Raw genomic sequence first — 144,179 nt, 5'->3', positions numbered from 1 at the left:
ATTGTACCCCCTTCAAGTTAGCCTTTGGGGTAGAGGCAGTAATGCCAATGGAGTATGTAGTGCCTAGTCTCCGCCTTGCCCCGTAAAGGAAAGACTCATGAAAAACGAGCTAGCCAAAAGGCTAGTCGACCTCAAAAAGCTAGAAGAGACAAGGTTGCGATCTCTGAGTAGAAAAGGCCCGACGTAAAAAGTGGTTCGACCGCAACCTCAATAATAAGGACCTGGTGGAAGGAGACTTAGCACTCCTATACAGTGTTCACAACACCAAACGTAAGCTTAAGTATCGAGGTATGTGTCCTTACCGCGTAGTTGAGATCACCCCCAAGGGGCGTGCCCAATAGCAACCCTTGATGGAACAGAAATGGATGGCTACCTAAATGAAAGTAAATTGAAAAGATACTATAGGCCACTCACTATCCCCACGCTTCATGCCATGCATAGAGAAAAAGAACTAAAGGTAGAAGTGGCCAGGATAAAGTGCCAGGCCATCGAGGAAGCCAGAATCCATAATGCTAAGATCCGATAGTGTAGACAAATGACCCTGCTTAAGGCAACGATTGAACAGATGCAACTAGCAGATGAGCTAACAATAGAGCGAGCCAGGTTGCTTGTTCAGCTATAGGTACCGTGCATGTGCATCAAAGCACTCATGGACCAAGGAGCAAGCCATAATTTCATCTCCTGAGAGGTATGGGAAAAGATACAAGTACCCCAAACCCTCACTATTGCCTCAATAAGAGCTATAAATGGCCAACTTTTGCAAACCTTTGGGTTATGTCAATCTAATCTAATGGTTGTTTGCCAAGCTATGGATATATGCTTTTATGTTCTCCCTACAGAAGCCACCGAAGAGCAGATTATTCTAGGAAGAACCTGGTGCTACGCTGTCAACTGCCAAATCGACTGGCATGCCCAAACTGCTTAGCTTACCAATGGTGGTCAAACGGCAGTAGTTCCACTGTGCAAACCAAGCCCCTCCTCTTCGGCCCCAACCTCGCCATGACAAGGAAGCGACGTAGCAAAGCCAACTAGAAGCCCCAACTCCACCAGCACACTGCTTACGGGCCCAGCTCGAAAGGAGAAGAAAGCTCGTTGTAGCGGTAAACCAATGCCATTGCACACTCAGCCAACGCTACCATCCTTCGCTCAAGAAATCTGCGAGCTACAAGTACAAGATGCTATCCTCTACGCCCAATGCCAATTCAATTGGAATCGATGCCCAAAAAATGGTAACATAGCAATAGTAGCTCCGGTCACCTCAAGATCGCTTCCCCCACACACATTCACTACCCGGAGAAAGCTGCGCCCAACGCTTATGCCTCATCCACCACCATGCATCACCAATAGTTCGAGCAACACCGCCCGCTCAGGCGGCCTAGGCAACAAAGTCGCCTGGATCCAGAAAAAGACATTGCAAACCCCGAAGGCAGCACCACAAGAACTTGTATCTCCCTAGGATACAGAACCATAAGAACCTGCCAATGAACTGGATACAACAAGCTAGCCTCAAGGTACCGAATATGCATTGGTGCCACGGGCGGTCCAACTCAACACAAGCATGGCCACCACCAGTCGAGGGACTCAACAGGAACCAAATCTAACCCCACAAAGAGTTACACAAGAAGCTCCCCCTGGGGATGGACACTCAAAGGTAATGGAACTACCCTACTCACACAAGCAGGGGCCAGCCCCACAGATGGATTCACGAAAGCTCGTTTCTCCAAGGAAGTCGAATCTCACAACAACAACCAAGTCCGACACAAAGGTGCCTCCGGCATCCAAGGTGAGGAACAAGCTGGATGCATACTCTACATGGCTCCTCACTCGCTATGCTGAAGCACGGCACCTGCCTCCACCACAATCATCATAATCATCACGTCTAGGTCTAGGTGAGTCAGTACGGTAGGCATCTCACCCGATGCACCCGTAGCACACTAGTCTCTGCCGAACACACTGCACATGCACACACGGTTAGCACTAGGTGATTAGAGTCCATTCATGCACTTTTACAAGTGTTCAGGTTCTTGCACGTTGACCTCACTGTCACGTTGCACAATGCAAGTGTTCTCAACTCAGTCCACATTTTCCCCCACCCCACTCCTCCTTCCTATTTTCCCCCACCCCACTCCTCCTTTCCCTATTTTTACACAGTCACTACCCCACTGACCGTCGCCAAAACGTTCCCCACCGACCGTTCTCGAAATGTTTGCCGCCAATCGTCACCAAGCCATTACACCACTAACCATCACTGAAAGGTTCGCTATTAACCATCGTGATCACAATACCCCATTGGGCCATTGCCATCCAAAACAGCACCGCCCCGTCGCCATTTCAGTACCATGCCAGCTATGGCCTAAGATACTCTATGCCAACCATTGCCATCGAGTTTCACCATTGACTGTCGCCATCAAATTTAGCACCGACCATTGCCATACTAGTATCCTGCCGGTTGGAGGGATATAAATCTATAAAAGCAGGCCTACCCTGCCGGGTTGTTGCCATAGTTGTTATAGCAAAAATCTATCAAAATTTATCCAGAAATCTGACAGTTTCCTACCCACTTCCTCTACATTCCCACCAGCAAATTTATGTCCTCTTGTTCTTCCTCATCCACCGATTCCTTCATCATGCAACTTCCCCTCCTGTTTGTGATGGAATCTAAACATGACTTTTTCGAATTTGAGGCTCACCTGGGTCTCCACCCTCACCCTATTCCAAAGGCCACTGGCCCATCAGATTCTCAGAGCACTCCTTCGGCCCCGATATGAATGCCGACTAAAATACCCATGGAGGACTTATAGGATGAAGAAGAGCTAGCTATAGTAGGCACGCCCCCCCACAAAAACACGAAAGTGCACCCTGACGCCAACCACAGGTGAGTACAAGATCATGCATTCACAAGTGCACTCACCATTGGGAGAAGCAAGGCTCCAAGAGCTAGATGCTTGTGTGATCCACTTGCACTTCGGTTTCGAGGGTCAGGACTACACCCTCCACTACCACACCATAGCAACATATGCTGCTCTCTAGGACCCGATAGTTGTGGAGGCACTTAACTTTGTAGGCTTGGGAAGAGTAGCAGCCCATTTTCCATGCCACCTGGACATGACATTGCTGGCAGAATTCCTCAATACATATGACAGCAACACCCACATAGGTGTCCTACATGATGCAGTTGGCAATCCCCACCACTACCAGATCAATCAAGACACAGTGCGGGCAGTATTCAACCTACCAGTGATGGCAGAGAAATATTCCAAGCAAAAGAAGAAGCCTAACTTCCTAAAGATGGTCTGTCACTATGACCACCACAAGTGCAGAGGCCGCATCTAGTTCACCACCATCCACAAGCCTGAGGTAGAGCGCCCTGGTAAGAACCCTGCAATGGCTCATGCAAGTGAAGCACATAGACCATCATCAATCCGTTGTGCCCAATATCTTGCTGAGAATGGTGAACTTCCAAGAGACGAACTGGGCTGGCTACTATTGTAGCCAAATGAGAGATGATCTCAACACCCACGGGGATGTCATCGGCAATCCCATGTTGTACATGCTAGTCCTCTATTACCTAAAAAGTCAACATCTACTAGTCGCCTTCGGCCTCACTGAGAAATCTGCCATCGATCCTATATAGACCGAGCAAAAAGAGGCAGAAACAAGGCCCAAGAGAGCGAGGACAATGCCAAGTGCCACTCCGGTCACTCAGGAGCAACCGGAAACAAGTTAGCTGCTCAACCAATATGAGGAAAGCTAGTTGCATGAATTTTATGCAATGACAACTACGCATGCAGTGGTTAGGTCCTCAGGATAAGGGCAAACAAGTGCAAGGAGGGCCTATTCTCATTGAAGACCTCCAAGGCGATGACGCCATCAAAATCGGCCTCTATACAGGAGTCGAAACTGTGCCAACCATCCTCGCTACACCCTTCATCTCAGTCTTCACCACCCCTCAAGAGACAACATCCTTCGCCACCAGCACCTCTTCCACACCATGGGCAAGCCTAGCAAAGGCCATACAATTTTGCAGCACACCCCAATATAGGGAAACGAGAGGCTATAATGACGGCAGAACAGTTGTCACACACCGATGCCATGGAGATGAATCTCTTTGAAGCCATGGCACAACTCCCACAAGTCGCTCGCATGATCTTATAGAGGAGGTAGGAGAAAGCCTCGCAACTCTCCTCCAATCTCATCCAAGCCCAGCTCTCGGCACATGAAAGCCACTTGACAATGGTCGCAGCTCAAGCAATGGGCCATGCCGCACTAAATTGAGTCAAAGAATATCGGGCTAAGGTGGAAGAGCTCAAGCTCACTCAAACAAAAGTAAAAAATGACCTCACTACTAGTGAATCCCTGGTCCAGATGCTTATGGAACAGGTGAACACAGTAGAATCAGCCCTGCGCATGACACTGGAGCAGTAAGCACAGGCAGAGCAATGGTATGCCCACACATAGGAGGCCCATGACCAACAGATCTGCTCCTTACAGGATCTCCTGGCACAAGAGAGGAACCTCATGGTCTCTCTCCAAGAAGAAATCGAAAGACGATGCGCCACTGGCCACTTAGAGGAGCTAGTGTTGGAAGACCACGAGCAGCAGGAGTTCAAGATGTATCGAAAGGTGTCTACATAGTTAGCCATGTATACACTTGCACCATGCACCATCGCCCAAACCTTGCAAATGCACTTTGATGCACTCCGTGCACAAAACCTTATCTTCCACCTAGACCTCACTACTCCACTACTGCCTAACGCCCTTCAAACTATTCTTTGTCGTAATCTCAACCACTACTACCCCATCTTAGCCATGTCTTATTTTTCTCTTGATCTTCAGTCCACCTCCCTATCTCTTCTACGCCCTTCGAGCTCCAAACCCTATCTGCCCATCCCATTCTTCTTAATTTTCAAGGTTGGTATCGCATCATCTCTGAGTCCCTTAATTATCCTATGGATGATGAAGTGATGCAACTCGCAAAGCCCGAGGAACTCACGCCATGGGTCTACATGTTAAATTACACGGTGCAACAGACAAAAACTAAGCAAAGATTAGAGAGTACACAGCAAATTGGAGATGAATAAAATTTTTCTTCAATACTAATGTAGTATAGATGATGGCTTCGTCCACCCATGCACTCCCACAGTGGAGCTTAGATGGTGATCTAGACAAATACTAGGTGAAGAGCTACTAGCTGGAAGATTTGATCTAATACAATGGACTAGGAGGGTTGCCTCTTTATAGCTATGAGGGCAGTAGTCGGATCAACATCGTCGATGGAGCCGACCAGTCAACCTAGTCGATGGAACTAACTAGTCATCCATGGAATATTTAGGGGCTCTCACATAATCAAGACAGTGTGCGTCGTTGTGCTACTAGCTTACCTACCCTGCCTAGCCCATAGGCTAGACTCACATAGATCACCTTTCTACCATCAACGGTCTCATTGATAGACCTCATTTGACATGCAAGTCAGGATCCATCCAGTGTCCCGGGCTCACACATGGCTTCTCCTCATATGGGGGCCTTACAACTTGAGCACCTTGGACCACTGGTGGATACCAGGAGGGTGGGACATTGAGCATATCTAACACTGCATCCCGAAAGTCTGCATGCAGACATAACTTGGATGCAGACCTACGGCCAAGCCTCAGTAGTCCAAGCTCAAGGACTGGTTCGGCCTACCAGTAGTCCACCACCTACCAACCCCTCATAATAATTATACTCTTTAATCGGGTGCTACAAGCTCTCCAAGACTCACTTGAGTCCTTGGTGAGCAATTTTGAAACAATTCACGTAGCATACCTTGAGGAAATAATCGAGGATGAGGAACAATATGCAATCACCCTCTTTCATACCATCGCCCCCCCTGAAGATATTCCATTATTGCCTCTGCTAGATCCTGCCCAACCCACCCAACAAGCTACCCAACCTCCTCTCCCTCGGAAAACACTACTCGAGTACTCGTCCAATGCCTCCAACACCACCACCGCACAACACGGACCCTCCTAGTTCATGACCTCTACTGCTTTGGTTGACCTCCCTGACAAAGCATTCAACATGCTACTCAAAGCAGCACATTTTGTACAAAGCACCGATGCCACGACTCCTGCAGGCCCCCTAAAGACAGAGCTAGTGCCACTTGCCCCGATGATGAAGCTTCGCCATCCACACCAAGGTCTCCTCTTGAAGATGTTCATTGGCATCCAAACTTGCAGTCCTTCCAAGAGCTACCAGATAGTGTGCTAAGGCACCATTGGAAGCCAGCTCAAGGGCTCCAACCTCCACCTCTATGAAATTCTTGAGGTGCATCCTCTCACACAGCTCATAGCATAATCATTCAATGACTGGTGCCACGCACATCCCAAGCGCACAAGAGGAGGATACAACCTTGCTCCTGATGCCCCCATCCTCGTGACCAATGCAAATGTTGGTCTACAGCCAAATTGGCGGCTCCCATTTTTGAAGCTGGAGAAATTTTGGCGCTACTACCATAGCGCACCCATCGATCTTCGAGTCCACCCACTCTACATGCCCATGGAACAACGTTGGTCTTGGGCTGCCTTTCGAGCTCTCCAGCAAGAGGACCCCAATGTGTTGTATAATTTTCCTAAGTACAACTTTCCAAAAGAAATGACATAGGAAGATTTTTGCTTTCGTTTTCAGTCATACAACGACACCTATAGCTCAATCCCAGATCCATCTATTATCATTGTCATCCATTTCAATTGCCTCATCCTCTTACTACTCCATGATCTTCCCGCCCACAGCCACCCCATCGATGACTGTATTCACAATCTGACCAACCAGATTGTCTTCAACCCTGACGTTGGTCCAACTCAGCCTCCGCCTCTACCTCAGCGTCCGCAACCTTCATGAGCATCACCTCCGTAGTTACAAGGATATATATGCCACCCATTTTTGGAAGTACTGCTCATACCTCACTGGCCTCACGTCTAGGCAGTTGAACCGCTACGCCATCCTGTAGGCAGTCCTCTCCACCAACCTCCTCCAGTGTGGCTGACCCAAGGACGGATCAGCAACAGGAAGGGGGGCATGTTAACATCCACAGAATACAATTGCCAAATGCAAGGTAATCAATGAGTAAAGGTGACCAAGCCAAATGATCTACTCCATCAAGAGAAGCTCAAGGGAGTTTGATACCCAAATACACCAAGATCAATGATTACAAGAAATGTGCACACAGAAGGAGTATAGCTCAAACTCAGGGAGTTTGATCCCCAAATACCCAAAGTCCGCTCCAAAGTCCAAAAATTAAAAGATTCCAAGCAATGTGCACAAGCTGTATGTTCCAGCTGTCCCCGCCCAGAATAAGGAGGTACATACTAGGAATAAGGAGATGCACACTTCTGGCCCATGAAGAGTGCATGCGCCTTGCACTTTTTAGCTCCACATCCATCGAAAATAGCGACACACAAAAATAGCCATGAAAGGAATACAGCTCAAACATAGGGAGTTTGTTCCCCAAATATCATCCCGAGATAGGGTTACCATTGAGTGTCTTGACGAAGATATGCCTCGCTACTCTAGGTTTGAGTCTCATGCATCATGCATGACCACAACCAGGTGAAGGTGTGAGGGCGCTCAGGGAGTTTGAGCCCCAAATCACTCGAGCCTAGGAGTGGCGAGGCTAACACAAGCGCTTTTCAGAAGGGGGCTGGTCCCTCCCTTCAGGCTGCTTTTCCTCGCAGTCAGGTTCAGTCTTGGCCTTCTTCAATTTGAGCTCCTTGTCTTTAAGATCTTTTGCCCAAATGGCAAATTGAGCTGCAACATCTACTTTCTCGTTGTAGATACCTGTAGCAGGCAGCACATTTGATCTATCCATGACTTGGGAAAATGGCATTCTCTACATAGTGATTTTGTATGCACCCACACTCCAAAGCAAAAAACGTGCACAAGATGGTAGCATGCAGGCCATCAGATACAGTAGTCATCTATGATGGGGGTATGGCAGAGCATGCATTTTGAACCCTGCTGCATAGCAAGATAGGCATCCGATTTAACTATTGTGGCCATCAATACCATAGTCTTGCTCTGTACATAACGAAGTTGCTTCTTGTTTCCTTCCTCCCTCATCCTAAGGCTGTGGATGTCCTCCTTCATCTCCTCTACTTTTTGCTCACTTTGTACAACAGCTGCATCAGAATCCCTCAGCATCTGTTGAACTAAAGTAAATTCTTGAAAAACTTTGTCATGGGTAGTTTCCAAGACTTCCACTCTAGTTTGGACATCTCGTAGCACGACGGATGGCTTTTCATAACTGTTGAAAGCCAGGGCAAGCTTCTTCATGGGCGGTTTCCAAGACTTCCACTCTAGTTTGGACATCTCGTAGCACAACAAATGGCTTTTCATAACTATTGAAAGCCACGGCAAGCTTGTGCAAACATCTATTGTGATCTTCTTGCAGGGTATTGTGGGTTGCCCTTTGGACTTCGAATAGTGTTTTGAAAAAACAACCATCACCGTGGCTGTTGCAAAGTTCTCCACTATGGTGGCTGGAACTTGCTCCACTGTGGTGATTGCGCTCTACATCCTTCCTAGCCTGGAGAGCTGCCTTGTTGTCTTCTCCACCCTGATGCGTTGCCTTTGCTGCATCAGTGGCTTTCTCTTGTAGAAAAGTCACCTTTTGAGACATCTACTTCTTGTATTGCTCAAAAATCCCTTTGAGGGTGGATGCCATCGGGTGCATTGCAACTCCAGTGGACTGAGATGACAATTGGGATTTGCCATCCATGCAATTCTTTAGGTTGGTTAACACGCTCTTGGAGATTTTCCTTGAGAAAGATACATCACGTCCTTTGAACCTGCCAGAACTTGTAGGTTCCTCTCGTATCGGGAAAGAAGTGAATTGTCTTCTTCAGTACATCTTAGAGGTTTGTTGGCAAGCTCAAAATCTTGACTCCACCATCTTTACTAATTTGAGTGTTGGGGTATATGTCTAGAATATCCTATCTCTTCCACTACTTCTAAAAAAGTGTGCTTGAGTATTGCCTCTAGAAATTCCTAGAGCCTTTTCAATCACGCTTTCAGTGATGGCAATCTTGTGACCTTGACAGACTAGTTGCCCCTCCGTCATGTTTACCTCCTGCACCATCCTAGTGAAGTTTTGGAGAGCATCCAAATTGGGCTTTTGAATAGCGAGAGAGGAGCTCCCATATGTCACGATTTCAAGATGAAGGGAGGAGGGGCTCTGGCACTGTGCTATAGAGGGGGAAGAAAGATTGTGTGAGGAGCTCTTGGACTGTGTAGGGTCCAGACTGGATAGAAGTTGCAGGAAGAGTGCAAGGAAGAAAGAAATGGTCAAGAGGGATAGAAGATTAAGAATTGAAGGAAATGAAATAGTGGAGGCTTGATATTGCAAGGAAGAACAAAACATTTGAGAGGGATATAAGAGGAAACGGTTAAGGGAATGGAATAGCTCACTAGACTGTCAAGGTGAGAGCCACTGTGGTGGTTGTAGCCCAACTACTATCAAGGTGAGAGCCACCACGGAGGTTGGCCCAAATTTTGAATAATGTAAGGCATCAACTTGCATGGTAATGAATGATTCGAGGTGGTGGCATCTAAGATTTCTAGCCACATCTATGGCGGTGGCTAAGATCCACCAGGCTATTAGTTAATTCCTAGCCATCGTAGTGGCCCGCAATTACTCAGCTTCTAGTCACGCTTGCATGCATGATTACTACGAGTGCAGTAAATTATGGTAATGAGGGATTAGAGGTGATTAGGCTTCATGATTTACTTTTGTGGGAATTACAGCTCGAGGGTGGTGGCTGTCATCAGCCACGTCTGTCATGGCTATGATTCCACCGTGCCACTGCTCACCCACCACCGTGCTTTAGCATGCATAATCCCTACAAGTGCAGTAAAAATTACCAGTCACGAGGATTGCATGCTTAGTAGAGAACTAGAGTGCATGGAAAAAGGATCTTGAAGAGAGGAACCAGCCCCCTTCAAGAAAGGAGCAAGAAGGGCCGAGCCTGCAACCAGGAAGCTCAAATCAAGGAAAGAGGAAGGGACATGAAGGGAGGGGCCGGGCCCCTGAAGGAAGGAACTAGCCCCCTTCTAGAAACGAGCAAGGAAAGGAGCAACGAGGGCCGATCCTACAATCAAGGAGCTCAAAAAGGTGACCTGCTCAAAGTAATGTGGAACCAGCCCCCTGAAGGAAAGGAGTCCTTGAGATGTAATCGGAAGGAAAGGAGTCTTTGAGATGTAATCTATGTACTTTGTGTGTAATCTATTTAATTATTAATTTTATCCAGAGTATACTTGGGCAATGTTTTCTGAGCTATGTGACTAGATAGTGTCCTTTGACATGCTAAGGACCATAATGTGAGACGAAAGATTTCTATTAGACAACTAATGTGAGACGAAATATTTCGATTAGACAACTAATGTGAGACTGAAAGATTTTGATTAGACAACTAATGTGAGATGAAAGATTTCGATTAGACAACTAATGTGAGATTGAAGAATGAGAAATTCGGGCTCAATGAACTCTCTTCCTATTTAAGTGCAGTGTAGACACAACTAAGAGCCCATTATGAAATCTAGCTCCAAAACATTGTACACCAATCCATCTACTGTGAATTTATGGCATACCCAAAAGACTTTGGAATCTTCTGCTCTATCCGAGAACGATGTTAGATGACCTCCTTGTAGAAACACACTCGGAGACTTGAAGGAGGAATACAAGGAGGACATGCTTTGGTGGTGGGTGTATTACTTGGAGTCGAAAAAGATGGTGAATATTAATTTCCCGGGCTATTGTTTTTCCTACTCCTTTAAGGTACTTGTCAATCTCATGATGTAGGTTTCTTTTGGCAGGATCTGATCGAGGTGCAAAGTTGTATAGAGTGCAAATACTAGGGTGAAGAGGACCCCAAGCGAAAGGAGGAGTTAATATGGGCTTACAAGTTGGAAGAGGCAAGAAAGTAGTTGGTGATCCGAGTGTGTGAAGAGGTCTGCAATAATTCATTAGATTGGCCTAAAGAGTTGGGAGATGCTTGATATGGAGAGGTTGATAAGATAGTCGGGATTTAGGAATTTCCTTGAGCCGTAAAATGTTGTCTTTTTGAAAAAGTAAAAATCTTACAGGCATTTGTTGGACTTTCTCATCTTGCCATCATCCATGATCTATGGTGCTTGTAATACTTGATTTTGTGTCGACCTGCTTCCATGTTAGTACTTAAACATTTTAAGTAGCCCACCGGTTGAAAGTTGATAGTTAAAGATAACTAGTATAAAGGGGGCTGTTTTAGTATAGCACTGTGCAACAAATTTTAGGATAGCACAGCAGTAGTGCAGGATAAGTGGTCACCAACATGATGGTTGGTTGCACTAGGATATTAACAACCACCAGTGCAGTGGTTTGCTTCTATTATTACAAGATGAATGGATTTGTGGATGTGTGGATCTATTATGGGATTTAATAAAACCAATGCGGTGGTTGTTTGGGATGTATTAAAAACAAGCATGGGATTCATCGTTTGGGATTTTCAAAAACAATTTAATAAAATCAGCACGGTGGTTGTTTTGGATATACTAAAACAAGTAGCTATGGGATTTAATAAAAATAGCACGGTGGTTGTTTGGGATATACTAAAAACAAGCATGTGATTTATCGTTTGGGATTTACAAACAATTTAATAAAACCAACACGGTGGTTGTTTTGGATATACTAAAAACAAGCATGGGATTTATCATTTGGTATTTACAAAAACAAGTGTGGTGGTTAGTTTGGGATTTACTAAAAGAAGCATAGTCTCAAATACATATTCCATTTTCTAGAATAAGTGGAATATTGTTTCCTTGCAATGAGACTACATTTTCTTGGTACTATCTCAGTCGTCCTCATCCACTGCTCCAAGACACCCCAAGATGTGCTCATGCGTGTCTAAATCCAATTTGAAGACACTCTTGCCCTTCTTTCGTTTTGGCACCGGTTGCATCTAAAACTTAATAGCTCTTACCAGATGACAGTATACAAATGTTTGTGGAATCTTATGAAATCCTTTAATTTTCTCACAATCATGCCGGCTTCTCCTTTGCACTTCATCCACTTTCACTTCATGGAACACTTTGCGTACTACACTATTCTTAAGGCAAGTTTGTTTGCTGTATGTGTTGAATGCACACCTGTGGAGAGGTTGACTATAAGCCATGTTATAGCATCATGGGCATCATTGAGTACTTGCCTCAATACAGATGAGGAAGCTACAAAGAAAAGCCACCCAAAGTGGCCTGATGTTGCTGTCTCCAATGCTCCCACCAATCGTGATGCCATAGCTCGTGTTCTTCACTCTGATGGTTCTTTCTTCTCATTGTTTCTCCCTTTGCAGACATTGTAAAAGTGTCTTCCATTGCCGTTTCGATATCATGCCAGTGCTTTCCTCAACCTGCAATCTGTTTCTTATGCCTTGACTTGGCTTTTCAGCTTTCCTGTCTCCAAGCCTTTGTTTGCTTCTCTGGCAAGCCATGACAAGCTGCATGTTGCCATTCATGCCATGGCCATGATCAGTTTAGAATAGACCTAGAGAAGCTAGCTGGTGAGGCAAGCAAATAATGAAATACAACTGACCCGATTCAAGAAGACAATGGCAAACCAAAGTTTGCACAAGGTCACGTCGAGGTGCATGCGAATTGCAGGGTTATTGTAGGATGAGGGTAGATTGCAAGTACTTAATCTTCCAAGATTTAATAGGCAGGAGATGTGAAAATTTGAAATTCGAGGGAGTAGCAAAATTTTCAGCCGTCAGTCCCCCCCCTCCCATGATACACGTCAGCAAAAATGGATATCCCAAACAAGTGCAATGTGGCCTAAAATGAGTCAAAACACAAATAGGCCAAAGGGCACGCTAGGGCATGCTATCGGGTTTGATGTTGTGTATTATGAAATGCAATGACCTTTGGCATGCTTATGAGCCATATAGCAAGCAAGTGCATGGAAAAACAAACAATTCAAAATTATAAATAGTGTTGGATTTATTAGAAGATCTTTGCACATGCACAAATTGCACTTTTTCAACTTCTTTCATTTTAGGGTGAATCTAGATACCAATACCATTAACTATCAATGTTTTAAGACCATCATGCAGTAGTTCCACTAGTTTGGATTCCAAAATTTTAATCTGTTTTGGTTTTCAACAAATCAAAAAAAAGATATGGAGCATGCCCTGAAATGGGTACGCATCACTTTAGCACAACATTGGAGACCTGATAATCCATGCCTAATGTTCTCTTTTAGGTGTGTCCTTGGGTTGAAAAGAAGCTCACATAGTGTGCTTTTGATTGATTACTTGGTTGCATGTATGTATAGAACAAAATTTTGACGTTTTTGACTAAATTGCTATATCCTATAGTCTTTAGGATGCATGCTTCACATGTAACATAGCACTTGTAATGCTTTAATAGTCTCGTTTCAAATCCTTATTCCATAGTTTTTTGCTCTCTTGTTCAAGTTTGGAATGTGTACTACAACTTGAAGACAAAGTTTGTTGAATTATGTTGAGCAATGCATAAGTTATGGGTCATGCAAGATACCTATATACAAAAAATTCCCAACAAAATCTTTCCTTGTACAAGGGACGCTTGCAAACTTGTAGAAGCCTTGCAACCTTAGCAATGGGCATGTCTTCAATAGAGTTTATTAGCATGGTCAATCTACATTTCTTTAGGAACAACTTTTCTTTGTTTGGAGGTTGCTTTACGATAGCCAGTGTGTTGCACACATTGGCTATTAGTGCTGCTTGCACTTTTGCCTCCTCTCTAGCTATTCAATCTCATAATCCTATTAGTGTAGGGGGCTATTGAATTCGATTGAAGATTTCATACTTCAGTTGTTTCTCCATGCTTTGGGTTTTGTCATTGAAAAACTTCATTGTTTCAAGGACAACTTGTTGCTTTATGGATTACTCTATCTATATCAAATTATCCTCTCTAATGCATTTCGAGTGCATTTCTTTCGTTCTCTCTTTTTGTCATTGAAAAACTTCACTATTTCAAGGACAATTTGTTGAGTTATTAATTCCTCTATCTCTATCAAATCATCCTCTATCATGCATTTCTTTTATTCTCATCGTTCTTGCTTTTTTTGGGCCTCATACTACCTAACGATGGCACGTGATTGAAGGTCATTCACCCATAGAGCAAGATTGCTTGAATTTAGTTATGTTACAAATCGTACAATATAATGAGAGTGAGCTCACGATCAAATCAAGCAATGTTAGAGCTATATGTAGCTCGCCCTAACTTAGCCTAGTCCTCAACTATATATATGCCTATGATTTATGAATAGAATCACTTCCTTGGGAGTAACTCTTTTGTCCGTGCCTCTCCTCTTTCTCTTCTTCTCAACATGGTATTAGAGCCTGGCTACGCTCTAGCATGACTATGAGAAGAAAACAACATGATTTGCGTCAATCTAACAACACAATCCTTCACAAAACGTTCTTTCTGATTGTTTCAACCACTTGATCGCGAGGTTTTGAGTTGATATGCAAAAGTTATCAAAGATGCATCGCAAATCAGCGGTGTGAACATGATTGATGAAAACGGCCCACGATGGCTTGTTCAAAGAGTATGCGCCGGTTATTTTGATTGGCTGTATCACTATATTCCAATTTTAGGTAAGCTGCTTGCTGTCAATAAACTGGTAGAAGAGTGTTTGGATGGGAAGATGAACACCCATAAACAGAGAGGACTTGATCTAGGACATGAGGATGCAAAATGTTCATAATTTTATAGAATCAACAATATTTGAAGTAAAAGCACAAGAAAAAGAAATGAAAAATTAGACTTAATGATAAGAAGCTTCCTGATACAGTGTTGCCCTCTCGCTTTTAGTGTCCATCAGCAGTTGATCACACCATCTTGCACTCAGTATTTGCATTGCCTTGGATCTAACACACTGGCATATCATGCTTTCACGCTCCCACATGGAGCAATAAGAGGCTCAATCACATAAAGCAAACTTCTTTAGCTACATGACTCCACAATAATTCAGATGAAGAGGAGACCCAACACCTGTCGGTCATATCCACGAAAACCAAGAGCACAAGATAGTACAAAAAATAAGGAAGCTAAGCCATGTCATGTGGCTTCAAGTACAAAAAATAAGAGGAGTCTATATACAAGAGGCAAGAAGCCAAGCCAATGGCTTTAAGTACAAAAAAGAATAGTAGCACTACTTCTACGACTAATCCTCGCTGCCTTCCACGCTCCCTTCTGCGCTGCCTTCTGCGCTCCCTTCTGCACCTCCTTCCTCGTCTTCCTCGTCGTCTTGTGCAGGGGCGGCCTGTAAACAAGGGACAACATATATCAATGTATGAAAAATCAAATCTTTACTTATAATTTTGGCATTATTTAATTACTTTCAAATACTTGGGGGGCCTGTCCAGTAGCTCGGGTATACTGCTCCTCAGTAATCAACCCGTCATCATAGAAGTGCCTCCATGTATCTCCTCTGCGATGGTGGTGGTGGTAGGCTGTCTCCACTGGAGTAGGGTATCTGCCCACGATCTCAAGCTGCATGACCGCGATACACTTTGTGGAGGGATTAGTACAAAGAAACAACCAACCTCCTAATAAACTACATAAGCAATATAATTTGAGATCGATACTTACAAATTGGGCCTCCCATGATTCAACACCCCCTGCTCCAAAATGCGCACTCCCATACTCCTCCATCTGGATCCTCCGTGCCTCCACGTGCTGCAGACTGGGCTCCTCCCTCGCTGACTTCATTGCCTTCTTCCACTCACGCTTCTGAGCGGTGTGGGGCGGGCCCCTTGGAGGTTGACCTGCCTCAAGTCTGGCAAGCTCCGCTAGTGCCTGCCTCTTAAGGGAAGATCTTTTATTGCTAAGTATCGTAACAATCTTTGACTTCCACCATTTATCTGTGAACTGGCGATTGGGGGGGTTAGGATACCTAGAGCGAACAGTAGCGAGGGTCTCATCAGCCAACCTCTTTGGGTGGTCTTTATAGTGGATAAAGCAAGATGTCCTTCCCCCGCGCATCCATCAAGATGCCTCCTGTCTGAGTGATGTCATAATAAATCGTACCATCACCCAGAGGCACGTCCAAATCATCTGAATCATCATCCTCCTCACTGCCACATGGCCCAAAGCACTGTGCCATGCATCCACCACCGCTCTCCCTGCTACTATGCCTGCCACCCTGTCGTGTCGAGCTCGTACGCTGGCCACTCGTAGCTGGGGACTGCACGGGACTACGCTGACCACTTGTAGCTGGAGAACCGAGTCTCGACGGCTGGGGAGTACGTCGACGGCTCACCGAGGCAGAAGGACCTCCTGACGGCATGGGGGAAGGGGCATAAGATGGGATGGTAGAAGGGACATAAGACGGCATGGGGGAAGGGGCATAAGACGGTACGGGGGAAGGGGCATAAGACGGGGCATAAGACGGCTATGCGGACTCCGCTGGGGTGATCTCAGGCGGTGTGGGGTGGCTCGGAGTCTGTAGTGCCGACTCCTGGGGAGTGTTAAGGGTACCCGTCATGTACCCGTATAACTCCGCAGGATTAGGAGGGTGCCCTAAAATGTTATATAAATCCTTCCATATCGATTCACGCAGATCAGGTGAGCTAGAAGCACTTCCTCCCCACATGTTAAACTGGAAAAAAATAAACAAATCTATTACTTTGGGAGCTGAGAAGAAAGGGGAAAAAAAAAGAGGCTCTGTCAGAGCGCATCTATAGACCCGTCTAATCTTCACGTCTATAAATGCGTCTAACAGAGCGTTTAACAATTCAAGTAAAAGCGCGTCTAACAGTCCGTTCATCAATCTGTCTAACAGTGCGTTAAAAAGCGCGTCTACCACCGCGTCTAACAGTCCGTCCAAACATCCGTCTAATAATGCGTCTAAAAGCGCGTCTAACAATTCGTTTAAAACTCCGTTTAACAGAGCGTCTATGTGAGCGTCTACATACGCGTCTGTGTGTGTCTGTAACGAGCCAGATGCGCATATAGATGCGCCTGTAGACGCGCATTTAGATGCGCCTTCAGACGCCTCTATACACGCGCTCCGACAGTCGAGAATACTCAAAAGTCGAAAAGGACGTTTCGCCCGACAAAAGAACGTGTCGCTCATACCTAGATGCTGCGTTTCGTGGATGCGAGAAAGTACAAAACTGGAAAGAGCAAGCAAGAACAACTTCAAAAGGACTTACTTGGAAAAAGGTATGGAAGGATCTTTCTTTTCCAAACTTGTTTCTTCTCCTTGTTCGTACTCCTCCTCTTCTTTAGGCTTGGAAGCAAGCTGTGTAGGTACAGTCCCTTTGTCTTGAGTGAAAGCTTGGAACTGTGTATGGGAGGCTCTCTCTTAAGCTTCGAATCTATAGAACTGCTAATAAAGAAGGAAGAAAGCCACTCGCGAAGTTTAAGTAGTCAAAAGAAAAGCAAAGCGAGCGGCGCACCGAAAAGCAGGTTTAAAAGTCACGTCTATAGTCGCGTCTATTAGCGCGTCTATAGTCGCATCTGAATACACAGAGTAGATGCATCTATAGTCGCGTCTATTAGCGCATCTACAGGCACGTGTAAATACACAGAGTAGATGGGCATTTAGACGTGCAGTTAGACACGACATTAGACACGACGATAGACGCGGCGATAGACGCAACACAGAGTTTTTAAGTTAAGCATTTGAAGAAGAGCAAATTTGGTGGGTTGTTTGTTTGTAGGATGTCTCCATCTTCAACAAGCAGCTCCAGTGAGGATGAATCCCTCCGTATCCACCATCGCGAAATGTGGTTGGAGCAAAAAATCAAATGTCTGTGTGATCGATGTCGAGGAAACATGTATCGTGCACGCAGGATTACGCTCAATCATATCTCAAAGTATGGAGAATGGGATGTGACCGTAAACAGGGTAAGGATTTGTAAGTTAAGGTTGATTGAGATACCTATGGGTGTTCATATGTTTGAGTTATAATGATCCCGTTTTAATTTGATACAGGATGCAGTGCCACACCTGCACATGTTACCCTATGCCTGTCGTGAGGAGGCGAAGCGTCGGCGATATGAGGTGGGATCTTCAGGAGGGACCGTTAGGGATGCATGGAGTGATGGTGATAGTAGCCCTCCACCATTACCTCATGAAGCCGTGGAGGAGGAGGTGTTTGATGATATGGTGCGGGATTTATATGTCCATTAAGGGAGGGATAATAGCATGGAGTAGGATGATCTTTTTACCGCAGCATCGACTCCACTGTTTGAGGGGTGAACATTCTCTGTTCTACGTGCCTCCCTTGAGTTACTAAACTTGCAAACCATCTATGGATGGAGCAATGCAAGTTTGAATGCATTACTCAAGTAAGCTTTAAAGTCGATTTTGCAAACATGGTGAATTATGCTAGTGGGTCAATTACTCGAATGCTTTTCCTCATTTATGGTCTTCACGTGCAGGCTATTGTGTAAAATGCTTCCAAGGGAGAATAAATTACCGACCTCAAGAGATATGGCAAGGCAACATGTGACCTCTCTTGGAGGATTAGATTACAAGCGCATCCATGCATGTGTCAACGATTGCATTTTGTTTCGTGGACTACATAAGGATGCAAGAGAGTGTCCTACTTATGGAGAGGCAAGATATAGAGCAGATCTCAAAACCTTGGACGTGCCTCGTAAGGTATTGCGACATTTTCCCATAATCCCTCGCATCCAACATATGTTCAAGTGCAAATCTATTGCAGAGCTCATGTCATGGCATTCCTCCCATCGATCAACTGATGGCAAGTGGAGAACTCCCGCGGACTCTCCTGCATGGAAGCATATTGAAGACACATGGCCAAGCTTCAAGGAAGAACCTAGGAGCTTGAGACTTGGATTAGGTATGGACGGTGTGAACCCATTTGGTCTCAAAAGCACGTCTTACAATGTATGGCCAGTGGTATTGGTGAATTACAATCTTCCACCCTCTATGGCTATTAAGAAAGGACATGTCATGCTGTCCCTTCTAATTCCAGGGAAACATAAAGTCAAAAACCCTGATGTTTATTTGGAGCCTTTGATTGATGAGCTAGAGATACTTTGGAGAGGTATCGAGGTGCATGATGTGAGCAGGCCTCCCTCGTCACGAGACTTCAACTGCAAAGCAGTCTTGATGTGGACGATGCATGACTTCCCAGGCTATGCACTACTACACACGCATCCTATTGCGACGTTTACGTACCGACGATTAGCGCCTGCTTAGCATTAATCGTCGGTATAAAAATCGGGTTTCGTAAATCGTCGCTATATAGCGACTTTTGCTAAAAGTCGCTATATAGCGACGTTAGTAAAAGTCGCTATATAGCGACTTTTAAAAGTCGCTATATAGCGACACTGAGACAATATATTATAGCGACGTTTTACAGAGAGGTTTTTTTTTTTTTTTAGGCCTTAAAAATTATTTTTTTCCAATGACAAAATTTTTTAAATTTTCATACATGTTTGAGCTCATAGAGAATTAAAAAATGAGAGCATGTACATCAATCCTTTGAAGCTCATATATTCATGTCCAAGTTTGAGATGAGAAAAATCAAATAAGAGCATTTACATCAACTGTTTCATCTTGAGCCAAGTCTAAGGCGCCAAGCAAGTCTATCTCCAACTCTATACCGAGTTGATCTCCTATATCATCATCGTACTCTAGTATTGTATGTTCATCTAAAAGTATTTGATCATCTTCTTCAATTAAGCTTAAGTGTGGTGATTGATCTTGATGATTGTTGTCTTCCTCGTCAATATCGTGATCTCCATCCTCCTCCCATGCAATGTCATTATGCGCATCTTCCTCTTGCCTCATATGGTGATCTACATCTTCTTCGCTAGATTCATCAATTGGATCCGGCATTGGTAGTGGCATCTCCATATCCACATCTCGATCTTCAAAAATCTGCTTACTTCGTGGTGCAACTTGGATCACGTACCACCATCTTGGATCAGAACGATCCGGATGAAAAACCATCTATATTGAAGATGAAAAATCACGTGCCAAATGTCGTCAATTATATATATATCAATGGACTTAAAAAACGAAAGCTTCGACTAATTAAATCATTAGTATGCACCTGCTCACAGTGCTCGGGAAGAACAAAAGTATCACTTTCATTGGTCCAATGTTTGGTGGAGTCTATTGCAAAGAGACCGCTACTATCTTTTCTCACTGTCGCATGGGGACCGTTGTAAGTAGTTCTAAACCATTTTACATCAAGAATGAAAATAGTAAATCGTCTGAAATCAATTTCATAGATGTCGCGTATGGTTCCACAATAATCCAACTATGAGGAGAGAAGATTGGTATCCGAAGCACTTGCTCGGCTATCTTGTGTGAACTTAGCCATGACTCCACAATCATACGTGACTCTCTTTGAATCGATGCGTTCCACGTGAAAATGTCATCCATATGACCATAATGCACTGTACTTTTTGTACTGTAAAAGAGGATCATCAAAACAATGAAGATGCACCTATTTTATAGCATATATTGCCACAAATAATTACTTAATTACATCAAGAGATAAGAAACTTACATGCACCATACATCCAAATGATAACTCCCGCTCGCGCTCGTTTATTGTCTCTCCATCACGTTCGGCTTTACGTATAGCTAGTTGTAGCCAATCAAGTGACATGTGAGTAGGGAGAAGAGCCAAATCTCGTGGATATGGTTGTGATCGCCTGTACATTACTCTGAATCTCGTCCTTGCATTTATTCTTTCTGTGTTGGCCACTTCATATCTCTCAATCCACTTCTGCATCTCAGGGCTATTGAGGATACAAAACTTATTGAATTTCTCCATTTGCTCTTTGCTCATCTTTCTTTCAATCCCTTTTCCTTGGGGGACCTCGCCAATGATGCGATCATCATCCTTGTTGTGCCAAGCTTGCGGCATATCAGGATCCGTGGATGTAAGAAACTCTGTGATATATACTAATGACTCTTGCACAAGCCATCCCTCTGCCATGCTTGCTTCTGGTCTTGCTCTTTGTCTTACAAACCCCTTTAAAGTTTTCATAAACCGCTCGAGAAAAAACATCCATCGATTATGAACGGTACCTGCTATAGCCACCTCATCAACTATGTGCACAAGCAAGTGGACTTGAGTTGTCATAATGCTTGAGGGAAAGTGCTTCTCAAGCAAGCATACGGCTTCGATGGATTCCACCCTAGCCTTCTCGATGCTCGATATAGAGATCTCTTTTTGAGATATCCACCTATTTCACATGTCCATGCATATGTAAGATATTTGAGATATCCACCTATTTCACATGTCCATGAAGAAAATACATAATGCGAATTGATAGTAAGCATACCTCACAATACCACAGATCTTGAATATAGCATTTCTAACATCTTCTTGTAAGCACCCTTTTATTGTAATTGGAAGGATGAACTATCAAAGCAACAATGAAATCATGTCAACAATATAACATAATAATAATTACGCTAATGCATCACTATTATCGGTACACTAATTCTACTTAGAATACCTATAAGACCTTGTGCCAATCATGGGACTTGAGGCCACTAAGCTTATTGTCCTTTGAAAATGCTCCTTTCAAGCAACGCATGTACCCTGTCAGTGTTTGAAAAGAGGCAATGTCTGCCTTGATCGCTGCCTCCTCCCTCGTAGAGAGGATCCACGTTGCTTTCGGGAGGACAAATTTTCCTGAAGCATGCACTTGGGGCCACAAATGAGACATCCTATTCATAGCACGCAAGTCTTCTCGCACTCCTCTCGAGTCCTTGGAACCAACCAAGTGTGCCCAAATGGTAGCCCCCACATTCTTAAAGATATGCATGGGATCCAAGAGATGATTGATTTGTAACTGACCCCAATAAGGAAGCTCGTGAAAGATCGATAGCCTCTTCATACCAGGAGGAGGTTCCTCTCCATTCTCCCTCCAAGCTTGAATCCAATCACTTGCTTTCAAATATGATGGTGGTGGATCAAGCTGACCTCCACGTGCGAGATGGTCGACCGGAAGGTATCGAGCATGACCTTCATAAACATTTTTCCTCATATGTTTGGAGTAGCGTGCAAGCGATTTCAGAGCGGGTCCACAAACAGGACAAGCATGGTACCCACTTGTAACAAGTCCTGCACGCGTGCATGAATATGTTAGTACAAGACATGCGTGCAAAAGAGAGTAAAAAAAGCATAATCCCTCATTGTACATGTAAAGACATAACCACGTACCTGCGCACTCTCCATATCCTGGGTAGTCATGCATGGTCCACATCAAGATACCCCTGACCAAAATATCATTGGTATGCCTAGGAGCTCTGGAAATATCAAAGACCTGCACTCCTCTCCATAATATCTATAACTCCTCTATCAAAGGTGCCATGTACACGTCCATGTTTTTTGCCTTGTACTTTCCTGGCACAAGTAGTGCAAGCATGAGGTGTCCCTTTTTTATTGTTAGCCATGGTGGGATATTGTAATTCACCACGACTATGGGCCATGTCGACCAAGATGTCGAGCGTAACCCGAAAGGATTCACGCCGTCCATGGCTAGCCCAAGATGTAAGTTGCATGGCTCTCTCGCAAAGTCCGGCCACTGATTATCTATGTGCTTCCAAGCTGCACAATCTGCGGGAATCCTCAATGTGTGATCAGTGGACCGATGAGATGCATGCCATGTCATCAACTCCGCTATGGATTTGCATCGAAACATGTGTTGTATTCTTGCAATGATGGGAAAGTGTCTTAAGACCTTTACCGGTATCCTCTCACCCTACAAGTCATCTCTATATCGTTGTTCCCCACACTTTGGACAACTAGCCAAATCTCCATGCTCACGACGAAAGAGAATACAATCATTACGGCAAGCATGGATGGTATCATAATCCATACCCACCATTGTTAGCATCTTTTTTGCTTCATCTCTTGATGCGGGCATGGTATTTGGTGCAGGCAACATCTTTTGGAGCAACCTACGACAAAGACACTATCCAAATGATGATTCTCAAAACAAACAATATCCAAATAATGAGTCAAATTAATCCAAGGGCTAACCTCATTAAGGCCGAGACACTTGTATCCGACCACCCATACTGTACTTGTAGATTCAAGATTGAGAGACAAGCACGTAGTTTAGACATCCTAGCACCCTCGTACAATTGTGTTGATTGCAACTCTCGCATTTTCACCTCAGACTCTGACATCACGTGTACGTGGGATGTAGTGCCCCTAAAAATGGAATCCATCATGTCGACCATACCCTCGTCGTCATCCGAGAGACTATAGTCTTGTTGAAAGTGAGAAGGTATATGTGTACCCTTGTCACCCTCGTCATCCTGTCATAAGCTCATTCGTGTAAATAGAAGATCTTCTATTTCCGGGTATACAATAAGATTGCGAACTTAAATAGCTTTGACTTACCGATGATCCATCAACATGTGCAACACCAACGGGGGGTACTGGTTCCGGCTCCTCCCCATACATCCGCAAGTGGCGCATGATAATACGACGTTGATGTCGTACTTCTCGCTTGCAATGAGTGCAATGACAATATAACCTCTCCGTAAGCCACTTCATGCTCCCGGGCGTTGGCGCATCATCGGCGGATGAGCTTCCACTCGTCCCTTCCATCTACACTTATAAAACCAAAACATAAGCATGAAGAGGAGATATTGACAATTATGAGCATAGCATGTTTAATTTGAGCTTCTCTTGAGGCCATATAAAAAGAATGACGTCGCTATATAGTAAGGATTGAAACAAAAAATCCTATATAGTAAGGCTATATAGTAAGAAGAGATATTGACAATTATAAGCATAGCATGTTTGAGCTTCACAAGAGGCCATACAAAAAAATAAACAGTGAGCGTCACTATATAGCGACGCTCTGTTCCGTCGCTATATAGCGACGTTTTTAATTTAAAACGTCGCTATATAGCGACGCTTTAAATTAAAAACGTCGCTATATAGCGATGAAAGAGCGTCGCTATATAGCGACGCTGTGGGTTAAAACCCGAAACGCCGAAACGCGCGGCGTTTTGCTCAAGCCATTCCTAATCTCTCAAGTAAGCAACCCAAAATCTCCTCCCACCTATTTTCGACGACCTCCCATCTATTCCAAGCAACCTCCTACTCTATTTCCCACTCCTTACCCTTCTCCTACCTCTTGTACTCCCTCTCTCTCCTTTTTCCCTCTTTGGTTTCTAGAAAGAAAGTTCTTCAAGAGGTGAGTTTGTTTCAACAATGTAGGTTGTTTGTTTGTTAGCTTTGGTTTTGTGAGTGTTTCTACTTGTATTGCTAAAGTTTTAAACTAGTTTTCATACTTGATTTGAAAGGATTGAAACAAAAAACGAAATTTCAAGAAAGAAAGAAAGAAACTCACCTCTTCTTCCTGTATTTCTCTTCCTTCTCTTTCTCCTTGTCTACTCAATCTCCTCCTTTCCTTGTCTCCTCAATCTTCTCTTTCCTTGTCTCCTTTCAAGAAGTTGCTTTTGTGATCTCCTCTTTCCACTAACATCTTATTTGAAAAAATGGGTTGTTTTCTCTCTTTTGTAGGGCCAGTCCACTACACCGAGTGGGACATACTATCTCTTTTGTGGGGCCAGTCCACTACACTGAGTGGGACATACTTTTACAGGTAAGTGCTTCCTCTTCTTTCCATTTAATATTTTTGTTATTTGCATTGGCCTGCAGCTAGCGCCTTAAGCGCTAGCTGCAATGATGGGCGTAGGAACCCTCTCTTCCCCTCTCTCTCTTTTCGTCTTCCCCCTTCTCTTTTTCTCATTTTTCCCCCTTCTCTTTTTTCCCTCTTCTCTTATTCTCTCTTTCCCCCTTCTCTCTTTCCCCCTCTCTCTTTTCCCTTCTCTCTTTCCTTTCCCTCTTATTCTCTATTTCCTTTCCCTCTTATTCTCTTATGCTTATGCTTCTCTCATTCCCCCTTCTCTATTTCCCCCTTCTCTCATTCGCATAAGCTCTTTTTCCGCATGAGCATAAGCTCCTTCTCTATTTCCGCATGAGCATAAGCATGAGCTTATGCTCATGCATGAGCATGAGCTTATACGTAAGTTTTTGTATAAGCTTATGCGGAAATAGAGAATGAGAGAAGCTTATGCTTCTCTCATTCTCTTTTTCCGCATAAGCTCCTTCTCTTTTTCCGCATAAGCTCCTTCTCTATTTCCGCATGAGCATAAGCTCCTTCTCTTTTTCCGCATGAGCATAAGCATGAGCTTATGCTTATGCTTATGCTTAAGCATAAGCATAAGCATAAGCTCATGCTTATGCTCATGCATGAGCATGAGCTTATGCGTAAGTTTCTGCATAAGCTTATGCAGAAATAGAGATTGAGAGAAGTCTCATTCTCTTTTTCCGCATAAGCTCCTTCTCTCTTTCCGCATAAGCTCCTTCTCTATTTCTGCATGAGCATAAGCTCCTTCTCTTTTTCCGCATGAGCATGAGCTTATGCGCAAGTTTCCGCATAAGCTTATGCGGAAATAGAGAATGAGAGAAGCTTATGCTTCTCTCATTCTCTTTTTCCGCATAAGCTCCTTCTCTTTTTTCGCATAAGCTCCTTCTCTATTTCCGCATGAGCATAAGCTCCTTCTCTTTTTCCGCATGAGCATAAGCATGAGCTTATGCTCATGCATGAGCATGAGCTTATGCGTAAGTTTCCGCATAAGCTTATGCGGAAATAGAGAATGAGAGAAGCTTATGCTTCTCTCATTCTCTTTTTCCGCATAAGCTCCTTCTCTCTTTCCGCATAAGCTCCTTCTCTATTTCCGCATGAGCATAAGCATGAGCTTATGCTTATGCTTATGCTTAAGCCTTATGCTTCTTTCATTCTCTTTTTCCGCATAAGCTCCTGCATGAGCATAAGCTCCTTCTCTTTTTCCGCATGAGCATAAGCATGAGCTTATGCTCATGCATGAGCATGAGCTTATGCGTAAGTTTCCGCATAAGCTTATGCGGAAATAGAGAATGAGAGAAGCTTATGCTTCTCTCATTCTCTTTTTCCGCATAAGCTCCTTCTCTCTTTCCGCATAAGCTCCTTCTCTATTTCCGCATGAGCATAAGCTCCTTCTCTTTTTCCGCATGAGCATAAGCATGAGCTTATGCTTATGCTTATGCTTATGCTTAAGCATAAGCATAAGCATAAGCTCATGCTTATGCTCATGCATGAGCATGAGCTTATGCGTAAGTTTTCGCATAAGCTTATGCGAAAATAGAGAATGAGAGAAGCTTATGCTTCTCTCATTCTCTTTTTCCGCATAAGCTCCTTCTCTCTTTCCGCATAAGCTCCTTCTCTATTTCCGCGTGAGCATAAGCATGAGCTTATGCTTATGCTTATGCTTAAGCATAAGCATAAGCATAAGCTCATGCTTATGCTCATGCATGAGCATGAGCTTATGCGTAAGTTTCCGCATAAGCTTATGCAGAAATAGAGAATGAGAGAAGCTTATGCTTCTCTCATTCTCTTTTTCCGCATAAGCTCCTTCTCTCTTTCCGCATAAGCTCCTTCTCTATTTCCGCATGAGCATAAGCTCCTTCTCTTTTTCTGCATGAGCATAAGCATGAGCTTATGCTCATGCATGAGCATGAGCTTATGCGTAAGTTTCCGCATAAGCTTATGCGGAAATAGAGAATGAGAGAAGCTTATGCTTCTCTCATTCTCTTTTTCCGCATAAGCTCCTTCTCTCTTTCCGCATAAGCTCCTTCTCTATTTCCGCATGAGCATAAGCTCCTTCTCTTTTTCCGCATGAGCATAAGCATGAGCTTATGCGTAAGTTTCCGCATAAGCTTATGCAGAAATAGAGAATGAGAGAAGCTTATGCTTCTCTCATTCTCTTTTTCCGCATAAGCTCCTTCTCTCTTTCCGCATAAGCTCCTTCTCTATTTCCGCATGAGCATAAGCTCCTTCTCTTTTTTCGCATGAGCATAAGCATGAGCTTATGCTTATGCTTATGCTTAAGCATAAGCATAAGCATAAGCTCATGCTTATGCTCATGCATGAGCATGAGCTTATGCGTAAGTTTTCGCATAAGCTTATGCGGAAATAGAGAATGAGAGAAGCTTATGCTTCTCTCATTCTCTTTTTCCGCATAAGCTCCTTCTCTATTTCCGCATGAGCATAAGCATGAGCTTATGCTCATGCATGAGCATGAGCTTATGCGTAAGTTTCCGCATATGCGTGAGCATATGCAGAAATAGAGAAAGAGAGAAGCTTATGCTTCTCTCATTCTCTATTTCCGCATATGCGGAAACATGAGCATAAGCTCATGCTCACCCATGAGCATAAGCATAAGCTCACGCGGAAAAAGAGAAGGAGCTTATGCGGAAATAGAGAATGAGTTTCCACATAAGCTCCTTCTCTTTTTCCGCATAACCTCCTTCTCTTTCTCTTTTGCGTGAGCATATGCAGAAACATGAGCATAAGCTCATGCTCACCCATGAGCATAAGCATAAGCTCATGCGGAAAAAGAGAAGGAGCTTATGCGGAAATAGAGAATGAGTTTCCGCATAAGCTCTTTCTCTTTTTCCGCATAAGCTCCTTCTCTTTCTTTTTTGCGTGAGCATATGCGGAAACATGAGCATAAGCTCATGCTCACCCATGAGCATAAGCATAAGCTCATGCGGAAAAAGAGAAGGAGCTTATGCGGAAATAGAGAATGAGTTTCCGCATAAGCTCTTTCTCTTTTTCCGCATAAGCTAGAGTTCTCTTTCTCTTTTGCGTGAGCATATGCAGAAACATGAGCATAAGCTCATGCTCACCCATGAGCATAAGCATAAGCTCATGCGGAAAAAGAGAAGGAGCTTATGCGGAAATAGAGAATGAGAGAAGCGTAAGCTTCTCTCATTCTCTATTTCCGCATAAGCTCCTTCTCTTTTTCCGCATGAGCATAAGCATGCGGAAACTCATTCTCTATTTTATGCATAAGCTCCTTCTCTATTTCCGATGCCTATGCTTAAGCATAAACTCATGCTTATGTAAAGAAAGAGGGAGAGAGATAGGAGACTCAAGTTCAGCTTTCTTCACAACACACAAAAAAAGAGAGAGGACACAAGGTTGGAGGGTGAAGCCTTTCTTCACTTTTGCACACAACAACAAATACAATAGACGAGGGAAATACCCTATATGTCAAAACCTAGAATACGTGGTTCATATGTGAACCCAAACCAAAAACATATGTGGTAGTCTAACTACACCACGAGTACAACTAACATAGGCGATGACATAAATGATAGTCATCCAGGAGATATATCGTGGGTAGATCTTGATATCTCAACACTCCCCCTCAAGCTCAAATCCATCTCACGTACACCAAGCAAGCTCCTAAATCTGCGAAGCTTCTCGGTACCCAATGCCTTCGTAAAAATATCAGCCACCTGCTCCTCAGTGCTGACATAGACAAGATCAATCTCACCAGCTAGAACCTTCTCTCTCACAAAGTGATAATGCACCTCAATGTGCTTCGTTCTAGCATGATAAATTGGGTTATTAGCAAGCATGATGCTGCTAATGTTGTCACAATGAATGACAACTGCTGCATGAACTGACTGTCCCATATCTCCAAGTAGCTTCCGTAACCAAGCTACCTCACATGCAGCCATTGCTGCACCTCTGTACTCAGCCTCTGTGCTCGACAAGGCAACTGTTGGCTGCTTCTTATTGCTCCAACTGATGGCACCACTCCCAAGGGAAAACATAAAACCACTAGTAGATCTCCTGTCTGAGACACTACCAGCCCAGTCAGCATCTGTGTATCCATGTACCTGTAATGCACACCCAGCTTCATAAAACAGTCCATAATGCAATGTGGACTTCACATACCGCAGTATGCGCCTAGCCGCATCCAAATGTGGCTTCCTCGGTGCCTGCATAAACTGACTCACCAGCCCCACAGCATAGCTCAAATCTGGTCTGGTTATAGTCATGTAAATCAAGCTACCTACTATGCGCCTGTACATAGTAATATCTTCAAGAAGCTCACCTGACTTTGCATTGAGCTTCACATTCTGCTCCAATGGAACAGAGATAGGCTTACAGCCTGTCATCCCATATTTGGACAGCATGTCCAAACCGTATTGCCTTTGCAACAGCCATATCCCACTCGGGGATCTAATAACCTCAATGCCCAAGAAGTAACGCAGCTCTCCCAAATCCTTCATCTCAAATTTCTGCTTCAACAGCAGCTTCACTTCATTAATGTCTGCATCACTATCACCTGTAATAATCAAGTCATCAACATAGATGACTATAAGCACAATCCCTCTGTTTGTCCTTTTCACATAAAGTGAAAAATCTGAATTGGAAATCTGAAATCCAATAGTGACAAGCTATTGCCCTATCTTGTCTGACCATGCCCTCGGCGCCTGTTTTAAGCCATACAAGGCTTTGCGCAACCTGCATACAAAATCGGGGTGTGAATTATCCTCATAACCTTCTGGCTGCATCATATAAACCTCTTCCTGCAAATCACCATGCAAGAAGGCATTTTTCACATCCATCTGATGCAAAGACCATCCCTTTGCAGTAGCCATAGCAATTACTACTCTCACGGTTGCCATCCTTGCAACTGGGCTGAAAGTTTCCTCATAGTCAATTCCATATGTCTGCGCAAAACCTTTGGCAACCAATCTTGCCTTGTACCTGCTAACAGACCCATCAGCATTGTGCTTTACTTTGTAAACCCACTTGTAGCCAATAGCCTTCTTATCATGAGGCAAAGGCATCAAATCCCAAGTGTGGTTTGCATCGAAGGCAGCCATCTCTTCATCCATAGCTGCTTCCCAATTTTTATGCCCTGCTGCATCCTCAAAACATGTGGGCTCTGGCTCCTCTAGAACCTTGACCATATAAGCATAGTGATGTGCTGTATACCCATCATATCTCAGCCTGTCAACTGGATACTTAATACGAGTGGACCTCCGTACAACTGGATCAGTTGCAGGCGTCTTTAAATCATGCCTGCTTTTCCTTGCACCAGGTGTAACAACAGAAGGAATCCCAAGTTCCTCATCAAGGCTCATTTCAGAGCCGCTTGACTCTCCATCAACATGAGAGCTACCAGCAGACACATCAAACACTGGAGCATGGTCTACTTTTTCTTTTCCCTTATGTGATACCTGCACAACACTATCAGGGCTACCATGTGACGATTCACTAGATCTCAATCTCCCTGTCCATGCATTAGATCCACTAGTAGAGGACTCTCTGGGTCCACTCAAGGCTTGAGATTGCTGCTCTGCATTTATTGCAGCATTCCCATTTCCTACATCTGCATCTCCTACCATAACAGTTGGTGCATACCAGCTGCTCATTTCATCAAAAACAACATCTCTGCTCACTTGCATTTTGCGGGTGGAAGGGTTATAACAGCGATACCCTTTCTGGTGCTGAGCATATCCAATAAAGATGCATTTTTCTGCCTTTGGATCCAGCTTTGTTCTCTTCTCATCAGGAACATGAACATAAGCTATGCAACCAAATACCTTCAAGTGAGAAATATCTGGTTTTTGGCCTGTATACATTTCTTCAGGCGTCATGCCATGGACAGCTGCAGTGGGGGTTCTGTTCATAATATAAACACAGCAGTTGCTACTGCTTCAGCCCAAAAATAATCAGGCATGTTTTTCTCATTTAGGATCGCCCGTCCTACTTCTGCAATATGCCTGTTCTTCCTTTCTGCAACCCCATTCTGCTGAGGGGTAGACCTGCATGAGTACTTCCTTTGAATTCCGTGTTCTTTCAGATATTCACAAAATTCTTCTGAAAAGTACTCTCCCCCTCCATCAGATCTTAGCACTTTAATATGCACACCTTTCTCTTTTTCAACCATGGCCTTAAAAGCCTTGAAATGGCTGAACACTTCACTTTTGTGCTTCATAAAATAAATCCACACCTTCCTAGTGTAGTCATCAATAAACGTCACATAATAATGGCATCCACCAATAGAAGCAGTTTTGGTTGTCCAAACATCTGAATGGATCACTTCCAAAGGTCTTCTGCTCACCTTAGCATTTTTGGGAAATGCATGTCTGGCCTGCTTACCCATTTGGCATGCTTCACATACCTTTTGCATTCCCTCAACTCTGAATTTAGGCAAACCTGCAACAATGTTTTTCGTTTGCATAGATTTCAGCCTTTGTATATTCACGTGCCCAATGCGCTTGTGCCATATCTCAATATCTGCAATGACACCTCTCCCATGCGCAAACATAGCAGCTTTCACCTCAGGCATATCAACATCCAAGGTGAACATTCTTCCATTTTTGTTGCCTTTCGCAACCAAGCGGCATTTATTTTTCAAGTCCTCAACAAAGCATCCATCAGGATTAAATCTAACCTGCAGACCTTGCTCAACCATCTGGCCAACTAAAACCAGGTTCTTAGTGATTTTTGGAACATGAAGTACATCTGCCAAGTACTTCGTTTTGCCATCCTGCATAGCCAATGGCACTTTACCAACCTGCGTAATTGGGTGCGCAGTATCATCACCTGTTTCAACATAACCTGGCTTATCCAAATTTCTAACATCATGAAACCACTCACCATGACTGGTCATGTGGTTAGAGGCACCTGAATCAACATACCAAACATCATTGCAAGCTGCAGCATCTCCTGACATGGAGTTAACCATATGCTGCATCACAAAAAGGTGCTCATTTCTGTCGTCACCATGCCCACTTGATGATGCATAGTTGCTTTGCTGCAACTTCCCACTTTTAATGTCATTCTGCTTTTTATAGCATGTATTCTCCTTGTGTCCAGGCTTTCCACAATAATAGCATTCTGTGCTGCTATTTACTTGCTGGTTCCTTTGCCATGAACCACGGCCTCTTTGGCTCCCCCTGCCTCTAGAACTACCACGTCCTCCTCCATAGGACTGGTTTTCCTGTTGTTGCTGTTGGTTCTGATTTCCTGCACGGCCACCAAAACGGCCTCTTCCTCTACCTCTGCCTCTACCTGTATTCGAGTAGAAAGTAGTCTCTTGAGAAGTTGAGGTGGCTGAACCACCATTCCTTTGCTCTTCACTCAGCAAGAGAGCAATAAGTTCCTGAAAATCAGGAAATGTTTCACGGACTCCAATGGATGTCCGAAACTGTGCATAATCTTTCCCAAGACCATTCAAGGTCACAGACACTAAGTCTTCATCATCAACAGGTGCTCCAATGGAGGCAAGAGAATCTGCAAGGCCTTTCACCTTCAAGGAATACTCATTTATATTCAGATTTTTCCTTTGCACATTGTGCACTCCTGCTTTAGCTGCATCTTTCGTGCTTTGGTATTTGTGCTATACAGCTTCACCAATGTATCCCATGCCTCCTTAGGCGTCTCTACATCCTGTATATGCACAATCATAGAATCTGAAATGCTAACAGATAGCCAATACAAGCATTTTCTGGCTTTTTCATGCCATTCCTTAAAGGCCTTCAATTCAGCAGGAGTGGGAGCAGTACCCAAAACTGGTTCTGCAGTTTCACCACTGATGTAATCCCAAACTCCCTTTCCCATAAGGAAGTTTGTCATCCTGAACTTCCATGCTTGGAAGTTGTTCTTGTCAAGCTTCTCACTGACAATGGTAGACAGATTCTCAGACATTTTACAAATCACGAATTGCAACAGCAACCTGTAAACACAGCAAATGCCTCACAAAGGCAAATAGCAAAACTTCTGCGAAAAGCCTCACAGGGGCAGATCTGCAACACTGACGAAAGTGGTATTTCACCACACAGTCACTTCCTCGTGACGATTTTGCATCAACAGGCAACAGGCATGAATCTGCAACTCCCAATATCTCTACACATAGGCATACGATGCAATTTCTGTGGCACCTTTCCACCGACTAGCCGCGCGCGGTGGTCGCACAGCAAAAAACAGGGCCTTTTTCTGAGTGCCTGCGAAGAACTTGCGCCTTCAAAACGGGCCCCGAAACAGCCTCAAATCAAAAAAATAAAGTCACCAAGGGCTTTGCCCTGTCCTGCAGCATATACTGCGCTCTCGCCACACCGCGAAGGGCCTCTCAATCTGAAACAGTGCACTCCTGCACTTCTGGCTGTGCTACCTACAGAGATTTGCTCCCAAACTCGAAATAGGAAAGCAACACTGGTCCTCTTACCAGGACACCACAAACTTGGCTTGCTTTCTTGAGCTCCTTACCACGAACAAGGCTCTGATACCATGTAAAGAAAGAGGGAGAGAGATAGGAGACTCAAGTTCAGCTTTCTTCACAACACACAAAAAAAGAGAGAGGACACAATGTTGGAGGGTGAAGCCTTTCTTCACTTTTGCACACAACAACAAATACAATAGACGAGGGAAATACCCTATATGTCAAAACCTAGAATACGTGGTTCATATGTGAACCCAAACCAAAAACATACGTGGTAGTCTAACTACACCACGAGTACAACTAACATAGGCGATGACATAAATGATAGTCATCCAGGAGATATATCGTGGGTAGAGCTTGATATCTCAACAGCTTATGCTCATGCATGTGCATGAGCTTATGCTTAAGTTTCCGCATAAGCTCATGCTTATGCGTGAGCTTATGCGGAAATAGAGAATGAGAGAAGCATAAGCTCATTCTCTATTTCTGCATAAGCTCATTCTCTATTTCCCACTCTATTTCCCCCTTCTCTCATTTCCCCCTTCTCTCCTTCTCTATTTTCCCTCATCTCTTTCCCCTTCTCTATTTCCCCCTTCTCTCATTCTCTATTTCCTCATTCTCATTCTTTTCTTTCCTTTACATCTTCTTTCCCTCTTATCTTTCCCTCTTCTTTCCCTCTTTCCTTTCCCTCTTCTTTCCTTTCCCTCTTCTTTCTTCTTGCCTATGCCTATGCCTATGAGAATGCTCATGTTTGTTTTTTGTTTTCTATTTTCGTGTTTGTGTCTATGTTAGACATGGGATCACGTCGCTCATCGGACGAGTACGGACAGCCTCGCAGGAGGAGAGCTCACGATCTATATGCTCCAGAGGACTTTGATTCCTCTCAGGCGACTACCCCGAGGACTACCCCTGGTCCGACTCCTCTCGGTCCTAGCACTGTGACTACCCCTGGTCCGACCCCTCTTCCACGTAGCACTGCGACTACCCCTCAGGGGACTCCTTTGCTAGCCGCGCATGGCTTTGTCGGGACTCCTGACGAGTTTGTAGCGCAGATGAGCGATGAGGAGGCAGCGAGATTCTTCTCTCTGCTCTCTCAGAGGACCTCCGCAATTCCTTCCCCTACACCGACGGGTGGACGTACTGCCCAGCCATCCCCTCACGCCCCTTCGACCGCGGGATCATCACCTGCGCATGCCTCCTGCAAGGGAAGGAAGAGTAGGATGGGCGGCTCATGTTGTGCTGACTCGGGAGATGTAGACGAGTCAGCACACTCACGCTCCTTTAGGTCTCCACTTGGTCTGGAGACACAATATCAGTCAGGTCCCTTTCCCTCTCCTACTCCCACAGCTACTCCTCGATTCGGAAGCGGGTTGCGCAGCTTCCACTCCTTCAAACTCTGCTACCGTCAGTCCCCCTTACTCATCAGGGGATCTCTCCTATCAAATCACATCTGCCGGAGAGATAATAGAAGACAAAAAGGGCAAAGCAGTGATGGCCGCCATGAGGCGGTTGATGAGTCATCACTTCAAGAGCGGCATAAATATCAATTGGCGATATCAAGATGCCCAAAAGAAGCAGGCGGTGATCGATGAGTTAAAACAAAGATATCCTAATCCGCCAAATGTGGAGTTTAATAACAATTATATGCTCGAGCGCATGGGTTTGGTCCTAAAGCATTTACTCCTACTTGTAATCTCACTTTTTAATTTAAGTTCCAATCTAATTTTCGATTTATATGGTTCACTCTTAGGGTCAAAGCTCAAGCGTCCCATCATCAGAGACGAGCGATCAACAGGGATCGGACGCAGGTGCCGAGGACGAGGGAGAAGACGCAGGTGTCGGGGACGAGGGAGAAGACGCAGGTGTCGAGGACCAAGGAACAGGCCAACAAGACGATTCGGATTCGGATTCGGATTAGTAGTGGTAGTAGCATTTTGTATATCCGCTCGTTAGAGCAATTTTGTATCGCCCTTTCACAGGGGTAATTTTGTTACAAACACAGTTGTATATGTATATGCATTTCTTCCTCATCGTTCACAAGAACAATTTTGTATCACCCTGCAAGCAAGGGAAATTTTATTATAAAAAACTTTCTTTTGTAATTACCAAAAAAAAAAAAGGATTAGTGGGGCTAAACAGGGCCAAAAGGAAGCCCTGTTGAGCCCCACTAACCCTTTTTTTTTACTTCTGTTAATCGTCGCTATATAGCGACGTTTACCAGTGTCGCTATATAGCGACGATAAATAGAGTCGCTATATAGTGACGTTTGCATCGTCGCTATATAGTGACGATTAACAGCATCGCTATATAGCGACGGTTTATAGCAACGCTCCTTTTCCGACGATTTTAACGACTTTTATAGCGACCTTTGCGCCCGTGAAAAAAAAAAAATTTAATGTAAAAAGCGTCGGTATTTCCGTCGGAAAATGGCCTATGCCTTGTAGTGATGGCGAGTGTTCAGGTAAGCATTGCATTTTTTAATTATGAATAGGCAAGGACGTGGCACCCTAAACCCACCTTCCACTCTTAATTGCATCTATTGTTTTAGGTCTCACTACATCGGGTTACCATGCATGTCCTGTTTGTGGTCCTTCGCTAGTTGCCTCATGGGCAGACGCATTGAATAAGGTCATCTATGAGAATCACCATCGATTTCTCCCACCTGATCATCCTAGATATGTTGCCCCTTGGAGTGAAGTCCTCCCACAATCACTCACCGCAGGAGATTGGATGAGAATTTGGGACGGTTCCACGACTCCTCCACCACTTGGCATGAGCCGGTAAGGATTTGTAACTATTGGCTGGAAGTAAAGATTGGCTATATTGGTTGAAAGTGAAGATTGCACGCTAACACTTTATTTTGTTTAGATACTCCATCTTTTATCGTTTACCATATTGGTCCCACCTCAAGATCAATCACCTGCTCGATCCCATGCATATCTTCAAGAATGTGGCATCTACCATTTGGGAGCATTTGAATGGGACATGAGATTCGGCAGGCATAAGGGAGGATCTATGTACCACAGGGAGGATGCGTGAAGCTTGGCCTCAAGAGAGACCAAATGGGCGTGTTTTTTTACCTCGTGCACCGTGGATGTTATCAAAGCTAGAGATGGCGACGGTGAAGTGCGCTATTACTACAATTCGTACTCCCACTGGATGCATGAGGTGTTTGAAGGGAGCCTTTACAAAGAGCAAGAAAAGAGGTGTAGAGCAATTATATGGCTTGAAATCTCATGATTGGCACAAGATGCTCCAAGTAAGTATTTTATATGCATAATATCTTTTTCCTTTCAAATTTGTGAGTGAATAGCTATAAGCAACTAATCAACCACCTCCTCGCGGGTTCAGTTCATACTACCTACTAGCATTTTACGTAGTGCATCAAAGGACGTGAAAGATTGTATTTACAAGATGGGCGAGCTTGTGAGGTATGTGAGCTCAAAGGAAATAGATCCCACCACGCTTGAGAATGCTCGAGTTATGTCAGTGGAGGCGGTTTGTTTAGTGGAGGAGACATTTCCACGTTCTATTCTCACAAGCCAACTACATCTCATAGTACATTTGGTGAATGAGATTGCTATATGCGGTACTATACATGCACGATGGTTGTTCTTCCTCGAGCGCTTCATGAAGACATTGAAGGGCTTTGTGAGACAAAATGCAAGACCCGAAGGTAGCATGGCCGAGGGTTGGTTGGTACAAGAGTCACTTGTATATATTTCTGAGTTTCTTGTTGATGTGGATAGCTTTCTCCCACGACTATGGAGAGATGATGAAGAGCTAAGGATGACCTCTATTGTGCCTCAAGGAAAAGGACGCAACAAAGTAATAGACACGGAGTTGCGTAATAGTATCAACCTCTTTTGCGTGCTTAATAGTGATGTGATGAAAAGATGGGTGACAAGATACGAGGATGCAAAGGCAAGAAGACAAGAAGAAAGGGCCCTCTTTCATACACACCACGGATCTCGTGTGCCATACCCTCAGCGTCTAAGAGCACTTCCAAAGGATATTCATGTGGATTGGCTACTTGATGAAATGGAGAAAGCAGAGAAAGACGAGGGGATGCATATCACAATGGAAGAATGGGAGTATGCTAGGGGATGCATGAGCAAGGTCGGTATATAGAATGTTATGCATAAGTTAGGAGGTTTTTATAATTTAGATTGCTTATTTAATTGATTTTCTCTTGGTGTAGTGCACTATGTTCAATGCTATATGGTGTGAGGGCAAGCATTTTCGAACACAACGGATTGATGATAAGAGAAACACACAAGATTGCGGCGTCATTGCTAGCTTTGAGGGAGCCAATGGAGCCATGGATGATTATTGTGGCATAATCCAAGATATCATTATGCTTGACTTTCGACGCTTCTTTGTGTATGTTTTGGATGTAAAGTGGTCTAAGGACGTGGTGGAAAGAGGCCCTAATGCAACAATCAAACGCCATGTAAGTGGCTTTGTAACTATTGACTCCACAAAGTTTTGGCAAAGTAGGAAGGACACACTAATACTACCGCAACAATGTGAACAGGTACTGTGCACACACATAAAAATACTCGCTTTTAAATATTTGATGCAAGAAAAGTAACATGATTGTATTTGTGTTTGAATAAGGTTGTCTATCAACCAATGGTGGATAATAATAGGTGGTGGCATGTCATACCTATTATGCCACGTTCCAAAGTGATGTATAGTACATTTACTAATATGGAGCGTATGGAGGATGATCATGGCCATGGACGTGATGATGACCGTGATACAAGAGAGGAGGATGATCATGAGATAGGAGATATAGATATTGAGGCCGGCATTACTCGTGAGGACGAGCCTACCATTGGAGATCTTGATTTCGATGAGCACATGAGTGGCACAAGTAGTAGTGGGTTGAATGTATTTGTAGATCTAAACACTTGTTTGGATTTTGAAGTAGATAGTTTGGCAAGGGTTGATCTCATTGAGGATGAGATTGAACCGTAGCCCCACAATTGATATTGACAAAACTATTTTACATATTGTCTCATTCTCCTCATTTCCCTTAATTCTTGTATATGTGGGCTTGCAAAAAATTATGTGCTTTGGTAATCATGGGCAATGTTTGGAAAGCAATGATGTACACCAAAATCTCACTTTCTGTATTCTCTGGAGCACCTCTAACAACGCGTCTAAATGCGCATCTGATTCTCAGTATAAACGCGCAAATAAACGTGCAAATACACGCGCAAATAGACGCGCTAATAAACGGGATGTTAGACGGGCCCATATTTTCTCAGGTCTAACGTGCAAATAAATGCGGTGATTGATGCGCAAATAGATGAGCGTTTAGCCGCGCCCATAGACGCGCCCGTAATTTCTCTACTAGAGCAACGCCTATAGACGCGCCTGCTATTTTGCGCGTCTACCAAGCGCATCTATAGTTGCTTTGTGTTGTTGTGCAGGACGACCAACGAGGCGCAAGTCCCAGGGTGGGACTCAATATGGGCAGCTATGGTCTATCACATTAGTGTAAATTAGTCCTTGTATATGCATGTAAGCATGTTGAATATAGATATGGTTGATTGTCTTGCTACTAGCTGGAGTCATTTCAAAATCCATGATTCTACGTCCCTTCTAATATGGTTGATGGTCTTTCTAATAGGAGTCATTTCAAAATCCATGATTCTCCCCTTCTAATATCTGGAGAAGTCCACTACATCCTCCCATTTTACTAATAGCACCCATAATTTTGTTGGAATACTGAAAAGAAAGAGTAGAGTGGACACAAAATCAGAATACTTGCTTATAGAATGAAGAAGAAAGAGGTCCTTAAGTAGGCACCTCATACAAGGTCACTGACATCACTGATGACCTCAAAGCTCCTCAATCATCTCCTCAATCTGCTCCTAGATTCACTCAATCATCCTATGTGGCTTTTCCACCACCTAACTGTGCTTGTGGGCACCTAACTGTGCCTCTAGTACTCACACATAGAAACATAAGGTGTGCCTGAGGCATACACCTTGAGATATCCCAACAAACCCCCCCTCAAGGAGATGCCTCAGGCTATGTCAAGGATACATCTAGTCTCATAGTTTCTCATGCCATCTCATGGTGGTCAAGGATAAATCTATGGCTAGGTTCTCATGCTAGCAAGGGTTTCCTTGGGTGTAAGGTAAACAGAAAGGGATACAAACAGACCTTCCAATGGTTATCTCTCCTACATGTACATGCACACAATGTCTACAGGAGGTACCATGGAAAAAAACATACACATGGCCTACATCATAAGGTGACCAGAGGTGTTTACAAAACACAACAACAATAATTTATTTTCATTCATTTTGGAGGACTATCCAGGCTGAGTACCTTGACATAAAAAGAGTGATCTGGAGCATACATAGAGATGATTTAAAATGCATAATCTTCATGGGATGCCTCATCTTGTGGAGGCAAAATATCCATGTCAAGGCAAGGTCTTACCACATGGGCAGTGTCTAGTGCCTTATAAGATGGTACTATGATAGAACAAGTGGATTTGAAAGTCATATCCTTCAAGAGAACAATTATCTTGTCATCTCCATAGTTGTGTAGAGAAGCATATCTTAGGTGTCTGACCTTCATCTTTTTCTTGTACTTGGAGTCAAATAAAAGTGCCATGAGAGTGTAGATCTCTGTATTTGCTTCCTTTTTGGCAACCATTGTTTTGGCAATCTTCAATAAGGAAGTCAGGTTGGCATTTTCATCCTTTGTAGCATAACAAGACATTGCTTTATGTTTTGGCTTTTCACATATTTGGCATAAGCAAGCCATGAGAGGCTCTAACCCAAGTATTGGGTAGTGTCTTCTCTCTTACAGGTAAAAAGAACTGCAATACTTCCAAAGTATAGCCACTTGATGTAGCAAATAGTAGTGACTAGTTTTCAAACAATGATGCTACTTTTTATATGCTTCATAGAAGTGGATGAAATAACCACTTTCCAATCACAACCAGGTCTAGCAAGTCAAAACAAAACTGAAGCAACACTTGTAGTGAAGTTATTAAAAACTTCAAAAGACCAGAAATGCTAGAGTAGCATTTTATGTAGCATCATTTTCAAAAGCATGTAAAAACTGTCAAAACTAGAGAGCTGAACTTGGAGGGCTCATAGCACACTCTTCAAAGCAAAAGAAAGAGGGCTTTCTGAGGCAAAAGAAAGCTGGTATACCACAGTAGATCCTCTGGGAAGAAGAGGCGAAAATATGTATCAGGTTGCCTTCACCTTCATGAACAAAGTCGACTGGTTTTTCTCTGTTTTCTCCTTCAATATGCAGCCATTGCTGCTCAGATTTCAGCACAAGGTAGCTCTAGGTATGGACTAACTCCCCCTGAAAGGAATTAGAGAAAGTCGAAGCAGGCGCAGAGAACTTGTAGCAGAGAACTTCGACAACTTTCGTACAATGGCGACCAGCAGCGCGGGTATTTCGTCGATTCCTTGCAGCCAAGAGTTCGCCCCATCTAGGTGGATCTTCAACTGGAAGGGCGTGGGAAATGAGTGAGAAATGGAGGAGAACAAGCTTAAGCAAGTTTTTGGAAGAAGAGGGAGAGATGGTGAAGAAGAAGAGGAAGAAGATGATGATGTGGCAAAAATGGGTTCAAGGAGGATCAAATGGCTCTGATACCATGTTGGAATATTGAAAAGAAAGAGTAGAGTGGACACAAAATCAGAATACTTGCTTATAGAATGAAGAAGAAAGAGGTCCTTAAGTAGGCACCTCATACAAGGTCACTGACATCACTGATGACCTCAAAGCTCCTCAATCATCTCCTCAATCTGCTCCTAGATTCACTCAATCATCCTATGTGGCTTTTCCACCACCTAACTGTGCTTGTGGGCACCTAACTGTGCCTCTAGTACTCACACATAGAAACATAAGGTGTGCCTGAGGCATACACCTTGAGATATCCCAACAAATTTGTCATTTGCATTGTTACCCAAGAATATATTTCATGTAAACATGGGGAATCCATTGCCCATGCTTATTCTTTAGTAGAACAAATTATTGTAAGCTACCTCGATATCTCTTATTTTCCATCTTATAGTCTCCCTTCCAATACCATAGGACTAACAATGGCTCTCTCCCTCTCTCCCCTCACCCACAAACAAACGTAATACTCATACATAATATCCCTTTGAATTCACATTATGCTCTCTCTTTCTCTCTCTCTCTCTCTCTCTCTCTCTCTATGTGTGTGTGTGTGTACACGTGTGTGTGCACCTTATCCCCTTCAAAGAAACAAAACATAGATAATACCAAAATGAAATCTCTCTCTCTCTCTCTCTTCCTTTGTGTGTGTGTGTGCGCGCACGCACACGCATGCATGCGGTGGCACACACGCACATCTTATCGCTCTCAAATAAACAAGAAAAAGAGCACTTATACTCTCTAGTCTCTCTCTATCTCTCTTGCTCTCTATTTCTCTCTCTTTTACCTTCCAAAATCTAGAAAGGAAACAAACATCAATATAATTATAACAATATCATCTATCTCTTTCTCCCCTTAGCCCCTACCTCTTACAGTAAACATATGGACAAGTCATTTTGGAATACAATTCTAGCTTTCAATTTGATTTGTACACAATTCATGTGCACTCTCTGTGGATTTGTGAGATATTTTGAGCCTCAAAATGTATCTAATTTTCAAAAGGATAAATTTCAAAGCAAATTCAATTCATTACCTCTTGTGTGATTCTATATACACCAACATGATATAGAAGAGATGAAAATCAGTACTAGTTCTTTATGTGGATAATCTATTGTGTTCTTCTTTCTCCTTTCAAATAGAGATAGATCGCACCCTTGTCCTCTTAGATATGTAGAATAAAATTTTAATGGAAGTGACAACAAAATAAGAGAGAAGAGGGACAAACAGATCTTGGATAATAGTTTTCTCTTAGAGATTTTTGCTTGTGGAATACAAACATGGGAACACAAAGTGGATGGAAAATGATGTGGAATGAAGATAGTTCGAAACAAGTTGATAAATAAAGGTTAGAATGTATTTTTGAGTGTTTAAAAATGGTAAAACATTCTGGAAGAGAAATAAACTTAGAGATTTCGTTTAAAAGTCAAAATTTTGGTTAAACTAGAAGAAAAATGTGAGCATAGTTCTAGTTAGGGGATAGTTTGAATAGGAGTAAAACAAGAAGACTTGACATATTGAGCATGGAGTTTTCTCAAATTTCTTGTGAATAAAGTTTAGAATTGGGGAGGCTCTATTATAGACAAGTCTCCATAGCATAATCTCCTTGATGGATTCCATGTTCCCTTGTGAGGTACTCTAATATTTTAGTAACTCTTTTTAAGGTCTCTTTTTGAGTTTTTGTAACGATATTGAAGTGCAAAGAGTACTTGAAGGTGCTCAAAATTGAAAGGTTTTAAAAGGAAGCCAACGACTTTGGTTTAGAATTTTATAGTAATTCTCTTTAGACTTTGATTGAGCTTTGATTTGGAACTTTATACGGAAAAAAACAAAAGAGTACAAGTGCTCTTGGAGCATTGCCTTGTGTAGCGAGAAGAGCAATGTAAGAAGGCATGGGCATTGGGAGCACAGCTTCAATTATTAAGGTGGGAGGTTTTTTAAAATTAGTTAACTGCGCGATAATTTTGATCCGAATCTTCGAAATTAGAAATTCAGACTTTAACAACTATATCAGCGCCTGCATGAGTTTAGGCACGAATCCTGGTGTTTTGCGTTGGGTTATGCATTTAGAAAGAAATTGCGGCATCTTGGAAAGAAATCACAAGCTATATCAATTGCGGCATGCATTTCGCAAGCTGTATATATGTTCGCTTCACTTGAATCCACATCACAGGACCGCAAATTGATTGAAGCAGGGATAAATTTAATAAAAAGCCTCGCCCCGGAAGTTCAAATTGCAGGTCGCAACAAGAATATTACGAGGACAATAAAAAATTGCGCCAGCTTCGCCGGCGGGATCAGTGCTGAAATTGTATGAATCGCGGCAAAATATCGCCTCTATGCAAATTGCTCGGCAGCCCAAGTCTCTCGCAGCGCTTCATCAGCTTGCCCTCGATTCAATTTCAACACTAAGGAGATGATTGACTTCAGCTAACTAGAGACGGAGAACCGCTCAATATTATGATCACTGACAATATGAATGGCACTGGAGGGCAAAGTAATTCGAGGAACTATTGTAGTAGGTAAGCTCTGAATTTTGCAAATGCATGTTGCGGAGCGATAGAGGCGGACGTGATGCTCATGAGATACAGGTGATATCTTGGGATAAATTGTGATGAGATGTCTGTGATACCTCGAGAAGATGCAGTTGTACCGAGATTTGTCATACGCGACTGGTTTTGTAGTGTAGTGCGGACGAAGTCAAGCGTACGTGTCGCGTTACGGATGAATTCATTCGAGCGAGGACAGATTCAGGCAGCAGGATCGATTGGAGCAAGCTCTTCGATGATTTGGATTGGCAACGTCACGATCGATGAATTTAGAAAGTGACAAGGTCATGAGCTGTTCGACTACAGTTCGAGAGAGGAAGATGAATCGATTTTGGGTTGAACATCGGCCTCGCGAATTGTTCTGCATGGCCTATCCGGCACCTCGATGCTATCGTCAATCATCGATTCATCAGCCTGCTAGCTAATTGCCTGTCGATGCGTCGATAATCCATCCCCAAGATTCAATCATTTCTAACATTATTTTTTTTGCATGATCTCCGGCGCCTAACTATCTTTAGCTCCAAGTCCCGACGTCGTCCGGAGGACATGTCCGTTATGGGTACCACCAATTCTTCCGTCACCTGGCGCCCTTCTGCTGCCATTTTCTTGGTCCGTGTTTACTTCTTCGGAAATTCCAGCAAAATAACGTTCCGCAGACGCGTGCGCAACTTCCTCGCGTGCCTCTGCTCGCTCCTCTTCTTCACTTTACTCCTCGGCTGGCCCGGATTGGAGGTCGAACGGAGCCTGCCGGTAAGAGAGAACTGCTACAGATTGTGTTCGAACATACACTAATATGTGAACGTAACGTAGCTTCATCATCCATGCAGCGTTCAAACTGTAATTTGCACTCTCACCGTCCAATTCCAGACGCGACGTTATAAATTGAATGGTCCGTATCGGAAGGTCGGATCCTCCTCGTTATTTTTTATTAGGCGTAATATCGTGGAGGTGTTTTGATTAGAAATAAGAAACCCAGAGTCCAGTCGACGCAACAGTTAGCCAAACGCCCGAATGCTAGCATTTCCACGTGCTACCATCACCCGAATGCTGCTATGAGAGAGTCACTTCCCTTTCCATTGATCGAATATCACGCACGCTAGATCTAACAGTACTTCGTAGAGCCTGGGCCCTGAACTACCATTATCAACAGTGAACATCGTCTCAAATGGACCAAAAATTTAAACTAATAACGTCCGACAACGGATTTGGTTCTTTTTTATACGAAACAATTCTCTTTCTTCTCTTGGCTTATAGCAGCCTCCTGTACAACCTGAAAATGGTTCTTCACGCTCTTGCAAAATCAGGGACTTAACCTCCACATCTCGTCGTGGGTAGGGAGGAGAATTAACCTTGCGCGATAGCCTTACTCTTTTGCTTAGCCTTACGCGTCTAAGTTATCAACATTTTGGGTGTTGCGCAGGCCATTTCAAAGGATGCTTTCATTCGCCGTAGTCTGCAGTCTCAAGTGAACAAGATCGTTGCTGATGTGAGTGATGTCCCTGAACTCAAACTTTCGAGTTCATTGAAGACGTTCCAAAATGAAAGGACACATCTTCAGGTATGGTGAAAACACAGGCTTTGCAACAATGGTTCTTTTAGGTATTGTGCTCCAGTTTGCCTCGCTGATATGCTTAATTTTGACGGAAAGTTTGGCCCTAGGATTCAAACCTAATTGCCAATCTTTGGGATACGCGGACGGGGGAGAGTTACACACAATGTATTGATCGCCTTGAGGACGACAAGCGTAAGTGCTTCCAATCCCGACGCATCGATTTCCACGAGGTTTACCGGAAATGGCGAAATTGAAGTTTAGCACATTGCATGCAAGCTTTTATTTTTGCCGTAGAATGTCGTTTAGATGCCACTAATTTACATATCCAAGTATACCTTTGCTAAGAGGGCAGTGATGTCTTTGCCAGGATCTATTGAGGATGAGACGAACGGCTATATCATGGTGACGGCCAACGGTGGCTTAAATCAGATGAGAGCCGGGGTATGTCCTGGCATATCCTGAAGCCCATCCATCCTCAAATTTAGCTATTTTGACAGTAGCTCGCGGATTGCTCATATCACTTGTAGCTATGTAGGTCACAGCGGGTCGCGCAGCGCCCGATTTGAACGCTCGAATGTCAACAGCTACCTCCGTTAATATTTTTCTTGGTGCTCCGCCTAGTATAATTACAATTTGTGATTTCCATTGGTTGTTCTCAGATTTGTGACATGGTCGCTGTGGCTAAAATAATGAATGCCACCCTTGTGATACCATTCCTAGACCATACTTCCTTCTGGGCTGATTCAAGGTACAGAGTCCTATAGAGTAAAATGTGCACTACATTTTGGAAGTGTTTGTGAAATTAATGATCCCGCCGCTCTGCCTTGACATATCGGACGATACATTGTTGCAGTCACTTCGAAGATATCTTCCGGCTTGACCACTTCATCGAAACCCTCAAAGAGGACGTGCATATCGTAGAGACCCTACCACCATCATTGGAGAACGTAAATCCATTCGTGATCACTCCTATCTCTCGATCGAAGGTAAAGTCTATAGTCTAAACAGGTTGAGAACTGCAAGAAATACTTTCGGAACGCAGAATCTGTGCATCTGACAAAGCTACTCAGGGTGTTCACAGATGTTGATCTTGATTTTGAACTGTCCAGGCGTCGTATTATGAGGAGGAACTGCTACCACTGCTCAAGAAACACAAAGTGTTGCGTTTCACACACGCGAATTCCCGATTAGTGAACAATGGACTACCAGGTTATATTCAACGTCTTCGTTGCCGAGTGAACTATCGAGCTCTACAATTTTCCGAGACCATAACAAACCTAGGGAACGTTCTAGTAAAAAGAATTCAAACCACTGCTCCCTACATGGCCCTTCATCTCAGGTAAAAGAATGGTCGCTACAGCTGGATCCGGTCAGTTACAGACACGTGTGTTTTTCGTCGGATTGATGGGCTTATGTATTTGTATGCAGGTATGAGAAAGACATGCTGGCTTTCACTGGCTGTACGCACGGGCTGACATCGGAAGCAGCTTCAGAATTGCAAGAAATGCGTTACAAGGTCAAGCACTGGAAAGAGAAGGAGATAGACGGCGAAGCCAAGCGCTTGCAAGGAGGATGCCCCTTGACTCCCTACGAGACAGGGCTTCTCTTGAAAGCTTTGGGGTACTCTCCTTCAACCCTAATTTATCTTGTAGCTGGGGACATCTACGGAAACGGAAGTATGGACTCTTTCAAGGAGCACTTCCCTAACGTCATTACACATTCAACTCTGGCAACGGAGAGCGAGCTTTCTCCTCTACTGAGATACAAAAACAGGCTGGCTGCGGTGGACTACATTGTAGCTGTGGAGAGCGATGTGTTTGTGTATACGTATGATGGAAATATGGCGAAAGCTGTCCAGGGGCACCGATACTTTGAAGGCTACCGGAAGACTGTTAGTCCTGATAGGTAACTCCATTTAAATCCATAATCTTAGTCTGTAACATACAAATTTCAATGAAGCTGGATAGATATCGCCAGTGTGTTAGTATTCTGTATGTCTTTGTGTGTGTGTGTGTGTGAGAGAGAGAGAGAGAGAGAGAGAGAGAGAGAGAAAGTCAAAGAAAACATCAACTCTGTAGATGTTGGAGCTTTCTGAAGAATTAATCGCTCTTATAGCCGGAAAGTCCGCCATCTTATGAAAAATTTCACTCTTGACCGAGATTTTGTTCTCTCGGCAGGAAAGAATTCATTCGATTGGTGGACGATTTGACGTCAAATTCCATAACATGGGAGAGTTTCAGATCAGAAGTGAGCAGGTCACACGCAAACAGAACAGGACTTCCCCATGCAAGGGAGTCAGGAGAGCTTCCAAAGCTAGAAGTAAACTTCTACGCTAATCCCTTTCCTGACTGCATTTGTGAAAAGACGTAGTTGCGACCTGATCAAGCCAGAGATCTATACAGAAGCCTAGGTTTGCGCCCTGTGTGAATTTTGAAAATGAAAGGTGGAGCAGGAAACATGTAAATCTGATTGACATCCTGCAGAAGCTATGTAAATCGAGAGCGGGTATAATCGAAGCAGGCTCCAGCAGGCCGTCCCGCACTCAATTCACATTGATCAATTCATTCGATTCGATTCTTTGAGCACAAGACTTCCGAGATCTGTAAGTCCAAAGAGATCAAAATGAGAACTTGACAAGCGAGTAATTTGTACAGTGTACTGTTCAACACTATACGATGTATACCTCTGTCCCCTAAACCCAATATTTCAAAGGGGTCTTCAACTTATTTTGCCATTCTTGGGGGACAACACAAGCAAGAACCTCACCTGCAACAAGCAGTATACTGTAATGAAGCCTGAATGATATGTTAGTACTCACTTCAAGCGTACTTTCAACATTATTTTCTATGTTTTTTCAGGAGGAACTTCTCGCTCTCTCTTTCTCTCTCTCCTCAATCAATCATGTCGGAGGACCTATCCCTCTGAAGTTTGTCTCATATGCAATCGTCCGCAAAAGCTTGAAGGTGCAAAATTGGAATTATAGACACACACATAAATACATATAATCAAGCTCTTTTATTCTTACTTATATCCGCCATAAAACTTTATACTATTCTAAATGGAATTTCTATAAACCTCTTTTTTGTACACATACATCTATAATATGTTAAGGAGACTAAACGGTTAGGACCATTGAAAGCACGAAGGTCCTTGGATTTAATCTAACCAATGTGAGCCGTAAGATTGAAATCAATTAAGGAATCAACTACCCATACGTGCGCACCCCTCGACATGATCACCTTAGCTTCCCTATAGCTCGTGCCTTTAACTTGTCCCTTCCTCCCCTATGAAGAAGAAAATACACCCATCCCCTTGCCACTGTGATCGCCCTCGCACCCTCTTGCTTGTGCCTCTATACACTTCGCATCATCGTCATTGATCATTAGATTACATCAAGGTCTTGGATGCATTTTATCAACGCGTCGAGTCGTTGATGTTTCGTTTCTTGTAAGACTGAGATGTGTAGTTTGCATGTTTTTTTGATAATTCTCCTCATCGAGCTTGCTCTCATGTCAAGAGCACCGAGTTTTACTGGTGGTGCCAGCCTCATGCCGAATTAGCTTCAAGGAAAGTCTTGCCTCAAGATGCTACTCCTAGCGCACAAAGAATGAGTGAGTCACTTCAAAGTGGCGATGAGGGGGAGTAATATAGGAGGTCTTTTATAGGATTCATAGAGACCAAAGAGAAGACTTTCTACCTTATGATAGCACAAATTGAGGAGGATTTCCCGACATCAATAGAGCTTAGTCACAACAAAGGAAAAGAGTGTGATTTGTCAAAAGATTGGCAGACACAACAACACAATGCATCCATAGACGCGCGTACAGTGGCGTTTCTTGAATTTTTTAAAAAAGTGACAGGCATGTCTTTTTACGCGTCTATAGACTTGCGTCTATAGGTGCATCTATATTATAGATAGATGGGCCTATAGACACGCTATTAGATGCTCTATAGAAAATTTTTTTAAAAAATAGAAAGACATGCTTATAAATGGTGCCATCATAGTGTAGATTCTAGTTATTGTTATGTGTTTTTCTTGGTGATTTATGGATAGTCATTCGATCAAGTTGAATATTTAAAAAAAAAACATAATTCTATGTGGTTGAACATAATGCTGTGTATGATGTGTGGTTGTAGGAATTCCATTTTTACAGTGTGCAATTCAATTCTTACAACCAATCACATTTTAATTTGCATGATTCCACGCACGCCTATAGCCGACGATTACAATTTCGAATAAAACATTACAACTCCAAAACGTTTAGTTCACAAGGCATTCATTGATAGAACATTGCACAAGGAAATTGAATGCCAAAAAAATAAGAAGACTGTATATTAATTCATAGCCCAAAAAGTACTTGTATATACATATAGCACGAAGCCAAGCCACTTGTGGCTTCAAATAAAAAAAATAAGAGGAGTGTATATACAAGAGAGGCACGAAGCCAAGCCAATGGCTTCAAGTACAAAAAAGAGTAGCTAGCACTAATTCTACCACTACTTCTATGACCAATCTAAGTCATCCGCGTCCTCGCTCCCTTCCTCATCGCCTTCTTCCTCCTGAGGATCCCTGCCTTCTTCCTCCTGAATATCCCCAGGGGCCTGTAAATGAGGGACATGTATCAATGTATGAAAAATCAAATCTTTATTTACAACATTGACATTATTTAAGTACCTTTGAATCCTTTTAAATACCTGGGGGGCGCTCCAGTAGCCCAGATATACTGCTCCTTAATAATCAACCCCTCATCATAGAAGTGCCTCCATGGGCAGGAGTAGGGTATCTGCCCATGATATCAAGCTACAAGATGACACAATTTACGGACGGGTTAGTACAAAGAAACAACCTCCTAATAAATCACATAATTTGAGATCGATATTACAAATTAGGCCTCCCATGATGCAATACCCCCTGCTCCAAAATGCACGTTTCCATATTGCTCCATTTGGATCCTTCGTGCCTCCAAATGCCACTACTACACACAGATCCTATTGCGACGTTTACGTACCAAAGTTTAGCGCCTACTTAGCGTTAATCGTCGGTATAAAAAGCGGGTTTCATAAAGCGTCGCTATATAGCGACTTTTGCTAAAGTCGCTATATAGCGACCTTTATAATACTCACTATATAGCGACTTTTAAGTGTCGCTATATAGCGACACTGATATACTCTTTTATAGCGACGTTTTTCCAAAGAGGTTTTTTTTTTTATATAGGCCTTAAAAGTTAGTTTTTTCCAATGACAGATTTTTTTAAATTTTCATACATGTTTGAGCTCATAAAGAAAAAAAAAAAAGAGAGCATGTACATCAAGCCTTTGAAGCTCATATATTCATGTCCAAGTTTGAGATGAGAAAAATCAATTAAGAGCATTTACATCAACTGTTTCATCTTGAGCCAAGTCTAAGGCGCTAAACAAGTCTATCTCCAACTCTATACCGAGTTGACCTCCTATATCATCATCGTACTCTAGCATCGTACGTTCACCTAAAAGTATTTGATCATCTTCTTCAATAAAGTGTGGTGATTCTTGATGATTGTTGTCTTCTTCCTCAATATCATGATCTCCATCTTCCTCCCGTGCGATGTCATTATGCGCATCTTCCTCTTGGCTCATATGGTGATCTACATCTTCTTCGCTAGATTCGTCAATTGGATCCGGCATTGGTAGTGGCATCTCCATATCCACATCTCGATCTTCAAAAATTTCCTTACTTCATGGTGTAACTTGGATCACGTACCACCATCTTGGATCAGAATGATCCGGATGAAAAACCACCTATATTGAAGATTGTCAATTATATATATGAAATTATGCTCAAGTGCATGTATCAATGGACTTTAAAAACGAAAGCTTCGATTAATTAAATCATTAGTATGCACCTGCTCACAGTGCTCAAGAAGAACAAAAGTATCACTTTCATCGGTCCAATGTTTGGTGGAGTCTATTGCAAAGAGGCCGCTACTATCTTTTCTCATTGTCGCATGGGGACCGTTGTAAATAGTTCTAAACCATTTTACATCAAGAATGAAAATACTAAATCGTCTGAAATCAATTTCATAGATGTCGCGTATGGTTCCACAATAATCCAACTGTGAGGAGAGAAGATTGGTATCCGAAGCACTTGCTCGGCTATCTTGTGTGAAGTTAGCCATGACTCCACAATCATACGTGACTCTCTTTGAATCGATGCGTTCCACGTGAAAATGTCATCCACATGACCATAATGCACTGTACTTTTTGTACTGTAAAAGAGCATCATTAAAACAATGAAGATGCATCTATTTTATAGCATATATTGCCACAAATAATTACTTAATTACGTCAAGAGGTAAGAAACTTACATGCACCATACATCCAGATGATAACTCTCGATCGCGCTCGTTTATTGTCTCTCCATCACATTCGGCTTTACGTAGAGCCAGTTGTAGCCAATCAAGTGACATGTGAGTAGGGAGAAGAGCCAAATCCTGTGGATATGGTTGTGATCGCCTATACATTACTCTGAATCTCGTCCTTGCATTTATTCTTTCTACTTTGGCCACTTCATATCTCTCAATCCACTTCTGCGTCTCAGGGCTATTGAGGATACAAAACTTATTGAATTTCTCCATTTTCTCTTCGCTCATCTTTCTTTCAATCCCTTTTCCTTGGGGAACCTCGCCAACGATGCGATCATCATCCTTGTTATACCAAGCTTGCAGCATATCGGGATCCGTGGATGCAAGAAACTCTGTGATATATACTAATGACTCTTGCACAAGCCATCCCTCTGCCATGCTTGCTTCCGATCTTGCTCTTTGTCTTACACATCCCTTTAAAGTTTTCATAAACCACTCGAGAAAAAACATCCATCGACTATGAACGGTACCTACTATAGCCACCTCATCAACTATGTGCAAAAGCAAGTGGACTTGAGTTGTCATAATGCTCGAGGGAAAGTGCTTCTCAAGCAAGCATACGGCTTCGATGGATTCCACCCTAGCCTTCTCGATGCTCGATATAGAGATCTCTTTTTGAGATATCCACCTATTTCACATGTCCATGTAAGATATTTTCATAATCAGTCTACAGATTAATCAGCTTAAATTGAAGAAAATATATTCAATGCGATTTGATAGTAAGCATACCTCACAATACCACAGATCTTGAATATAGCATTTCTAACATCTTCTTGTAAGCACCCTTTTATTGTAATTGGGAGGATGAACTATCAAAGAAACAATGAAGTCATGTCAACAATATAACATAATAATAATTACGCTAACGCATCACGTCGGTACACTAATTCTACTTAGAATACCTGTAAGACCTTGTGCCAATCATGGGTTTTTGAGCCCACTAAGCTTATTGTCCTTTGAAAATGCTCCTTTCAAGCAATGCATGTACCCTGTCGGTGTTTGAAAAGAGGCAATGTTTGCCTTGACCGCTGCCTCCTCCCTCGTAGAGAGGATCCACGTTGCTTTCGGGAGGATAACTTTTCCCGAAGCATGCACTTGGGGCCACAAACGAGACATCCTATTCATAGCACGCAAGTCTTCTCGCACTCCTCTCGAGTCCTTGGAACCAACCAAGTGTGCCCAAATAGTAGCCCCCACATTCTTGAAGATATGCATGGGATCTAAGAGATGATTGATTTGTAACTGACCCCAATAAGGAAGCTCGTGAAAGATCGATAGCCTCTTCATACCAAGAGGAGGTTCCACTCCATTCGCCCTCCAAGCTTGAATCCAGTCACTTGCCTTCAAATATGATGGCGGTGGATCAAGCTGACCTCCACGTGCAAGATGGTCGAGCGGAAGGTATCGAGCATGACCTTCATAAACATTTTTCCTCATATGTTTGGAGTAGTGTGCAAGCGAATTCAGAGCCGGTCCACAAACAGGACAAGCATGGTACTCATTGTACATGTAAAGACACCACTACCTGCGCACTCTCCATATCTTGGGTAGTCATGCATGGTCCACATCAAGATACCCCTGACCAAAATATCATTGGTATGTCTAGGAGCTCTGGAAATATCAAAGACCTGCACTCCTCTCCATAATATCTGTAACTCCTCTATCAAAGGTGCCATGTACACGTCCATGTTTTTTGCCTTGTACTTTCCTGGCACAAGTAGTGCAAGCATGAGGTGTCCCTTTTTTATTGTTAGCCATGGTGGGATATTGTAATTCACCACGACTATGGGCCATGTCGACCAAGATGTCGAGCGTAACCCGAAAGGATTCACGCCATCCATGGCTAGCCCAAGATGTAAGTTGCATGGCTCCCTTGCAAAGTCTGGCCACTGATTATCTATGTGCTTCCAAGCTGCACAATCTGTGGGAATCCTCAATGTGTCATCTGTGGACCGATGAGATGCATGCCATGCCATCAACTCCGCTATAGATTTGCATCGGAACATGTGTTGTATTCTTGCAATGATGGGAAAGTGTCTCAAGACCTTTATCGGTATCCACTCACCCTGCAAGTCATCTCTATATCGTTGTTCCCCACACTTTGGACAACTAGCCAAATTTCCATGCTCACGATGAAAGAGAATACAATCATTACGGCAAGCATGGATGGTATCATAATCCATACCCACCGTTGTTAGCATCTTTTTCGCTTCATCTCTTGATGCAGGCATGCTATTTGGTGTAGGCAACATCTTTTGGAGTAACCTATGACAATTCAAAACATACATTGGCTTCGAACAATGATGATTCGGTATACACTATCTAAATGATGATTCTCAAAACAAACAATATCCAAATAATGAGTCAAATTAATGCAAGAGCTAACCTCATTAAGACCGAGACACTTGTATCCCACCACCCATACTTTACTTGTAGATTCAAGATTGAGAGACAAGCACGTAGTTTAGACATCCTAGCACCCTCGTACAATTGTGTTGATTGCAACTCTCGCATTTTGACCTCAGACTCTGACATCACGTGTACATGGGATGTAGTGCCCCTAAAAATGGAATCCATCATGTCGACCATACCCTCGTCATCATCCGAGAGACTATAGTCTTGTTGAAAGTGAGAAGGTATATGCGTACCCTCATCACCCTCCTCATCCTGTTTTAAGATTTCGTGTAAATATAAGATCTTGTATTTCCTGGTATACAATAAGACTGCGAACTTAAATAGCTTTGACTTATCAATGGTCCATCAACACGTGCAACACCAACAGTGGGTACTGGTTCCGGCTCCTCCCCATACATCCGCAAGTGGCGCATGATAATACGACGTTGATGTCGTACTTCTCGCTTGCAATGAGTGCAATGACAGTATAACCTCTCCGTAAGCCACTTCGTGCTCTCGGGCATTGGCGCATCATCGGACAAGCTTTCACTCGTCCCTTCCATCTACACTTATAAAATCACAACATAAGCATGAAGAAAAGATATTAACAGTTATAAAATAGCATCTATGAGCTTTGTTTCATGCTACTACAAAAAAAAGACTGTAAGCATCGCTATATAGCGACCTTTTTGTCTGTTCCATCGTTATATAGCGACGTTTTTATAGCGACAGATAAGCATCGCTATATAGCGACGCTGTGGCTTGAAACCCGAGACTCTCGTCGCGTGGTGCTTTCTTTATCCTCTTCTCCTAATCTCTCAAGCAAGCAAGCCAATCTCTCCTCCCACCTATTTTCGGTGACCTCCCACAACACAAAGCAACTATAGACGCGCTTGGTAGACGCGCAAAATAGCGGGCGCGTCTATAGGCGTTGCTTTAGTAGAGAAATTACGGGCGCGTCTAAATGCGCATCTAGAAGCTCGTCTATTTGTGCGTAAATTACCGCGTCTATGTGCGCGTCTGACCTGAGAAAATACGGGCCCGTCTAACATCCTGTTTATTAGCGCATCTATTTGCGCGTGTATTTGCGCGTTTACACTGAGAATTAGACGCGCATTTAGATGCATAAATAGACGCAAACCAGAGAATACAGAAAGTGAGATTTTGGTGTACATCATTGCTTTCCAAACATTGCCCATGATTACCAAAGCACATAATTTTTTGCAAGCCCACATATACAAGAATTAAGTGAGATGAGGAGAATGAGACAATATGTAAAATAGTTTTGCCAATATCAATTATGGGGCTACGGTTCAATCTCATCCTCAATGAGATCAATCCTTGCCAAACTATCTACTTCAAAATCCAAACAAGTGTTTAGATCTACAAATACATTCAACCCACTACTACTTGTGCCACTCATGTGCTCATCGAAATCAGCATCTCGAATGGTAGGCTCGTCCTCACAGGTAATGGCCTCAATATCTATATCTCCTATCTCATGATCATCCTCCTCTCTTGTATCACGGTCATCATCACGTCCATGGCCATGATCATCCTCCATACGCTCCATATTAGTAAATGTACTATACATCACTTTGGAACGTGGCATAATAGGTATGACATGCCACCATCTATTATTATCCACCATTGGTTGATAGACAACCTAATTCAAACACAAATACAATCATGTTACTTTTCTTGCATCAAATATTTAAAAGTGAGTATTTTTATATGTGTGCACAGTACCTGTTCACATTGTTGCGGTACACAACTCCTTCTTGAAAGTCTGACTAGTGGGGGCTACACTCGTGAGCATTCCTAGCTTTTTCCTCAGCTCATGACTTGTTGCAGACATGGACTAGATTTTGGTTACTTTGTGGAGATGTTCTAATGTTCATGTTCACTGCTTAGTTAGTCACCCTTTTGATACCCAGATTACAAATAGCATGGCTTGCCTAAATATGACTGTGATCTTGACTGTTGTTTGACCAAACGTAAGTCTTTCAAATCGATTTCATCATTTATTGGTAGTTGCCATCAACATCGATTTAGACTTACCTAAAGCTAGGTAACTCCTTGCTTTTCAAGTGTGTACTATTCTAGTTTTTGAGCTTGTTATGGGATCCTCTCTGCTGGTCCCCTTCTTGGACAGTAGCCTTAGCTACCTAATTGCTCCCTGGACCTTAGTTAGGTCTAGTGGTGTGAAGGACCTCCTTAGATGTGAGCCCTTTTTCCTTTCTGTCTTGATTCCTACTCCCTTGAAACCACTTCTAGTCGAGCAAAGTCCTATCTTCGTTGGCCCACACCTCAACTAGTTGCTACCATGGTATCATGGATTTAATGTGGATGGCATTGATTCAACTCACCACATGCCGCACTTTTTGGTGACCCTTCATTTCTTGGGGCTCCCAAGGGAATATCGCCCTACCCTTCCCCTCATCGAGACATCATTTGGCATCGTTCTCGAGTCTCTACCTCAGACAAAACATCAGTGGTAGAAAATGATGGAGTTCCACACCTCAAGGTGATAGTCGATTACCTAAAGACCCTAGAGGAGATCCTGCAATTGAGGGGTGTTTTAAAAACCCCTCGAAATGCATGTGATACCTAGGGTTTCTTAGTAGTGCACTCCCCGAGGAGGAGAGTTTAGGTAGAAAGTTGATATTTGCGCTCTCCCAAGTCAGTGTCTATGTTGTAGATAGACGTCAGAGGGGTTAGGGTTCCTCCTCATACTTGATAAGAGTAGAAGGCAATGTACCAGGAGAGAGAGCAGTGCACAGCTCAACAGTAGTAGTCAGAGTCCCAAGCACACTAGGTAGGCTCTTTCGAAGGGGTTTGGACTAGGGTGGAGGAATGTAAGAAGCCTAGCAAGAAGGCTTTGAGGAATTGCAAGCAAAGTGCCAAACTCTAGGAGCATGGGATGATGGACAACTTTCTAGCCTCATGGGGAGCAATCAAAGGGCATGACTACAAGCCAGCCCCAAACTCCAAAGGATGCAACTTTCTTTGATCTTTTGTGGCAGATCCCTAGAGAGACTCATTAAACTAGGGGAGTATTTCTAAGCATCAGCTCACACATGAATAACTCTCAAATCTCAATCCATCTACCCATGTATAATCCACAAAAGTGGACACACAATAAAATAGGAAGAGTCAAATGTCTATATCGAATGTTTCTCTTCCTCCTCCAACATATAGTTGGTCAAGTGGGTGGCATTATAAATGTCAATATGCTCCTCCAAAGATATCACTCCAATGTGAAGGTACCCTTCCTATGGCCTAACTCAACCAATATCCAATGCCATCCCTAACTTTGGCGCCACTCAAACTAGGATCGGATGATGTAGTGTTACCGGAGATAAAACATCAGAGTCAGATGGGGCCAAACCACTAGCACTTTGACACACCTAAGAGACAAGATGCAAACTATTACAAGGCTTGAGGAGAATCTAGAGGGGAGCTACTCAAGGCATGCGTCATTTTAGGAATATCTGCCAAGGCTGAGAACCCATTAAATATAATGTAATCGATCGTAATTGATACAAGATGAATAAATAAAACTAGAGTTGAATCACATCTAGGGCCCAAGTATGCGGGTCAGGCAATCAGACTAGTCAGACAGTCAGACCATTTGTGCAATAAGCTAGAAGTGGCCAATCACTCATCAAAGCTATGGGTGAAGCTCTAGCATCTACTACATATGGGTGTACCACAACTGGTACAACATCTTAATACATTGTAAGAAACATGTCCCTAATGCGATTAGAAAGCACTACGAGGGCCTTCAAGAGAGGTGGCTTAACTTTTAATGGCTATGATGAATGTAAAGAGCCTGAAACAAAGCTTGTGAAGGGGGCTTCTGAGGCCCTTGGACCTGAGGGGTCTTGCATCACTCTTTCAAGGCTCTCTATTTCGTCTGAACTTGATGGAGTGTCTGGATGGGGACCTATGAATGAGTGGAGGCTTGAGATCAAGCTTCCAGACTCCCAACTAGGGTGGAGGGTGGGCTGAGCGTAGCTCGATGCACTTTCTTTTGGCACTGGACCCCTTGGCAAAATCCTTCTGGACCTCAAGTGCATGTGGGATGCCTCTGGCTGGGGACACCCAAGCTAAACTGAGGTTCTGGAATTTTCTATTAATTCCTTAGCTACCCCAGAGGTATCACACCAATCGGCAGGATTAGCACTAGTCAGTAGGCTACGGGTATACCAAAGGGCGGTGTAGTACAATTTTGGCGACGGGCGGCAGTGTAACCTTTCAGCAACGATCGATGGAATAAGGAAATAGCACCGATTAGTGTGTTGGATGTATCACGACGATCGGTGGGAAAATAATTACCACATGGTCAACTCAATCGGTCGAAACGGATATCCCCACAAGCGTAGGATATGATATGACACTGATCCATGAGATAAGGACTCGACGAGATAGTATAGCGACAACGACGGCGGGGTAAGCAAAAAACACCGAACAACGGGATTGCACAGCGATGGGCAGTGCGATGGAGTAAGGCAACAGTAGAGGAAAATAATTATGACCACGGACGGAGGGGTGGGTTCACCGTGCCGGCAGTGGGATAGTAAAATAGCAACAGTCGGTGGGGAACCACTACAACACCGGTCAACAACTTATCAGATCAGTGAGGAAGTAACTCTGACACGCATTAACTCCAGGTGACAGGGTAAACCATAGTCAAAGGCTAAGTCAGCGGGGAAGCGTTACAGCATCGGGTCAACGTAGGTTGACCGATGAAATTCGGCTAATGCATCAGTTGGCAGGGAAATTGCTCGATGCAATACACTATAGTGCTGACTGGGCGGGATAGTCATACACAATTTTGCCGACTGAGATTTGGGGGGATCTAAGGATTTTACAGTTTCTGTTCATGATTTTTTGTGATGGGGGGTGCTACACTACCTATTCTACCTACTGAATGAAAAAAAACTTGAAAACAAACACTTTCTGAAAGTCAAAATGCAAAAACTCAGAAAAGGGGAGTTCTAGAACATGAAACTACTTTAAAACTTGACAAAATTCCTTAGTTTTGTTGTTTTTTGAGGTGATTAGACCACACCCCCTTAGCAATCAAGCCTACTTGGTTCCTATCAACTTGAAACACCAAAAAGCATCCAAAACAACCTTCCCAAGTCACAAATGGCATTCTGACATGAAAAAACAAATTTTCATCCTCTCTCTCTCTCTCTCTCTCTCTTTCCACCTCTCCTCTCCTACAACTCCATTAACAAGCAATGGGAATATATCGAAGGGAGACAAGTGCAAATGCAAAAGCATACCTTTTCTCCCCGACAGCGGCACCAAAAATGTAGTGGGTCTCAGCAGTGACTCACGTGTCATGGGGTAGTTGAAGATATGCCAACAGAGTCTCCACTCTAGCCCTAATTTGACATGATATTCTCTTGTATACCCCATCACCCTACTTTCAAGAGGTGCACAATACATGTAGCAACTTGTTTTCGGTCATTGCCCATGTGGTTTCACTTTTGGGTCACTTTCAGGTTGTCTTTCCTATTGAGATTTGTACATCAAAATGATTAAAGGGTGTGAATCGACTCTCATGTGATTGGAGGATGTAGATATTGGGGATAGGGTTTGGAATGGGTAATGTACATGGGTTTGGAGTTCTTCTCCTCAGATGATTTTATCTTGTATACATTTGAGGCCATGGTGGAGGCCCATGTCTAGAGTTGTGATACCTGGTCATTATAATTATAAAATTCTTGGTCCAATAAGAACTTGGCTTGGACCACAGTAGATAGTGATCAGTTAGTAAGAGAATAGCTTTCATACCAATTAAAAAAGATCTGATCAACATGCATGACCTCTTTATTGAATTGAAAAGAATTTCTGGAAATCCAAATAAACCATAGTGCATGTGCCCTAATGTGTACCCATGTAGCATAAGGAAGCTTGAGTGCATCTCCCAAAAGGATAGACCTCCAATTTATTGGTTCACCTATTCTTAACTGCACAAATTTCTAGACTTTTCTTGCCCTAGGGCAAGCTATAAACAAATGGAAGTTGTCTTCATCGATACCCACACAATGTTTGCATGTACCATCTCCCTTACCAATTCTGAAGCTTCTATAGTTGGTCCAGATAGCCTTGTGTAGGATTAACCATAACAACGTGGACATTTTCTCAGGGATTCTTCTGTCCCAGATCAGCTCAAATCTGATAACCCATTTTCTTTCATTGTCAGAACTGTTCCATCTAGAGTTTACTTTAGTAACAATCTCTTCTATACCTTCACATGGAGTGGGAATAGGTAAGAGGGTTGAGCTGCCTACCCATCCAAACTCTCTAGGGAAGTTGAGGATTCTGCCCCCTTTCCAAATGATATCCCCTTCCCACAGCTGCAATCTGCTTATAACTCCATTGTTGATTCTAAATTCTCTCCTTATCTCCAACCAAGTCTTCCATTTGAGGTTGGTCTTGTCCCATAGATCACCCCAATAGGATAGCCCTTTCTTTACCAAGTGCCATCACTTAGCTATTGTTTGGTTAAGAAGGTAGGAACCCAGATTGATGAATCTAAAGACATAAAGCTCCCTTTTCTAGAGAGAATGATGTGGCTTTTTATTAGTTCAAAGGCCCCCCATAGAGTTTTCCAAAGCTGGCTCCCTTGGGTAGTGCATGGTTCAGGATTCCCTATGCTGATAGAAGGGGATAGTCCTTCCATCTAGGAGCTTCGTGAGGCCTAACATACTTGATGTTTCTGAGGAGGAGGTTAGCCTGATCACTTTCAGGAGAAGTAATGGCTTTTATTATCCAAGTAGCATCTAATTTATAAGCTGCTAGCAGTATATTTATAACACCCAAGCCTCCTTCCTTCCTTGGTCTGGTGTAGAAAGCCCCACTCGATCTTGGCTATTCTTCTTCTAGTGTCACTTCCCCCCCATAAGAAGGATTTGCAAATTCTTATAAACTTTTCCAAGCCTGTTCTGGAGGGACACCAGCATGAGAGATAAAAGATAGCAATTGGGTATATGGTGGTTTACTACTACCCTTCTTCCTGCCAAGTTAACCTACAATCCCCTAAGTTTGTCTTTTTTTTAAAAAACCTTTATAGGAACCAATCCCATTCATCTTAACATTGAAACCCATAGGGATACCCAAAAATCTGAATATCTGTCCATGAGGAATTCTCTTACAGCCCATCTAATCCAGAAGGTTTTGGGTGTCTCCAGATAACATTTCTTTCTTATTTTTGAGTGATTTATTTTGGATCCAGATGCAGCACAAAAGATATCCATACAGTCCATAGCTCTTTGTGTGTCTATATCTATGTTTCTGATAGTCATAGTAGTATCATTTGCAAATTGCTGGTTTACTAGCTGCTTTCCTGAGTGGAGCTCTATACCATTGGTCAGCTATAGATCAATCATCTCTAAGATCCCATGCGTATCTTCAAGAATGTGGGGCTTCTATTAGCATGACAAGACTTAAGGGAAATGGATAGGATGCCCGAGTTGTGTCCCCAAATGTATGGTCACAAAGTAGTTCTCCCAAAAGCACCATGGATATTTTCTAGAAGAGAGGAGGCAACGGTCACAAAGGACATTGCCTCTTTTTGGACACCAATAGGACACATGCATTTCTTGAAAAGAGTGTTTACAGAGGACAATAAACTTAGTGGCCTCAAGTACCATGATTGGCACAAGTTCTTATGCAGCCATGTTTCTTGAATGACTTGGGTGATGAGGAATCAATACCATCTAGTGGCATGGCTACCACCACACCGAAGATTGTGAAAGCCACAAGCCTCTCTCATGGAACATTTTTATTCAAGATCAAGGGAGTATGCCTTGGTCGCTCCACATTTACCTACCCATCATTTGTGGACCCTATTGATGTGGATGCTTGAATGCTCTTATGATTGTTTGAATTTATATAACTACGATTGTAACGGACTGCTATAACTCTTTCATCGCTTGGATAGTTTACCCTCCCAATTACAGTATGAAACTTTAAAGGGATGTAAGCCAAAATGCAAGACCCTAAGGGAGGGTTGGCTTGTGCAAGAGTTATTACTATGTATCACTAAGTTCTTGCATCTATGAATCTTGATATGCCACACACTTGGCATAATAAGTATGATGATCATATAGTTGCCAAGGTTCCTTAAGGAAAAGTAATTCAAAGAAAGATGGGCAAAGAGGTGAGGGAAAATTTCAACAAGTTTTATATCCTCAATAGCAAGGACATGCAAAAGTGGATTTAGAGATATGAAGACGCCAAAATAGGAAGAGAAAATGCGAGGAGGAGATTTAGAGCCTTGCATAAGCAAACACAACCATATCCACAAGACCTTGCTCTTCTCCCAAAGGACATGTCACACAGTTGGCTACAACAAGGTCTTCGTAAAGCCAAAGGTGATGGAGATATAGTAATCTTTGCACGTGGATGTGATTATCATGTAAGTTTCTTACTTTTTGATTTACTTAAGTTAATCATGAACACAATTGCTATAAAATGCAACCTCATTGTTTTGATTATAACTTTTTTAGTATAAAAAGTATAGTACATTATGATCATACGGACAACATTTTCATCTTCTTGAACAATGTGAATAGATGTGTCTTTTTTTTTAAACAATTGAAACGTGTTCATACTTGAGCGTAAATTAATCTAAAGAATGGCATTTTCATCTTTGAACATAGATGGTATTTCATCTGGGTTGTTCTGATCCAAGATAGTGGTATGTGGTCCAAGTTTCTCCTCAAAGTAATCGACCTTTTAATATAGGGATGTGGTGCATCTAGTCAATCCCAATGGATCTACGAGAAAAGATGAAGATCACTTGCATTGATTTGTATATTAATCCCATCATGAATATATGAGTATTTTTAACTCAAACTTGGTCTACATGCTCTTCTTTTAGATTACTTAACTTGAAGGTAAAAATAATTTTGGGTTCTATTGCAAACAATATTTTGTAATTTTTTTGGGGAATGCCAAAGTTGGTATACAAGTTGGAATACTAGCCGATGTCTATGAACTAAAGTCTGTACATATTATGGTATATGCATAATATGGCCATTCGTATAGCCATTGAGCATAGATGAATATACTGATGGTTTTCAACCCATAAACTTACCACAATGGATCCCAAGGCCTTGGTGCAAAAAGAATTATAAGGCCTACAAATTGGAAGGCAAGCATAAAAAATAGACAGGTGTGTTGTAGTGATGGCACAAGGGAAAGGGAGGGGAAAGACATGCAAAGAAGATGAGTGTTGCATTAGAGTTAAAGGCAAACACATTTTGTCTCTATAATGCAAGGGAATGCACAAATGGATTGAAAGATACAAAGAGGCAAAAAATAATGGAAAGGAAGGTTGAAGACATTTTAAAGAAGCATTAGAGGGGCTAGGTATCCAGATGATTTATGTCAAGTACCAAACAAATGCAAAACTAAATGGCTCCAAGATGCAATTGTAGATGCCTATCAAAGGGAAGAGATTGTGAGTAGTATGAAATGAGAAATTGCCAAGCGTTGTGATCTTCACATAAGTAGCAGTCTCATTTATTTATAGTTCATGAGAAGCTGGAATTAGTGTTTCTTTCTTTGAACTAGTAATTTTTTATTTGATCTTATGTTCATTATATTTCAGTCAATGCAATGTGGTCACATGCTGTCACTTTCACATAGAAAGGTTGATCTGAAGCATATACATTAGATCGTGGAGTCATGCAAAACTTCTCCCAAGATCGTCAAGCTAATATAAGGGAAACCAAAAATGGAAAGCAAGATGTATTATGTCAAAACCATACAAGCTATCATGAAAGTGAGCTTTTAAAATTTGAGATGTTTATATTGGATATGAAATGGCTCAAATTTGTGTGTAGAAAGGATCAAGCAACTGTGAAAGATTTTAATATTTTTTTTCCATTTAGTCAACTAAAATTTGGGATGACCATACATATACATTTGTGCTACCTCATCAATGTGCACAGATACATTTTTGTTTTAGACCGTAGTCCTTTATATTGTTGATGCACCTAATAAGTTATTTTCAGGTTATTTTCAACCGGATGGCTTGGGTGCAAAATGGTGGTATGTGATTCAAGTTTTCCGAAGGAAGCAACGTGTCTTTGAAGGTCTTGACATCGAAGAAGACATGTCAAATGTCACAGCAGATGACATGGAGTCAAGCACTTCCAATGCCCTCCTCTACCTTGTGAGATGGTGGTTGTACAATTCAGAAGATAATGACACTTTAAGCTCTTTGGATTATTACATAGACCTAGATGTGGGGGATCTGGTATTTGATGTGGAGGACATAGAAGCCTTAGCACATGCTGAACTTGATGGGTAGAAGATTCATATGATGATTCAAATCACTTACTATATAAACAAAATTTGCTATGCTATACTCATCCCTCACATGTTCATGTGTTCATGGAATATATTATGGTTTAAATCTAGCTTCTATATCACTAAAGGTTTTACACACAATTTCCATGCAATAGACTATGAAAAATCCCTCATAGGTTCATGTGTTCGTGGAATATATTATGGTTTAAATCTAGCTTCTATATCATTAAAGGTCTTACACACAATTTCCATGCAATAGAGAATGAAATATCAAAATATATCTCGTCAAAGTGAGGCATGGGAAATTTTGCAAGGTTGCACTATCATTTAGCTTAGATTTGCATTATATATCTATCAATGCTTATTTTGACTACTATATATCTATTGATACAAATTAGAAAGAAATACAAATGGCCAATACATGAACACAATATATCATACAACTCACAAGAATAAGAAAATCCATCGTGTGCAAGAATTAACACTAGAAACACTATCTTTCATTCCAAGCGGAATACCATAACATGGGATCATATACACAATATTGTCGATGGTACACAAAAAATAAATTTTGTACCTCGCTAAACCACCTCAAAATAGTCACTACATGTGTCACAGATAGAAAGAATAAGCTCCTCACCTCGGCAACTTGGCAATTCAACATACCACGATTGGAAAAATAGGCTAGAACTCACACATCATACGAAGGATAATTACTTTGCCACGATACCAAATTAAATGAGACTACAACCTACGAGCATCAAAACCAAAGCAAAAAAGCGTGTTTGGCACATAAGTCAGTCCAAAGACTCCTTTAATATCCAAATTAAAATCATTGAAATAAAATCATAAAATCCAATGCATCTATGGGTATTTGGCAAGGTCTATACTTGAAGCGATGCCTTTACTAAATAATAGAAAGGACTGTCGCACTAACTTTTCTAAAAAACTTTACATAATATAAAAGTGGCATTGTCGAGTTTGCATGCTAGCCTCAATGGCCAGGGGCGCATTTCCCATGGTGTCTGTCCCTTGTCTCTAATCATCTTCTCCATATGCTCATTTACTAGTCTTGCTTTGGTCCTCTAAGTCCATATTAGCTCCTTTTAGTAAAGGGACAAGATGTGCCCCTAGAGAAAGTGCCACATTTATATATTATGTAAAAGTACTAAATCATCGGTACCTCCAAGTGAGTTGCAATTTGGTGGAGGGCATTCCAAAATAAGCAAGAAAAATATATTGTAACAACAAGGAAAATATATGGTAAAAGATATGTAATAGTAGAAGAAGAAAGAGGGGAAAGGGGCAAGGAGGGATGGAGGGATGGCTAAAAGGGTGAAGAAAGTAGGGGGGGAGAAAGAGGGGAAGGGGTGGAGGGATGGTCAAAAGTTGAGCGCTTACCTTGAGGTAGAAAATAGGTTGGTACAAGTTGAGATGGGAGGAATGGAGAAAGGATGGAGAGGGAAAGGTGGGCCTTGAGAGGATCTAGAGGAAAAGGGAGATCTTGAGAGGATGGAGAGCTTGAGTGAATGGACAGCTTCAGATGATGGAGAGGGTATAGGAGAGTTTGAGCTTGAATGGCAGCAAGGGAAAGAAAGGCACCACAATGCATTGCGGGAAGTTATGTTAAGAAAGCTTTTAAAACAATAACATTGAAACTATCACACATGCCAGTGCTAGTAAGTTCCTTGGAATGCTCTAAAGCGTTGATTAATATTAGCATTAAAAATTGTTTCCTACGGCAGTTTTAATGATATTATTGACTCTTTTGTCGATGTTTGTAAATACATATATTGACATTTTTTTTGACGAAAACATCCACAGTTAGGGTTTTTTAAAATTTACTTTAACAAGGCACAGATTGACAAGAGCAAAAACCACTTCAAGGGTGTCAATGCATGAAAGATCCATTAAACCTCCTCCATGCAAAAAAACAATGTATGCCTGCAAGGAGGGGAAGTGGGCAGTAGTACGAGATGCACGACTCCTTACAGGCCCCCGTCAGGCACCCACCTCCCCTCCCACATAGGGAGGCAGGGTCTATGAGACTCAGATATCTGAGACCCTATCTCAAGGACTCCTTGGAACATGCTCGGCCTCGAGAAGGGATTCCGAGCAAGAAAGTGCCCGGAATCTAGCGGGTGATATAGGAAAAAACTGTCAAAACTATCTAAGCATAATTAAATACATCGACAAAACAACCAATAACTTTCACGTATCAACACTTCATGCGACGTGTTCAAGGAAGGCCCTCCTTATGGGGTGTATTAATTTTGCTCGCACCTGTGCTTTTATGTTAGAGCATGGTAGGGCATGCTTTTTACAATGTTCATGTGGTTAGTCACATGGGCCTTTATAATCTCCTTAGTTTGATCATTCGGAGTCATTACTATGTGGTTTTGGATAGGTGTTGGATGCAGTTGCACCCCAAGGACCTATATGCATAGCAAATCAAGTAGACCATGCAAAGTCCAATCTCTATTAGTTTCTGCAATTTCAAAAAATATGCAAGATCCTATTATTATCAAAGACAATTTAGAACCATATAAATTTATTATCTATGGCTCCATGTGGTGTGTGGCATTTATTTAAGTCAAAAATAGACCATGAGACAGAAGATTAGTCCACTCTATGGAAAACCTGTGAGGAAGAAGTGACAAATGCATGTAAATAATGGTACATGCAATGATCCACCACCATTGGATTTCATTTAGCCATCCAAAACCCTCGTGTTGACATAATCTTACGCATAAAGTGCCAAAGCTTTTAAGATTCCTTGATGATGTTTAGTTAGTCTTACGCATAAAGTGCCAAAGTTTTTAAGGTGCCGTGATGATATTTTGTTAAGATTCTGAGAATCCCCTCCCGCACTCAGAATTCGCGGGGCCAAGCACTTTTCGGCTCAGAATCGCCCATTCTCCAACTGCATTCCCAGGACACTCTTTGAGTAGAGCAATTTGCTTCTCAAATGCTTGCTTTGTTTGTCTGTTGAATCCATCCATCACTGTTCTTCGTCTTCCTCGTCTTCCCTGCAAAATCTGCAATCCTCAAATTTCTCGATCCCTCCCCCATTCACTCTCCCTCAATCTTCACCTTCCCAAACTCCCTTTTCACCACTTGGCTCTTCTCCGATCGCACCAGACCTTTTCCTTAATCCTTTACACAATATTTGCACTTGCGACTTTCTGTTTCAAAACAGAACCTATTACCCTTTTGGCTGCTTTTGCACATGCATTGCACTCTCTTTGCAAGTCTCATCCCCCTTCGGCTTATCAGGCTGCTCTATTCTGCTGAGGCTGCAGAGTTGCGTCTCATTCTGCTAGAACCGTGGAAGATGGAGCTAAGGCAATAAGTCCTGGCAATTGGACGGTTCATGAAAAATCATGATAGGTCATATTTCCAGCAGGTGTTCATCAGAAGCCCACGTCGTGGCTTCATTCTGGTTTAGCCGTCAAGCGCAAAATCCAACATTTTGGGAGGCTAAATGCCTTGGGGAGACTCGCGAGGACACGAGACTACCCCGATTTACGGATTTGGTCAGTTTGAAGCTCTTCTGCGGGAAATCTGGTCCCGCAAGCTTGAGATCTGTTAGTCCTGAAAATCTTGGTGTCATTTCCGTCGTAAGGGCGGGTTTAGAAAGGGTGCCCTTGCCTGCAAGACACAGGCCTAAAATTTTTCCAGTAACTAGTAAGCACTTGAATCGGAGGCTTAGCACTGTCCTGACACGCTCTATGTCGAAGGGCCAAATAAATTTTCTCGGAGACATGCCAGATCTGGAGCAACGGATCCCAGCAGCTGGAGGGGAAAATACCTCCATGGAGGCAGACACTCAGAACTCCATCGATAAGGGTGCAGCCAAAGCAACGTCACTTCGAGGTGGGTGTCCATGTTTCTTTTTTCTTCCCTCCTGCTGGGTGTCTAATGTTCTACAATATTTTCTTTTGAAGCTCTAATTGTGACTGATAAAGGTTTGCCATCGTATGCATAGTGTTGCAAAAAATTGTAAAATAGACCAGCTTCATTTCGTTTTTTTTGGGATAAGGGATGTGTGTCATGCATAACAAGAAAGGCACCTGAACAGCCCTCTCTGAGTGCCCTACACTGTAGAAGGCCAAAACCACTTGCCTAGATCCTGCCCACAAGAAGTTGTGCACCACGTGCATGAGCTTCCCATACAACCCCAACACCAGGCTATTGCTAGGCTGTGGCCAAGAGGAATTGGCAGCCTAAGTATCTCATTGTTTGACTCCCATTTGCCATGAGGAAGCTGATAGTTTGGTTAATTTGATCCTAGCCCCAGATGCCATAGAGTACATTGCAAGGGCGCCCTCCACAAAAAGTGTCGTGTTGACGACAAACTCTACCTTGGAGCGCAAAAAATAGTCAAGAGTCTTAGTGAGAGAGCATCTCTAATGTATAGAGCAAGAAAGGGAGACGGCCTCTCGCGCATCACCGCAATATGGCTTGCACTCCTTTTATACAAGCATGAGGTCCCCTGAATCCATCTTCGTGAAATCCATCCTTAGCATGGTGCCCTTGAGGAAAGGCCACTTCTCCCTGTCATAAGCCTTCTTGAAATCCAAGAGAAAAATTGTGGTAGGTTGTGACTCCTCTTGGGCCCAATCCAATGCCTCCCAAAAGATGAAGATGCTATCAAAGATACTACGTTCTTAAACAAAACTTGTTTGACTGTCATGAATGATGTCAGCAGGATGGCTGCAGTGACAGACTCAAGATCTTGGCTATGATCTTGTAGGCTGTGTTCAATAGTTGATCGGTCGCCATTGTCAAATGTCAGAGCGATCTCTTCCTTTGGGATCAAACAAATCCACCCCTGACTCAAAGACTTGGGGGGGCGAGCCGTGAAAGGCCAGACGCAGGAGTGTGTATATGCACTCCCAGGAGCACCTAAAGAAAGACGATGTCATTTTGTCCTCCCCAAGGCACTTCTGCGAAGTGAGGGCCTTGAGGGCCTCCTAGAGCTCTTCCTCAGTAAACACTACGAGAGTGTGTCTAGATTGCCTCTTGAGCTTCAAGACTGGGGGGGATGACTCCTTAAACCGAAACAAGTGTCGATAGAAAGTGGTGGTCATCTCTAGAATCTTTTGAGGGTCTAATAGCATTTTGACGACTCACACAAGTACTATACTTGCATCTCTGTTGAGTGAGGGCCAGTAGTCTAGAAGAATTGCTTGGTCATCCCATCACCCTGTTGTACCTAGCGTGCCCTTAGGAGTAGTAAACCGTAGGGGTGGAGATTTGAGTGGCTTGGAGGTGAAGCCGTGTGTTCTTGTATTGGTCTACAAGGCGTCGAGAGACTGGGTCGTGCTCCTTGAGATGCTCTATAGGAGCCAAGTCCTGTCTCAATGCTTTCTCGAGTGTCGTCATCAGAGTGCATGTGCTTGAGCTCCTCATTGCGCCTCAAATGGCCGAACCGTGTTTGGAGGGGTCTATCGGCTGCTGCTACTAAATCACTGCTACGGCGTGCTGCACCTCCTCCTCCTCCTCCTGCTGCTGTAACAACACATCGGGAGTGTGGACCCCCTTTTGTAGGAGTCCACGATGGGGCTGCTCTGGGTGCATCATGATCAGGGAGTGATTTGACTTGTCCCTGCCAAAGTACCCGTGGCTTCCCTACTATGCATAGCCCAATCCCCCACGTAGAATCAGTCAAGTCTCTCTAGCAATCCATCATGCCGTTGCTGTCCAAAGGAGCAGTGAAGGCTACTTGGGAGGTTGGAGAACTTTGCCTCTCTCTGAGTGTCATGGCCACTTATCTGGAAGATGAACTACTTCCAAGTTTCGCGCTGGGCACAAGGCATTGCAAACTCCGCCTTGCTTGGTCTTCCTTAAACTCTAGGTTGTTGAAGTCTCCTCCAAGAATCCAAGCGTGAACATTTGGGATGTTCTCTGTAAGCCACCTCTAGAAAGATGCATTGTTGCTGACAAGTCGGGGCATAAACGTTCAGCCTCTCAATCCTGGAGTCTCCCATCCCCAGGCCAATCCAGACCACATGTGCTCCTATAAGCTCTCCCTGAACATACACATCCGGGGCCAAATATTGGGCTATTGAAATACAAACACTCTCGCTTCTTCCTATTGCGGAGGACCATCCTCTGATCGTCTCCTCAAGGAGGAGGCAACACTTTCGTCTGATGTCCATGGTTGAGAACATGTGCTCACGAATCAAGAGATTGTCCCACCACATCCTTCAGTAACTCCTAACAAAGAGTCAATTGCTGTTGACATGCTCGATCGTGAAGGCCGTGCAGATTCCAACTCACCATGGTCCAACCCATGTGGAGGGGAGGTGGCAAACAAGGCCTTCCTATTCGTGGAAGCCCGTGTAACAACCGTGGACTTCTATGATTTCTGTGGAGGCTTGGACGGTGAATAGTCCGTGTTTGTGTGGCGGTGTGCCAAGAGCATGACCCATAGGCACTCACTCTTTGTTTATAGCATGAGCTTGTTTTAGGTATCACTGGAGAAAGTTTGGGTAAAATTTGAGATCTCTTGCTTAGGTATGGAGCCCTAGAATTTCTAAAATAAGGAGTGGGGCAAATCGTTAAAAGACTAGTTAAATAAACCTTGTATAAGTCAAGGGATAGATTTGCTTTTGGTTTAGTCGGTAGATTGCCACATGTCATGATGTGTGGAGTTCATGTAGATTGGGAGTTCTCTTTTTTAGGGTTAGCTTGGGAGTTTCCAGCTTTGTCTGCCTCGTGCTAAGCTTGGCATGTGTCTCTCTCTCCATCTCATTCTTGCATCTTCATCCTTGTATGCATTCTCTCCCCAAAGGTGTATTAACCTGAATGTGGATTTTGGTCTTAATTCATATGATTGGAAGCCGTTTCCTCTGCAATATCGTCAAATCCCATTCTCAATGTGGTCTCAATCTATCTTCACTTATGTGTGCATGACTCTCCCTCTACACTACTAAACCAAAATAGCTGATTCTTTAAATATACAAAATGTGGATGTGCATGAGTACTAGATATCGACCTTCAAATGGTTTAAGGAAATTTTCATCCACCTCTACCTCTCTCACACAAGTAAACACTATGGAAAGAAGTTGGATTTGAAAGTGACAGTGCGTGATTTTCGGGCACTATCTGTTGGAGAATAGGAGGGAATGAATCACTCAAACCTCCACCCAAGATCTCTCCCACTCTTCCACACACTCAACTCAGATAGATGATCACAGATGCAATAAACACTTACTCAGAGATAACTTAAACGGAGAGAGAGAAAGAGTATATTCATCCACCGGATGGTGGGCAGAAACTGGCTCCAAGGGAGCAATACAAAACTCAGCGAAGTGCTGAGGAAAAACTGATGGAACTGAACCAGCTCTGAGTGCACCAGCAGAGTCTGAACCAGCTCTGAGTGCACAGCACAGCCTAGGAAGGAGGCTTTCTGTCCTGTACTGGATGCTGGAATGACTGAAGGAGTGGGCCTTTTATAGGCACTGCCCAGGCCCTTTGGGTTGACCGACCAGCAGGGTCGGTACCCTGTCTGGTGGCCGACCAGATGGCCCTGGAAATCCGACCAGGGTTGGCCCTGGTTGGGCCGACTGGGCCTGCCACAGGCCCCTATGAAAGGGTGCCCTGTGCAGCCAGTCCATGCAGCTGTAGGCGCCTCCAAGGGAGGCACAAGGCCCCCTATTTCTCTGTTGCAGGCAGCAACCAGCCCGTGTGCTGGTTGCCTATGATGTCAGCCTGGGTCTCTCTTTTTCCCAGCCCTCCTACCTCTCACTGCCCCTTGTCCCCTCAAATCGGGGGGGGCTCACAGGTGGGCATAGTGAATTTCTAACACCCCCCCTCAATGTCACAACTGTGGGCCTATCCCCATGCGTTTGATGAGGTGCTCCATCTGTTCTCGAGGGAGTGCCTTCGTGAAGAGGTCGGACAAGTTGTCGGTGGTCGGGCAGTAGATAAGCTCGATCACGTCGTCGATGATGAGCTCTCGAACAAAGTGGTAATGAACTTCGATGTGCTTGGTCCGCGCATGGTACACTGGATTCTTGGCAATGGCTATGCAACTCTGATTGTCGCACATCAGCACTGTTGCATCCTCCTGACACACGTCCATGTCCTTCAGAATCCACCTCAACCACAGTGTCTCACAAGCTGCTGTACACGCGGCTCTGTACTCTGCCTTTGTAGATGAAAGGGCTACTGTGGGTTGCTTCTTACTCAGCCAAGAGATGGCACCAGATGCAAGTAAGAAACAATACCCTATTGTCGATCTTCTGGTGTCAGCATCACCCGCCCAATCACTGTCACAGAACCCGCCTAGTTCGATGCCTTTGGTGTAGGTGATCCCATAGGTGCAAGTACCCTTTAGATACCTTAGCACCCGTAAACCTGCATCCCAATGACCCTTCTTGGGAGAAGCAGAGAACTGGCATAATAGCCCAACTGCATAACAAATATCAGGTCGAGTATTGGTAAGGTAAAGCAAACTTCCTACCAATCGTCGATACAAGGGAGTATCGACCGGCTGAGATGTGTCGTGAACACTTAGCTTGATCTCGACCTCCATGGGAGTTAATGCTGTCCTGCAATCCTCCATCTGAAATCTCTTCAGAAGTTCTCTGCAATATTTCTCCTGTGAAATGAAGATCCTGTCTTTGGCCTGCTTTACTTCAATCCCAAGGAAGTAATGTAATAACCCAAGGTCAGTCATCTCAAACTCAGACATGAGTAGCTCCTTGACGTGTGAAATCGTCTTGACATGATCACCTGTCAAGATAAGATCATCAACATAGAGGATGAGTGTACCAGTTGCAATCCCTTCTCAATGAACAAGTAAAGGTTTGCCTCAGAAGAACTCTGACTTAGCCCTATCTTCTGAAAGAATACATCAATCCTTTGGTACCAAGCTCTGGGGGCCTGTTTCAGCCCGTATAACGCCTTCTTCAACGTGCAGACCTTTAATGGGGACCTTGGATTTTGAAAGCACGGTGGCTGCTCTACATATACCTCCTCCTCCAGGGTTCCATTAAGGAATGCGGACTTCACATCCATTTGAAAAATAGGCCACTAGAATTGGGCAGCAAGGGCAATCACTGTCCGGATAGTAACCATGCGGGTTGTGGGAGCAAAAGTTTCATCAAAATCCAGGCCTTTAGTTTGAGCAAAACCTTTGACCACTAACCTTGCTTTATACTTATCCAAGATGCCGTTTGATTTGTATTTAAGTTTGTATACCCACTGCCGATGACTTTCCGTTGCGGGGGCCTGACCACTAAGTCCCAGGTATTGTTCTTTAGGATAGCATCCATCTCTGCCTTCATGGTAGCCTGCCATTCTGGATTGTCCTTTGCCTCCTTGAAGGTCCTTGGCTCATCAAGCTGAGCCACCAACGCAAAATTCACGGATGGAGCCTTTTGAAGACGTTGGGACCGACGCAATCCGGAATTGCTACTCTCAGGTAATTCGGTGACCCGAGACTCTTCCAATGTCCGTAGGTACCATTGGGGTAACCTTTTCTGCTTCTCTATGGAAGGAGGAACTGGAACTTCTTCTGGAACATCTTGCTCTTCCTGAGTATCTTGTGGAACATCAGCTTCTGATTTTGCCACCTCTTGGATGGTCAACCTGGGGCGGGGTGGGTTCGGGGGTTGAACAATCTCCTCCTCCTCAATCTGAGGCTCTTCTTGGGGTTCAGGTTCCTTTTCCTCGAAGACAACATCCCGACTGATAAGGATCTGCTTCTTTACTGGGTCGAAGAGGCGATAGGCCTTGGATTCTTTGCTATACCCAACAAAGATACATTTTCTGCTCCGGGAATCAAGCTTGGTCCTGTCTTCCTTGTGCACATGCACCCATGCGTTAAAACAAAAAATGCGAAGATGAGTGATAGAGGGCTTCTTACCATAAAATGCCTCATATGGAGTCTTGTCCTTGACGGCCTTCGTCTTGGTCCGGTTGAGAATATGTACGGCTGTATTGATAGCTTCACTCCAATAGGCTTTAGAAAGATTCCTCCCTCGGAGCATAGCAAGCCCTGTCTCTGTGGTGGTTCTATGCTTCCTCTCGGCTACCCTATTTTGCTGAGAAGTATGTGCTGTGGTGAGTTGTCGCTTGATCCCATGCTTGCGACAAAATGTGTTGAACTCATTTGAGGTGAATTCTCCCCCCCTGTCTGTGCGGAACGTCTTGACATCCTCCCCTCTCTCCTTTTCAACTCTGGCCTTCCAGTCCTTGAACTTCTCGAAAGCCTGAGACTTTTTAGCCAAACAATATCCCCAGGTCATTTCAGCCAAGATTTTGACATTTCAGCCAAGATTCCATAGCTGACATGACCGAAGCGCTCATGCCAAAGTTTGGACTTTCCGTTGTCTGCATGAACCAACATTGCACTGAGGCGGTACAGTCCGTTCTCTTCAACTCCTTGAGCCACCATGTGTCCATTTGCTTTGGATGTCACGGTGACCTTGCCATCTTGAAAGAGAACTGCCATGTTGTTTTTGTCCATCTGACTTACAGACAGTAAATTCTTACAAAGGTTGGGTACATAAAGTACTCCAGAGATATCCTTCTCCTCACCCGTGGTTGTAACGAAAGGAATGCTACCGATGCCCTTTACAGGACACGTCCGGCTATCCCCGACCGAAACTTTGGAATCCGGTTGTGTACTTTCCATGGTTTTGAACCAAGTCCTTCTGTTGGACATGTGCTTGGAAGCACCGCTGTCAACATACCAACCCTCTTTACCTTCACTGATTGCATATGCTGAACAATGTTCACTGATTAAAAACAACTGTCCAGTCGTCACATTGGCAGAATCATTCTTAGGCTCTTCTTTGTTCTTGGCTTCTCTCTTCCGCTTCTGATCTGCTTTCTTCTTTCGGCATTCTTTGGCGGAGTGGCCAAGCTTTTCACAGTAATAGCACTTCATTTTCTTCTTGCGGTCAGCGTCCTCTGACTTCTTGAAATCCTTTGGCTTGCCTTTTCCAGGCTTGTCTCCCAACTGTATGGATGACACACTTCAGACACTCAAGCAATATAACTAACTTGTTGTCTGCTATCTTTAGTCTCCTTTTTGCTCCTTAGAACATTTTTAATAATAGTAAATCTAGGATTTGTATAGTGGTATCAGAGCAAATTTTGCTCTTGCCTGTAGGAAATGACCCTCACTTTCTAGCACCTATCTGATACCTCAACCTACGCTAGAAAGTGTTCCACGCACTATTGCATGGAAGAGATGGAGAGATGCAGTGATAAAATTTTCACCCGCTACTACATATAACTTTTAGTGGCCCCTCTATCCATCTCACATCACCAGATGATGTGAATGGACACTTGAACCTCCTAGACCTCCTCAATCCCCGTGAAGAAGCCGCCCAACTTGGTCTAGTTGATCCAAGCCCTGGAGGCCTCAATATAGATGGCCAAAGCTTCTCTGACTGCCTCCAGGCTCGATGTTGACCCCTCCACATATTGTGCCATGTCATCTGCAAAATTTCAGTCCAATAGCTCCTCCTCCTACCGGATTGGAAGTCGCATCCTTGTCAATCCTATAGCCTGGGATCGTAGGAAATAGCCAAGCGCCTCGGTTACAAAGAGGAAGAGGAAGGGGGCAGCCCTGTTGTACCGACTGGAAAAGAGAAAAAGCCTTGCTAGTGTGGCTACCAATGAGCATTTGGCTATAGCTCCGTGCGTAAAATGCTGAACTCCGTCGGATCCACTGGTCTGTGAAGCCCAACCGATGCATAGTGACCTCTAGAACCCTATCATAAGCCTTCTCAAAATCCAAGAGAAGGATGGCTAGGCAATTATGGATGTGAAACAAAAAAGTAATTTGATTTATGGAGTGATAGTAGATGGAGGCGTATGTGCTAATGGCTGTCACTCCTCCCTTGCCCAATCTATGGCCTCCTAGAAGGTGAAAATGTTGTCCAGGATGCTGTGTTCTTGGACAAAGCCTGTTTGCGTATCATGGACGATGTCAAAGAGATGAGGAGGCAGCCGCAAGCTCAAGACCTTGGCTAAGATCTTGTATGCGGTGTCAAGAAGGGTGATCGGCCTCCAATGGCAAATATCGGACGTGTCTCCTCCCTTTGGGATCAAGCAAATCCAACCCCGGCTCAGAGAATGAGGGTGTGAGCCGGAGTCGAAGATCTCATGACAAGCCTGCCTTAGCGGGGTGATCATAATCTCCCCAAAACTCCGAAAGAAGACGCGAGTTCGACCGTCTTCCCCAGGGCAGTTCTGGGGAGGGAGGGCCTTGAGGGCCTCCCACAACTCCTCATCTGTGAACTGGTATCTCGAGCTGTCTTCTCACGCTCGTCAGGACCACTGATGGAACGTAATTCCAGATTGCCTCCCTGGCTAAGAGGATCGAGGGGGTCTCCATCTTTGACTGGAACAGTTGTCGGTAGAAGTCCGTGGTCATCTCATGGATCTTTTGTGGGTCCGAGTGCATCTATCCATGTTCATCCCATAGTCGTTGGAGATGGGTCCCTGCTGATTGAGGCCCTGCGGTCTAAAAAAACTGCTTGGTCATCCTATCTCCCTGTTGAAATCACCTCGTGCGAGAGGAATGGTACGAGAACTCTGCTCGTTAGACCTCCATGGCTTGGAGCTCCAGCCTCGCGCTATCTTAGCGCTAGCTAAGCCACTGAGGGCCTGAATCTAGAATGCTGCTCTTTGAGTCTGTTGATGGAAGCTAGGTCCTGTTGCAGGGCTCTCTCCCGCTCCTGAAGTGCCTGTCTTCGTCTGAGAGCCTGTAACTGTAGCTTTGTGCAGCGCCTTTGAATCGCATCAGCCACCTAGGCTGCCCATCCGTCAATAGGTCCTCCTTTTGGCTGCAGCCATATCTCTGCAATTGCCTGTTGCACCTCCTCGTCCGAGAGTAGTTTATCTAGGATGGGAACCCCCTTTAGGGGGAGACCTCTACGGGGCTGATCAAGGTGTAGCACCATAGGGGAGTGGTGCCAACCAGAATCCCTGTAGAGCCCCCTCTATGTAGCAGTCCCCAACGTAGAATCGGGTCCAGGCACTCCAGTAGCCCATCTTGTCTCCTTTGTCCAAAGGAAAATAGTAGGCTGCTTGGGATCTTAGTGAACTCCGCCTCCCTCCACGGGTCCCTACCACTGATCGCAAAGATGAACTGCTCCGAGGTGCTCCTCTTTGTTGCTGGCATCTCTACGTAAGAAGCCTCCTTGTTTGTCCTCCTCGAACTCTAGATTGCTAAAGTCGACCCAACAATCCAAGAGTCTACATCCGGGAGGCACTCCATCAAGCGCCTCCAAAAGGCTGGGTGGTGCTATCGATAGACTGGTGCATAGATGTTCAGGATGCTAATCCTGGACTCGCCCATGTGGAGGCCCATCCAAACTGCTCGACTGGTGATAAGTTCCCCCCGATCATACACCTCAGGTGCCACTGCCTGAGACGCCGAAATGGAAACTCCTCCCTTCCGGCCTACTTGGGGAGATCACACCTCTGGGCCTCTCCTTGAAAGCAAGTGATGACAACAGCTAATATTTGCTGTGCTGAAAGCATATGCTCCTGAACTAGAAGAAAATCCACTACTCGTCCTACCACTGCCCTCTGCAACTCGTGCTAGAGTAGCAAGTACTGTGGTTGGCTCCTTGCGCGATCATGGAGATGGTGCACATTCCAGTTGACTATGGTCCAACTCATGGGAAAGATGTCATAGTGAACAAGGCTCATCTTTGTGTGGGAACCTGCACCACAGTCTCAGACTTCTATGATTTCTTGGGGGGGGGGGGGCTTGGAAGGGGAGTAGTCCGTATCCGTGCATCTGCGCAATAGGGGCGTGACCTATCAAATGCCTACCTTTCGTGCCTAATGTGCCATGAAGGAAACATCTACCCCAAACCTGTGGCCTTATCGCACATTTGTTGAAGCGTCCGGTAGGTTGCATGAGTGATCTCCACCTCTGGGGGCAGATAGATCACTACTACTACCAAGCCTTCTCCCAGCCGCAATTCGAAAAAGCCTTGTTGATAAATGGCTGAGTGCCCATGGTTGGGCCACTGCTCCATCATGCGATACATCTGCTCATAGAGACGGGGTCCATTGCTCCTCTTCAGTGGGTATGAGGTGAAGTCCCCGAAACAGCCAAGTACGAGAGCCAACCATGCCTATAGAGCCCCCCTTAAGGGGCTCTGTAGAATTAGCATGGTCATCTCCAAGGACAGAGGATATGCATTGGACACCTAAAGGTAGTTCCACGGTCCCAGTCTCCAGAACTCCCTTGGCAAGGGCTGTCTAGGGCATGGTCTCGGACTCGGTGGCTGAAAGAAACGGCCACCCGTTCCGGACGTGGTTGAAGAGGCTGTGTCCTAGGAAGATTTGGTCTACTATTGAGGGGATTCTCCGCTTGGTGGCGAGAGAGGTCCCAACTTTCTTTGGGGGCGGAGGAGGCAAAGGGGTTGTTCTGGCAGAAATGGAACGGGGTGGGGCGGGGGCGAGTGGTGACGGATGCTATTGCGGGAGATGGGGGCGGAGGGGATGAGGATGCGAGGGAGTGGACATGGTGGACGGAGGGAGAACATGTAAGGAGGATGGCTCTTCGAAGAATAGGTTGTCATTGCAACTCCAGTACCCCTCTGTTGCATCGGCGGCTGTGGTCGCGGGGCCTCTACCTTTGGCAACAGGGGCGTGGTAGATGGGGCAGCTGACATCGGAACCTCAGAGGATCCTGCATCATGCTACCGACTTTGTGTGCGCTGGGCTACAGTGCCTTGTAGGTCCTTCGGAAGGTCGAAGAAAGTCTTGTCCTTTGGCGCGTTGAGGGGGCACTCCTTGGGTGCACATCTTGTGCCTAGGAAATAGCCTCGCTTTTTACCTGCAACATCTCCTTCGCCTTTGCCTTTCTTGTGCAATTTTGTTCACCCTGCTTTCTTCGCTTTTTATTTTTCTTCCCAACTTTGGTCCACTTCCCTCGGATGGCTCCACCCAAGGGGTCTGGGACTCATGATGCTGATGCGGCTGACACTTGTGTTGTTGGCTATACGCCTGCTGAAGTCTCGTTGCCTGTGTTGCACTCTGTGGTCTGTGGTGTATCAGGTGGTGTTGGGGGGCTCATCAATGACCTCTAGGGCAATCCTGTGCCACGTGCGCCCCATGAGTTAGCATCGAAGGCACTGGCTCGGAACCTTGAGATCTCTACCCTTTGGTGTAGCTCCCCCCCGTCTAGTGACTTGAGGCCTCAAGATCTCCTTTGGGAGTGACAGTGGGCACTCCACCACTAGGCGAAGTCTGGGGACCCGTCATCCGCTACAACTGCAAGTGTTGTGTCAGGTGGGGACTCCAGACCATGTTAAAATCTCAACCAATGGATGGGAGAATGGCTCTATTCTCTCTTGGGAGCCCCCGTAAGCGGAGCGTCACCGGAAAGTGGGGTACATGGTGTGTCGTGCCCATGTCCTCGACCATAAAACCCCGGGAAAAGATATACCAAGTGCGGGCCAAGGAAGATTGGACTCTGCTCCATAAGGGTCAAGGTAGTCCTCGGTGAGCGTAGTTGTAGGAGACAGACTCCCCTACTGGCTCCATGGGAGCTTAGCACTGGAGGGTGACCATATCCAAGAGGTCATCATCTAGCACGAACCTGTCGCCTCGTAGGAATAAGGTCCATGATCTTGCCTACCACTACTTTGTCTTGCAGTGATTGAATTGCCTTTTCAACCTATTGCTTATCTTCCGGAGAGAGAAGGACCTTAACGGTACTGGGATTTGAGGGCCAGACTAGGGTCACCTCCAAGGAACTCCTACTCCAAGATAATGCGATATAACCACCTATTGCAAGAAAGGAAGGGGAAAGGAAGAGGACGGAAGAGGCTATCACCACCGCGTCGGGGAGAACTACCACGAGGCTGAAGGCTTTTCCAAACACCGGAAGGGCATCTGAAGCGGACTTTTGAAGAAGTGAAGCTTTGGAGGGGGAACAAGCACCCCGGGGCTGTTCTCACAGCACTGCTGCAAGGAGGGGGGAAGCCTCGAAGGGCCACACTCCACCCAAGGGCTCCTACCAGCTCAGGCTGGTAAGGAGGCCGGGGCAGCTGCCCTTGGAGCCCAGGTGCTCTTGGCACCTAGCCCAGCCCACTAGCGTGGCCTGTCCGTGCAGCTAGGCGCGCTGGCACAGCCTAGGCGTTGCCAAAGCACTGCCCTAGAGCTGTACAAACAGCCTAGGGGGGCGCAAACAGCTTGAAGGGAAGGAACCTGCACAGCCGGGAGGGGGGCGCAATCAGCGAGGTGAAGAATCCCACACAGCCGGGGAGGGGGTTGCGATGGAGGTGGAACCGGGGAAGGAGGAGAGACGGAGAAGGAGGTGGGAGGGATGGCGAAGGAGAGATGGAAGGGGAGGAGGTGGCGGTAGAGGGGGTGCGAGGGTGGAGGCGGATGCAGCAGGGAGGGAGCTAGCAGCAACTTGGAGCCCTGGTGCTCTTGGCACCTAGCCCAGCCCACTAGGCAGAGCCCGGGTAGCGCGGCCTGTCCGTGCAGCTAGGCGCACTGGCACAGCCTAGGTGCTGCCAAAGCACTGCCCTAGAGCTGTACAAACAGCCTAGGGGGGCGCAAACAGCGTGAAGGGAAGGAACCTGCACAGCCGGGAGGGAGGCGCAAACAGCGAGGTGGAGAATCCTGCACAGCCGGGGAGGGGGTTGCGATGAAGGTGGAACTGGGGAAGGAGGAGAGACAGAGAAGGAGGTGGGAGGGATGGCGAAGGAGAGGCGGAAGGGGAGGAGGCGGCGATGGAGGGGGTGCGAGGGTGGAGGCGGATGCAGCAGGGAGGGAGCTAGCAGCAACTTGCCCACATATGTACCAACACGTCTGGAAATAACCGCTGGGGTAATGTAGAGCCTTGCTGATTTAAAACTATGCGCTATACGCAATGAAAGAGAAAGAAATGTGGGTAATTTTGTTTATCGCTTTGCTAGAATGATAGTGGCACTTTTGGGACTACTGCAGCAACATGCTGATTGAGCATCAAAACGTGGGCACGATGTTGAAACTGCTTGTTGTACTGTTAGCTGATCAATGAAAAAACCAGAGAGGGCTCTATGATTCCCCGAACAGCCAAATCAGAGATAAATTTGTAGTGGACTTTCTGTCTGAAAGACGGAACCTTTGAGGGATGGAAGAAACTTATGAGGTTTTTGTGTCACCAATTGAGATGCTCACCAATTGAGATGCCCTTTCGCTGATCTGACCTTGCTTCAAGAGTGCTGAAGAGAAATGGAGAAATTATGTGATCCATGGGACAAGCTTGATGTCGACTGCATGCTCTCTGGATTCCTCTACTATTTGTTGCCCTTTGACATCAGATTACAGCAAGGAAAATGTGGAGCTCTCTAAGTATAATGTTACAAGCTGTGTTCTACAGCGTTTTCAAGCACTCGTGCATGCTTTGCGTCCTCTATCAATAGAGAAGCATCAGAAGGAACAACAGCGAAGACCAATTGGCCTGCCATCCTGTCCCCCCGGCCCCCTTCCTGTCCCTTCCCCAACTGGGAGGATAATATTCTTCCTCATGAAGCTTTTGATAATAGAAGAGGAAAGAGCAAGGGAGAGTAGAATCGGCACTAAAGTCCGATTGGGTTCCCTCGTCTCTCTACTTCCTCCAAAGATATTGTTTTCCTATAATTATGCTTGGAAATGTACGATGATGCTAGTCCTTGAATAAATTTTGATGAGGCTCAATTTAGGGCTACGTCCCAGTCTCTCTTGCTTGGATGATCAAGTGGGACTGAACCACATATAAGTTTCTTTGCTTGAATGATGAAGTGGGCTCAGATCCCTTCCCACCTGGCCAAGTTTCCTTATAAGATCAATGTCTTGCGTACTAGGTTTATTTGTGCGCAACCCTTGAGTTTGTCCTTGTCTGCAGCTATTCATGGGGCAATAACTGTGTGGATCTTGTTGATACATATGCTGGATTGTTCTTCAAAGTGTCAAAACCAAAATATATTTTATGGTTGAGTTGTTTGAAACAAATATTTCCATTGCATGCAAGAACAAGGCCAGTTGATGGGTACTATGAGAGCACTTATATCATTCAGTTGTTCAGGTTTTGTTTGCCAACCAACTGCTCATTTTATACTATCCAGAACTATTACTGTGCTTGAAATCTCTCTCTGTGACATTAGGGTTTGGTGGCTTTGTGCTAAAGAAGTATTTTTGACTTAGTTAAGCGATTTTGTTTTTTAGGTGTAATCTGCCCCTGCCCTCCAGTGACCACAGTCGGAAAATCAACGAACATTGTGTGGCAGGAGTGCATGGTTAAAAAGGAAGAGAGGCAGAAACTTCTTGGACAAAAGGGTTGTGTGATCTGGATTACAGGCCTCAGTGGATCAGGTTTGGAGCTTTTGGGGGTTATCTGCACAGTGCACATTACAGTGGCGTTGGTTTAGTGTGTTGTGGTTCAGCTGTGTTGTAGGGATTTAGAGTGAACTCTGGTGTCTCCTGTCCTTTTCCTCATACATTCAATTTTCATGTTTCTTTTCTAAATCTTGGATTCGTCATGGCCTCAATATCTTTGACACTGCTTGCTTTTCGAACTTATATACCCAAGCAGGCTTATCGTGTGCTTGGAAAATCAGATTATTAGATGTTGAATGCTTTTGATGGGAATAGTGAGCAAATTACTCAGTGATTCTAACAATCAGGATACACAGTTTTAAAGGTTTGCTTTACGTGGCAGCACATACCTTGATTCAGGAGCTTGCTGAGAAAGCTTGCCATATTTAAATTTAGATAATTTGAAGCCTGTTGTTACAGCACAGAATTCTTGTCACATGAGCTATGTTTCATAGCCCCCAAAATGCAAAGGGCTTGAAAAATTACAAAGCATGCCTTTCTAGAATGCACAAGAACAAGCTTGCAATGTCTTATGTAGCCCCCCACAATGCAAAAAGAGATTGTAAATTTACAAAGCCTGCCTTTTTTGAGTGCAGAGAAATAAGCTTGCAATGTTTTATGTAGTCTGATGCTTGATTCTGTGTTATGGGAAAGGCCCCTAGATGTGAGCTGACAAGGACACATTCTTGTTCTTATCAAGGTAAAAGCACACTTGCGTGCACATTGGACCATACTCTTCTCAACAGGGGTAAGCTGAGCTATGTCCTTGATGGTGACAATGTCCGGCATGGGCTGAATAATAATTTGGGTTTCTCTGCTGAAGACCGTGCTGAGAATATCCGGCGTATTGGTAAGCCATGGCCATACTTTCTTCTAAAATGTTGCCTACTTTGGTTTCACTATCTATACTCTTTTGGTACCTTTAATGAGTTCGAACCTGTGGCTTTCCCCACAGGGGAAGTTGCAAAGCTTTTTGTTGATGCAGGTGTCATTTGTATTGCAAGTTGTATCTCTCCATATAGAAAAGATAGAGATGCATGCCGCAAGCTTTTAAAGCCAGGGGAATTTATTGAGGTAAGACACCATCACACCAGATTAACTGAAAAGTTCGTCATTTACCATGGATAAATGTGTAATCCGTCTGCTTTGCACTTCCTTTGATGCATTGGGAAATGGATGTGGTGCTGTTTATTTTAGAACATTGGGATACCTTAAGGAGGACACATAGTTGGAGAAGATGAGTGTTGCTTGATTTAACTTCATATTTGGCTTGGATTACATATGCATAGGTCTTTGTGCCCTTTCCTTGCTGGGCACTAACATAGGTACATATACTGGTGTCACATTACTTGTTATTCCCAACTACAGGCTGCCAACTTCCAGTGTTATCAGACACTTTTAAACAAATCAAAGAATAAAGACTCTTTATGCTCCTATCGTAGTATGCCTTGAAGAACAAGAAGAAGATGTACAATGGGTCGAAATCCTGAATCAGTTAACTGTTGGAAATATTAAGGTATTGTCAGTATTAATAAGGTTAGAAGGCTAGGGGCACTCTTTCTTGCAAATATGCTATGCTCTCCCCATCTGTCCCTAGAGTCTACACCTGTAAAATGCTGAAAGCAAATAGAATTCTCCTACACCATAAATCTGGATAACTCATCAAAGTGCCTTTTCTTTCCCAAGGATGGTATCCTTATGGGACAACACACGTCACTGTGTATGAGATCCTTCACGGAGAAGTTTTGGAGGCGCTTCCATTGTAGGCATACTCAGCACCATATTATGTTTCTGTAAAAGCTGCAAATTGCCATAGTTCATATGGCCAAATCTGGCATACCACAATTCTGCATCTTTCATTGCAAAAGTTTCTGTTGCCACACAAGCATTTTGCATGCTGCTATCATGAGTATCCAACTGATATAAGCCATGATGTAAAGTGCCTGTAGTGACTATCTAGTAGTCTTTGTCTCATCTCTTACAATGCAATGATCATTCTCAAATGGGACATCGTATAATCTTCTATCAAAAGAGGCAACAGAAAGTAAGTTCTTCTTTATTCTTGGAACATAAAGGGCATCTGGAAGAGACAATTCAGTTCCATACTCGATGACAAAATAACCTTCCCAACTCCCATCATAGGATATGAAGAATTAGTGGCAGAAGAGATTGTTTTGCCAACTGGGGCAGGTTACAAATCAGACAAACAAATGCGTCTTGGAAGTAATGTGCTTGGATGCACCAAAAAGGACCACTCTTCAGTCACATAATATACTAAAGCATTATCCTTGTCAACATTTAAAGCATTAGAAACTGAGATTGACATTCGAGCTTCTCTCTTCTCTCTTCTATTTTTCCAATCTTTTCTTGCATACATTATTATGATGATGGGGCTTTTTACAATAATGGCCTCTTTCCTTCTTTTGCTTTACCTACATCCTCCTTTGCCTTGCTAGATGGCTATCTTGAAGCAGCCTTAAATTGCATACCACCCTTATACTTGCCCTGACTCCTATTTTGGACAGCAAGTGCTTGATCACTGCTATGGGAAGAGGAAGTGAAACCGGCCTTCAATAAATCAAAGGGCAGTAAAACTAACAAGTACCCAGTCAACACTGTTACATTAACAATTCAGCAAAAGTATTTGTAGCAGATTGGGAGCTAGAGTGCCCCTGCACCAAGACCAAGACACAGATTGGACCCAAACCTTGGCGCCCCTTTTGGAATTTTTTTAATTAAGTGAGAGGCCCTGAAATCCAGGCTACATAAAGGATAAACTCCTTCTTGACAAGTGGGGCATTCCACATCCCAGTGAGCAACCACATACCCTGCATAGCCCTTACTGCTCACCGCTTTCACTACTCCTGGCAGTAGGTCTCCATCCCTAGTCCAGGAAGCTTGCACAAAGCCCGGAACTGTCACTAGTGACCACACTTGGCCACACAGTTCCCCATAGCTGTCACTAGTGCCCAATTAGCCATCCATATGCTCAAAGCAGAGAAAGAAAGCATACCAAAGCTTTCTCCACTGTCCAGGACTGCCCTGACCAATAGTCTCTCACCCTACGGGTCGCACATATCCTGATACAATAACTTGTTTCCCAAAAGAGATCTAGCATCACAATACAACAAACACTATGGCAGTCACATCTGTACCATCCCTCTCGGGGTTCCAAGGATACTACCCATTACAAGCATGGATTTCCCTACCCCTGCCTACTCTGCCACGAGGCTGTACCCAAGATGTGCCGTCTGCCTAGCAACCATTGCTTGCATGTGACCCATCTCTTAAAGAAACCAAAAACATATTCCCACACAGAACATGTTACCAGCCAAAGCCAGCAAATAAGATACACAATGAATTCAAACCCGCTTGCATTTAGTGCTCTTTCCAGTCTCAATAGGCATCAGTATCACAAACATTAGCCCTGCAGGGATTTGCTATCACACTCATGTGACCATAGGCATCCATTCTCAGTGCAAACACCTGCATTAAACCCGAGCGTGTTTACTAGCAGCCCACACAAGGCCACACACTCCCCTGACAATCACAAGTGTCCATGGACTCACTAGAATACCCAAACAATGGGTGATTGCATCACTGAACCACCCACGGTGATCAGAAGCACGAACAACCTCTGCAAGCATTCATTGTAATCATCTGGCCAAGCAAGTCTCTTCAAAAACCAGTCCAATGCTGATTGGCCAACATGACCCACATGCATAGCCTTTGTGTTCATTCTTCTCACCAAGCATATACTATGCTGGTCATTGCTTTGCTCAATCCGTGGCAGATGGCATTTATGTCTGCCCAACCATGGGCACACAGCTCGAAAACTGTTACCAGCAGCCCCACTTATCCACATACTGTTCCATAGCTCCATCCATCCGCTCAAGCAGAGGAATTAAGCATAATTACACAGCCAGCATCAAAGGACATGCCCATGTGCATCCCTTTCTAGGCCATCCAAGCTTCAAAATGCTCAACCATCTTTAGATGGAGCATTGAACAGAAACAGCTGCTCACATGTGTCCCAAGTTGAGCACGCAGTCCGATGTGAGCACTGGCTTATCTGCCTCGTACTTACACGCTGCCCAAGGTGACAACCGGCCAGCTCATGCATCAGCGTGTGCTCCCCGTTCACTAGCCCGTGCGCAGTCTGTACACAAGCCTGCAAGCCCACCATACCACAGCGTAGAGGACCGTACCACACAAGCGTAGATGATGTACCACAGCCTGTACAAAATCCGTACATCCTACGAATGAGCTTCCGTACTCCCGTATGTAATAACCCGTACTCAATAAACAAAACGTACGGCTCCAGCCGTACAGCCGCATTTATTACCCACGTACGGACTGTCCGTACTGTTTGTGTTGCAGCAGCCTTGCCTTCCACTGCCAGTCTGTATGCGTGGCTCCTTCCGGCTCTCCAGATTTGTTCCGTACCGCCGTACAGCCACCAGCCCTCTCCGTTTTCGTAGGCCGAACTCCCGCCGGCTCTCTCCACTTTTCGTGAACTTTCGTGTGCCATTTCGTTGCCCAAGGCCTTCCTTGGCCTTCCTTCCAAAAGGGGCTGCATGGGCTTGGCACATGGCAGCCCATACCTTGGGTTGCCCCCAAGGGCCTTCAATTGCCCCTAGGCCCCCTCTAGTGGGGCCTTTTTTAAAAGCCCACCAATGACCAACTTGAAAATCCTAAGGTTCTTTGGGCCCCTTTTGGCCCTAGACCTTTCATTTGCCCCCAAGGCACAAATGCTAGGGGTTCTTGCACATCGAGTAACCCTTGACCTCGCCCCTTGTTTTCGCAAGGTCCTCCCCACATGCAAGCCAACATGCATGCGCCAGAAATCACGCCCTCATGACATGAATTTTTTTTTTTCCTTGTCTGTTCCTCCTGCAAGAAAAAACCCTCAAGGTCCTTAAATTGAATAGGGTGAGCATAGCTTCTTAAAGTGAGAGAAAGGTGGAGATTCAGGTACACTCGGCAACGATTGCAATGTCTTGGGGATTAAGGGGAACTTTTGATATTTAGAATACAGAAAGAAAGAAAGAAAGTTTATTAATGTCTTTCGAAAGACCGAAGTGTTTATGAGATTGAAGAAAACCTCGATATAGTAGAAGCTAAGGGCAGGGGCCACTAAAGTGGGCATTCACACCCAAGGCTAATGTCTGAGACGAGGATATCGATAGAGAGAAATACACCACATTGTGTCTAGGGGAGAGTACATAAATGACTATGCTTGTGAGAACCTAACTAAAACACCAAAGGAGTGTTAGAATTATAGATATAATTCAGCAGTGACCAATGTAATTTAATAAGCTAGTTAGGGGCACTTTTCCCTCTTTAAGAGGTTTTCCCCCCTAACCGCAGTTAGTTCACTAACTATGGTTAGTGACTACTAAGGTTTTGTCACTAGGACAAAACCTTATCTCTCACTCATTGTGTTGTGCTCTTCACACTCTTCTATTGCAACTCAACTTTCAGCTCTCACTCTCTTGCTCTCTCTCACTCTACATTCTCTCACATTTGGTATCAGAGCATTTGATCCCGCTCCCTGCTTCTTCCCTGTTCAGCTCCAGCCTATAGCCTGCCGTATTGCTCCAACTGCATCCGTACCTTCTGTACCTGCAGACTCGAAATCCGTACCGTACCTACGTACCTTACATGTCGTACCGTACCGTACCGTACCCGTAGACTCGAAATCCGTACCGTACATGCTCGCCGTACATCGCGTACCGTACATGTCGTACCTTACCTGCGGCCATACCGTAACTTCCGTACATCGCATCCGTACAGCTCGCCGTCAGACTGTACGGTTCGCCGTACAGTGCTGTACCAACCGTACAGCTCGCTGTCTTTCGTACTTCCGTACAGCACGTACGTTTTTCGTACTGTCAGTCGTACAGTACTTCCGTACTGGACCTTCTTCCGTACAGCAGGTAGTCCTTTGATTTCGTACAGGAGAACCTCATAGGTGATCTTTGGCAGGCGCATTTTGCAGACAGCCATTGTTTGGCTTAGTTTTTTGGGAGTACATTTGGGGCATTTTGTTTGTTGCAGACACTGCAATCATGCAGATTTGGTCTGAAATTTGGGGCTTTGTGCTGAAATTGCAAAATTTGGGGCTTTCTGTACTTCTGCCCCTTTGTGGTTGCAATTTCAAGCTCGAAATTTGGGGCTTTCAGTTCTGCAGTACAATTTCTTGAAGAAATTTGGGGATTTTGTAATTACACTGCAATCTCGCAGTGAAATTTGGGGCTTTTGCAGACAGAGTGCAATTCTTGCAACATTTGGGGCTTTTGATCAATTTGCCCCTTTCCAGTTGCAATTTCAGGCCTATTTTGGGGCTTTTGTGTTGGGGGAGCAATTTTTGGAGTTTTCAGTTCATACTGCCTTTCTTGGAGTGTTTTGCAGCACTTTTGGTAGATTCTGGAGAGTTTTTGATGCTTGGACAGATTTTTGACAGTGCAAGTACAGAAATCTGAGTTGCATTTACAGCCAATGCTTGGCTGTGTTTTTTTTTGGGAGTTGTGCATTTCATTCCCAGTAAGGGAATTCAGTTTTGTATCTGCTTAAATCTCTTTCTCAGATATGGCCTAGCAAAATCAGAATGACTTCCAGTTCGGTGGTCTTTCACAGGAAGACAAGTTGGATGGTACCAACTACTCCCTCTGGAGTTTTATGGTACGCAATATTCTGATTTCTCGCAATTTATGGGATTATGTGAATGGGGGTGAGATCCGACCAGCAGGTATGGCACCTAATACTCCTCCTCAGCAAGGAGGTGGAAGAGGTCGTGCACAAGGGCCAGCTGCAGAACAAGTTGTTGGTGCAGCTATTGCCACTACTCCAGATAAGAAGAGATGGCATTCACGGGATGCCTTAGCTTTGTCATGCATCTCTCTTTCAGTGAAAAGATTTATCATTCCACATATCCGGTCATGTAAGACCTCCAAGGCAGCGTGGGATATTTTAGAAAGCATGTATGCAGCCCGGAATGATGCAAGGGTATCTTTCTTGAAAAGAGAGTTAAGTAATACACATATGGAAGAGGGTGACTCCATGTCAGTCCACCTCACAAAGCTACAGGATCTCAGAGAGCAATTGTTAAATATAGATGAAATTATTCCTGATTCAGAGATGATTACAACCACTCTGAATTCTCTTCCTGAGTCTTATCTCAGCTTTCATACCTCGCTGAACTTATCATTGACGGGGGGTGCAAATCCTCTCACTTTTCATGAGTTGATAGGACTTCTGCTTCAGGAAGAGCAGACCAGGAAAAACTTGGCTTCACGTGCAGGTGAACAAGCCATGCTCTCAAAGTTTAAATCCAAAACAAAGGGACAGGCAAAGACATCAGTAAATCAGCCTTCCAGTGGGTCAGGACAGCCTTCACAAAAGGCTAAAAATGATGCAAGTAAGCCCAAGAAGAAGGGTTTTTGTCACTACTGCAAAAAGCCAGGTCATCACATTGCAGAATGCAGGAAAAGGCTTGCAAAAGAGAAGAAAAACAGCTCCGGTATGGCTGTTTCAGATTCAGCTCCTCATGCATCTGACAGTGGGGATGCTGCAGCCAACTTTGTTGGACAGGATTATGCCTTTTTATCTTGCATTTCAGATTCTAGGCTGGCTGCTCCAGATGCTGGGGATAGTACAGCCACTTGCAGTGATGATACATATGCATTTTTGACTTGCAGTTATGACTCTTCTACAGATGCATCTGCTTTCAGTGTCAATGAAACACTGAACACTTGGTATTTTGACAGCGGTGCATCCAAGCACATCACTTCTAGGAAGTGTCTTTTTACTTCCTTGCATCCACCTCCCGTTGGTAAGAAAGTCACTTGTGCCAACAACTCATCATATTCAGTACGTGGCACAGGAGATGTTGAGCTCACTGCCATTGATGGCTCAATTTTCAGACTTTCAAATGTCTTATATGTGCCTGGTATAACAGAAAATCTTCTTTTAGTGTCCACTCTTAACAGAGCTGGATTTCAGGTCATCTTTGAGGATGACTAATGTGCTGTCCGAGACAGGGAAGATGACTATGCCTTAAGGTTATCTGGTACTTTGCTGCGTGGGCTTTTTCAGCTTGATCTTTTTGAGAAAAGAGCAGCCCATGCTCTTGCAGTTTCTACCCCTACAGCTGCCATGCAGAATGCAGAATTATGGCATGCCCGATATGGCCACATGCATTACAACAGCTTGATGACACTTCAGAAGTATTCCATGGTTGATGCATTGCCACCTCTTAAGATACCTCCTCCACATGCCTGTGAAGGGTGCATTTTAGGCAAGATGAGGCAAGATGCATAGATTTCCCTTCAAAAAGGATGGTTCAGTTAAAGCTGTCCGCAAATTACAGCTTATACATAGTGATGTCTGTGGTCCCATGAGGACTCCATCGTTGGGTGGTCATCTCTACTTCGTTACATTTATTGATGATTACTCCAATTTCACTTGGGTTTTTGGGCTGAAACGCAAATCAGAAGTGTTCACGGTGTTTAAACACTTTTCAGCCATGGTTGAAAATGAAACCGGACTCAAGATACAGACATTGCGCACAGATAGAGGTGGGGAATACTTGTCTGCAGAATTTGATGCTTTTCTGAAAGGCAAAGATATTGTGCATCAGCTCACAGTCAGGCTGACCCCTCAGCAAAATGGCAAAGCTGAGAGGAAAAATAGAACTCTCATGGAGATGGACAGATGTATGCTGAAAAGCAAACACATGCCTCACAAATTCTGGCTTGAGGGTTTGATGTGTGCCAATTACATTTTGAATCAGGCTCCCACTAAGTCTTTTGGCTTGCTATTTCCCAGGGGGGGTGACTTGCAGATGCATGCCTACAGTGATTCAGATTGGGCTGGTGATTATGATACTAGGTAGTCCACTAGTGGCAATTGTTTCTTTTTGGGTAAATCTTGCATTTCCTGGCTGAGCAAGAAACAATCTACAGTGGCTACCTTATCATGTGAATCTGAGTACAGGGCAGCTTTCACAGCAACAGTTGAATGTGTCTGGCTGCGAGGGCTATTTGCTGATCTTCATCTGTCTTTGGAGGGTCCTTCTCCAATTCTCACTGATAGTCAGACTGCCATTGCAGTGGCAAAGAATCCAGTGTTTCATGCTCGCACGCAGCACATTGAGGTTCACTATCACTACGTCAGAGAGAAGTTGCATGCAGGAGAGATCAGTATGATCTTTGTGTCCACACATGACAACGTTGTAGATATTTTCACCAAAGCACTACCACGTGAAAAGTTTGAGGCATTTCGCAGTGCCCTGAACTTATATCCGTTTGGTGATTGATCAGCCTTGTACATGACATTGGCACTGCAGGGGGGTGTTAGAATTATAGATATAATTCAGCAGTGACCAATGTAATTTAAAAAGCTAGTTAGGGGCACTTTTCCCTCTTTAAGAGGTTTTTCCCCCTAACCGCAGTTAGTTCACTAACTATGGTTAGTGACTACTAAGGTTTTGTCACTAGGACAAAACCTTATCTCTCACTCATTGTGTTGTGCTCTTCACACTCTTCTATTGCAACTTAGCTTTCAGCTTCCAAGCTTTCAGCTCTTACTCTCTTGCTCTCTGTCACTCTACATTCTCTCACAAGGAGGGGGAGAGATATTCCCCTTTATGTGCCAATTGGTCATTCCACCGTTGGAGTGATAGAACCTATGTCTGCTATTTGGGGACCCAACTCCTCTACTCCGCTAAGGATAGAAGAGATGGTCTCTGGACAGTGGCTCTTGCTCTAGTGAGGACTGGTGCCGTCGAGGAAGGAAATCAATGATAGAGCGCTGTTGGCGCTGAGCTTGATCAATTTGTGTGGATCCCCTCTCCTCCTCTTTGGGCTTCGAGAGGCAGCTTGCCGTCTGACGATTGCCACCCTCACTCCAGTAGTGTCTCCCCAAGTCGAATAGTAAAGAGGGGATATTTGCGGTCCTCATGTGTGAGCTAGCTCAAGAGCGAGTTTGCCATGTTGCGCTCTCTGAATCCTATCTGCGTTGTGTCCCTTGCTGCCCTAGCTGGGGTCATTAGGGTGGAAGATGTCTGTGATTGTCCTTTGGTTGGACTTTGACAGGCCTTCTTGATATCGCCTTTGCAATTGAAGGAGCCAATCCAAAACCTTCTAGATCTTCTTCTAATCAGTGCTCATATCATTTCGGAAAATCCTTTGTCCAACATACAAGAGTTCTTTACAAAAGAACTCACTCTTAGACTCCTTTGCATACAGCTTCTCATGCTTAGTATGTCGAATACAAACACGGTGATGCTCGGCATGCTCGTCAAGAGTACGATTGTATACCTTAATATTATCTAAGAATACAGCCACAAACTTTCTTAGATACTCTCGAAAGATATCAATTATCATAAGCTAGAATGTCGTGGGAGCATTCGTGAGTCCAAAAGGGAGTGCTAGGAACTTATATTTGCCAAATTTAGTTCGGAATACCATCTTCTCAACGTCTCCCTATAAACAATATGAAGGTCAATCTTTTTAAAGTAGGTAGCCTCTTGTAGTCCATCAATTGAGTCATCTGCTTTGGGAAGGGGATATCGTGTGAGGTCTAAGTGGAAGATGAGGTTTTGTGCGCGGAGTGCGTCAACGTGCTTTTGGAGGGTTTGGGGGATGGTGCGTGGTGCAAGTGTGTATGTGGCGAATTGTGCGGAGACCTCCCTGTAGATCCGAAACTCATGTTGCTCTTGGTCTTCCAAACGTGACTCTTTTGCTTGGTCGGAGGCGCGCTGTCGTTCGTTCTTTGCTTGGAGGGACACAGTAAGTGCTCGTTCCTGTGCCAAGAGATCCTGTAGAGATTGGATTTGTCGTTCTTGGTGCTCCCATGTTTAGGCGTACTGCGCCTTCGCTTGCGCCTTCTGCTCCAATGTGGTTCGCAGGCTAGATTTCGCCTTGTCGAGCTGGTCCATAATAGGGCCTGCCCATAAGATGTGAGCGGTCCTCGTCTGTCAGCCGAAACTCGTAGCATACCTACCTCCTCAAGGTCAATGTCTGGCAATAGAGTGGAATCATCTCTGAAGTCGAGGAGTGGTGCTTGACGAGCGCCTGCCCTCGCGTTAAAGTCCCCAACTAGGAGGACTTCCCCGCGGCTAGAGAAGTCAATAATGGACTGATAAAGAGCAGCAAATGGGGATGTCTCATCCTCCCCTCGAATATCTCTGGCAAAGCTGGAGGTCTGGGGGGGGAAGTAGCAAACTGCAATAAACAAATCCCGGCTATTCATGTGTCAAATCCGGACCCAGAGAAACCTGGAGTGTGGATCTCTTTGCTCCACTGAGATGCCTCCCAAAAGTGTGGATCTGTAAAGGACTGCGACGACTCCTAACCCTCGAACCCCTCCTCATCTCATCTCTGTAGGCAGACTCCCATGTATACCCGCTGACTATTGGTAGTGGGCGCTCTGGACTCTGATGTGTCTTTGTGTAAAAAACTATGTTGTGACCTGTATAGGATTCCGAGAAGTTCCTTGTTTCTGACCATAAGGTACCATTACAGTTCCAAATGGTGCAGGATAGGGTCTCGGATGTCTGGGTCTCATAGACCTCGCCTCCCTTTGCGGTAGGAGAGGTGGGTGCCCGACGGGGGCTTGTAAGGAGTCGTCCATCTCGTACTACTGTCCACTTCCCCTCTTTGCGGGCCTGGTCCCGTTGTTGCAACAGAAAGCGCCTCAACAGAAAGTGGGTTCCATGATGCCCAGGCACGACTTTCGGCTTTACGTCGTAAGTCAACCTTACGAGACCAGCCAGCAATCTCCATGGATGACCACCTCACTCCACTACGGGACCAAGCCTACGCATCTGCCATCGGTGTAGCCTCAGTGCGAGGAATCCCATGTACTGTGATGTTGAGAGCCTTGTTGGCTCTTTGCTGTTGCTCCAGGAGGGTAGTCGAAATGGTTACTCTTGCAGGCTACGTCGACCCATCTGGACGTCTCCTCGATGGTAGATTGCATGCTCGCAATCTGTGCCTCCACAACTGGGGTGCTCCCTGGGACTGCACGTATAGCAGTGTCGAAGCCGTGAGATCTCTTGTCTGAGCCCCTGAATAAGATCAGCCTGGACTCGGATAGCCTGAGACTGGCTCCTATATGAGACGTGCCTGCTCCTGGGTGAAGTGTGTCTGCTCTTGTGCGAAGCCTAACATCTCCCTATCGCACTCTCAGATGCTCTGGACCTCCATCAATAAGTACTCCCAAGCCTCTGAAGGGTCATCTCGTTCGTGCTCTAACGGAAACTGAAAGGAGTGTGGCGTGAAAGTGTGAGGATGAGACTGGAGGCTGGGTGATGACTGGGTGAGATGGGTACGGTATGGAGATGATAGTGGCTTGGAGGAGGTGATCCCAGCAGGGTGTGGGAGCGTGGGCTGACTGAGAGGCATAGGGGAGAGAAAGGTCGAGTAGTGCGGAACATTGTATGACCCCTCCAAAGTAGGTGTCATAATCGGAGAGAGAACTGTAGCGGGAGAAGAAGGGAGAGATGGTGTCAGTGGCAACCCCTCTATCCTAGGGGAGGGTGGAGCAATCGATGTCATGGGTAGGGGTATATCAGAGCTAGTAGCTGTAATTGTAGAGGTTGTGGGCGTAAGTGGAGCTGAAAGTGTAGCTGAAATTGGAACTAAAGCCGACGCTGAAGCTGAAGCTGAGGTTCGCGTTGAGGCTACGGATGAGGATGTAGCTGAGACCAAGGCTGAGACTGAAGTTGAAACGGAAGCTGAAGCTGTGTTTGAAGCTGAGGCAGAGGTGGGTCTTGCCTTTGCTTTGCTGTCCACTCCGAGTCCATTGCGGTTGTAGCGTGTGTTCACATCTTCGAGTTTCAGGTGTGTTTGTTTCTTGGCTTTGTTGTCGTCTTTCTTGGCGGCTTTATTCATATCCTCCCCATTTCGTTCGATAGACCCGTGTTCGGTGTAGGTCTTAGTCTTATTGCAGGAGCAGTATTGCAGGAGTAGGACTGGGGGTGGGAGAGGGAGCGGGAGCATGTACCCCCCCCTCCCCCCAATGACGGGAGCAACCCCTAGGGGGCTGACACGAGGCAGAGAGCTGGAGAGCTCAATGGAGGGAGGAGGAGGCAGGGGGGAGGAGCTGTGATATGATAGGCTAGGGTGGGGGAGGGGGGGGGCTGAGGGGTGGCGAGACAAGAAGTGGGCTGAGGGTAGGTGGGGAGGGTGGAGCAAAAGCAGGGGAGAGAAGGTAGAGGACGGAGGAGCTGCAGGCGGGGAGGTAGCGGGCAGAGGAGCTGCATGTGGGGAGGGGTTGCAGGCGAGCGGCGTTGCAAGGGGAGCTGCAGGCAGGGGGGGAGTAGCAAGCGGAGGGGGGAGCAGCAGGAGCGGAAGGGCGGAGGAGTAGGAGTGGAGGGGCGGAGGAGGCAGCGGGCGGAGGAGCTGCAGGCAGGGGGAGCTGCCGACGGGGCTAGGCGGGGAGGGAGGGAGCTAGGCGGGCGGCGAGGCTAGGCGAGGAGGGAAGGAGCTAGGGCGGCGAGGCTAGGCTGGGAGGGAGGGAGCTACGGGCGGCCAGGGAGGGAGCTACGGGGAGGGAGAGAGGGAGCTGCGGGGGGGGAGAGAGCTACCGGGGGGGGAGGGAGCTACGGGGAGGGAGGGAGGGAGTTGGGGGGAGAGAGAGAGAAGAGAGAGAGAGAGAGAGAGAGAGAGAGTACACAGAAAGATAACTCATACAAGCCTCAGTGGGCTGAAGCAAATGGCGTGCTAGGACCCTTGCTGAGTACTAATCTATGCTAACAAAGTCATAATCATAGAAATAGTCATCTGCAACTGCATAGTGGGCCAAATCAATATATCCAGTATCAGGAACAGATTGAAAAACAAGTCAGTCTCGGTGTTGGGACTCAGAAACAAGATCAGAAACGGAAGCCTGGTACAGTGATGGCTCTTTGGTGGGCTACGAAGATGTCTCATATCTGTGTCTGTCGAGCTGTCTCGTGCTGCGGTGGGGGACGCAGTCTCCTCACCCTCTGGACTCTCTGCGCTATGTCCAGAGTGACCCCTCGTTTCTGGCGGTCCCCCCCCCCCCCCCCAAGGAAAGAAAGCTATGATAGGTCGGACCTCAATAGAGTGTACTTCGGGGACTCTCTGTCACGCATGTGGTCTCTGCACCCCTCTCTTGGTGGTACTGTGCTGGTTGCTCATCCAGACTGCTCTCATGTTGGCTAGCTCCTCCTCCTCCACTCCACTGTGTCCGGGGGCTGACTCTAATGTATAGAAGTCTGTGACGCGTCGCGGTGCCCGGTCATACTTTGTCTTGTGGTGGTCTAGACATCCCCTGCTGCTCTCTGATCTGTCGCAGAAGCTTCTCCCTGTGCCGACGCATCTCCACTAGATAAAGCCGATACAAACCTGGTCATGGAAATGGATTAGTCGTGACAAAGGGCCGAAGCCACTCCCCTCTAGGTAGAGATAGTGGTAGCGTCCCCGGATCTCGTAGTAGGTTGGGCAAACACAAAGAAAATGTTCCTCTGTCTCAACCGCCCCCAGTGCACAGTGCGTGCAGACCCGCTCTCTGGGTATACCTGCTGCTCTCCTTGCCTCGATCCTCAGTTGATGGGATGAAACCTGCATCTGACCAATGACAATCCTCAGTGCATGGGAGACTCCTCTGTCCTCGAGATAGTGGGGTCTAATGATGAATCCCTCCTCTGATTCTCTCAAGAAGTGGTCGCGATAAAACTGGGTCTTGTGGGGAGGTCTAGGTCCTCCCCCCAAGTCCGGGATGTATGAAGCTGGAGGAGGTCTAACCATATGATACGGTTGATCTCATCTCGCGGGATCGACCCAGGAGGCACATCCATGCTGTACTGAAAGGGGGGAAGCATGTCCATTTGGATACCGTGCTTGGCAAGCCATGTGCGTGCATACCATGTGTCTGCCCCGCTCTTTCCTAGTCGTCTGGATGACTCTAGGGCCAACCTTGGAAGTCTCCAGTGGGTTAAGTCCCAGACTGTGGATGAAAGTCATTGTTTGAAAGATGGCATCAACTTGGAGAGGTGTCATGGCGAACTCTGCCTATACATCGGATCATTGTGGATCCCATTGTGACCTGAAGCCGCTCGAAGCTTCTCCAATCTGTCCTCGGAAGATCGCATCCCTAGAACAGTGCTGCATACAGTCGGTTGCACTAGTGTGTGAAAAAGCCAGCCCTTCGTCGGTGGATCCTGGAAGTGCACGTGGAAGCACTGTCCCTCTAGTCTAGCCAAAGCACTACGTCCTCGTGTGAGCCGTGCCTGGGCTGCATGGGTCATCGTGAAGATGGGTCCAGCACAATGCTTGTGAGAGGAGCTGGCCGATCTCAATTAGATAGGAGACTCTACATAGAGTCTAGACCACCTCAAATGCAGCCTGGACAGCAAATATAGCCTGGACAGATTTATGTGGAAGGATGCCATATGTGTAATATGCACATGAGTTTGCAGGCCGAATGGGATATTGATGTTGCCTAGTCAAATCAGCAGCATGCCTATGTGGGCCTACCATTTGTGGTCAGGGATGACCACATAATGGTAGAAGCTTGGTTGGTCAAGTGTGTGGCAGACACTTAAAGATATTTTGACGGACCATAGATATTTTTACCAACAATCCTATGAAGCAGGAAGATAGACACTTCAATATTTTTTTACCAAGAATCCTATGAAGCAGGAAGAATGGCTCTCAGCTTGTATCTAGTGGATGATGAGGGCAAGATTCTTTATGATGGCATTCACCATGCCCACTCTTGGTTGAAGATGAGGGATTTCATCTTGGAAGCCCTATACATGGGCAGCTTTCAAAGACCTCATGGGTGTCATGGTTAGAAGGAAATTACAGCGGACAGCCCGGGGTTGAAGGCCTTACATGTTAGGACTGAAGATCCTTGGAATGTTGAGGAAGCACAAGAACTTCTGGAGCTGTTAGAGCCTGAATATAGCTTCTATAATGAAGATGATTTCAGTTTTTTGCATTTGGGCAAGACAACACCAGAGCTAGAGATGCAGTGGATATATGGAAAGCAAAGATGCTCCCAATACAGGCAAAAGGGAACAGCAAGGCATAAAGAGGTGTGCAAAGTCAAGTCCATGGAGACAAGCAATGACTATGTGATTGTGGGCTTCTTGATGATGAGCATGCTAGGTGGGATCAACGCTTACATGACCCATGAGGAGCTACAGTATCTACGGCAAAGAACTATCCTACTTTCCCTTGTGACCCAGGTGGTCTGCATGTTGGAGCATGTTTATTCTACAGCAGAGAGTTTTGGAGTTTAACCACCATCACTTGCAATTTTGAGGAAAAAATTATATTGAGAGGGGATGGTTGTAATGAAAGTTGGCCAAGTTAGAGGGGGTTAGGATTATTAGTACTTGGTGGGTGTTTGCAAGATAGAGAGGTCAATGGGATAAGGAGTATATAAGTACTGTCCCCTCATGCAATGTGTGATCTTATGTACTCTCCCTCCTTCCTTCTACAAGCTGCCTACTCTCTCTCTCTCTCTCTCTCTCTCTCTCTCTCTCTCTCACCGTGTATTAGCCATCCTTCCCCATCAAGTTTTGTAAAACCCGCGTGGGTCTTGGTGGTTGAGGCTCTGGTTCATGTCGTTGTGTGTGTGTGTGTTCGATCCTTGTGGTCGACTTCGGATACGCCTACTGTGTGCGTCTTGGCATTGTTGCTACGAAGTAAAAAACTCTCTCTCTCTCTCTCTTCCCTACCTCTCCACTCTCTCTCTCTCTCCTACCCCGTCTCCCCCCATTCTCTCTCTCCCTTCTGCTCTTCTAAAGCCTTTCTCTAATTTGCCTCCACCCCCTTTTCTACAAGCTGACACAAAATCTGCAAATGTCAACCCAAAAGGGACAGCAAAAGGTTTGCAAATGTAAAGACCAAGTATGCTTGCTCAAACATTGAACCAAAATGCACAAATATGTCTTGCAAAATCTACCTGTAATTTTGCAAAAGTCTGCACGAATCTTTCCCAAATGTATGCACCAATTTGCTTTAATGTACTTGAAAATCAAGTTGCCAAAGCATAAGGGCCAAGGCAATGCAATGGGAGCACAAACCCCAATTTCTTGCAAGCTGAATGTGAGAAATCGAAGGATAAGGCCTTACTAAGTAATCTGAGAGCAAAGACTGCAATTTTGGTAAAAGCGTTAAATTTGGAGAGAACAAATGTGCCAAAAGAGGGCAAATGTAGGAAAAGCCCAAAATTTCAAGTGCCCCAAGCAACGTCACTGAGAATATGAACCAATGTGACCCCAAACCAAACCAAATGCTGTGAGGTTGGCTGGAATGTCTGCAAACTAGTTCTGGCAAACTGTAAATGTCACTGAAAATCTGAACCAATGTGACTCCAAACCAAACCAAATGTTGTGATGTTGGCTGGAATGTCTGCAAACTAGTTCTGGCAAATTGTAGAAGCTAGTGATCTGCAAGTAAAGGCCGTACAAGCTGTACAGACAACAGATGTAGGCGATGAAAATGCACTGCAGCAGATCACGGTAGAGGCATCTGGTACTGTCTTTGCACCGCTATTTTTGTAGATATCCCCTCTGGCTAATGCAGGAATCATACAAACAAAAGCCACTCCCAACCTTACTTCATTAGGCATTTAGTTGGCTGTTGTCTTCACATGGGCTGGTTATCTTGAGAGGAGTGAGCTGGGCTGGAGTTGGAGCACGGAAGGAGGCAGGTACGAGTTGCTCCTGTTGTGTCATTCGGGGAGGAATGGAAGGAAGCTGGAATGCAAGGAGGAGACAACAAGCCGAAGGAACTGAATTGTAATTGCAAAAGGATAATGAGAACGTACAAGAGATGGCCAATATAAGGCCTGAAGTCAATCAAAGTCAACATAGGACTAAAGTGTCCTAAGTGTACAAGGTGTTCCAATAGGACTAAGTGTTCTAAGTAGCCTACATAGGACAAAAATGTCCTAAGTGTACTAGGCGTCCCGACTGGACTGAGTGTCCAAAGTAGCTGCAAGGCCATACCATAATTAAGTGTGATAAACTTGTCTTTTTCTAAAATAGTTTTGGCACTTAGCAATATATGAAGATCTCTTTGTGCATGGCTGTAATCGAACTGTTGAGCGTCATAACCTTTGTTTTACTAAGTGTGAGGGAAAGAGGGGAGTGGAACAGTAGGAGAAAACGTAGACACTAGGGAGTGTGGGTGTGTAAGAATGTGTTGAGCCACACCACAAACTCAAAGGTTTTATTAGGATTAGGTATTCACCCTATGACTGTCTTAGGACAGTCATAGCAGTCGTAACATTTAAAGGGTGGCAGTGCCTTTACCCCAACAACCTCCCACCTAAAGGCCAATGTGCCTAAAGGGGAGAAAAGAATAAAAAATTACAGCAATATACAATTACTGTATACAAGACCATAAAATAAGAATGGTCTCATCCTAATCCCATGATGCGGCGACAATGTGCAAACCGCTCTGTAGGCAAGCTCTTAGTGAGCAAATCTGCAGGATTATCATCAGTGTGCACCTTCACAAGTTCAAGCTGCTTGTCCTCTAGTACCTCCCTGATAAAATGATATTTCACATCTATGTGCTTGGTCTTCTGATGAAAGACCGGATTCTTTGCCAACATGATAGCACTCTGACTATCACAATGCAAAACTGGTATATCTCCTGTAATGCCCAAATCTCCCACCAGCCGAGTAAGCCATATTGCTTCCTTGCAAGCCTCAGTGGCTGCAATATATTCAGCTTCTGTGGTTGATAGTGCAATGCATTTCTGCAAACGAGACACCCATGATATAGCACCTCCTGCAAATGTGAAAACATAACCGGTAGTAGACTTCTGGTTATCTGCATTTCCTGCATAGTCTGAAAACCATGCACCAATGCATCCTGCCTACCATAGCATATGCACAAGTCTTTGGTACCCTTGAGATACCTCAAGACACCTTTCACTGCTTCCCAGTGCCGCTTGCCTGGATTTGCCATATACCTGCTGATGACTCCCACCGCAAAAGCAATATCCGGACGAGTGGCAACCATGGCATACATCAAAGAACCAACTGCAGATGCATACGGAACCTTGGCCATCTCAGCCTTATCATCATCTGATCTGGGGCTGTCCTTACTGCTGAGTTTTAAATGTGGAGGCAACGGGGTGGCAACCATGGCATACATCAAAGAACCAACTGCAGATGCATACGGAACCTTGGCCATCTCAGCCTTATCATCATCTGATCTGGGGCTGTCCTTACTGCTGAGTTTTAAATGTGGAGTCAACGGGGTACTAATAGACTTCCCCCCCTCCATTTTAAACCTCTGCAGTACTTTGCCACAATGTACTCCTTCTGTGACAGAAACAAAAGTCCCTTGGACCTGTCACGAATAATCCGCATACCAAGAATATGGTTTGCATCACCCAAGTCTTTCATGTCAAAAGACTTATGCAGTTGCTTCTTCAAAGCACTAATCTCCTGCTGAGATTTGCTGGCAATCAGCATGTCATTTACATACAGAATGAGTAGCATCAAACTGCCATCCTTTGCCCGTTTGGTGTACAAGCAGTGATCGGTCTCACACCTATGATACCCTTGGGACTGCATGAAGGCATCAAACTTCTTGTACCATTCCCTTGGTGCCTGCTTGAGTCCATACAAGCTCCTCTTGAGCTTACACACAAGCTTCTCTTTTCCTTTAACAGTATATCCCTCTGGCTGATTCATGTAGATCTCATCATGGAGATCTCCGTGAAGAAAAGCAGTCTTCACATCCATCTGACATAAATCCATGTCCTCATGAGCAACAAGAGCTAACACTGCTCTCAAAGTAGTCATCTTGACTACAGGGGAAAAGATCTCATCAAAGTCAATGCCCTTCTCCTGCTTAAACCTCTTGGCAACCAATCTGGCCTTATACCTTGGTAAAGCATTTGAATCCACTTTGACTTTGTAAACCCACTTGCATGGCAAAACCTTTCTGCCTGCAGGTAGCTGCACCAAGTCCCATGTATCATTTTGAAGTAGGGAGTCCATTTCTGATTGCATGGCTTTCTCCCACTTCCTTTTCTTTGTTCTTCCCATAGCTTCCCTGAAGCTAAAGTGATCCGTATTAGGCTGCTGTCCAGCCTGTTCATCAAGCATGACGGGTGGCTGTACCACCATATTTGGCTGTCCTACAGCGCCATTTGCTGGCATATCCAGTGGTACATTATTGGCAAAATTGTCTGGCTGATTTTCAGCCTGTATACCCTCTTGAACAGGGTTATTTACAGCAGCCTGCTGCTGCATATTAATGGGCATTCTTTGCTGTCCGACATCATCATATACAACCCTCCTGTATTCCATGGGTTGCACGGGTTCTCTGTGTACACAATCCTCTTTAAAGATGACGTCATTGCTGCGTATAATCTTCCGTTTGACGGGATCGCATAACCTATACCCCATTTCACCTTCATCGCCGTATCCCATAAAGATGCATCTGAAAGACTTTGGTTCCAGTTTGGTGCGCAGTTCTTTGCGTACATGAGCAAAGCACTCGCAGCCAAACACACGTAAGTGCTTATATGAAGGTGGCTTGCCAGACCACACCTCCTCTGGCACTTTCAACTCCAAAGCCTTGTTCGGCGACGTGTTAATTAGGTGAACTGCTGTTTGCACGGCTTCTGCCCAAAAGCCATGGGGCAATGCAGCATAAGACAACATACATCGAACTTTCTCCTGGATAGTCTGATTCATTCGCTCACTCACACCATTTTGAGGTGGATTATGAGGGGCTGTGAGTTCCTGCTTAATGCCCTTAGCCTCACATAACTGTACAAAGGCATGTGACACATACTCACCCCCATTATCGGATCTGAGGCATTTCAGCCTGCAACCTATCCGATTCTCAACCTGAGCGACAAACTTCTTAAAAGCATCTAAGGCATCGCTTTTATGCTTTAAGAAATAGACCCACACTTTGCGTGTGGCATCATCAATAAAAGTAATAAAATACTTTGCACCCCCTAGTGATAGCTGTGGCATCTCACACAAATCAGTGTGCACTAGATCAAGCGGTGCTCTATTCTGGGGAGTTCTCCTCTTATGAGGAGTCATAGAATGCTTTCCAAAAATGCAATGATCACAAGTAGGCAAATCTGAAAATGAAAGAGACGGCAGATAACCCAAACGTGACAGTTCTTGCATTCCTTTAACGGACATGTGTCCCAACCGGCTATGCCACAATGAAACCTTCGGCAGCTCGGTTATGGCAACAACATGATTACCTACACTGGAAACATAAAGAGGGTACAAGGTATCACTCTTATAACCCTCAGCCACTACAACCTGGCCATCAGTAATTACCCATTTGGAATCCCCAAATGTGGTGTGGTAACCACTGTCATCCAATAAGCCAGTGCTAATCGGATTTTTCTTGATTTGCGGCACATGGCGAACACCATCAAGCATGAAAATGCGTCCGTCAGGGAATACAATCTGTACATTGCCAATCCCTGCAATCTGACATGCATAGTTGTTCCCAAGATGAACGACTCCATGAGTACCTGTATAGGAAGTAAACCACTCCCTATGAGGTGTAACATGAAAAGAAGCACCTGAATCCAAGAGCCAGGTGTGCATGTCATGGCCATCAACAACCAAGGTATGTGCAATCAGAGCAGAAGAGCATAAAACATCATGTCTATCTCCATCACTGTCCGCTGCTGCAACATTGACTGCATCCAAGTCATCTGCCTTGGCCTTGCCTTTGCCTTTGCTTCCACTGCCTGCATCCTTTGTCTCATCCTTCTTGGCTTTCTGATCCCGTATAAACTTGAAGCACTTAGACTTCACGTGTCCCTTCTTGCCACAGTAAAAGCATTCAATATCCTTTTTGCCACGGGAATGACTGCGGGATTTGGACTTGCCAGCAAATCTCCCCTTCTGCTGAGTCCTACCTCTTTCCTGCACCTGTAAAGCATTGGAAGACTTGCTGCCCATATTGTTCTTCCTGCTCATCTCCTCCATAAGGAGAGAGCTCTCCACATCAACATACATAAGAGTGACATTTGAATTTGACAGGGTGGTCTTGAAAGTGTCCCAACTCTCAGGGAGGGTACACAACAAGAAAGTAGCCTTGAACTCCTCATCAAGGTTCAATCCCTGTGCGATAAGCTGTGTAAAGATGGCATTGAACTCACTCAAATGTGAGGTCATAGCTGTACCTTCCTTCATGCGAAGGTCAGCGAGCTTTTTCAGCCAATAAACCTTACTGGCTGAGCTCTTTTGGGCATACAACTCTTCTAACCTCTGCCATAGGCCATAAGAGGTCTTTTCTGCCTGAACATTGAACACAAGAGAATCAGTGAGAGTAAGCATGATAGACGCCCTTGCGGACAAATCAAGCTCCTCCCACTCATCATCTGCCATCCCAGATGGCTGGACACCCTTCAACCTTATGGGCTTACAAATCTTCTTCAACAGAAGTACATTCAAACACTGTTCTGCCCATAATGCATAATTGTGTGCCCCTTCCAATTTCTTTATGTTCAGCATTGAGGATTCACTTCCCCCTGATGCCATATCAAACAAGGAAAGTGCCTGACTCCCTGTAAGTCAAAAAATGACTAAATAAAATTCTGATTTCTCAAAAAACCTGCTCTATCAAGAGCCAGGAGCACTCACAATAGTGCTGTTTTTTACTGTCAAAAAATCCTGCAGCAAAACAGAAAATTTTCCCTCCAGTCACTGTACCTTCTGACACACTGTACCGTGCTCAAATAGGCATAAAACAGTAACTACAGAATTGCTGCAGCTGTTCCACAAGTGTTTTATCAGTGCATCATCATCTGACGAAGCACAAAACACTGCTGTCCTGGACACTTCTCCCACCTCAGATGAGGTATTGCACTGATTTTATATGCATAAACCACTTGGCATACACTATTTTGTCCACTGAAAAAAAAACTCCAAACACCTCAGCCTGTCACAAACCTCCAACAAAGCATGGGACAAATCCCAACCAAGCACCCTTCTGCCAAGGGGATAAAAGGCATCTGAAGTTCTCAAACAGTAACTCAAGTGCTCACAAGCAAAATCTGGGCAAAAGCCCCTTGATTTGACACCTGTACCAAGTGAAAAACACCTCAACACTGAGGTAGCATACAAAATACAGTTCTCTGGCACAATCACCTGACAATGTGATGCATAAACTGCCCTGTGTACACAGTAACAACACAGATCTTAACGTACAAACACTGAAGAGAAAATCTTTTGAGCACTGTCAACGATGGACAGTTAGGGACCGAGTAAAACTCGATGCGCCCTGGCCAAGCGTGGCTCAACTGAGATTTTCAAAGTGTCGTACACAGAATGTGACCTGCAAGAAATGTCACTGAGTACACTGCGGAAACAAGACCAATGTGGGCACCCTGGCTCCACACTGCCTCAAGGCATACACTGCATACACTTCCAGGCAAAAGCCCTTTGTAATAGTCACCCGAAAACTGAGATTTGCACTTAGTGTAAGCATAAAAGCCCTCTGCAAATCAAGGCATCTGACCTTCCCGAAAAATAACTGTGCAACCACCACACACTGTGGCACTAGTCACCTCAAGCACGAGGGACACGAGTGTACTTGCTGTACCTCAAACACACAGTTTTAAAAACTGAAAATTCCGGGAATGCATCAAGAAAAAAAACCTCGTTGTACTTCTGTACCTGCGTGTACTTGCAAGTACTACGCAAAAGAGCAGAGTGCTCTCACTTTTTCCTTCTTCTCCAAACAAAGTCTGTTTGTGCCTGTGCAGCTGTACCTTCTGTACCTGCGCAGGGTACCTGCTGTACCCTGTACCTGATTTCTCTTCCGAGGATGCTGTTGGGCAACCACCGTACGGTTGCTTTTGCAGCCGTCACTGTCTGATTGCAGGCTGTGGCGGGACTGGTTGGCGGGTGTGCGGCTGGTCGCCCTGCAGCCGACTGGCTGCTTGGCTGGTCGCGCTGATCGCGACCGGCTGGTCGGCTGCTGCCTTGTAGCCGGTCGGCTGGCTGTAGCCGCTGGCTGCGGCCGCCTGGCTGGCTGCGGCCGCCTGGCTGGCTGCGGCCGCCTGGTAGGTTGCGGCCGGCTGGCTGCGGCCGGCTGGCTGCAGCCGGCTGCTGGTAGCAGCTAGCAGCAGCTAGCTGCTGCTGCAGCTATGGCTGCTCGCGCACCTGCTGCGCGCGGCTGCTGCCTGCTTTGAGCAGCGATTGCGAGCTGAAAGAGCTCGCCCTGCTTGCTGCTGCCGCCCTGAAGCACACGTGCGTGCTCGCTGCTGCCTACACCGAAAGGAGAAACGCACCGCGATGGAAATGCTGCCACGAGCTGAGAATCGAGAGAGAGACAGGACTCGAGTAGCAAAGCTACCCGAAGACGAGGGGCACGGAGCTCGAGGGAAACACTGGAAGAGAGGGGATGGGTAGATAGGAGTGAGAGGGAGAGGGTGGCTCTGATACCACTTGTGAGGGAAAGAGGGGAGTGGAATAGTAGGAGAAAACGTAGACAGTAGGGAGTGTGGGTGTGTAAGAATGTGTTGAGCCACACCACAAACTCAAAGGTAGGATTAGGTATTCACCCTATGACTGTCTTAGGACAGTCATAGCAGTCGTAACATTTAAAGGGTGGCAATGTGCCTTTACCCCAACACTAAGGTCAACCTTAAGATGTCTCTTAGCTATGGCCATCGGTAGAGGATGGCATGACGAATACATCATTTCCATAAAGCGAAATGCGCATAAGTTATTAAGTCCTCTCTGCCACATGTGTGGATAAGCGTGGGCAACTTGTCAAGGTAGAGGCAAAACAAAGTTGGGTATAAAGGACATCCTCTTGTGACCCTTGTTGGTACAATGGTCTTCTTCGTTCATTGTCTTCCTCTACGAACCCAGCTCGATAGCTGTTTTCGATTCTTGCATAACCACTTAAAGAAAGACTATTACATGGAAATTTCGGGTGAGCTTGTGTGCAGTAATCATATATTGATGAACTTTCATATGGCACTCAGGATTCGATAATAGAATGACCTAATTTTAATGGGAACTGGACTCACTTGGTTCTTGATTGCTTGTTTCCTCAGGTATACATGAATTTTCCTTTGAATCTTTGTGAGCAAAGGGATCCGAAAGGTTTGTACAAGCTTGCACGAGCAGGAAAGATCAAAGGTAGGTTTGCCATCTCCACGATTGGCATATTCTTGTGTCCTCATACTTTTTGAATTCTTGTTAGCATTTCTTAAAATTTATGAGAAGAAATGGTGAGTGCACCGAGGGAAATAGCTACCAATAGGGGAATCCATTTGATGAATGAGCTAATAGAGGGGCATTGTTGAGTATGAGAAGGGATATAAACAATACATCAATATGAATTGTCTTGTGCTATACAAGAGAGTAAAATTTACATGATCTAATCATGTAGTATAAGAATTTTTCTTCGACTCTCATCAATATGTTATCTAAATTAGACCTTAGAGTTCTTATCTAAATTGCTCACTTCAAGGTATTACATTTGGCCTTTGTTAGGGCTTACCTTATAGTTTTATGTTTTTGAGTCTGAGACCTCATCCTTTGTAAAACTTGCATAGGGAATGCATCAACTATGTCTGCAAACAACAGGCTCCATGCAAGACGAGATGGACAACTTGGGTAGGCTACAGCTCCATTACTCACAAGGAGGGAGTATGGATACCACTCAAGTAGACCTAAATAAGATTTATATTGATCATAATAATCAATCTACATCTAGGTGGAAATACTTGAATACAAGACATGTTGGAAAAGTCACCTCCCCATCTGTAAGCCCCCATATGAGGAGAGTGTGGGGGAGGTGGGCTTTGGCATATTAGGGCACATGGATAGCACATGGGCTGTCATGTGGGCAAGATACAAACAGTAAATCATGAGAGCATGGGGCTGCCACATGGGCAACACACAGGCTGCCATGTGGGCAGCACACCCAAGGAACATACTTGGCTGCAAGGAGGTATCTGCTACAGATTCGGGGCAGCATCAGTGCAAGGAGATCTGCCAGGAAGTGGCGCAATGCTACGTGGCACCTTGTGGATGATGCTCAGCAGGTGTAAAGCCTGTTTCTGGGCTTGGAAGAGATCCGGGATTGAAGGTACCTGTGATTGGGGCAGTACGGAATGCTGCACCAATCGCACGGGTCTAGGGCAGAGTTTCCAGGGCAGGAGAGTGCCCAGGAATGGCCTGAGATAGGTGGCACCTTGGTATGGATAGCAGGCGGGTGTCTGCAGGAGTTTGAACTTTGTACGGAGCTTTGGCAGGGTTTCCAGGGCCTGTACGAGTCCAGACAGATGGTGGGGTACTAGGAGGTGTTTGGCGGCAGATTGGAGCAGAGTTTAGGCCAGGGAAGTGGCTTGGAGCAGGTCGGGGCAGGGACAAGAAAGCCTGGGCCAGTGGCAGCCTGCCACGTGGCCAGGTGAGACCTGCAAGGCATTAAAAGGAGTGCCCCTCAGGTCGGTTCTTCAGACTAGGGGTGTGGGTGGCTGGGTTGGTCCATCTGTAGCCCCCAGTCAGTCAGGTTGGTGGGGGGGCTCCCAGCCCCTATGAAAGGGAGCCTTTGGGGGCTCAAAATTCATCCATCATAGCAGCTCTTCAGATCCAAATCAGGAGCAGATTGCAGCTACAAGGAGCCTTCCTTAGGGATCAGATCATGGACAAAGGAGGAGGCTATTGGTAGCAGAGAAAGAGCCCTCAGGGATCAAGGCCCTTGGCTGTCTTTGAGGCCAGCAAGGAGTACGTGAGTCAAAAGGAGCTTGAGCCTCACCATTGGCTGCACATCAGGGCAGCAAGGAGGTCAAGCCTTCTAGGCATTCACGCCCTCACAGGTAGCCGTCCGGAAGGGATAGCTTGGAGGTGTGTTTGTAGCGCACGGCAATGGGGCCCACCTAAGCTCAGAGGACATACATTTTGTATTGTGTCCGTTGTGGATGGAAATATAGGTTTTGTTGGTTCCACATCTCTCCTGTATGTTGTTCATTTACTTACTGCACATATGTTAAGTACACATAAGGAAAGAAGTTTTGGATTCCATATTTAACACTCTGTGTGAGTTGCTGGGACGCTCTATTAGTCTTTGTGCTGTGCATACCCCCTGTTGGGTTTTCTAACAAGACATGCCATAGAGAAAGAAATAAGCCTAGAAACATCCGAAATAAGGTAGCAACACTTTTTGAAAGAGCTCTATGCAGTATGCACCCTAAAACACTGCTGTTTTCTTGTTTTTCTTTGGAGCTCGCAGCCTAAAAAATGCAGATTTTCAGCTCTGCTGCATTGATGTCCTAAATGCACTGACAAATGCATGTTTCATGCATTGTGTCCTGTGTGTGTGTGTGTACACACACACACACACGAGCCTGTGCACGCACGCATGCACGCACATGGGACAACTATGAATGTACAATTTTCTTAATGCAAAGTTTCTTCTACAAAAAGAAAAGTATGTTTCACTTCTTTTGATCCTCTGTATGGGTCTCTCCAAGATGCACATTCCTTGAAGATCTTCCTCTGGCCTAGCTGGAACTGTTCCATCACTGTTTCTAGTTTTGTTTGAGTAGCAGTTGCTTCACGCTGGAGCAACTGTGAATTCTTAATTACTGGTTTTCACAAAAAAAAGTCTGTGTGCGTGAACTTTGTCTATTCATTTGGACTAGGCTTTGCATGTTTAAGTGGCTTTTTTATTCATGAGGACTAGGTTTTGCATGTTCAAGTGGCCAAACCTTTTATGCCACATGTTTTCTTTCCTATTTCATTGAGAGATGTAGGCTTTAAAGTTAGGTATAAATGTGGCAGTTTATAAAGGCTTTGTTCCTCAATTGCTTGGTTGTGATTTTGAAATTATCAACCTTATCTTGAATGAGACATTCCTCCATGAAATTTTATATCCTTGTTCTGTATAGTAATGACACTAACAAACAGAAGGTTTCTCTTTAGATCTGGAACATACCAAACATTATGTATGTCCCATACGTCTTTTTTTAGTATTCATATTGGTATATTACCAATATCCTTGATATGATTAAGTCTAAGAGTCTTTGGCTTTACATGGTTACTATCACTTTTTTGTAAGTCAGAGAACTACTCCTTGTGCGGAGTGAAGTGATTGGAGCTCCAAATAAAAAATCCATGACTCAGAAGCTTAGTTAGACTCACTTGGTTTTAGATAGCTAAGGCTTTCTCAAAATTAGTAATTTGGTGCAGAGCTACATGAAGGGTCGAATGAGAGAGAGAGTGCAGATAGCAAAGGGTCGCAGAAGAACACCCGTCATATCAAACTTAGATAAACCAAAAACAAAGGAGTACAAGGTACAAGTACCTAGACCTAGGACTAAGTGTCCTAGGTGTCACATAGGACTAAGTGTCCTATGTGGCCTAAAAGACACTAACACTATAAGTGTTTTTATTTATGCCTACAAGGCACATACCATGGCCTATAGGGCATCACTAGAACTACCAGAGGATGGCCTACAAACCCCCCTCCATGGGATGGGCTGAAGTACTCTGAAAACGTCTTAGAATACCTAGTATTTTCTAGTCACGGTGGCACATGTTCATCCAAAAGGATATAGCCACCTATGAATGTACAAGGGATGTCAGATCATGTAACAAAGGGAACCAAGTGTAAAGCTTGTCGAAAGACTTCGAACTTGGGGCGAGGAAGTGCCTTTGTAAACATATCTGCTATGTTGTCCTATATGGGAAGATAGGACAACTCTATGTCTCCTGCTGACAACCGCTCCCGAACATAATGATAGTGAACTTCAATATGCTTGGTATGCGCATGAAACACTGGGTTACGCACAATGGCCAAAGCACTCTGGTTGTCAGTGTAGACAATAGTGAAGGATGTTTGGCAAATACCAAGATCTGTAAGTAACTGTCGAAGCCAAACACACTCTACTGTAGCGGTGAAAGCTGCCCTGTACTCAGCCTCACAGCTAGACGTGGCAACTGTTGGTTGCTTCTTGCTGAGCCAAGAGATACATGAATTGCCAAGCAAAAAACAATTGCCAGTATGTGACACTCTGGTGTCGGAACATCCTGCCCAGTCACTATCCGTGTAAGCATGCATGGTAAGTGAACCCTGATCACCATAGAAGAGGGCTAAATCTTGAGTGCCTCTGAGATATCTGAAGACTCTCTTCACTTGTGAATTGGGCATGTGCATGAATCTGCTGAGCTGAGATACTGCTGCATACTGCAAGTCAGGTCTGGTGTGACATAAATGAATAAGGCATCCAACAGCCTATTGATAAAGAGTGATATCGCATGGTGGGCTCCCATCATGAGCTGAGAATTTGAATCCAGGGTTCACTGAGATTGGCTTGCAATCCTCAAACTGAAAACGATCAAGGAGCTGTCCAATATACTTGGACTAAGACATCATGATACCCCCCTCAACATGAGCAAACTGAATGCCCAAATAATAATGGAGCCGTCCCATGTCTGACATGTCAAAAATCTGCTGCAAATCAGTCTTGAAAGTTGCAATTTGTTGAGTATCTGGGCCCGTGATGAGCATATCATCCACAAATAAAATCAGCACTAAAAAATCAGATCCACTTCCACGGACATAAAGAGTGGGTTCTGTGGGACTTTTCTGAAAACCAAGGAATAGTAAGTGTGCATGAATTTTGGCATGGTAAAGAGTGGGTTCTGTGGGACTATTCTGAAAACCAAGGGATAGTAAGTGTGCATGAATTTTGGCATACCATGCCCTGGGTGCCTGCTTCAAACCATAAAGGGCTTTTCTAAACCGGCATACCTTATTTTCAGAAGTAACAACCTCAAAGCCAGGAGGTTGTGTGACATAGACTTCTTCCTGCAGATCCCCATGAAGAAAAGGAGTTTTGATGTCAAGCTGGTGCAGTTGCCAATGATGATGGGCTGCAATGGCAATGACACATCTAATGGTAGTAATCCTGGATGTGGGAGCAAATGTCTCCTCAAAGTCAATGCCTTGTTGTTGGGCATACCCTTTTGCAACAAGACGGGCTTTGTATCGATCTATGCTGCCATCAGATTTCCTTTTTAATTTGTAGACCCACCGCGTTCCAATGGCATGCTTGTCGGGAGGGAGATCTACTAATTCCCATGTGTCATTTTTGGCAATAGATTGTAACTCAGCTCTCATTGCATCCATCCACTCTTTGCTGTCAAAAGCATCTTTATGGCACAGAGGCTCTTCATTGCAAGCTGTAGCAAGGAGTGCAAACTCAAGAAAGTAACTATGCTGTCTATTCCCTGATCTTGTCCGGGCAGCAAAAGGCTGATCTTGTTTGCTGTCCCTCAATGTATCAAGAAGCCATCTGGAAACTTGCCTTTGCTGTCTATTGACAGCTCTTTCTTCAATGACTGCATCATGAATAGTGGGATCATTTTGTGCCAGAAGAGAAACCTGCAAATCAACATGAGGTTGTGGCTGATTATTGCTTAGTGGAGGGCCTGCAGGAGGCTCATGTTGCTGGTCAAAATCCTCTTCTGATGATGGCAGAGTAACCAAGATTCAAAGGCATCAAACATGTCAACATCTGGCTTTGCTTTGCAGTCCACAAGAGGAGAAGCTGAATGTTCAGCAACGATTACATCTCTACTGACAATAATCTTCCCAGTATTTGGTTGATATAACCGATACCCTCTGCTCTCTTGGTTGTAACCAATAAATATGCATTTGATTGCCTTGTCATCAAGCTTATGTGTCAGCTGAGATGGTACATGAACATATGCAAGAGATGCAAAAACTCTCATGTTTGAAAGTGAAGGCTTCCTGCCTTTCCATGCTTCATAAGGTGTAACAGTCTTCAATGCCCATGTAGGTGATCTATTCAGCACATAGTTGGCACACATTACTCCATCAAGCCAAAATTTATTGGGCAAAGACTTGGCCTTAAGCATGCATCTGGCCATCTCCATTGTGGACCTATTTTTCCTTTCAGAAACAGGATTCTGCTGAGGAGTGTAAGGAGTAGTGCATGAGTGAATAATGCCCTGTGAAGACAGAAATGCATCAAACTCCTTTGACATATACTCTCCCCTCCTATCTGTGTTGAGGGTGACAAGTTTGCATCCTGATTCATTCTCAACCATATTCAGCCATCTGTGAAAGCATAAGAAAACTTCAGATTTGGCTTTTAAAGGATATACCCAGCAATATCTTGTGAAATCATCAATGAGAGTCATGAAATACTTATACCCCCCAATGACATTTGTCCTCATTGGGCCCTAGACATCACTGTGTACTAGCTGCAATTTCCTTTGTGAGAGTTTTGGACAATTCTTTTGAAAAGGAAACCGATGCATCTTACCCAAAAGACAACCCTCACACACATGTTTGGAAACTGTGTGAGTTTGAGGTACATCATTTGCCATCTACTGTGAATGTAGCTTTGCAAGAGCTCTATAATTGAGATGGCCCATTCTCTCATGCCAAAGATGAGTTTCAGCAAGCTATGAATCTGAAATAGCCAATGCTTCAATAGAAAGTGCAGCTGAGTGATGATCAAGGTGAGGAAGTGTTAGAATTATAGATATAATTCAGCAGTGACCAATGTAATTTAATAAGCTAGTTAGGGGCACTTTTCCCTCTTTAAGAGGTTTTTCCCCCTAACCACAGTTAGTCCACTAACTATGGTTAGTGACTACTAAGGTTTTGTCACTAGGACAAAACCTTATCTCACTCCTTCAGTTGTATCTCTCTTACTCTCATCTATTTGCAACTAAGCTTTCAGCTCTCACTCTCTCCTGCTTCTTACTCTCATTTTGCTCTCTCTCTCTCCCATTCTCACATTTGGTATCAGAGCAGGTTCAAGAGCTCCGTGCTCCCTGCTCCCTTCAGCTCCGGCTCTTAGCCTCTAGCTCCCACGAGCTTCCATCGCAAGATCCATACTGAACTGGCCGTACACTCCCGTCTGCTGCAGTCGTACAACAGGCCCGCATTCGCGTCGTACAATCAACTCGTCCGTACGGACTTGCATTCCGCATAGAGATTCGTCGTCCGTACAACCGTACTGACAGACCTGCATCTTCCGTACCTCGTCGTACGGCTCTGCGTCATCTTTCGTCCGTACACAACTCGATCTGCGCCATACGCCTGTACTTCGCCGTACATCTCGGGTACCTGCTTGTGCGTACACGCATTTTGTCGTACAGTACCGTATTGGTACGGTCTTCCGTACAGCAACGCAAGCAACCGTACACATCCGTACGTGCTACCTCGATCTGTGCATTCTGTCGTACTGCAGATCCGTACATACTCACCATCCAGCCGTACCTATCTGTGCCATACTTCCGTACTGCACACCTGCATCAACCATTCCGTACAGTTGTACTGCAGGTGTACGGATTCCGTACAGGGTTTATTGTGCAAGTTCCTTCATCTACCGGTGATCCTTGGTAGGCATTCTTGCAGTTCTTCTGCAATATTTGAAGATCTGGTGGTATTTGTGCATACATTTGCAGTCTTTTGTAGTCATTTGGGTATTTTCGGGTTCGTAGTTGCTTGTGAAGCAGACATTGCAGGCAGATTCATAGGTTTAGCCCAAAAATTAGGGGCTTTCTGTTGAAATTGCGAAATTTGGGGCTTTCTGTGCTTTTGCCCCTTTCTGGTTGCAATTTCAAGCTCGAAATTTGGGGCTTTCAGTTTTGCAGTACAATTTCTTGCAGAAATTTGGGGATTTTGTGATTACACTGCAATTTCGCAGTGAAATTTGGGGCTTTTGCAGACAGAGCACAATTTTTACAACATTTGGGGCTTTTGGTCAATTTGCCCCTTTCTGGTTGCAATTTCAGGCCTATTTTGGGGCTTTTGTGTTGGAGAAGCAATTTTGGAGATTTCACATTGCCTTGCTTGAAGTGTTTTGCAGCACTTTTGGCAGATTCTGGAGAGTTTTTGATGCTTGAACAGATTTCTGACAGTGCAAGTGTAGAAATCTGAGTTGCATTTACAGCCAGTGCTTGTCTGTGTTTTTTGGGAGTTGTGCATTTCATTCCCAGTAAGGGAATTCAGTTTTGCATTTGCTGTATTTTCTTTCTCAGACATGGCCGAGCAAAATCAGAATGATTTCGGTTTCAGTGGTCTCTCACAAGAGGACAAGTTGGATGGTACCAACTACTCCCTCTGGAGTTTTATAGTACGCAATATTCTGATTTCTCCTAATTTGTGGGACTATGTAAGTGGGGATGAGTTCCGGCCAGCAAATGTGGCACCTAATACCCCTCCCCAACAAGGAGGAGGCAGAGGTCGTGCACAGGGTACAGCTGCAGCACAAGTTATTGGTGCAGTTATACCTACCACTCCAAAGCAGACGAGATGGGATTCACGTGATGCTTTAGCTTTGCCGTGTATTTCTCTTTGAGTGAAAAGATTCATCATTCCGCATATCCGGTCATGTAAGACCTCGAAGGCAGCGTGGGATATCTTAGAAAGCATGTATGCAGCCTGGAATGATGCAAGGGTATCTTTGTTGAAAAGAGAGCTAAGTAATACACATATGGAAGAGGGTGACTCCATGTCAGTCCACCTCACAAAGCTACAGGATCTCAGAGAGCAATTATTGAACATTGATGAGATTATTCCTGATTCAGAGATGATTACCACCACTTTGAATTCTCTTCCTGAGACTTATCTCAGCTTTCATACCTCGCTGAACTTATCATTGAGGGGGGTTACAAATCCTCTCACTTTTCATGAGTTGATAGGACTTCTGCTTCAGGAAGAGCAGGCCAGGAAAAACTTGGCTTCACGTGCAGGTGAACAAGCTATGCTCTCAAAGTTTAAATCCAAAACAAAGGGACAGGCAAAGACATCAGTAAATCAGCCTTCCAGTGGGTCAGGACAGCCTTCACAAAAGGCTAAAAATGATGCAAGTAAGCCCAAGAAGAAGGGTTTTTGTCACTACTGCAAAAAGCCAGGTCATCACATTGCAGAATGCAGGAAAAGGCTTGCAAAAGAGAAGAAAAACAGCTCCGGTATGGCTGTTTCAGATTCAGCTCCTCATGCATCTGACAGTGGGGATGCTGCAGCCAACTTTGTTGGACAGGATTATGCCTTTTTATCTTGCATTTCAGATTCTAGGCTGGCTGCTCCAGATGCTGGGGATAGTACAGCCACTTGTAGTGATGATACATATGCATTTTTGACTTGCAGTTATGACTCTTCTACGGATGCATCTGCTTTCAGTGTCAATGAAACACTGAACACCTAAATCACTGTAGGCATGCATCTGCAAGTCACCCCTGCTGGGAAATAACAAGCCAAAAGACTTTGTGCCCTGCAAATAACGGAAGATGCGCTTAACTGCCTGCCAATGCATAGTTTTTCGGCTGTGCATATACTTGCTCACCTGAGATACTGCAAACTGAATATCAGGTCTAGTGTTGCAGAGATAAATGAGGCACCCAACAGCCTAATTGTAAAATGTGGCATCAACTAATTCTCCTGCATCATGCATTGTGAGTTTCAGCCCCGGCTCCCTAGGAGTGGCTATGGGCTTACAATCATGCATGTTAAATCTGTCCAAGAGTTTCTGCACATACTTGGACTGAGACATAACAGTGCCATGTCTCTCTTGAGAGAACTGGATCCCCAAATAAAAGTGAAGCAGCCCCAAATCTGACATGTCAAAGTTGGTCTGCAAATCAGCTTTGAAATCTGCAATGTTATCTTCATTGGACCCTGTGAGCAGTAAGTCATCGACATAAAGAATGATGACTAAAATTCCCTCCCCATCCTTCTTGATGTAGAGAGTGCTCTCAATAGGACTATTGTGCAGCCCCTTGCTGGTCAAAAAGGCATGAATCTTGGCATACCATGCACGAGGGGCCTGTTTGAGCCCATACAAAGCTTTATTCAGCTTGCATACCTGAAGTGCATTTCCTGAAATTTCAAAGCCTGGAGGTTGTTTGACATAAACCTCTTCCAACAAGTCTCCATTTAGGAAGGCTGTTTTAATGTCCAACTGATGAACATTCCACTCAAAAAGTGCAGCCATTGCAATAACAGATCGGATGGTGGTCATCCGGGATGTAGGAGCAAAAGTCTCCTCATAATCTATGCCCTTTTTCTGAGCATAGCCTTTGGCAACCAGCCTTGCCTTGTATCTGTCAATGGAGCCATCTGGCTTCCGTTTCACCTTGAAAACCCATCGTGTACCAATGGCATGTTTACCTGGTGGCAAGTCTACGACATCCCAAGTCTGATTTTTCTGAATGGACTGCAATTCATCGTGTATGGCATTCATCCAATGCACATTGTCCTTTGCTTCTTCGAATGTTGCAGCTCCTCCTCATCGAGAAGAGTACCTGCATATGCTGATTCCACTGAATTAGCACCTTCCATGTGCCTTACTGCACTGCGAGTCCTGCCAGGTAATGGAGCATCAATCTTACTCTCCCTGAGAGTCTGTAATAGAAATTTTGGGACTGTTTTTGCTGCATGTATGTCTGCAATTTCTTGCTGAACCACCTGTTCCACTGCCTGTGGAGGTGGCAAGACATCCTATGGCTGAACTCGAGCATCGGGAGGTGGCTGTGAATTCTGATTTGCATCAGAAATCTCAGCAGGGGAACCCAAGGCAATGGGTAGTAACCCCTCAAAAACATCCTCTGAAGAAGAAGGCATATGAAATTCAGCCTGAGTGTGAGCTGAATTTTCTGCAAATATCACATCTCTACTGACAATGATCTTGCGTGTAGCAAGATTGTAGAGACGGTACCCCTTGCTTTCTGCACTGTACCCAGCAAATATGCACTTAATTGCCTTATCTGACAACCTATGCCAAAATTCAACTGGCACATGAGCATATGCAAGGCATCCAAAGACACGGAAATGATCCACTGAAGGCTTTCTCCCATTCCAGACTTCATAGGGAGTTTTTGTTTTCAAAGCCTTAGTGGGAGACCGATTTAAGATGTAGTTGGCACACATTAGACCTTCAAGCCAGAATTTGTGAGGCATGTGTTTGCTTTTCAGCATACATCTATCCATCTCCATAAGAGTTCTATTTTTTCTCTCAGCTTTGCCATTTTGCTGAGGGGTCAACCTCACTGTGAGCTGATGCATAATATTGCCTTTCAGAAAAGCATCAAAATCTGCAGACAAGTATTCCCCACCTCTATCTGTGCGCAATGTCTATATCTTGAGTCCTGATTCATTTTCAACCATGGCTGAAAAGTGTTTAAACACCATGAACACTTTTGATTTACGCTTCAGCCCAAAGACCCAAGTGAAATTGGAGTAATCATCAATAAAAGTAACAAAGTAGAGATGACCACCCAATGATGGAGTCCTCATGGGACCACAGACATCACTGTGTGTAAGCTGTAATTTTCGGACAACTTTAACTGAACCATCCTTTTTGAAGGGGAATCTGCGCATCTTGCCTAAAATGCACCCTTCACAGGCATGTGGAGGAGGTATCTCAAGAGGTGGCAATGCATCAACCATAGAGTGCTTTTGAAGTGCCATCAAGCTGTTGTAATGCATGTGGCCATATCTGGCATGCCATAACTCTGCATTCTGCATGGCAGCAGTAGGAGTAGAAACTGCAAGAGCATGGGCTGCTCTTTTCTCAAAAAGATCAAACTGAAAAAGCCCACGCAGCAGAGTACAAGATAATCTCAAGGCATAATCATTTTCTCTGTCTCGGACAAGACATTTGTCATCCTCAAAGATGACCTGAAATCCAGCCCTGTTAAGAGTGGACACTGAAGGAGATTCTTGGTGATACCAGGCACATACAAGACATCTGAAAGTCTGAAAACTGAGCCATCAATGGCGGTAAGCTCAACTTCTACTGTACCACGTACTGAATATGACGAGTTGTTGGCACAAGTGACTTTCTTACCAACGGGAGGTGGATGCAAGGAAGTAAAAAGACACTTCCTAGAAGTGATGTGCTTGGATGCACCGCTGTCAAAATACCAGGCAGTCCACTAGTGGCAATTGTTTCTTTTTGGGTAAAGCTTGCATTTCTTGGATGAGCAAGAAACAATCTACAGTGGCTACCTCATCATGTGAAGCTGAGTACAGGGTAGCTTTCACAGCAACAGTTAAATGTGTCTGGCTGCGTCGTCTATTTCCTGATCTTCATCTGTCATTGGAGGGTCCTTCTCCAATTCTCACTGATAGTCAGAGTGCCATTGCAGTGGCAAAGAATCCAGTGTTTCATGCTTGCACGAAGCACATTGAGGTTCACTATTACTACGTCAAAGAGAAGTTGCATGCAGGAGAGATCAGTATGATCTTTGTGTCCACACATGACAATGTTGCAGATATTTTCACCAAAGCACTTCCACGTGAAAAGTATGAGGCATTTCGCAGTGCCCTGAACTTATATCCGTTTGGTGATTAATCATCCTTGTACATGACATTGGCACTGCAGGGGGGTGTTAGAATTATAGATATAATTCAGCAGTGACCAATGTAATTTAATAAGCTAGTTAGGGGCACTTTTCCCTCTTTAAGAGGTTTTTTCCCCTAATGGACAGCCCATGCCCAATCATCCTGAAGAGCATGTGCTTGTGAAGCATCTTCTGGCTCATGGGATTCAATAGCATGTGAGGCATTAACTGTCAATCCTGCTTTCTTTTTCTCCGAAGCAATGCGCTTCCTGCATTCTGAAATGTCATGTCCAGGCTCGCGACAATAGTTACATCTTTTCTTCTTTGACTTATCTAATGTATTTTTAGATGCATGGGAGGAATCGCAGCTGCTATGCGTAGATTTTGGCTTGCCCATAGGCTTGGAAGCCTTGCCTCTTCCTGTCTGCTGTGAATTAAATGCATGATGAGGAATAATGGCTTGTCTATTAGCTTTACTTTGCTCTTCCTACAAAAGCAAAGTAATTAGCTGATCAAAAGAATAGTGGTCTGGATTACCCATGGCCACTAATCGAAGGGTTGTAGCGAACCCTTGATATGTATCTAGCAGTCCATTCAATGTGGTACTGACAAGCTATGAATTTAGCACCACCTCATCAATGTTGGCAAGCTGTTCCATGAGGTCCTTGACCTTTGTCAGGTATGCATCCATAGAGTCACCTTCAGTCATGCTGACCTCTTGTAATTGCCTTCTCAAATATGCAACACGAGCTTCATTGCGAATCTGACAGAGAGAAGCCAATTTATCCCAAGCATCCTTTGCTGTCCTGCAAGACCGGATGTGCGGAATAATGATTCTTTTGCATGATAAAGCAATGCATGAATGTGCATTTGGATCTCTTGCATCCCATCTTGACTGTTCTTGAGTTGGAAGAGCAGCAGTAGGAGTGCTAGAGGAAGAGGCATCAGGAGTAGTACCCCTTGCAGAAGGACCAGCAGTAGAGGCAACCACTGTAGCATTGGCTGGCCTCAGATCAGCCCCAGAAACACTATTCCACAAATGCTTTGCAACAAGAATATGTTTCATGAGGTAAGACCACATCGGATAGTTGGTGCCATCCAACTAATCATCTTCACGAAGAACTCCAAATAAATCTTGATTGTTCCCAGCCATAGCAAATGTGATACCCTGAAAAAGACTTGAAAACCCAAAAGCCTCAAGGCTATCACTGCAAAAAGCTGGTTGTCCAAAAATGACAGCAAATATCTGCAAATTTCTGACCCAAATCAAAGGGCAAATGCAGATCTGACCCAAATATGACTGCGGCAAGCAATGTTCACTGCAAAAACAGTTAATCTGGCAAAAGCCCCAAATTTATTGAGGGCAAATAGGCCAAAAAGAGGGCAAATATAGAAAAGCCCCAAATTTTACTGAAATTTTTGCAAATGTGACCCAATGTATGCAAATCTGACCCAATGTATAGCCTCAAGGCTTTAAACTGCAAAAGTATGCTTTACTTTCCCAAACACTAGCTGAAATTGAGCTCCCAACACAAAAGCCCCAAATTTTGTTGACCTAAGTGATGACGTGGCACAATGTGACAGTCCTGAACCTGAAATTAACTGAAAACTTCAATTTTTGGAAAGATTTCAGTTGTCAACCTTGTCCAAAATATTGTATTGACAGGTTGAAGGTCTAGACGTCAAAAGCCCTAAATTTTCCTGTTGGAAATTAGGGTTTGACAGTCAAATACTGTCACAATGCAGTAGGTTCAGCAAAGGGGAGGCTGTACGATCTTGTAGAGAGCAAATTGGACAACTCTAGAGAGGCTCCTAAATAAGTCGCGTGGAGTAGGCGCCTGCTGTAGATGAGCATTCGCCACTTGGAGGTGCCTCGAAATAGAGCGTAGTGCAGATTGCGAACTGAAAAATTGTATCCAGCTGGTCGCCTAGCCAGTAGAAGTACCTGTGATGGAGATAGAATCTCCAGCAGAGTAGCAGCAGCAAGTCGAGGTGAAGGAGCAGCTACAGGATGGCTGGAACTGCCTCAAAAGGCTTTGAGCTAACGATGTAGCTGCTGGAAATCCCTGAAGAGTGTCCTAGACAGATTGCGATCTGCTATAGAAGTAGCCCGAAGTGAAAAGACAGCCGTACAAGGCCTAAACTAGCTGATGGACTGCAGAGCTCTTGCTGGGCTACTGGACTCACTTTTGGGGCATCAGTAGAGCCAAGAAAGTCTCCTACTTTCTTTGGCTCACTATACATAGGGGCATACCTGTGGGTACTCGGCTCCAGCAGATGGGTAGACCCTCCTTGTGTATGCGTTGTCAGCTTGCAGAGGAATCTAGCAAGCACTGCTTATGGAGTTGCACCAGCTCTACAGTGGTATGGACAGGTGTCTTCAGGTTGTTCTCATATGTTACATGCGAGTCCTTTTTGATGACGTGGGGCGCTGCTCTTTGGGGGAGGGGATCTGGAGCCTTTACTCTCTTTGAGTCAGAGCCAGGAGACCTCGGTTTCTTCATGCAGAGTCGCCAGAGACGGGGTCCCACGGAGGCCAGCATCATGGAGCCGCAGGATTTACTTTTGGTACCGGTACCAGCACAGGATTCCATGTCTTCTTCAGAGTACTTTCTCTCCCACATGTTGTATGATTTGTTTTGAATGGAATATATCACTCTTTAATTAAACGAGCTGATGGAGATCTGCGAAGTGCTGTGGACAGACGCCTGTGAAGTCGCCGATGAAAAACTCCTAGACGTCCCTGGAACAGCAGCTGCAAGAAATGTACGGTATCCGTAAGTGTCTGTACGGACGTCCATACTATTGTACGGATTGTACGGAGAAATGGCACAAGATAGTAGATTTGTTGAACGATGGAGCAGGTACATCACAATATAGCAGGTGTACGGGCAACTAGTACGATCTGTACGGAAAGGGTGCACATGAAGAAGAACCTTGCTCTGATACCATTGAAGGGTCGAATGAGAGAGAGAGAGTGCAGATAGCAAAGGGTCGCAGAAGAATACCTGTCACGTCAAACTTAGATAAACCAAAAACAAAGGAGTACAAGGTACAAGTACCTAGACCTAGGACTAAGTGTCCTAGGTGTCACATAGGACTAAGTGTCCTATGTGGCCTAAAAGACACTAACACTATAAGTGTCTTTATTTATGCCTACAAGGCACATACCATGGCCTATAGGGCATCACTAGAACCACCAGAGGATGGCCTACACTACATTAATGGTGTCTTTACGGCTAGGTTTAGATCCTCATTTAGGCATTTGTGCCATTTCCTTCTGGCACTCGAAAGCAAAGTGACTAGGTTTCCCATAGCAAAAGCATTGTCCTTTTTTCTTTGTGTCATTCAGATCATGATGATCTCTTTTATCATTTTGAATCTGAGAAGTTGAATTTAGTTTTGGTTTAGGACTGAATCGGGGTTTTTGATTTTGTCTTCTATGTCTAGTCATAAAGGTTGTATCATCATGATTGCGTCACTTCTTGCTCTACCTTTTGGTTTCCTTCGTGATGAGGTAACCTTGTAGTTGTGATGAAGTTAGAGGCTCTTTGTAATAGTGTGGTGATAAAATTGTCCTATGAGTCTAGAAGAGTGAGCATTTGAGTCGACCTATGTGGTCCTTTGAATGCCAAATTAGAAGGAATAAAAGTTTACTTCTTGATATTCGTAGATGATTATTTTGGAAAGCATGGGTGTACCTCTTGAAGGAGAAGTCTAAGGAACTTCAAGGCACATTGCCACAATCGAAAATCAATATGAGTTTATTGAATTCTCTACATCTCATACTCAATAAAATATTTTTGCTGAGCACTTGAACCTTACCAAAGTATGCTGAAAGTTTCGTAATATACAAACTGCTTGTGGGATGAAGTAGTAATTACAACTACATACCTTCATAAACGGAGTGCAAAGTTCCAAGCGAATCTCAGAATGCAATCGTCAAGCGAATCGATACCAATACAATCATTACAGAGAAACTCACAATGTGCAATCGTCAAGCGAATCTCATTCATAAGGCATTTCAAACGATTCCCTTCATGATTGCCAAATCTCTCCCTCTCTCTTCTCTCTTTGCACAGCATGAGGGCCCATAAGACCCCCTCGATGGCTTCTTTATTTCACAATGAAAAGTAAGAGTACAAAGTTGTAGCCATAAGGCTACGTGATCATATATGAAAAATCATTTACAATGGAGAGGAGAGGGACAACTCCCCTAAATTTGGCAATTGCTACTTGTCATGATTCTACTACAATCTAGACACATATGCCAATGATTTGGCAACTCTGGAGCCTTCTAGGCCATGGTCACATGGACTTCTCTTGATTGCTTGTTGGCAAGCTTCATAAAAGAAGATAAACAAACCACTCTTGAGCGCGTGCAACAATTTAATCTTAATCTTCGTCTTCATCATTCCTTTGCCATTTTCTTGAAGCATTGATCCTCCGCATGTCCAACTTCTTGATACACTTTAGGGACTTGCCGTTCTTTCTTGATTTCTTTGAGAAGAATGCCTTCTCAAGTTCTGGCGAAGCCCTGGCTTTCTCTGTAATCCGGCGGTCCTCATCAATAAGGATAGCTCCCATATCATTGTACGCATATCGCAACAAACCCTTCAATATTTCATTGTATTTGGAAATACCTTCAATACTAGAGAACAAAACTGCCACCTGGCCATCTTCCCAATTGTGGCTTTCAAGGCAGCCAATTGCTGAAGGATGGATCCTAGATTGCTCAAGTTTTCATTAGTGACTCTCTTGACTCTCCTTTCTTCATCTTCAAAACTAATTTGTTTTTTGTTAAGAAAAACTTTTGAATTAATAGTCTTATGTCCAAAAAGATTTTCAAGCCTAGTCCAAACTTCACTTGTTGTCTTGTTCAGATCCACATGGATTAGGTTGTCAGCAAGCCCTAGGCCAATGATAGCCAAGGCCTTACATTGTGGCTCTCCTAATGAAGAATCTTTTTGTCGTTTGACTTCGGCTTCTTTTTCTTGCCATTTGCCTCATTCTAGATTCCTTCTTGCATAAGAAGCCGCCTGCTCTTAGTTTGCTAGGTTGTAAATTTGGTTCTCGAAAATTTCTTAATTAATGAGCAAGTTTTAGTGCATCCATGATGAGTACAAAGAAAAGATAATGCACCGAATACAATGCTAGTATCTCAGCCTGTCAAAGTGCAGGAAACTGGATCGAAAGAAAGGAGAAAATATAAGAATAAGAAAGGTTGTAGTAACACAGCCAACCAATTTGTTGAATAAGCTAATAGAGCCTTTGAATTGCGGAAAGAAGAGGCTCAATATTCCCTGCGGCATGTCATCCAATGGAGAGACTTATGAAACCTTATCAAAACTTTGGTCAAAACAAAAGAAACGTTTGCAGAGAAAATGAGGAAGTCATCTCTGACAGCATCGTGGATACAAACCACCAGGCCTAGCTCTAGCGTGTAGCCGTATCAAGAAAGAAAGGAAGCTGCATCATGAAGGAGATGTTGGCAAATTTTCAAGTCGTGGAAAAAGGCATGTTCCCCTGCATTGAGTCTGGTGGGAGCAAAAACCCAAATATGCAGCCAAGCATCCTCTCATCGCAAGTCTATAGCTCTCTAAACCCCCTAAAGATGTTGAACGGTAAATCTGTGACTAACAGCTCTTGGACAAAGCCTTAGCTCTCACGGCTTTCAAATGGTAATGAATTTTTCGGGCTGTCAATAATAGGCGTATACAATCAATGAGGAACCATAAACTGGACGCAACAAGGCTCAGCAAAATGAGGCTGAGCACTGCTTCATCGCTTCTAGCAATCCAACCAACTTACGCTTGTACATTTGCTTTTGAAGAATATTAAGAACATAAATCAGGAGAAAGAAAAAAATAACAAGAAAGAAAGTTTATAAAAGTCTTCGAAAGACCGATGGGTCTATGGGATTGTGACAAATCCTGAAACAAACAAGTTGTGTGGGTGGAGCTACTAAACAAGCATCCACTCCAAAGAAAGTTAATTAAAGTCTTCGAAAGACCGATGGTTCTATGAGACGTGAAAAATCCTACAATGCATAATGCAAATGATAAGTGATGAGTGCTACATAGTCATGTGAGAAGTGCATGGGGCAACCGGATAACATGGTGGTGTGACATTTTTTTCAGACCATGGGCCCTTGGTTGGCAGTGATTGGAACAACAATCGGACTCATAGTTGTTAGTAAACAGATACGAGAGTTTCACACTTATAGGTGATGGAGATCTGATGAGTGTAATACTCCTATCATGTCTCTCGAGCGTGGTGGGTCCACCAGGGTCTAGGAAGATCGTTGAAAGGTAGGAGCACTTTGTTAGGCATGACGTGCAGGCACCTCCTATTTTTTTTGTAGGATCGAGGAACCGGTTGGTTGTATATGTTGGAAATGAGGGATAGATCATAGAATCACTCAAACCTTCAACCTCTATGCGGAATAGGAACAGCTTAGTCTCACTCACTCAATGATGCAGACCACACACTAGAACCTCACTCAACAGATAGAGTATGGACAGCGTATACAAGAGAGAGAATATGAGAGAGAACTCAGATGTATTCCTCCACCAAATGGTGGGCAAAACCTAGCTCAGGGTGAGCACAAGATGTCCAGCAAGGGGCTGGCTATGATCTGGAACTCTCCTACAAGTCTACTCCTGCCTTGCACTGCCTTTTGAGGGCTTTCGTTGTTGCTGTGCCTGATGAGGAATGAAAGGGGGGAAGCAGACTTTATATTGGGGCAGCCAGCCCCCTTGAGCAGGCCGATCAGCAGGTCGGTTCTACTGTATATGGCCGACCAGCCTGGTTGGCTGGACCAAGCAGCTCCAGGGGTTGGTCTATAAATAGAGCCTCCCTTGGCTGCCTTTTGGTGCTGCTTGCTGCCTGTGCTGCAGCCCATAGCCCCCCCAACACATCACCCCCCCGTGATGGTACGATACTACAATGCCCCCTTGTCCCCACAAATTGGGGGCTCATAAGTGGGTGGCATTGACCTCCAACACCCGCTGTCAATGATGCCACTGTAGGCCGATCCCATGCGTTGAATGAGGTGCTCCATTTTCTCCCGTGGGAGAGCATTCATGAAAACATTGGAAAGGTTGTCGGCAGTCGGACAGTACATCAGCCCTTTGGCATCATTGATGATGAGCTCTTGTACGAAGTGGTAATGGACTTCAATGTGCTTCGTCCGTGCATGGAACACTGGGTTCTTCGCGATGGCTATGCAACTCTGGTTGTCGCACATGACCACCATCGCCTTCTCTTGAAACATGTCCATATCGTCAAGTTTCCACCTGAGCCACAATGTCTCTCATGCTGCAGTGCGCGCAGCTCGGTACTCTTCCTCTGTAGAAGACAGGGAAACTGAGGGTTCTTTCTTGCTCAGCCAGGAAATGGCCATTGATGCAAGCACCCTGAAGTCGAATGCCTGGTATTGCTGTCACTTGCCCAATTTGAGTCACGGAATCTGACTAACTTAATCCATGTGGTGTATGTAATCCTATATGTGCAAGTATCCTTCAGATACCTCACCACCCTTAGACCTGCCTTCTAGTGATTCTCCTTGGGTTTCGCAGAGAACTGACGAAACAGTCGAATGGCAAAGGAGATGTCCGGCTTGGTGTTGGTTAGATAAAGCAGACTGCCCACCAACTGTCGATACCTACGGGCATCTACTAGATCTGAAGAGTCATGAATGCTCAACTTCTGCCATTCTTGAAGAGTATTGACATCTTATGCTTATCTGTCTAACTCACAGAGAGTAGATTCTTGCACAAATTGGAACAAACAACACATAGGATATGACATCTAACCCGCTGTGGTGATGAACGAAATACTGCCAACCCCCTTCACAGGGCATGTCAAGCTATCTCCCATTATCTCCCATGGTCACCGTCAAGTAAGGATGGGTTCCCTCCATGGTCTTGAACCACTACTTGTTGGACGTGTGTTTTGAGGCACCGCTGTCCACGTAGCAAGCCTCCTTGTGGCCCTTGGATATATGAACAAAGCAGTGCTCTATGCACAAGAAAAGCTCTAGCTCTCTAGTGGTGACTTTGGCCGTGTTTGTCTTAGGCTCCTCGTTGCTATGGGACTCCCACACTTCATCCTATACTCTTAATGAAAACCGTGTAAAGAACAAAAGAGATGTATGATTGATGCAAGTGTATCAATTTATCTAAAAGATCAAAATGAAGATGCAAGCTAGCTGGCTTTTGCATCTTTGCTTGGATGTTGCCTCAAAACTCTAGTAAACTTATAAAAGCAAACTTTTAAATTCTTGTGAGGTCTCAAGTACCATAGCGTCATTTCAAAGCTCAGATGTAGAGTTAGTTATTGTTGGATATCCCACAGGAACAGAGGGGCCTTGTATCTATTGAACCATATGGGATGGAGGGTGGGAGACAATAGAGGGCATGCTGGAACACTATGCTTCTGCCGTATTAGCGGATATGCAAATTTCACCTTGTGAAGTTTTCGTCCAAGTTGCGGCTTGCTGGTATTGCGATAATTCTTTCTATCTTAACTGGTGCATTGCCCTACCAGCTAGATTTAGATTTAGATGCTCGTTTGGGAGAGACTAAAATGAAATCGTTTAGACTTCACAAGCAGTTGTAGCTTGAATGAAGAGATTTGGACTACTTTTTGATTAGCCTTCTCCTTTAGTGCTAGCCTTCGTCATGGCTGAGTTTGCCCTTCACCTCCGGAGTGCCGACATAAACTCAGTACGAAGACTTTGTATAAATGGACGCTCAAGTATGTGTGGGTGTGTGGATTTGTATGTGTGAGAGCATACTTTTATACTATGGTCTACACCCACTGTTGGGCACTGATGACGTCAGTGGCTAGTCCCTGCTATGCATGATGGAGTTTATGGTTCTCAGTCTTATGAGTGACTCTCGTGAGATTGAAACTGCACTATGTTGTGTTTTTAGAGGATGAGTTTGGGAATGTTCCTGGATTCATCTAGGTATATGCTGGAACACTGGAACTAGGTGCACATACATACACGTAGGTGCACATACATACACGTCTAGTAAGCGAGATGTGCCATATCACTAATTTGCATCAGCTCATACATAGTAACTAGCGGAGACTGAGAGATGGGGAGATGGGTGTGGTGAGTCTGAAGAACACAAGCTCATACTTGCCTAGCTCCTCGGTAGGTCAAAGACACTTTCGATCTTCAAGAATTTCGTAGACTTGCTTCATGCATAGTCATCTCTTTCAGCTTGTCCTTACATCGCAAAGGTAGTATCATGGTCTATTGGAGCCGGATGTAGCCATAAATATAGCATAGGAGGAGCCATGAAGCCTTCGCAAGGTGGAGTACACATACTGCACACATGTCCGATAGACCCTCCTAGTCTCACCTTTGCAATCGAAGATGTCCGTCTCTATGTCTTCTCATGTCATAGAGACGGACATCTTCGATTGCAGAGGTGAGACTAGGAGGGTCTATCGGAGTTCAGCCAGAGGTTGATCATAGACTTCTTCCACTCCAGATACTTGGGCCAGAGGCATCAGGGGACACCCAGAGAGCATGACATGCAGACTCATGCGAGGGTTGACCTATGAGGATGGCAGTTATCTCCTTGTTACTATTCGGCTTGGCCAGATAGACTACTGGAGTGATGGTAGTGCTTGTTAGATGGCGAGCTTCGTCTGGGCAGTTTTCATGAGCCAAATGCCCGTGAGCCTGTCATAGGCAAGGACTATATTGCATTTTCTACAAATCATTCGCTTGTGATAGATCTCTAGAGATAGGCATGCCACACTTCTTCCACTCAATCCAAAACTCAACATTGTATAGTCCTTCATATACATTGAGAGATGCATCTAATGGCAAAAGAGTTGGCTATATCCATTTTTATTGTGTGAGCTGATGATGAGATCCCCATAGCTGTCCCCACACTAGCTAGATTTGTACCTGACATTTTAGGCTTTGTACTCATATACCTTTACGGTCTTCCAAAGATCTGAAGCCTCTCACTTTATCTCTGTGTTATATCTCGTATATGAAGTGCTGGGTGACAACCTTTATGCTTTTCCTTTTGGGGGGAGACTGGGCAGCTCATTCATTGGTTTCTAAGTGAGTGGGCATTTGTGTTTCTTTTTGGGCGAGGGGGTTGCCAATGATCTGTGGATTAAGGGAGAAATGGTCTCTAGACAGCACTAAAAGTTCTCATGTACCATGTCTCTCTCTCATGTTTTCTCAAGTTTGTATAGAAATAGGCTATGTGTATGTACAGTAATTGCATGCCGATGCATGAGCACACGCATGTGCATACACTACACGCAAAAGGCGAAACAACATGTGTGACACGTGCATTCTCAATACCTGATTTGATGCATTGCCCATTTAGCTACTAGCTTTGTAAGGACTTCGCCCTTGGAGACGTAGAAAAGAGGAAGTGCTTCTCCTTTAGGCTAAACATTCAGGTCTTCTATGGTTGATACCATCAAGTGGGAGTGATTGGGAGTGGCATAAGATATATTAAATGTTGTCCTTCTCTGTTATGTTGAAGATTTTCATTGTTGCAGTAATAAATTTTAGATTGATGTGAAAGATATAAAGTATATTAAATTTCGCCCCTATCTTTGATAAAGATCTTCATAAGAACTTTACTCTCGGATAGCATGTAATGCTGGATTTGGTCCTGTGTCATGCTGTTCACTATGAGGCCTTCTAACTTTCAGGTTTCACGGGAGTAGATGATCCTTATGAGCATCCCTTAAATTGTGAGGTAAGAGACACTTGCAATCATTATTCCTTGAAAGCCTTGAGAATAGGTTGCAGGAGTAGCTGTAAGCAGCTTTCAGATTTATTTCCGTCTTGAATGACCCTTGGGTGAAAAAAGTAACTTGTTTTACTAACCATGATAATGTCTGGGCACCACTCAGGTTGTAATGGAGCTGGTTGATGGCAAATGCCCAACACCTGCAGAAATGGCAACTCAGTTGATTTCTTATTTGGAGGAGAGAGGCTTTTTGGGACCTCATCATTAAGTTCATCTGCACTTGCTATCCAGATGAACTTTGGGTCATAATATCACATTTTAACACCATTTCCTGCCAAATGGCAACCATCCATGGAACTGCATCAACATTTTTGTGTCATAAGGACTGGGATAGAGTTGGGTAAATCTGCAACAAGAATCAATTATCAAATGAACAGAGCAGCTTGACTCAGCCTCCATCTTTTCTTCCATCATTTCTACCATCATCATATAGTTCTAAAGGTATAGGCTGTGTACAGAATCAATGCCGTCGATATATAAATTTTGTGGCTAGTATTAAACATCACAAAGAGGATCACGGGTGGAAGAGATGCTCTATAGTAACCTGCTGGGTGGAATATTGTTTTGGCATCAGGTATGTGGAATGGAGTTTTTCTGTGTCAATTCGTGTAGAATGAAAGATTCATCATGTTGTACATGATCAATACAGAATCAATGTTACTCTTGGATTAAGTTTCCACATGGTGATTTTGTCTGTAAAATGGATGCAAATAAGATTACCTTTGCCATGGCATTATTACTGTTATTTCCCCTTTTTTAGTACAGGTTCGATATCATTGAAGTCAAGGTTCAATTGCAGTTCGTATCCCAGAGAAGATCACTGTGGAAATAAAATCTATTCATTGTTCAGGCATGGGGTGTTTGGGAAAACATTGTTTGGCTTAGATAGAATATTTGTTACTTGTAGTAGTGTGTACGAGTGGTTTAATCGTTGTGGTGCTGAGACTCTGTCCATAGCTTGTCATTTCACCTTATTTATGTATTTAACACTTTTTTTAATTTCACAGATTGGTGTAAAGCCATGGGGTATAATCATTTGGTGACTCATTCTTTATGGCTGATAATCCAATCTGAAATGACGGAAATATATTAGAAGATTTTTGTTCTTAACTGAGAATGCGTTAGAAGATATTTGTTCTTAACCAAGAATGTGTACGAAGGTTCAAGGATACGCTAGTTAGTAGTTTGATCTGTACTAACTACAAAGAAAGATTCCACCATCACTGTAATAATAAGCTAACTCTCTATATTGTTGAACAATGGCAACCTGTTTCAGAGCCTGCTGACTTGAGACATTTGCTGTCTGTACAGCCATGATGACTACCAAACACAATTGATCCATGCAGTCCTTTGGTGCGGTGGCATATGATTTGTACTGGTTCATTTACCTCTTGAATGTGGTCTCCTGAATTTGATCCATTTATCTCTTGAACATGGTCTCTCTAGTAACCCCTTGAAGGTGGTCTCAATTACCTCTTGAACATGGTCTCTATTTACCTCTTGAATGTGGTCTCTATTTATCCGCTAAATATCACGGTAGGGGGCCTGTGTGCATGGGTCACTTCTGCGTGGCTATAGCTATTTATTGCAAGGGGGATGCCAGGTTCCCATCATGGGTTGTAAGGGATGAGGATGGCAAGTGGAGCTCTCGTTAAAATCCTTGAGAGGACTGCAGACCCATTGAGGCTTGTGGCATTCTGAAGAGCCTTTCAAAATTTTACAATAAGGTGTCAACAACCTTTTGTGTTGGGGACTTTTGAGAGATGGATGGCCCGTCAAATGGCATGACCAACAAAATGTGGACCAAGGTCTCTCATGTAGCATTGATGTAACCGTAACCTCCCAGCACATTCAATTCCTATAGCATATCCTGTCTTCTCCTCTACTTGATCTGATTCCTTCACTCAATGATCTGATTCCTTCACTCAATTCCTCTTCAATTTTTAACATTGGAACTTTGTGAGAGTTTCGTCCCACTTTACTATCTTACCTTGTGGTATTGTGGCAATGATACTGATTCCATCCAGTGTTCAATTGAGATTTTGCTCCTCTTCTTGATGTGATTCCTTTGCTCTCTCTCAATAATGTAATAGGGGTGTGTTTCTTCCCACCTTCACCACTTACCTCGTGATACTACAACGCCTTATAACCTTAGCTTGTCATATCAGGATATCGACACTATCCCACAATGCAGGCAACAATTCCCCCATCTAAAATGTGTTATCCTTGTGAGTGAATTCCCATTATAGCAACATGCTCTACCGCCTACCATTGAATCGATTAGAGGAGATGACACTCCAACCTACGATGCCTTCATTGACAAAATCTTCCGTCATCAATCTATTGTCATTAACGATACCTTTAACTTGTTACGCACTTGTGTTGCTCATTGTTGTGATGGATTCATAAGGCACTATATTGGAGCTTCTTTTGTAGGATAAAAACAGATCAACCAAGATGCCCCATGCCTTGACATAGCATGCTCTTGCTATAATCCAAGCAATTGCCCAAATACTCTTGTTATTAAAGGATTGGATGGGTTCGAGCTAACTTTAAGAAGAGTTAAAGAATTTGAAAGTGCATGTAAATGCATTTAAGGGGCTAGTGGTATTTATGACCATATCATGAAATTTGATTGATATAGGGTCGACTAAGGATAGCTCGTGAATCTTGAGCCTGGTGTCTATGTAAGGCTAGGGGGTAAGAGAGATTTGGAGATTGTAATCTAAGGTGATGATAGCCAAAATGAGTGTTGTTTTAGGAGTTACTTTTGCATGATGTTGAGATGAGTGTTTTTGTGCATGATTGCACCACTTCACAATATGTGACATCCATTAATGCATTTTGGATCTTCAATCAATTAAACATCTTGCTCGAAAATCTTAATTTGTTCAATCTCTATTTGTTAATGTCTTACTTCACTATCTTAATTCATTCAACCTCTATCTTTTAAATTTTCTCTTTTAATGTCAAACTATTGAAATTAGATTCCAAATAGCTTTGGGATTCATAATTGTCAATCTTTATTTGTTCAATGCTAGGCTATCAAAACCGACTTTAGATTTTTAGGCTCATGTAGGTTTGGAAAAAATAAGTTTGGGGCACTAGATCTCCCCATATGAGATCTCCCTATGGGGATGGATCATGGGGTAGATGGTTAGGATTATAGAGAACTCTAGGACCTAAGTCCAAGTGTGAAAAGTCCTTATGGACTTAGGGAAACCCACATTATGGTTCAGATATATTGTATCATATTCACTTTTTATTAGAAGGGTACATTTTGTATAGGCAATAGGCTATGGCTCTTCCCACCCTCTTCATGGTGTGTGTGCAAGGGAAATCTTTTGGTGACCCTTTCCTTATGAGATTTTTTGGGACTCCCCAAATTTTGGTGATCTTTTTCTACTACGAACCCTCCTTGATTAGTAAACCATATTGACTATTCAAAAATTATTGGCAGTTACACTGAGAGGATATTGGAAGTGGCCTAACTTTTCTAATTTTTAATTCAATGGACCAAAGTGTGACTGAGACACCCCACTTTTGGCCTCAACTCTCTCATCACCTTTTTGAACTGTAACCAAAGTTGAAAAACAAGTTTCTCAACCAAACTTGTACCATTTTCCAGGTGAGAGTTCAGAGGATTAGCATCGACGGATCCAGGAACGCGAGTGCGAACATGCTCAAAAACATTGGTTTGCACCGGAATTGCAAAAATTTTCAAGAAGAGGAAGATACAGTCCAGAGTCCAACACTTTTTCCCTTGGTTGGATTATCAATGAAATGATCCAGTTCTTTTTTGATGCTCATGACTATTTGAAGAAGGATGTTTGTATGCCTATTCAAATATTTGTGAACCATATAAGGAGAAAACTTGTAGAAGAATGATGGAAGATGACCCATCGTTGAGAATTACACCTAAGCATGCAGTTCAAGAACTAAAAGTGTTTGGTTGTAACGGAGAGTTGGCTATGCGACCTATGGAAGAAATTAATCTTGCTCTAAGCTTTGCAGATTAACTAATAATTAATAGAACACCACATTTGTAGAAACATTTTCGATGCTAATGTAATAAAATCACATTTTTGTGTTCCATTTTTAAGCCCTTCATTGGAAAGAGGTGGTAAGAATATCTTAAGATTAAACTTCTAAAGATAAATTTCAAAAAGTTTGTATGAGAATTTATAATGAAGCTAAATATGCAATACTTTTTGAAAATTTCCAGTAGTTAAAATATTAATGTCTTTCTTAATGGGACTTTGCAAGTCATCAAGCAAGCATTCATGATGATGCTTATTATCTCTTACTTAGTCTTTCTGCGTCGATACATAGATAGAAATGTTGTAGAGAATGTAGTGTCAATGTCTTCATTACAAAAAATTTGGACTAAAAAAGGGCCCTGTAAGGGAGCCCTTGGGCTGGTGACATGGAAGAATAAGGTGAATAAAACCCAATAGAATATTGGCTGGTGGAGGGCAATAGAATATTGGAAGTGGCCCGACTTCTCTATTTCTTTATTCAATGGCCCAAACAATGATGTGGAGCACCCACTTGCTACCTCAACTCTCCCATCACATTTTTTAACTATAACCCAATTGAGAAACGTAGTTTCTCAACCAAACTTGTACCATTTGACCTGAAACCAAATCCTCCCATCCAACTACCATACTCCTTTCATTCTCTCTCATTCCTCTTGCTTCCCTCTCATTTCTGAGTACCATTTTGAATTTTTCTTTGCTCTAGCCCTCTTTTCAAATTTCTTGTTGGCTCCTGAGCGAGAAGCTTCTTTCTCTAATCTCCCTCTCATGGGATGGACTCTCATGCCAAAATCTTGTCACTTCTCTTATCTACCTGCATTTCCCTCCTGTTTCACTCTCATTATTTCAAAACTTTCAAGAATTTTGAATGAGATTCAACCTACCTTCTCCTTTCTCTATTTTGGGTGCTTCTCCTTCAAATCTCGCCAATTCCTCTCTCATCTGAGATTCTCCCACGATTTGAAATCATTTCATTCAGGAAGACAAGGCAATCAGTGTTCTGAGCGAGCCATGAATGATGCAGGGTGTTTGGAGCTTAGAAGGAGCTACTCGACGAGATTCTTTGAGAAAGGATAAAAGAAGATTGACTTTTAGGCATTGCAGTTGCTGATGCATGAAAATAATCTTTCTTTTGCCCATCTCTCAATCCTAGTTACTTTCCCTGCTGCAATCTCTAAGGTTGCATGATTTCGAACCATTTGTGAAGGTTTGGGGTCCATCTAGATAGCTTGTATGGAGGTTCAGGTCTGATAATCTGTGGAACAATGCAACATAGTGATTATGACGAGATTTGTTTGTTAATGATGTAACTTTGAAGAAACAGTTAGTTTGTAGTTCATTTTGTGTAGTTGTGTTGTTTTGTTTTATTCCATGGTTTGAAAATGTTGAAAAATTTATTTGTTTTGTAAGAAATTCCATGAGAGATGAGTCAACTATCAATGGGTTTCTATAGAATATTGCTTGAAATAGATTTCGAGATGTTTGAGAGCATATAATTTGTTTTGAAGCAAGAACCATCAACTTCATCAATCTTGAAACACATTTGGAACCATTGCGAGGGACAAGTTTGATCACATTTTTCTTTCAAAAAACCTTGCTCCAAGAATCAGGTATTGTTCATTCTTTAGATTTCAACTCAAATCAGGGTCTATCAAAGCAACTTGCATGGAGATTCAGGTGAGAAAATTTTTAGAACAATGCAAGACAATGACATAATGAGATTTTATGATGCAACTTTGAAGAAATAGTTAATTTGTAGTTTGTTTTGGTAATTGTGTGGTTTCCTTTTAATATATGATTTGAAGAGGAAGAAAGATTTGTTTGTTTTAAAAGATACACTCTTACTATTGAGGTTTTTTACAAAAGATGGTTTGAATTGGAAGCATATAAGTAGTTTTGGAGAAAAATCCATCAACTTCAGCATCCTGGATTACAAGAGGGACCATTAGGGAGGACAAGTTTGATCACGTTTTTTCTTGAAAGATCCATGTGAGGTATTGTTCATTCACATAGTTTAACAGTGTTTGATGATAAGTAAATGTTTTTTGAATTTGTAGATTTCAATCGTTAAATTTTGCATGCAATTGGGCTTTTAATTTTTGCTTGGTTTGATGCTTTTCTAGAAACATGTCATGTTTGCATATTGTTTGTTGATGTCAATGCTATATTATATTTGGTGGAAAGTGCATGAAATCATGCAAGCCACTCGGAATTAAAAAAAGGTGGATATCCATTTTCAAATAGATGCAAAGAATGCACCATTTTTAAAGAGGAATGAATCCTCCTTAGCAAGTGAAAGTGATTTAGTAGCTCTTCGAAATCAAGGAAAAACACATATGGATTTGTGGTTAGAAGGGAAAATATATCCAGTAGATCCACAAACTTGTCAGACTCCTCAATTCCATGGATTGACCAGCTTAATAAAGTTCCTATATAAGGGTGAGAATGATTTGTTAGGATATTGTCGAAGGTTGATTGGTCATGGAGCAAGTAGCCTTCACAGCCAATATCAATCTGTGCTTAATGAAAGAGACAAAAGGATCACAATGTTGGAGGATTGGAATCAACATTTGGTATCATCTAGAAAAATCAAGAATTACAGGTAAAGGTTCAAACATTAGATGCTTAATTGGGAGAGAGCACTATAAATGCAATTCACTTACAGATGCAAAACACAACTCGAAAGGATGAGATCAAAAAGTTAGAAAGAACATTATCATTCATGAAGGATACTCCAATGGGTCCAAGACTACATAAGAGAAAATTGCATCAATTGGATGAAATATCCAAGAAAAGTGGTCACTGGAAGCGTCGAGTGAGAGCTTGTAGGAGTGTTTTAGAACTCATGTCTATCCATGATGAACACTATGGTGCTACGGGTGAAGTGTTTCTAGAAAAAATGTTGGAGTGTGTTATACAATATCCAAAATTCAAAAGTCTAAAATCAGAGATAACATCTGAGTCAATGAACAAAGTTATGGAGCATTTCAATGCAACTAGTGCACAGGGAGCTTGTGATATTGCAAGGATAAGTACAAGGGCATATTGGCTCATATTTAAGAGCTTAAAAACAACATGTCTTTCTATGGGAGAAAAAGTTAAAGCCCCACTTCCTAAACCAACTGATATTGATAAGGCCAGGCATGCACTCAATTTGAGCATAATTGATTTAGTCAGTGAGCCCCAGCATGTATGTAATACACTAACTTTGAAAACAAAGACTAGGGAGTCTAAATAATTGGAATTGACAAGCAACAATAACTTTGTGATGGATGTTCGAAGAGTTTTGCAAGCCATGGTGAAGTTTTATGATATGCTTATGGAGGAATGCAATGGTACTCTGAAGATTGTACTAAAGCTTGATGAAAGTGAGGTGGTCAAAGGTAAAAAATTAGAAAGAGTTAGTTTGACAATGATGAATAGAATACTGGACCTAATGCAATAATCATGTGAGTTTTTTTCGCTAGTGGTGAAAAAGTCACATTCAATTTTGAAGTGGTTTTTTCTTTCTGCAAAGAAGAAGAATAACAAGCTCAAATGTGCTAATGAGTTTGATGTATGGAGAAAGTTACACAATGCCTGTTGTGAACAAGGGGGGAAGGGACAAAAAAGACTGGAAAAGGTGCGAGTGTGGTTTAGCTCTTGATAGCTTGCTATCTTTACTACTACAAATGAAAAGATTCAAAGATGATGACGCACAGTGTTTCATCAATGCTGTGAATGACTTTAGCTAGAATATGGAGATAGCTTGGGGAAAGAATCATTTCACATAGTACATGGTAATCTCTAACTTGGATATTGAGATGTGCATATTGAATGGTTGTATATTTACTAATTTGTTTTTCTATTTAGAAACACATTTTATATGCTCATGCGCCATACATGGCATAGAATTATGGAAGCATCGGAGTGTGGTCCACTCAAGGCATGGAAAGATCGCATTGGCAAGCATGTTGTGCATATAATAGAGCGACCCAACATGGGAGTGGTAGAACTAAGTCAAGACCAATGGTTCAATTATTTCAATGATGGTACAAGCGTATCGAAATAAGAGCAGCTACAACACTAGCATTCAAAGAGTCCGTAGTGTCCCATGCAGTGCAAGATGTTAACATGGAACGTCGAAGAAGACTATACAACTCATCAAATACAAGACATAATCATAGAAGGTGGCATGCAACCCGTCATAAACAAGAGCGCATATGGGTGGACACAGATGAAAATGATGGTTTAGACTCTTCCAATGTGGATGCCCATGCATAAGTTTCAGAATTTCTTTGTAATTTTAGTTATGTGATTTGCAGTAAAGCCAATGTATAATGGCCATGAGTTGCAATATAAATGAGAAATTTTATGTTATTGGATGTTAATTATAAGTATTTAGCTCAAGGTTATACTAATTTTACTTTTTTAAGAGGTTTTTATTAAAAGAAGTATTTTTTAAAAATTAGGGTTTGGGGCCCTATATAAAAGAATGGGTCCTCATTTTCATTTCATTGTTTAAAGAGCCCTCCACTCCCACACCACCTCCCACTTGCCCTTGACATTTTCACCCTATCTCTCATAACCTCACCCTTTCTCTCTCGCACACTCTTTCCATCCCCCATGGCCAGGCCCAAGATCATAGCACCACGGAGACTGGCACAGCCAGACCCACCTCCAGACTCAGAGACAGAGAGTGATAGCCTCTCCCCTTCTCCCCCTGATGATCCTCGTCAAAGGGAGAAACTACCAATCTGGAAGCCAGACAAGGAGCAAGAGGGACAGAGGAAGGCATAAGAAGAGGGACAAAGGAAGACACAAGAAGATCCTTATGCAGAGACTTTATGTACAGACTAATGAATCAAAGAGCACAGAGGAGGAGCACGAGGAAGAGGAACAACGAAGGAAAAGAGGCCCTCAACATCCAACTTGAGGCCCTCCACATCAAGGGCAAAGAGGCCCTCCTCCAGTGAGGCGATACAGATTCAAGTCAGGGACGGTGGCACTTTGGGAGGCCAAAAAGTTTCAAAAGTCCATTAATCTGCTCATCCCGATGGTGAGCTTTGCAAGGGTGATACGCGAGGTCATTCAAGACCTCAACTTTAGCTCAACGTCATGGTTTTATAGGTGCAGAGTTGTGGAGGATCCCCAACATATTTCTAGAGATGCCTTGCTTGCCATGTAGCATGCAGCTGAGACCTACCTAGTAGACCTCATGGATGACACCCAACTGGCTGCCATCCATAGGAAAAGGGTCACGGTGACCACCTCAGACAAGTAGTTTATTGTCTGTCTTAGGAAGCCCAAGGGCATTTAGGGATGTTGTATGCTTTGCCTTGGGCGATAATGGAGTGGCAGGGGCAAGTGGCATTGGCAGGATGTCTTGGGTTTAAAATCATAAAATTTTGTTGGGTTTTGTACTCTAGACCCTAAACCCTATTTTTTATTCCCTAAAACTAATTGTATTCCATGTGCCCTAAATAAAAACCATAAACCTGTTATTTTCCCTATGTTTCAAAACCATAACCCTAATTTTCTCCACCAATGGAGTGGCAGAGGTAAGTGGCAGTGGCAGGATGTCCTGGGTTTAAAATCATAACATTTGGTTGGGTTTTGTACCCTAAACCCTAAACCCTATTTTTTATTCCCTAAATCATATTTGGGAGGCCATTGAGACCCTAGCAACTATGTGCAAAAAAACCCCTTGAAAGTCCTAAGTCCGCGACATCGTGTGGCCAGAGCCCAGTTTCTATAGCCTCCCAAATATGATTTTTTAAAAATATGATTTTTCTAAATTATAAAACCATAACCCTAATTGTTTCCAGAAATGGAGTGGCAGGGGCAAGTGGTAGGGGCAGGATGTCCTGGGTTTAAAATCATAAAATTTGGTTGGGTTTTATACTCTAAATCCTAAACCCTATTTTTTATTTCCTACCACTTGAACACAAAGCAATGCTTTTTGTTGCTAAAATGGAACCTAGAATTATACTGATGATTTTGAATCACATGATGAAGCTGGAAAAGCTACATACCTTTTCTGCCTCATCACGGAGTGCATTAGCTACAGTGTCCAATTGGACTCCCTTTTGTGGTTGGTCTTGAATTTCATGTTGGCTTGAGGTGCCAACTTCTTCATCTCTCTCCCTGAACAATTCCCTCTGCAAATTCATGAACTACTCATCGGACATGTCTACTCTGGTGCAACATCTCTCATAGACCCACAAGGTCTTCTGAGGATGTTGATATATCTTTCTTTCTTTCCCTCCCTTTGTGTCCCTCGTTGCTCTCTCTCTCTCTCTCTCTCTCTCTCTCTCTCTCTCTCTCTTTATCTATCTATCTATCTAACTTTTTTGTTTTCTCTTTCTCAACTTAGAGGTGCAAATGAATAAATGAAATCTTAACTCTCTCTCTCTTCCCATTCACTACCTCTCTCTCTCTCTCTCTCTCTCTCTATCCCACTCTGCATCTCCCTCTTATTGTCCCTGTCTCCATCTCCATCTTTCCCTCCCCCTCCCTCTGTCTCTTTCCCTCCCTTTGTGTCCCTGACTATGGTCTCTCTCTCTCACACACACACACACACACACACACACACACACACACACACACAAAGTATATATATCTCTCTCTATTCATACATCTAACAGTGTCTCATGGCCAGGTGCATTATTTGTGTCCCTGACTGCTCTCTCTCTCTCTCTCTCTATTCATACATCTAACTCTCAACTTCTCTCTCTCTCTCTCTCTCTCTCTCTCTCTCTCTCTCTCTCTCTCTCTCTCTCACCAAGTCTCTCTTGCACACTCTAATTGCTATCTATCTCTCTCACACACACTCTCTCTTGCACAATACAGATATACAAATATCCACACAGATTTAAAATTACAAATATTTATCACTTCATCATTCATAGACCATAGAGAGCCATCAATCTAGAGGTGCAAACTTAATAACTAAAATCTTAAGAATAAATGAAACAACACATTGTATTATTTATGATTTCTATTCAACAATGCCTCATTGCCAAGTGCATTGTTGAAGCACTAAGGATCCAAGAAACTGGATATTATGAAATACCTGCCATCATGTCTCTACTATCTCTAGAGTATGGGGGGGGGTAATAATTCTTACAAAGGATACTTGTCTCATCATTATATCTAAATTTGGAATTATCAAGTCTAAAATAATAGTCTTGGGAAGGGCTTGTTGTTGGCAACAGCAATTCTTCCCGGATAAATCACATGGTCCACTCCTCTTCCAATTCCAACATTAGATCATGATGTCCTGCTGATAAATTGATACCTCAACAACAAGACAGTGAGTCCCATTGCACAGATCATCATCCATTGCTTCCCATTGTAGGTTCTTCCATCTAAACCTTCTATATGTGAAAGTCATTCACAGATTTTGCCTTCCAATGAAATATGTGCAAAATTTGGCATCTGTTAATACATAGTATCTTGATCATTTTTTATACAAACAAGAATTGTAAGATTTGCTCACTGAAATGTCACATTTGAAATGTTCAATCAACATTGTACTAAATCTTCAGCATGACATGTTCTTGTTGTCCATCCATTGTCAGCTGTGGGGGTGGCCATAGCAGTGTTTGGGGAGAAGGAAGGGATCCAGAAGTAGGTAGAGGGCAATGCATGAAGCGGGTTTTGACAAAGGGTAGACTAGATTATATATAAGGGGGCAGGGAGGTTTAGTCGGGGAGAGAGCCGAGCAGTTAGGGACTACCTTGGGAAGCGGGGGGAAATTGTCCTTCTGCACCAAAGTGCATGAGAGTGTGGGATGGCAGTTAGTACATGGGTGACTAGACCAAAGCTTTAAGCAAGGAGGGGGGACTGAGGGTAGGCCACTAAGTTGGGCCCTTGCTAAAAAATAAAATTAGAATTTAGAAGTTAAAAAAATATAAGAGTAAGGAAAAATAGTTTACTTGAGTATTTTATAAGGTTAGGGAATCATGACTTTATAAGATATTATAGTTAATTAGCTAGATTTAATCAAGAAAGAAATAGGATAATTAGAAAGTATAACAGGACAGACCAGACTAATTAAAAATAATAATAAAGAAAAGAAAAGGGGGTTGGAGGAAAAAAGAAAAATGGAAGGGAATAGTAATAACACATTTTACAAGATTAATAATTTAAAGAAAATTAAAAGGGAAAAAGAAAAATCAAAGAAAAATTAAAGGGACTAAGGAAAAAATTAAGAAAAATAAGAGAGAGAGAGAGAGAGAGAGGGGGGGGGGGCATAAAATATGACTAAATTGAAAAATTACAAAAAATGAGGAAAAGGTAGAGGAAAGAGTTTAATGAGGGGGAAACTAAGAAAACATTAAGGATAAAAATGAAGAAATAAGGAAGAATTAAAGAGAATAACAAAAAGGAAGAAAAAATAGAGATTTAAGGAAAAATTAAGGAAAACAAAGAAAAAATAAGAAAAATCGTAAGGAAAGTTAAGGAAAATGAGAAAAAATAAGGAATAAGGAAAAAAGGGAAAAATAAGAGACAATTAAGGAGAACAAGAAATAATTAGGGAAAACAAAGAGAAATAAAGGAAATTTAAGAAAAAAACGTAATAGGAGAAATGATAAAAAATAAAAGAAGACAAATATTAGGGAAACTTTCAAAAAGGGGGGGAAAATTAGGGAGAAATTAAGGGGAGAATAAGGGAGTTTGAGGGAAAAGAAATTAGGGAAATAAAGGGGAGTTATCGAGGGGAGCTCTAATGAGCAAGTGGCAAAAACCAATAGAGGAAGGCATAGTAAGTGTGTGTGTGCGTGCACGCGCGCATTTGTGTCCATGTTCATGTGCATGTGTCCATGTGGGCATAACTTTGCTAAACAAAAGTGTGTGTGTGCTCATGTGCATCGAGGGAGAAAGTGACATGGCCAAAAGGAGGCACAGTTAGTTTTTGCTCTAGGTAAATTGTTTATGTATTGTTAAGATGGAATATTGAAATGGCCATACAAATCCTACGAATTTAATTTTCAACATCCATTTCTTTATTAGTAATCTAGAGATCCTATCAATTGTTCTTCCAAATTTTCCTCTCTTTCTTATGGGTGTATGTAAGAGTGTTATGATACTAGAGATCTAAATTAAGTTGTAATGACTATAGTGCACTCTTTCATAAATCATCATCGTAACTTTGTGTCAGTTTCTTGTCCTTTAATCTCTCTCATTATATATCAAGTATTTGAATTTTGGAGAATCCATTGGATAGTGTCTAAATTTATGCAGAGCGATTAATATCTGATCCTTCTTACATGGCCTATCATAAAGTCGTCTGTGTGTGTGCTCGTGTGCATGGAGGGACAGACTGACATGGCTAAAGCGAGGCACAGTTAGTTTTTGCTTTAGGTAAATTGTTTATGTATTGTTAAGATGAAAAGTTGAAATGGCCAGACACATCCTACCAATTCAATTGTCAACATCCATTTCTTTAGCAATCTAGAAATCCTATGAATTGCTCCTCCAAAGTTCTCTCTTTCTTATGGTTGTATTTAAACGTGTTATGATACTAGAGATCTTTAAATTAAGTTGTAATGACTTTGAGTGCACTCTTCCATAAATCATCATCACAACTAATTTGTGTCATTTTTTTGTCCTTTAATCTCTCTCATTATATATCAAGTATGTGATTTTCGAGAATCCATTGGATAGTGTTTAAATT

The 144,179-nt window shown here is 43.9% G+C and overlaps 2 protein-coding genes across 2 annotated transcripts; both read left to right on the top strand.

Annotated features, from left to right (window-relative positions):
- The first annotated feature begins 43,859 nt into the window (after positions 1-43,859).
- LOC147880002 (O-fucosyltransferase 19-like) lies at positions 43,860-47,226 on the top strand. Its single transcript, XM_087371637.1, has 9 exons — positions 43,860-44,054; positions 44,725-44,862; positions 44,964-45,048; positions 45,224-45,297; positions 45,516-45,604; positions 45,710-45,842; positions 45,966-46,195; positions 46,285-46,761; positions 47,034-47,226. The coding sequence occupies exons 1-9, from the start codon at positions 43,860-43,862 to the stop codon at positions 47,224-47,226; spliced, it is 1,614 nt and encodes a 537-aa protein (XP_087227763.1).
- A 19,624-nt stretch (positions 47,227-66,850) lies between these two features.
- Positions 66,851-131,257, top strand: LOC147880001 (adenylyl-sulfate kinase 3-like). The gene is made up of 7 exons (XM_087371788.1): positions 66,851-67,868; positions 82,182-82,328; positions 83,032-83,181; positions 83,287-83,405; positions 107,397-107,481; positions 130,381-130,427; positions 130,585-131,257. The coding sequence occupies exons 1-7, from the start codon at positions 67,376-67,378 to the stop codon at positions 130,687-130,689; spliced, it is 1,146 nt and encodes a 381-aa protein (XP_087227914.1). The 5' UTR covers positions 66,851-67,375; the 3' UTR covers positions 130,690-131,257.
- Positions 131,258-144,179: the final 12,922 nt, after the last annotated feature.

The sequence above is a fragment of the Dipteris shenzhenensis genome, chromosome 33 (assembly GCF_047967505.1).
Source record: "Dipteris shenzhenensis isolate YYH24624 ecotype China chromosome 33, Dip_SZ_1.0, whole genome shotgun sequence".
Classification (NCBI taxonomy): Eukaryota; Viridiplantae; Streptophyta; class Polypodiopsida; order Gleicheniales; family Dipteridaceae; genus Dipteris; species Dipteris shenzhenensis.
Note: the sequence above shows the minus strand (reverse complement) of the source record. Positions and strands in the feature narration are given on the sequence as shown.

Excerpts from the sequence above, each read along its gene's own strand:
- LOC147880002 (XM_087371637.1), top strand. The coding sequence starts at position 43,860 with ATGGGTACCACCAATTCTTCCGTCACCTGGCGCCCTTCTGCTGCCATT. Across the intron at positions 44,863-44,963 it reads ATGAAAGGACACATCTTCAG|GATTCAAACCTAATTGCCAA; the intron begins GTATGGTGAAAA and ends GTTTGGCCCTAG. Across the intron at positions 46,762-47,033 it reads AAGACTGTTAGTCCTGATAG|GAAAGAATTCATTCGATTGG; the intron begins GTAACTCCATTT and ends TTCTCTCGGCAG.
- LOC147880001 (XM_087371788.1), top strand. The coding sequence starts at position 67,376 with ATGATAGGTCATATTTCCAGCAGGTGTTCATCAGAAGCCCACGTCGTG. Across the intron at positions 82,329-83,031 it reads TACAGGCCTCAGTGGATCAG|GTAAAAGCACACTTGCGTGC; the intron begins GTTTGGAGCTTT and ends GTTCTTATCAAG. Across the intron at positions 130,428-130,584 it reads AGCATCCCTTAAATTGTGAG|GTTGTAATGGAGCTGGTTGA; the intron begins GTAAGAGACACT and ends GGCACCACTCAG.